This window comes from Bufo bufo, chromosome 9 (genome assembly GCF_905171765.1).
Source record: "Bufo bufo chromosome 9, aBufBuf1.1, whole genome shotgun sequence".
Lineage (NCBI taxonomy): Eukaryota > Metazoa > Chordata > Amphibia > Anura > Bufonidae > Bufo > Bufo bufo.
In genome coordinates this window covers 16872621-16983823 of record NC_053397.1, presented here as the reverse complement: position 1 = coordinate 16983823, position 111203 = coordinate 16872621, and the positions used below count along the sequence as shown (strand labels likewise).

General features: G+C 45.1%; 1 protein-coding gene and 2 non-coding genes across 3 annotated transcripts; 1 reads left to right on the top strand and 2 right to left on the bottom strand.

The window, feature by feature from the left end:
* Nucleotides 1–210: 210 nt before the first annotated feature.
* NCKIPSD (NCK interacting protein with SH3 domain) lies at nucleotides 211–61252 on the bottom strand. Its single transcript, XM_040408665.1, has 13 exons — nucleotides 60968–61252; nucleotides 33920–34032; nucleotides 32353–32554; nucleotides 32187–32274; nucleotides 28768–29336; nucleotides 19221–19391; nucleotides 18281–18367; nucleotides 16125–16263; nucleotides 7661–7741; nucleotides 6056–6184; nucleotides 3704–3796; nucleotides 3453–3625; nucleotides 211–1724 (listed from the first exon to the last, which is right to left on the bottom strand). The coding sequence occupies exons 1-13, from the start codon at nucleotides 61136–61138 to the stop codon at nucleotides 1521–1523; spliced, it is 2220 nt and encodes a 739-aa protein (XP_040264599.1). The 5' UTR covers nucleotides 61139–61252; the 3' UTR covers nucleotides 211–1520.
* A 3245-nt stretch (nucleotides 61253–64497) lies between these two features.
* Nucleotides 64498–64571, bottom strand: TRNAN-GUU. Its single transcript has one exon. It is a non-coding gene; the product is annotated as a tRNA-Asn (tRNA).
* A 333-nt stretch (nucleotides 64572–64904) lies between these two features.
* On the top strand, nucleotides 64905–64977 carry TRNAF-GAA. Its single transcript has one exon. It is a non-coding gene; the product is annotated as a tRNA-Phe (tRNA).
* The last annotated feature ends 46226 nt before the right edge of the window (nucleotides 64978–111203 follow it).

Here is a 111203-nt window from a genome sequence, read left to right as displayed (position 1 = left end):
CAGACCGAGAGGTGGCACCCACACCCATTCCCAGAACGGGACCCTCGAAGTGAGCGGAAAGCAGCCACGTGTGCGCAGCAGCCCTCCATTCATGCCATTCGGCCTTTTCTCCTATAGAAGTGAATGTAGCGGTGGCTGCGCTCTTCATTTATTTCTGCAAGACTTCTGAAAATAGCCGAGTGCACTCGCTGGGCTTTTTTCTGGAAATCCCACATAAATTAATGGAGCACGGTGCACTATCCGTCACTTTCGGGGACCCGTTTTAGAGATAGTTGCGGGTCTCAGGGGTGGGACCCGCACCTATCTGATGGCATATGCTAGCGATATGCCACCAATGTCTCAAGTGAGACACCCCTTTACTTATCACTTACCAGGTCATTTACAAGTGAAATGCTATTCTGATGTTCTCATCACTACAACCCCCAGCATGCGCCGGCGTCCAGAAGTGCTCAGATTAGCCTGAGCTGTTGCCTAGCGACAACCGCTTCCGTCAGCAGGTGACTACAATGAATGTCCTTGCTCCTATGAAGATCGGCATAGTCACCTACTTACCTGCAGAAGCGTGGGCCGCTGGAGAAAGTACTTGTGTGATTAAGTAAAAGAAATTAAGGATGGGGAACGGGGTAGGGGCTTCTTGCCCTTTTCATCCTAATGTAGTGAATTTCCGAGCTATAAAGATCGGGTCCCCCATTTAAAATGTGTCAACCAAGGCAACAAAATCCCAGGATCTGGACGATCACAGACGCGCGTACAGCGAAGACTGATCTCGGACCTCCACTGATTAGGCCTCTATAGAGAGATCAAACCCCTTTGGCACTGTTCAGAGATTTCGGTCACCGAAAACCGGACTCAGCACTTTAAAGCAACAGAACAAACATCTCTAAGTCATGCCAAAGGGGTTTGGTCTCTGTATACATCCCATTTAGGAGATCCGAGCTGGTCTGAGATAACGGGCTTCACCCATGTGACCTCACATGTACTGCAAGTGCATTTCCCCTTTAAGCCCGCTAAACATTTTCCTTTATAACCAGCGTCAGTAAGGGGCGAATAAAGGCCTGTAATAAAGCCAGTGCAGTTTTCTTCTGTGATGATCCTGCTTCATTTCATTATCTAAACCAGTGTCAAGGTAGACTCGATGGTGGCGGGCGGTGCCAGGAACCTCCAGAGACGTATCCCGGTGCCGTTTTTTACCGTTACAAATATCTTAACCAATAGATGGAGCGTTTTCCTCTGTGAAGCCGGGAGGATCAAAACGGAAAGGACACCTTCAGTTTCCAGTTAAAATTTCACGGATTGGTTATAGAAGGTTGCATTTAGGGTGAGGCCTGAAAAGCATTATGAGAGAAAAAAAACCTCCAAAATGAATTTCCTCACTTTTCAGTAGCACAGACACCCTGCAGCTACAGCAAAAGACCGCGCGCCGCCGGCGCTATGAAGAGGGCGGCTGTAATACCGTAAACAAGCCGAGGTCTCTGCAGACAGATGATCGGCGCAGCTTTGTAAACATTAGTCGCGCCCGTTCACACGCTCTCGGAGGAGATCTGCGGAAATTCCTTGTAGATTTGCTGGATGATCATTTTGTCCATCTGGCAGTGAGGCTCTTCCTCCTCTTCGGCTAGAATGCGCTGCATGATGCTGTGCAGGTCCTGCCGGCGATGCAGGTGCTGCATGTAATCAGTGGAGCGGATGATGGCGTGCATCAGGGAGAGGTACTCCATCCGGAGCTGCAGGGACAGGAGGGAGGTCGGAATAATGACAGCACAAACTGGAGTCAATTTATTACTCAGCTCTGATGGGGTGCGGACTCTCCTTATGGAGATACAGCTGGTGGAGGAAGCCTTACTGGTGTGGAGGGAGCCTTACTGGCAATGCTCACTGGGAAAAGTATGTCTAGTGCCACCTATGGGTAGGTATCCTGTAAGTCAATGTCTGACCCGATACACAGCTTCAGCCAAGCAACCTCTAAACCCCGGCATGCCCTGCAAACCACGACAGGTACCCAATGGAGGAACTAAATTCACCGAATTCATGGGAGTCTCAAGACCTTATTCTCAGCTTAACCAGCTAAGGCCGGGTTCATATCACCGTTTCATCCGCAAGATTGAGTCCACACAGCAAAAAAAATAGAACATGTTGTATTTTTTTTTGCAGTGCAAAGCCACGGACCAAAATCCCACGAAAGCGCTCCATTGCGCTTCTGTGGACTTCCACTCCGTGCCTCCAGTCCGCATTTTGAGGATTGTGGACCCATTCAAGTGAATGGGTCCGCACCTGTGATATGAAGTGCATATGGCCGGGGCCCATATACTGCGGGCCGCACGAATGTTCATGAGACCTTATGCACATTTTGAATCTGTTTTAGCCATTTCCATCTGAGATCTGTTATTTTTTTTCCGTCTAAATAAACGGATCTCAGGCAGAAATGGCAAAGACGGATGCAAAATGTGCTTAATAGACGCTTAAAATACAGGATCTTTTTTTTTTTTTCCTGTTCTTCCGACAGACCAAAAGAACGGAAAATAAAACGGTGATATGACCGCCGACCTATGCCCGCTTCAAGTCTAAAATGATGGTTCTGTCACTTTAAGGGTCCATTCACACGTCCGTTGTTTCTTTCCTGATCTGTTCCCATTCATTTTCAATGGGTCCTGAAAAAAAATCAGACATTGAGCTGCCCGATTTTTTTCAGGACCCATTGAAAATGAATGGGTACAGAACTGGTCCAGATCTGTTCCGCAAAAAACGGAACAGATCAGGAAAGAAAGAACGGACGTGTGAATGGACCCTAAAATGGTTTTTCAGGATAGGTAATCAATATCAGATCGGTTGGGGATCCGACTTCCAGCCAGTCCTGCCAACGCGCTCCGATGACAGCAGTGGCCTCTTCCTCGGCCTGCGATGTCACGTGACGTTTCTGCAGCTCAGTCCCATTCAAGGAAATGGAACGGAGCTGCAATACCAAGCACAGCCACTATACAAAGTACGGCGCTGTGCTTGGTGTACTAAAATTAGGTCACAGCCCCTTTAAACGGCTGATCGTTGCGGGTACCAGAGGTCAAACCCCACCAATCTGATATTGATGTCCTATACTGAATACTGTGCATTAATATCCAAGTCACAAAAAAAAAAAAAAAAAAACTTTAAATGTAAACTGAGGCCTACCATTAAAATAAATGGAAAGTGTAAGAGGAAGAGGGGCTTTCACTGTGCATGTGGGCGGTCACGTGAGCACTTCTACCTCGGTGAATGAGTGCACTTCTCTGAGGACTACAGGAGAAACATCTAGAAGACTGGTGAGCGTCTTCTCCAAAATGGCTGACAACTGCTAACACCACAGGACGATCTGTTCCTGGACACTTTCAGTGGTCGAAGCCAATATTTAAGACGTCTGCGGCACCATCTTGTGCCAAGATGATGACTGATCCCGTTCCAGATGCTGGCACAAGACTCACCTTATCTCCGGGAGAAAGATCCGCGATCTGCCGCACGATGATATCGATCATCACCATCCTGTCCGTGTTGTAGAAGATATTCGCCGTGTCTGAGCTGGCAAACACGTCCTGCAGGATCTTCAGCACAGAATGCGGGGGCTGAGGCTGATGCTTGAAGATACTGACTGGATCATCTGGTGAGGCGAGAAGAGATGGCGGTAAGTGATCTCTTCATTAAAAGCGCTGGAGGAGGGAAGGAGTCGCACACTTACCTCCTCTGTTGAGAAGCAGAAGCAGCTTTTCTGTAAAGATCTTGACATTGGGACGTTTACACAGAGTTTTCATAATCACATTGTTTTCTGGAACTACAAGAAATAGGGTTATAAAGATAAGCGTGACACAATAAGACGAGCTTATATCCTAGGGGGCAGTATTATAGTAGTTATATTCTGGTACATAGGAGGCAGTATTATAGTAGCTATATTCTTGTACATAGGAGCAGTATTATAGTAGTTATATTCTTGTACATAGGAGCAGTATTATAGTAGTTATATTCTTGTACATAGGAGCAGTATTATAGTAGTTATATTCTTGTACATAGGAGGCAGTATTATAGTAGTTATATTCCTTACATAGGAGGCAGTATTATAGTAGTTATATTCCTTACATAGGAGCAGTATTATAGTAGTTATATTCTTGTACATAGGAGCAGTATTATAGTAGTTATATTCTTGTACATAGGAGCAGTATTATAGTAGTTATATTCTTCTACAAAGGAGGCAGTATTATAGTAGTTATATTCTTGTACATAGGAGCAGTATTATAGCAGTTATATTCTTGTACATAGGAGGCAGTATTATAGTAGTTATATTCTTGTACATAGGAGCAGTATTATAGTAGTTATATTCTTGTACATAGGAGAAGCATTATAGTAGTTATATTCTTGTACATAGGAGGCAGTATTATAGTAGTTATATTCTTGTACATAGGAGGCAGTATTATAGTAGTTATATTCTTGTACATAGGAGGCAGTATTATAGTAGTTATATTCTTGTATATAGGAGCAGTATTATAGTAGTTATATTCTTGTACATAGGAGCAGTATTATAGTAGTTATATTCTTGTACATAGGAGGCAGTATTATAGTAGTTATATTCTTGTACATAGGAGGCAGCATTATAGTAGTTATATTCTTGTACATAGGAGGCAGCATTATAGTAGTTATATTCTTGTACATAGGAGGCAGCATTATAGTAGTTATATTCTTGTACATAGGAGCAGTATTATAGTAGTTATATGCTTGTACATAGGAGGCAGTATTATAGTAGTTATATTCTTGTACATAGGAGCAGTATTATAGTAGTTATATTCTTGTACATAGGAGGCAGTATTATAGTAGTTATATTCTTGTACATAGGAGCAGTATTATAGTAGTTATATTCTTTGTCAATTTTCTTTTTATTAAGAAAAAGCAGGTAAATCTTACAAAAGTGACTGTGTAACATAGTATCAAGACATAAAGATTGGATCATTACAGAGTCAAGGAGGATAGGCACATCCCCACTGAAGCAAGGCTAATATAACATAACATCCATATATTTAGGCACGTATGAATCGTTGTGTAGACATACCTTGAACATACATAAATGTGTACATGAATATGACACTTGGCGTACGGGGACATTATAACCTGCTGGTGAATAGCAAGGCAACGGCCTCACTAAAACATACAAACCATAATGTAAATCTCTAAGCACATCCTAAGGAAATATGCGATAACCTGGTGTTGGAGGTAAAGTGAAGTAGTTATATTCTTGTACATAGGAGCAGTATTATAGTAGTTATATTCCTGTACATAGGAGCAGTATTATAGTAGTTATATTCTTGTACATAGGAGCAGTATTATAGTAGTTATATTCTTGTACATAGGAGCAGTATTATAGTAGTTATATTCTTGTAGATAGGAGCAGTATTATAGTAGTTATATTCTTGTACATAGGAGGTAGTATTATAGTAGTTATATTCTTGTACATAGGAGGTAGTATTATAGTAGTTATATTCTTGTACATAGGAGGCAGTATTATAGTAGTTATATTCTTGTACATAGGAGGTAGTATTATAGTAGTTATATTCTTTTACTTTATCTACCATCCAGAGCAACTTTTTATACAAGTGACAAGTCCCCACCAAAAAACTCCCCATAGCTCCTCATTTCTGCATCATGCCATATGACAGGAATGAGATTTTGGGGTTAAGTGAGACTCCTCCTTATGGGCGGATGACTCAAGGTTGGGCCTTATTTCAGCCGGGTGAACGCCAGACACTTCAGATCATGAGTAAGAACGACACCGTTCGAAACGCGTAGATCGTGGGGAGCAGTGGGTCCCCGTGCCACTGTCGCTGTCTGTACCTGTATTTTGGTGAAGAATTCAATAAAGACTGGGATTTTGTATAAACGTCCTTTGGTGCTGGAGCATTTTTCTACTTCATCTACCTATCGCTGGACTGGCTTGAGTCCGCCCCGTGCACCGTCAACAGGATCGGAAGGTGAGCTGGCTGTAACTCCCTTTTGTTAAGTGCAGTAACTCCTGAATACCTGGGTCATGAGTGGAGTTAGTTCATACCTGCTATGTGCAAGTTAAAGGCCAGCAGCACATTGATGAACAGGTCAGGGAGCTGCTCGGTTGTGTCAGAAGGCAGACCATCCTCAATCACCTCCAGAAGGAATTGGAAAAACTGGGAGTTGAGATGCTCTGTTATAAAGAGAGTTACAAGAAGGCACTTATTTTCACAGCTGCTGCACATCATATGGCGTGATTCGTGTCTCAGATCATTGATTGTGAGCACCGCTACTATGAACATATGTCCATGTATGAGGGTGTACAGAGGGAAAACAATGAGAACCCATGCCAGATCACAAATACGCCTCAAGGAAACCTGACTGCTGAGCCAAGGAACTAAATCCCTGCCAGAGGCTAAAGTTCACTGCAGACATCAGTCATCCCCTCAAAATCATCCTGGGCCATGTTTTAACAGTTACATTCCGGTAATTAAAGGAGTTGTCAGTAGGGGATCCCACACGTCTCAGCCTGCCCGGTCTCCATTCCCACACGTCTCAGCCTGCCCGGTCTCCATCCCCACACGTCTCAGCCTGCCCGGTCTCCATCCCCACACGTCTCAGCCTGCCCGGTCTCCATCCCCACACGTCTCAGCCTGCCCGGTCTCCATCCCCACACGTCTCAGCCTGCCCGGTCTCCATCCCCACACGTCTCAGCCTGCCCGGTCTCCATCCCCACACGTCTCAGCCTGCCCGGTCTCCATCCCCACACGTCTCAGCCTGCCCGGTCTCCATCCCCACACGTCTCAGCCTGCCCGGTCTCCATCCCCACACGTCTCAGCCTGCCCGGTCTCCATCCCCACACGTCTCAGCCTGCCCGGTCTCCATCCCCACACGTCTCAGCCTGCCCGGTCTCCATCCCCACACGTCTCAGCCTGCCCGGTCTCCATCCCCACACGTTTCAGCCTGCCCGGTCTCCATCCCCACACGTCTCAGCCTGCCCGGTCTCCATCCCCACACGTCTCAGCCTGCCCGGTCTCCATCCCCACACGTTTCAGCCTGCCCGGTCTCCATCCCCACACGTCTCAGCCTGCCCGGTCTCCATCCCCACACGTTTCAGCCTGCCCGGTCTCCATCCCCACACGTCTCAGCCTGCCCGGTCTCCATCCCCACACGTCTCAGCCTGCCCGGTCTCCATCCCCACACGTCTCAGCCTGCCTGGTCTCCATTCCCAGTGCCTCAGCCTGCCTGGTCTCCATTCCCAGTGCCTCAGCCTGCCTGGTCTCCATTCCCACATTCTTAGGCTGAGTTCACACTTCAGATCTTTGGTCAGGTATAGATGCAGATCTCTACATTACACCTGATATCCGAGTAGGCTTCACTACTGGTTTTGGCTCACAATAACGGATAGAAATACCTGAGCAAATAACTGAAGTGTGAACTTGCCCTTCGCCTGCATTGAATCCACTGCAGACAGAGCAATGAAGTAACCATGAAATAAATATTTATACACAACTCCGTAGTAGATCACAGACCACGGCGGCGTCCTGAAAGCCACCAGCCGTCTGCTCAGTGATGTAAACATGTCCCAGTTTCACACAACACATGGAAATGTAGTATGACGGCTGCGCTCCAGGCCGCCTGTGCAGAGGAGCATTAGTCAAACGCTTACCGTAATGATGGTAGGGAAGAGGCTCTCCCATGGAGAAGATCATAGACAAGACTAAGGCAGAGTAACACATTTTCTGGTGCTCTGTAAGAGAAGAGAACAAGGATTTAGCACAGCACCTCCCGTTTTATGGAGGGGCATAATAGTCAATTGATCCTGGGCTTATCCGTTATTTGGTTTGATTGACAACCTGTTCACTGTGCAACTAAGTCGAGCGTACGGAGAAAGACTGAACGCTGCAGCAACCCATGCGTTGGTCAGAAGATCTGGAAACACCTATGACTGTTGTGATAATTAAAAATACTCCTGAGCATAGACCGACTCTCTAGGACTTCCATGAGCAAATGGGTTGTCCAGATAGGACACCTCCTTTAAATAAATCTTAAAGAGGTGTTCCCATTTGCTGATGGGGTATGACCTCTAGGAACCCCACAATGCTGAGAAGGGGGTTCCGTGTTAGTTTAGCGCTGTGCCCCTTTCCCTGCACATGACCACCCTCTGTAGTTCAGCTCCACTGCAAGTGAATGGGGTTGGCTGCAGCTTCCTGTACAGTCAGGTGTAAGCACTGATGCCCCCTTTCTTCTCAGGATCGGTGGGCGTCCTCGGGGGTCGGGCCGCCACGGATCATAAAGTGATGGCACCTCCTAGTCACACACCATCACTTCACAAGATGGAAATCTATACTAAAACACTTGGTAACTTACGGTTTCTGTTTTTCACTATGTAATACAAACGCTTGCTGTTCGTGAATGGAAACTTTCTTTTTAATAAGTAGCTGGACATGTCCTCTATAAGCTAAACTCGGCAGCGGCACCCACCTCACGCCGGTCCATGATCTCAGCTCTCATCCAATATTTATACCCGGAGGCTGAACTCGGTACCAACCTAGCCCTACGCACACAGCTGAGGATCCGTTACAAAGGCAGTTTTATATTCACGGACACTGTACGAATGTTGAGGAACTGGAAGACAAAAACCTATCGGAAAGTCGCTGTTCATTATACAGCGATTATTCCACAGAACTTCTCCGATGACTTTGTGTCGACCTCGGCCTCCTCTACCCGTAGCAGGAAAACGTCTGTATTGGGAATCTGGTGTTTGCGAATCATAAGCCTGGCCCTGATCCAGAAAGCAAAGAATTTAGGGAATTCATTTTACGGATTAGTGTCAAAATATTCACACTCTAATGACGCCCAGATCAGACACAATTAAGATGGTGCTGTTACGGCTTCTCTCTCGCTTTCATGCACTCTGCCGACACCGCAGTCTTTTTCATCTTAGGACGGGGCGGGCGACGCGCTGCCAACCTGCATGACAATCCGTCCCAGTGGCGAATATCTCACACTTCAAAGACCGTAAACGTTTAACCAGTTGGCGTCAGTCAGATCCTAAGGAGCCCTCGCGGTAGACGTTATATTCCAGCACTGAAGAAGGGCACGGGCGGCTTTACCAAGCGTAAAGGGGATTAAAACCAACAATGCAGCAGCCGCCGGTCCCAAATTTCTAAGCCCCAAAACAGCTTACACTGTCTCCAATTCAAGGTTGTTTCAAGATCTGCACAAAATCTATCAGCGTAATTTTATATATATACCAACTTGTGTCTGTAACGAGACGGGCATGGGCTACACAGGGTTTAAAATAAAAATACTAGATTTTTTATTTATTTATTTATTTTAAGAGCAAGACACAACATTCATCCATTTTCTGTAATAAGAGAAGCTTCTCTACAGCCGCCCCAGGACCTTTCATACAGTGATCCCACAGTTTAGCAGTTAAATGTCTCAGGGGTGTAAAGCTGGCCATACACTTTAGATCGCAGACAGCCGAATGCTGGTCCAGCCGACAGCTATCTCTCCTGACCAATCCATATACATGCACGCTCGGCCAAGAGTGCACGTGTTCTGAATGGCAAGGAAGCTGCAGCCAGGCACCTCTGGCAGCAGCTTACCTCCCTGGAGATCAAAGCATCGGGCATTTTGAAATTCAACAGTTTTCTCCCCCGACATCTGCCCTTGGGGAGATGGTTGTCTAGGATGTATAGCTTACATCTAAATTGAGTGGGAGGGTTGGGAGTACTAAGGGTCCTGAACGGCGTAGGAGTGCATGTCTGACCACAGCTCCATTCACTTCACATAGACAGTGCCCCATCAGTCCCATAGAAGTGAATGGAGCGATGGACCATGCACTACCACTCCATTCATACACCAGACTCGGGGACCCTTCATTGGGGGTTCTGGTCGTCAACCCCGGCCAAGATCTGATATACATCTATATATTCCTATAATTCCTGAGGAAAGGGGATAACTAACTAACTAACCCCTTAAAATTTTGGCTGGGGTCATGTGGTATTTAGGATGCGGCCGTGCTGAGATCAAGAACCACACGGCCATCCCGGGCCCTCATTAAACCACACTCCATTAATGACCATGCAATACTGCAGTGTCCACGTGGCTCATTCATGATTCCAGCACAGCCGCGTCACCACCACCATGCGACTGCGCTGTACGGTCGTAACCTTAGCACTCTCCCCCCCTCTATTAAAAAAATAATAATTGTGATCCTTTAGTGTAATGTGTTTTCCTAGAGTTTATTTTTTTACTGATGACCTAGCTTATGGATAGATCATCGGTATCTGATTGTGGGCGCCTGACACCCGGATGGAGCAGGGAGAATGCATCAGTGCTACTGTAAGTGCCAATGTCTTTTCAAACAGCTGCTCGGCGGGGGTCCCGGGTGTCAGACACTGATGACCTATTCTGAGAATAGGTCATCAGTATAAAACTCCTGGACAAACCCCTTTAATATAGTAGCCCACTACTTACCTACCACACATTGGCTGATGCAGAGGGATGCCCTGCGCCACATAAGACCCTGCGATGTGAGCCAGTTACGGCCGAGATACGAGATTTTGCAGACGTAGGTTTTCGTTTTTTTCCTCTTCTCCCATTACTATCCTCCTTGCAGCATGGACCAATAATACTCACAGGTCTATGACTATGTACGGAGAGACCACTCAGACTCCAAGAACATTGGACAGCGGCCTGTATTCCGGTCAGTATTCCCTAGCGCAGGAATGCCCAACCTGCGGCCCTCGAGCTGTTGCAAAACTACAATTCCCAGCATGCCTGGACAGCTTACAGCTATTAGGGCATGCTGGGAGTTGTAGTTTTGCAACAGCTGGAAGGCTGCAGGTTGAGCATCCCTGCGCTAGCGGATTTCTTCCGTTCTGCGGCTCATTCTATAGTTGTTACATATATGTGGCTGTTTAATAAATATATGTGGATGTTAATAAAAACATTTCAAACAAAGAGCGACCCTTTCTTCAGATATGCCAATTTACTACCACCTACTGGGTGCCCGTCTTCCTTTACATAATGGCATCCATACAATATTAGAACTAGAGAATGCAACTGCGCAAGTTACCTTGTCCCCTAACAAACCAATTAGGTAGAAACAATCCCGTCTGCCCCCTACGCCCATCGGTCAGCCATACCGATTCCAGCCATGTCCTATAATTAAGGATTTCTATACGCCATGAACTGACGGCGACCGTTATAAAAGACGACCTGCACACCGTATCGCTATAGGATGAGTGAACAGGCTTATTCCTTCGCATCTCATTTCTGCAGCCCGTCACCAGGAGCGGTTTGCACGCGCCAGGAGCTGCGGATTTGCAATCCTTTATTTCCACGCGGCGCATGTTCTTTTAACGTCTTGCCGTGATCTATAAATGGTTCTGCTCCTTAGCTTCAGCCGGCAAACGCGCGTCACCGAAACACCCTGCCATTCGGCCGGGCGCTTCTGTCGCTTTGACTTGCTCGTCTGATTCGCGGGTGCTTAACACAAAGCGACATTCATTTAGTGAATAATAAATACATAAAAGCAGACGGAGCGAGATCAGAAAGTGCAGGAAAATGACAAAGAGCGACCGGGAAATAAAACCAGAGAGAAAAGGCCACCCGGGAGGCAGAGCCATTGTCCGGCTCCTCCGTCGATACGCGGCACAGCGTGATTAGGTAATCAGGCCTTACTTTTTATGTATTCAGAAATGCTGTATAGAGAATAAGCCGCCATTATTCCCAAAAGGAGCCGCCATGGACAGAACTGTTTATGCAGAAATATCATAATGGCGTGGTGCATTAGCAGTGCCTGGTTTAGACGAGAACTACTCCGATTATGGCCTAAGTCTAGCGCTATTGCTGGTTTGTACTGACTAAACCAAGGAGAGGAGTCTCCAAATCCAATCACATTCCCAGGTTGTGGACCCCAGAACAGTCACATTGCAAAGGATGTCATTAAAGGGGCTGTTTCAGAATGCGGCGCCGGCCACGGGAAATATAGTATGAATAGGTTATAGGGGACCGCCATATTGATGGCCTACCGTCAATATCTGATCGGTAGGGGTCCAACTCCCAGCACTCCCTATGCTGCTTGATTTGTACCTATGACACCGGCCGACCTGTTACATGTGCGCTTGGCAGCTGAAGGCATCTGTGTTGGTCCCATGTTCATATGTGCGGCATTACTGAGAAAAGTGAGGTTTTAAATATATGCAAATGAGCCTCTGGGAGCAACGGGGGCGTTACCATTACACCTAGAGGCTCTCAAGTCAGAGAAAAAGTCATCACAATTGGACCTGTCAATCAAAGTGGGGAGTGTTCCAGGTCTAAATTTAGGATGGTAATATAATGAATCACCCCCCAATAAGTTTTTCTCAAAATTCAGGATCTACCTGGAAGGCCAGGAGCAGTCCAAATAGCGTACCTGTGAGGCCATCGGCTACATGGTGGCCAAAAGAGGACAGATGGCTGCTGGCGAGAGGCCGGATTGCAGGGAGGAGAGCGTCAGCAGTGGCTGCCATGACGTGGAGCAGAGGTTTGGGGCTGAATGACCAATGAAAACCCACTGCAAATTGCTTATTTTCATTGCAGGTGTCCACAGCTTCCTGCAGAATATGGTCCATGCCTCTCCGCAGTGAATAGAAATCTTGTTAGGCAGCCATACAATGGCATCTATGCACTGCTGCATAACCCGGCAGGTGTCTGGGAAATGTGGCTGACAACCCTATAGAACATGTACACATGGCCATATCGGTTGTCACCCAGTTTTCCCAGCAGCAGGTATAACGGAGGTCTTCACTACCAGTCGCATCTGTCGTTTCAGGTTTTATATAAAGGCCTCAGAGTAAAAAAATTAAATCTCCACCTTAACCCAATGAATAAGAAGTCCATTAAGTCCTGTGCAATTTATCGGCCACTTTGCTGAATACAGCGGAGACAACGCAGTGAACACGGCCGGATTACCCTGAGAATTTCTGCGCATAAATAAAGCAAGACTTAGTTAAACGGTTCATTCTATCAAAGCGTACACCGCTCGCAGGGAAACCTATTAGGCAGAAACCTTTTTAAGTCGGTATTTTGGCGGCTGGAGAACAGATGACATGACGTGACGTGGGGCTGCTGGTTCCTCGCTCCCTGCAAATCTCATCATGGGCAAATTGTAATCAAAATGCAAGCAGTTAATGAAGGCAACTAAAGGCGAGCGCAATCGTTGGTAAGAATAATTGAACCGGTCATCTTCATGCCGTAAGTACACGAACCAGCCATGACGGCTCCTAACAAACCCTGATGGATCCCTATGACTTATTATGGCGCTCCTCGCATTGCAGTCAAAAATACCAGATGGAAAGGAAAAAGATTTTCGGTCTTCTATGCCTCTAATCCTAACCCCAGTAAGGGCCCATTCAGACGACCGTATGTTATTTGCAGTCCACAAAATTCGGATCCGTTGTTCCGCAAAAATCTCTAAAGTGTATTCCATCATACTTCCCCGCCCATTTTGCATGTCCGCAATATACGGACTGCATACAGAAGCACATCTCTGTGCAATACGCATTTTCGCGGAACCCTAGACTTGAGTGGGTCCACGGCCCGATATTTGCGGACATGTTCTATCTCAGGGGTAGGCAACTACACCGGCACTCCAGCTGTTGTGAAACTACAACTCTCAACATGCATGCTTGCTCTGCTGTTCTCAGAACTCCCATAGAAATGAGTGGAGCATGATGGGAATTGTAGTGTCAACCAGCTGGGGTGCCGAAGGTTGCTGAACCCTGTCCTATCTTATTACAGAACAGACATATGGAAGCGGATAGAAAACGGAGAGCTATCCGTTAATGTTTCGTCCCCATAGAGATGAACGGGTCCGCATCTTATCCGCAAAAATACGGTCGTCTGAACGGGACCCAAGTCTGTGGTCGTCAGTGCATGTGGGATTTGTAGTTTTGCAACATCTGGAAAGCCACAACTGGGAGGTCTCTGCTGTAGACAGGTTTTTGGTGAGGGGAGGAGGTTTGTGAACATCTGAACAGACTGGTGGGGGGGGAGCATTTCCAAGAGGAATAACAGAGGGATAACACAACACAATTCTACAAAGAAATGCTGCAGAATTGTTACGCTAAAACAGACATGTCAAGAGAGCCGTTGAGGTGAAACGCGCGTCGAGGTCTTGCGCTTGGGGCTTCTTTACCTCTGCTGGTCAGATCAGGTCTTCAGGTATGTCCCGGTTAGATGCGTCTATTAAGATACTGCTATGTCACAGTGTTCATATTAGGCCTATGGTATATACTTAGGCTGTGAGTCTATTAACTCTTACTTTATTAATATACACTGTTGTTCATGGTGACTGGGGGCTTATGCTGTGGATCTCACATTGTCTGGTGATTATTATCTGATAAATTGTGCCATACAAAATATTCCCCTATAGGGGTGGGTGATATGTACCATCACCATAGTTGTTGTGCATATACTCTTCTAATTAAGTGACGCATTACCAGTTATTGTGAGACACAGCGTATGGCCTGGTATCCGGAAAGTGCTATTACAGCCCTGCGGAGGTACATGGTTGTCCATTGAGGTGTTGCCCTTTGCTTCTCTGTATATCCTTTTCCAGCTTGCCTTTTTTTCTTCCATATTTTTTATATACAGTACAGACCAAAAGTTTGGACACACCTTCTCATTCAAAGAGTTTTCTTTATTTTCATGACTATGAAAATTGTAGATTCACACTGAAGGCATCAAAACTATGAATTAACACATGTGGAATTATATACATAACAAACAAGTGTGAAACAACTGAAAATATGTCATATTCTAGGTTCTTCAAAGTAGCCACCTTTTGCTTTGATTACTGCTTTGCACACTCTTGGCATTCTCTTGATGAGCTTCAAGAGGTAGTCCCCTGAAATGGTTTTCACTTCACAGGTGTGCCCTGTCAGGTTTAATAAGTGGGATTTCTTGCCTTATAAATGGGGTTGGGACCATCAGTTGCGTTGAGGAGAAGTCAGGTGGATACACCGCTGATAGTCCTACTGAATAGACTGTTAGAATTTGTATTATGGCAAGAAAAAAGCAGCTAAGTAAAGAAAAATGAGTGGCCATCATTACTTTAAGAAATGAAGGTCAGTCAGTCAGCCGAAAAATTGGGAAAACTTTGAAAGTAAGGGCTATTTGACCATGAAGGAGAGTGATGGGGTGCTGCGCCAGATGACCTGGCCTCCACAGTCACCGGACCTGAACCCAATCGAGATGGTTTGGGGTGAGCTGGACCGCAGAGTGAAGGCAAAAGGGCCAACAAGTGCTAAGCATCTCTGGGAACTCCTTCAAGACTGTTGGAAGACCATTTCAGGGGACTACCTCTTGAAGCTCATCAAGAGAATGCCAAGAGTGTGCAAAGCAGTAATCAAAGCAAAAGGTGGCTACTTTGAAGAACCTAGAATATGACATATTTTCAGTTGTTTCACACTTGTTTGTTATGTATATAATTCCACATGTGTTAATTCATAGTTTTGATGCCTTCATAGTCATGAAAATAAAGAAAACTCTTTGAATGAGAAGGTGTGTCCAAACTTTTGGTCTGTACTGTATATTATTACAATAAAGTTGATATTTTTGATAATTAGTTCCACTGGCTTTTTTGTTATGACAATGTCAAGAGAGTAGACAGGACCTCTGACATATATTAGGAAATGGCGCAGCGATGTGAATTTCTAACATACTTCTGGTGTGAGACCTGCCACCTTTAAGCTCAGAAGTGACCCGATATCCAGTAACAACTGCTCTAATCCCAGTGTGGTTGTCACTACCCCACCCAAACAATGGGCAAGCGCCTTGATAAAGATCCGAGAATCAAAGTCAATTGGTCAGTGGCAGCTTCTGACGCTTTCAACAGGATATCGGTACCATGTTTTGGGAGATGAAAGACACAGCACCTGCATCCTGCTGTAGGGGATCTGATCTCCCTGCAGCTGTTCTCACCGATTACCCCCCACCGCTAAAGGAAGCGATTAGGGTAACAGAAATATACCAAGGAATTTCTGGGTATACAGTTTCTGATCTCACAGTCCAGAATACAGGGACTGCTGGTTTGTGAATGAATTCTCCTGCATTAGAAGTTATAAAGAACTTGCCTTGAGTGTGTGTCTGCATGTCACGGGCCAGCTCCATGGGAAGGACAGAGTTGACGAGAGAGGATATGATGGCGGCATCCAGGTTGCACATTGCTCCGAAACACTTGAGAAGTAACAAGCGAAGCGAGACTCGATGCTCCTAAAACACAAACCACAAGCACCAGTAAGAAGGCAGAAGTTCCAGAGGCAAGACCCCCACCAATCAGGAGAATGGGTGCTGGAGACTAAGAGAGAGGTGGTTGCACTTGGCTGGAGAGCGCTGTGCACATACTGTATGTGGTCACCACTTCATTAAAGGGGTTGTCTCATCTGAGACATTGGTGGCTCACCAATGTCAGATGGTAGCAGGTCCCACCACTGAGACCTGCACCTATCTCCACAACGGGCCCCTGAAAGTGAAGGAGAGTGCATCACGCATGGGCTCTCTATTCATTTCTATGGGAGTTACGAAAACAGCCAAGCGAGAGCATTCGGCTATATTCAGAAGTCCCATAGAAGTGAATGGAGAGCGCACAGCGCAAGCGCGTCTGCTATCTTTTCATTTCATTACCGTTTTGGAAAATAGTTGCCGGTCCCAAAGTGGGACCCACACTTATCTGACACCGGTGACATATCCTAGTGACAGGTAACCAATGTCTAAGATGAGACAACCACTTTAAGTCTCCTCCTGTATGCCGTTATACATGTCAGATATTTATGGCATATCACACAAATCTACCATGAATTGCCATCAGTTTACCAGAAGAACATATCATGCACACAGACCTCTATGGAGGCGCCCTGTGTAGTGCTGTATGGTGCCTCCTTGAGGTGCTGTATGAAAGGGATAATCTCCCTTAGAAGATATACTGCATCTGATGGAGCAGGCCTCTGCACAAAATCAGATGCCTACAAAGGAATGATTTGGCCCAGTACACAACTCGAAGGTTATATGGAGCCATACTACAGTCATGCAAAGATTTGAGAGACTCGGAAGTGGCTTTCTTCTACAGCTCAGCCTGTGGAAACATTCCATTAGCGACCCATGATGCTCATGATCGGGGTGGACATATCGCCTGTGCACAGTGGTCCCAAGGGGTGGGAGACGGGCCCTTTCCACCACACCAGGACTATGAAGCAGAGGCTAACTTAGTGAGGAACAAGACTTTTGACAGGATCATGTAGAAAGCAATCTGAAGGTGGTGTGGCTTAAGCGTGGAGCGGGCAGGTGTAGCAATTTGAGGGCCGTTCTTTGTTGCAGCCTGTAGGGGGTTAGCAATTGGGGGGGGGGGGGGGGGGGGGGGGTAGACACTCTGAAAATGTGCAACTGATGTGCAGTGCAAGTGGTCAGTGTGTGATGTCTGAGTGGCGCCTGAGAGTCATGCATGCTGTCTGAGTGGCGCCTGAGAGTCATGCATGCTGTCTGTGAGTGGCGCCTGAGAGTCATGCATGCTGTCTGTGAATGGCGCCTGAGAGTCATGCATGCTGTCTGTGAATGGTGCCTGAGAGTCATGCATGCTGTCTGTGAATGGCGCCTGAGAGTCATGCATGCTGTCTGTGAGTGGCGCCTGAGAGTCATGCATGCTGGAGTTGGAGTGTCCAGCATATAGGAGGCATGCATGCAGCATGTGGGTGGTGCTTTTGAGTCACCTGTGCTATCTGAGTGATGCATGTGCAGCATATGTCCTGGTTATGTGCGGCACAAGTTTGTCATTGGTCTAGTATACAGGTGGCACTTGTGCTGGGGATGCATGTGTAAAGTCTAGCATGAGTGTTGCATGTGTCCAGGGCATGTACATTTACAAAATAGTACAGCTTATCATTGGTGCATGTTTGGGGCGTGTCCAGCATATGGGCACGTGAGCGGCGCATGTGCGGTTTTGTTGGCAGGGATCGGTGGCCCATACACACTCTTTGCACGGGCGCCCTGCCCTGTTCATGTCCGCCCCTGATCAGCAGGAACAGCTCTATACCTAGTTCAGTTATTGTGGAGGATAAATTTACCATTTTGCTGCTCATCATCAGTCTAAACACAGTGCTGAACACCAAGGCACCAGCAGATGGAGGAGATCCAGAGGATATTGCTCTTTTCCGGTACCTGCCAGATGCTCATCTTTCACACACACCAATAGGTTTGTGGAATTCACTGCCAGGAATTATGGGAAAGTACTACTTACCATCTGATAATAAGTCACCAGGGACACGACGGCCTCAAACTGGTTTCTCTTGCACATCTTCTTGCACACCTCGGGATCTGCATCTGTCTGAATGAAAATCGGGGCACGTTACGACGACTTTGGGGAGAGAAAGTCGTAGAATATATTTAGGCGGCGTACAAGTCGTAATTAATTTAATGAATTTGAGCCAAGAATCCTCAGTGGATACAAATGCAAAATGCATAAATAAGAGGAGTTACCAGAGACTAAATGATAGCCTGCTGGGCTGCGTAAAGCTAGCACAACAGGACGTGGACTGGGCAGGGACCCTGGTTATCCAGTGGAGTGCCCCTTTAAAGGGGTTGTCCCACCTAAGGCATTAGTGGCATATCGCTAGGCCACCAATGTCAGACATGTGCGGGTCCCACCATTTGGACCTGCACCTCTCTCTAGAATGGAGTCCCAAAGTGAAGGAGAGCACACTGCGCATGCGCGGCCACCCTCCCATTTACATCTATAGGAGCTCTGAAAAATAGCTGGCTCAGCTATTTCCAGCAGCCCCATAGAAGGAAATGGAGCGGTGGACACGCTTGCGTGGTGCTCTTTTAATTTATTTCTGTGGAACTTCTGAAAATAGCTGAGTGCACACGCTCAGCTATTTTCCGAACTCCCATAGAAGAGAATAAAGAGCATGCGCGGTGCGCTCTCGTTCACTGTGAGGACCCCATTCGACCAGAGGTGGGACACACACCTATCTGACATTGGTGGCATATCCTAGCAATATGCCACCAATGTGAGAGGCGACACAACATCTTTAAAATGCAAATGGTCCTGGTAAGAATGACTCTCAGGCATCAGCAGCATCTAGGGGCATTGGCTACCTGGGTATTAAAGTAGATCTGCCCATGCCCGGGGCACTTATTATTAAGGAAGGGTGTAAGTCACATATTCATGAACGCACCAGAATTAAGAGGAGTTCCTCCAAGTAGCACAGGATGACATTTTCATCTTCGTAGAGGGCCCAGCTGCGCTGCTGAGCATCATCTTTGTGCCGGGCCAGGTCCGTGAAGATGACCTCCAGCCGCTGCTCGTCGTGACAGATCTGTCCAGAAGGTAATCCGGCGCTGGAGTCCTGGCAATCAGACAAGAGACGCACTTTAACATCATGAGACAAGCCTTTAGAGCTACTTCATGGGGAGGAAGTAAAAAACGGCACGTCCAGAGGTGGACTGAGGCTCGCACATGGGGTGCTAACGCAATGCGGCTGTAATGGTGAAATAATCCTATGAACAGGAAAGCAGGGGGCTACGGATTATAATCATATAAGGCGCATCGGTCGCTACGTAATCCCATAATTGCCTCGGAATATGTTATTTTCTGATTGTATATTTTATTGTATTTTCCGGTCATAATTATGAGGAGGCCATCTTGCCCGAGCAGCTGTTCAGAAATTTGCTTTACAGCAGTCAGATTGACCACAGGGACCTGCAATCTGAAGAGGACTCAGTGACCTCTATGACTCTTGTGGGCATGCCTTGTGACCCGCGCAGAGGTCATTATGCAGTGGTGGGGGGAGCTGTGACATCGCCTATTAGGAATGGTGGATCCTGTGTTAGCTATATGTAGGTGTTACCTGTCATTGTAATACTGTCTGTGATGATCAGATGATTGTGAAGAAGTGATCTTTGCAGAAGAGGAAGGGTCAGCCTACTGTGAAGGTCTCAGTAGGGTCATTTTGTAGGGAGGGGGAGGAGGTGACCTGTGACATCACCTATTGTGAATGGTGGATCCTGTGCTATATACTGGTGATACGTGTCATTGTAATCCTGTCTGTGATGAAAATGAGATGACTGTAGAGAAGTGATCTCTACAGAACAAGAAGTAGAATGTCTCAGCCTATTGTGATGCCCAATTGCCGGCGTGCAGTGTGTGTGTGTGTGTGTGTGTGTGTGGTTACGTGAGAGAGTTATGACATCATGTACTGTGAATGGTAGATCCTATGCTATCTATATATATAGGTGATACTGGTCATAGGAATCCTACATGTGATGGTAATTAGATGACTGCAGAGAAGTGATCTATACAGAACAGGAAGAGTTGGAATATTCTGAGTGTCAATAGTCATTGTGCAGGGAGGGGGAGGAGGAGGAGAGATATAACATCATCTATTTTGAATGATGGATCCTGTGTTATATATATATATATATATATATTATATATATATATATATGTTACTTATCATTGTAATGCTACCTGTGATGATAATGAGTTGACTGAAGAGAAATTCTCTCTACAGAACAAGAAGCATTGGCCTAGTATAAAGTTCAATGGTCATTGTGCAGGGAGGGGGATGAGATGAGCTGTGAAATCTATTGTGAATGGTGGATCCTTTGTTTATACAGTCAGGTCCATAAATATTGGGCAACCAAAGAGTTTTTTAAGGGAAAGAAGTGGAATGTTCTGCAATGGCCGAGTCAATCTCCGGACCTGAATCCGATTGAGCATTTCACTTGCTGGAGACAAAACTGAAGGGAAAATGCCCCAAGAACAAGCAGGAACTGAAGACAGTTGCAGTAGAGGCCTGGCAGAGCATCACCAGGGATGGAACCCAGCGTCTGGTGAGGTCTATGCGTTCCAGACTTCAGGCTGTAATTGACTGCAAAGGATTTGCAACCAAGTATTAAAAAGTGAAAGTTTGATTTATGATTATTATTCTGTCCCATTACTTTTGGTCCCTTAACAAGTAGGAGGCACATATGCAAACTGCTGTAATTCCTGCACCGTTCACCTGATTTGGATGTAAATACCCTCAAATTAAAGCTGACAGTCTGCAGGTAAAGCACATCTTGTTTGTTTAATTTCAAATCCATTGTGGTGGTGTATAGAGCCAAACATGTTAGAATTGTGTCCATGTCCCAATATTTATGGACCTGACTGTGTGTGTGTGTGTGTGTGTGTGTGTGTGTGTGTGTGTGTGTGTGTGTGTGTGTGTGTGTGTATGTATATATATATATATATATATATATATACATACATACATACATACATACATATATACATACATATACACACATACATATACAGTCAGGTCCATAAATATTGGGACTGACACAATTCTAACATTTTTGGCTCAATGTCTCAGATATATAGATATATATATATATATATATATATATATATATATATAACCTGTCATAGTCATCCTGCCTTTGCTGATAATGAGATGACTGCTGAGATGTGATCTCTACAAAACAGGAAGTGCCTCTTACTTTGTTAGTAAATTCTATATGGCTGTGAGAATCAGTCCACGGGGCTGGACATTCTCGGAGCTGGTAGACGTGGACAGCGAGGTCTTTCACCGGATATACTCAGCGTTTTTCAGGAGGCTCTTAGGGAGATCCTGGAGGATCACAATGTCGGGAGTCCAATGCAGAATCACAATAAGAGGAGCAATTCTGCAGTTTTGGCTTTTTAACCCAGAGAAGTAAAAATTACGCCCGTACATCAAGCGAAAGAAAAATGTCGCTCATCGCCCGCATCGAACAGGGGAAATAATTTAAAAGGGCTAATGACTCTAGCAGCCATCTCTTATGCAGTAATTTCACCCATGATTGCTGCACTATTAGCAGTTTTCATTTTAACTGGAAAAGAAACTCGTCCAAGCAAATGAACATATGAGTAAAAGTGTAATCAGACGATCTAATTAGCCGCGTGTGCAAAGTGGTACAAAAATGTCATAATCCGGATTCTAATGTCACGTGCCGAGATGCCTCATGAGCGAAGCTGGACAGAGACATTAGACATTCAGAGAGACCGATGGAGATGAGCGCAGAGCTCCGCTATCTCCGTCAGTCCCCTGGAGAACGAATGGGGCGGCAGTGCGAAAGCTTGACCAGCCGATCCCTTGATTTAAAGGCGTTGTGTCATCTTGGACTTTGATGGCATATCGCTAGGACATGCCACCACACCTATGTCCAAAACGAGCCCCCGAAAGCGAAGGAGCGCTCACGGCGCATGTGCGATATGATCTACATTCCTTTCAATGGGAGTTCCGGAAAAAGCTTGGCTGTTTTCGGACATCCCATAGAAACGAATGGAGAGAGCACCTTGCAAGCATGTCCACCACTCCATTCAACTCTATGGGACTGCCGGAAATAGCCAGGCCAGCGCTCCCACAGAAATGAATGAAGGGGTGGCCGCTCATGCGCGGCTGCTCTCCACTCAATTCTGGCGTCCCGCTCTGGAGATAGGTGCGTGTCCCACCTATATGACATTGGTGACATATCCTAGCGAGATGCCACCAATGTCTCAGTTGAGACAACCCCTTTTAAAGGATATGGGACCCCTGTTCTCTTGATCGTTAGGGGGCACAATGGCTGGACGCCCATCATTCTAATAGCAATCCCCTATCCAGTGGGTAAGGGAAAACCTGGAATACCCATTTAAGAGCTGATCACATACTGGTTTACAGAGTACAACGTATATATTGGCATGCAGGAAGCTCCCCCTAGTGGCGGCTGCAAGCATGATATCTTCTTATATCTATGTTTAGGAAGGGCATTGGGAGATCTGTACAAAGATATATTAATAAATGAACCGGCACATAAATATGGGCCTAAAAGCGACAGAATGATAAAAGGCAGAGACGCGCATTAAACAGTGGGTCCCCCCTGACTCGTGCAGACCTAAATGGGTCAAACTTGGACATAGAAGGACATTACGATTGTACAAGAACTCCCGTTCTAGAGCCACTTGAAGATCAGAATAATTAAGCAGGTTATAAGACATGTAAAGCTCAGTGAAGACTTCCCCAGGAGACCTGCATTAGGAAGCGGATGTCTGCATTACAGAAAAGAACGCTCATTTATTGAATTGCAATCTCTGGAGACCTCAGCCTCGTATACTGGCGGGTTATATAATTACAGAGGTGGAGGCTAGCCTCCTGTCCTGAAATGGTGGGAGTATAAGGGAGGGTAGGATTACCAATTACCTGGCTTTTATCAAATATACGGAAAGTGGGCCCCCCCCATGGCTTCAGATACAACGGCTCCGAGCTGGGGTACTTAGATTAAATAGATTTGAGAGGCTGAATGCAGTAAAGTGCTGTATTCTGGATTACTGGAGAGTCATACAATACCTTGTATCCCACTGTACGGTGGGAAGTTCGAAGCAGGGGTCTCCCCATCTGAGGCTTTTCAGTCATAACCCCTGGATCTGCACTGGCTCAATGAAGATATGGTCTCTCTTGCAGGTGACTTTTTCCATTGAAATCTATGGGTTTTAGGGCAAGAGCCTTGCTCGGCCGATTCTGCAACTCCCTTACACGTCAACATGGCTGCAATCGGCCAATGAAACAAACGACTGCTCTGCATTTGCAACCCCCCCCCCCCTTAAAGGGGTTCTCCAAGAGTATAAAATGTCCCCTCATGTGCCGGGCACCCCACATGGAATATACTTACCCCGTTCCCTGCGCCGCCGCTTCTCCCTGCACATGGATGTAAACATCCAGTGCCTGGGGGGAGCAGCCAATGGCAGGCGGGCACATAGGAACATGGGACCAACACAGATGCCTTCAGCTGCCGAGCGCACATGTAACTGGTCAGCCGGTGTCATAGGGACAAAACTGCTGATAGATGGACTTTAAATTGCTTAGTTGAAACCAACATTTTTTTGGGGAAAAGCAGGGTGAAGACCATTGCAGTCACCATCGACTCTGGCAGGGTCGTCCGTCCTCGTTCCCAGGACTCTGAAAGGTGACATCAACCTGCCTACACATGAGAGGATTAATGCATGGTTGTCAGGAGGCTGGGTGACAAACCTTGGGGGGGGGGGGGGGAGTCATACTGGTCATCACTTGGCTTTTTCAGTAGGACGACCGGAGGCCATTCTTTACCTGTGGATCCCATGCACCACCTCCACAATAAAGACAATTCACACTGATCTAAGAGGACGGACACCTTCACAAATCAATAGGGACAAGTGGCGCAATCTCAAGTTTTCCCTTTTCCGTTGTATAATTAGTCTTACGATTATGACAAATTATAAAACAAATGATCGTGGACGTTTTCCTTCCGCAGAGGCGGCCGGGGATGGTCATGATCATGCAATGTCGGGTCATCGCTGATAAAGGGACATATCCAGAGTCGTCAAAAATCAAGTGTCAGCATCAAACCCGACAGGCGGTGTAATTGCAGGCAGTGTTAAAACGTAATTAATGCGACAACAGTATCCAGCGGAGCAATTAAATAATAACGGTAATTATCCGCCACTAGATGAGGAATCGGAAAACTCATTGCAGTATCAATGTATGGAACAAAGTGGCAGACGGGGACTCGTTAAGCGTCCGGTTAGCGGTGACACATCTATACGGAACACAATCCCATTATCACTAACCTGGGGTGTCTACTGACAAGCAGATGCTGCGGGGGCTGGAAACACGGGGCGTATCAATTTGTACCCAGGAATAGATGTCGCCCTGCTAATTTTACAGCAGACATAAACATCCAGAGACCCCGGGTGGGTGGGGGATACAGTAAATTATGAGTCTCTCGCTAAATAGGACGAGAAAAATTATGCAGATGAGATATTTAATATCTATAATCACGGCTCCGCAGGTCCCATTTACCTGCAGCAGCGCCTCGTATACATCACACAGTTATAGTGAAATGTTTTCGGTGCACTTAGGACAGTGCATATGGTTTTTCCGAATCACTCAGACATATCTCCAAGTGCCCGGCACAGAAAGAGTTAAATGATAAAACACTGTCTACCTGCAGTCACCACTAGAGGGAGCTCACTGGATACCGTGTAATTGAAGTATCTGTAAAGAGCGCAGTAAGCTCCCTCTAGTGGCGGCTACAGGAAGCCTAACCGTTATGTTTCCTCTATATGTCGGTGCAAGGGATTTGCAGATCTGTATAAGAAAAGAGCTCTGCAAAGATATTTTAGGAAACTAATTAGTCCAAAAAAACTAAATGGTGTCCTGGGGTCGACATTCATTTCAAAGGGGTTATCAGGTAATTTGATACGGATTACCTATCCTCAGGAAAAGTCATCGATATCAAAATCGGTGGGGATCAGACTCCCAAGACCCCTGCCAGTCCGCTGGACCTCCGGTGAGCACTGCAGTCTCTTCACAGCGCCATACATTGTATAGTGGCTGTGCTTGGTACCGCATTTCTCTTGAACGGGAGTAAGCCGTGTCTAGGCCATGTGACCGGTGTACGGTGACATCACTGGCCTAGGAAGAGCAATTGCGGACAAGAATAGGACATGTTCTATTTTTTTCCGGAGCCGTGGACCGGAAGATCGGGGGCACTCTTCGGAAATGCGGATAGCACACTGTGTGCTGTCCGCATCCATTCCTGCCCCACAGAGAATGAATGGGTCCGCACCCGTTACGCAATTTGCGGAACGGATGCTGACCCATTCTACGGACGTGTGAATGGACCCTAAAACAGACCGGTCAGGAGAGCGGAGGTCTCTTTAAGCCATGTTTTCTTTCTAATGAAAAGAGCATAGGAGGTAAAAGGATTTCATTTTTCTCATCGTCTTCCATCAAACTGGAAACCAGGTCGGCATCAATATTTATGCAACACTTTTAATAAATCATCATCAATATTTATGCGTCGGCTTCCAATACAATATCATCAATAAATAATGCAGAACAAATGATCCACGAGGCAGGACGTCCATGATTGGTGTCTGTCTGTGTTCAACTCGACTGTAAATGTATGAGTCTGTACTGACAATGTTGGAGTCTGAACAGTTATTAAAAAAAAAAAATCCTTAAAAGGGAAACATTAAAAACAGGAATTACACCCAAAATCCAAAACTGCCTTCTCTGTTTTACATGCGCCCCTTTAAACTTTCAGTGCTATAGAATATCTGCTAATCTGGTCTAAACTGATGCCGAACTAACAGATTCCTCATAGTCATCAAGACCAGCCGGACACCAGCTGCCTGGACCCACGGAGACCCGCCACCATAGATTGGAGGGGGGCAGCATCTCTTCCAATGCCCCTATGACGGCAGGATTGCTCATCAGGATCAGAACTACCACCAATGTCTAGCACATAAGCTCCTGGTGTTGGGACAATGTCAGGAAGTGAAATGGACCCAGAAGCGATGAGTATGTGTGTGTGTATATATATATTTTTTTATTTTTTTTGTCTAGCCAGGGGCCTGATTCATTTTAGGGGTCTTGCATGAGATCTGGTTAATTTAAGTGATCTTTTCTGGGGTCTGGGAAATTGAATATTAGGTGCCTGGTTTGGGGACTGAATTTCTTTTTAGCAGTCTGGAATGTGATCGCTTTTATGCTGATATGGGGTCTGAAATGTGCTTAGGGGTCAGATTTGAATTAGTTTAGGGATTCAGCCTGGATTTGACACCAAGAATAATACATTCTGATGTACAGTCAGGTCCATAAATATTGGGACATCGACACAATTCTAACATTTTTGGCTCTATACACCACCACAATGGATTTGAAATGAAACTAACAAGATGTGCTTTACCTGCAGACTGTCAGCTGTAATCTGAGGACATTTACATCCAAATCAGGTGAACGGTGCAGGAATTACAGCAGTTTGCATATGTGCCTCCCACTTGTTAAGGGACCAAAAGTAATGGGACAATCGGCTTCTCCGCTGTTCCATGGACAGGTGTGTGTTATTCCCTCATTATCCCAATTACAATGAGCAGATAAAAGGTCCAGAGGTCATTTCCAGTCTGCTATTTGCATTTGGAAACTGTTGCTGTCAACTCTCAAGATGAGATCCAAAGAGCTGTCACTATCAGTGAAGCAAGCCATCATTAGGCTGAAAAAACACAACAAACCCATCAGAGAGATAGCAAAAACATTAGGCGCGGCCAAAACAACTGCTTGGAACATTCTTAAAAAGAAGGAACGCACCGGTGAGCTCAGCAACACCAAAAGACCCGGAAGACCACGGAAAACAGCTGTGGTGGATGACCGAAGAATTCTTTCCCTGGTGAAGAAAACCCCCTTCACAACAGTTGGTCAGATCAAGAACACTCTCCAGGAGGTAGGTGTATGTGTGTCAAAGTAAGGAATCAGGAGAAGACTTCACCAGAGTGAATACAGAGGGTTCACCACAAGATGGAAACCATTGGTGAGCCTCAAAAACAGGAAGGCCAGATTAGAGTTTGCCAAACGACATCTATAAAAGCCTTCACAGTTCTGGAACAACATCCTATGGACAGATGAGACCAAGATCAACTTATACCAGAGGATGGGAAGAGAAGAGTATGGAGAAGGAAAGGAGCTGCTCATGATCCTAAGCATACCACCTCATCAGTGAAGCATGGTGGTGGTAGTGTCATGGCGTGGGCATGTATGGCTGCCAATGGAACTGCTTCTCTTGTATTTATTGATGATGTGACTGCTGACAAAAGCAGCAGGATGAATTCTGAAGTGTTTCAGGCAATATTATCTGCTCATATTCAGCCAAATGCTTCAGAACTCATTGGACGGCGCTTCATAGTGCAGATGGACAATGACCCAAAGCATACTGCAAAAGCAACCAAAGAGTTTTTTAAGGGAAAGAAGTGGAATGTTATGCAATGGCCGAGTCAGTCACCGGACCTGAATCCGATTGAGCATGCATTTCACTTGCTGAAGACAAAACTGAAGGGAAAATGCCCCAAGAACAAGCAGGAACTGAAGACAGTTGCAGTAGAGGCCTGGCAGAGCATCACCAGGGATGGAACCCAGCGTCTGGTGATGTCTATGCGTTCCAGACTTCAGGCTGTAATTGACTGCAAAGGATTTGCAACCAAGTATTAAAAAGTGAAAGTTTGATTTATGATTATTATTCTGTCCCATTACTTTTGGTCCCTTAACAAGTGGGAGGCACATATGCAAACTGCTGTAATTCCTGCACCGTTCACCTGATTTGGATGTAAATGCCCTAAAATTACAGCTGACAGTCTGCAGGTAAAGCACATCTTGTTCGTTTCATTTCACATCCATTGTGGTGGTGTAAAGAGCCAAACATGTTAGAATTGTGTTGATGTCCCAATATTTATGGACCGGACTGTATATAATTCTACAACATCGCAAATGTTTACTGCTGACAGACAGAACGAGGTAAGCAGATCCTTCCTAAAATATCAAACAGCCCACATTCTCCATTCCTTTGTATAACTATAGTGCCTGGGTACAAGGTTAAAGGGGTTTACTGGATATTTTATATTGATGACCTGTCCTCAGAATAGGACATCAATATTAGATCGGCTGGGGTCTGACACCCAGCACCTCCGCCAATCAGCCTCCTCGCAGCTTAAAAAGCACAGCTCCATCCATTGTATAGTGGATGTGTGGGTTACTGCAGCTCAGTCCCATTCAGTCTAGGCCATGTGATCGATGAAAGTGACGTCACTGGACTAGGCTCTTCAAACAGCTGATGGCCTGGGAGTCGGATATTGATCAATATCAAAATCTCGGACAAGCCCTTTAATACCTGTGAAGACTAAAGCGTTACCTTGCTTTCCACTAGAGAGATGAGAATCTTCTCCATCACAGGACCTGTAGACGGGACCAATGTCTGAATGTGACCGACGATTACACCAATGGCCACACGAGACAGTTCATAGCTGAGATTTGTGTTCTTTCTAACCAGTTCAATTAACTCGACACCGATGGTTTTCGGAACAGTTGCAGCAGAGTTTTCCGTGGCCAAGGACTTTGACGGTGACTTCGTTTTGCTCTCCTGGTTGACCGTGTTGAAGGCTTTTATGCAGGGAGGGGCCGGGGCATTTCTCTTGGTTTGTGGGTTCTTGTCAATTTCAGCAGTGCCCTCCTTGTCGGGGGGTGCGGGGGCTGTTTGTTTACTATGGGAATTTAGAGTTCCAGGGACTGAGGTGCAGGCGTCCAGACTCTGGGACACTGTGGTGTGTATACTTCTGCTGGGGACTGGTGGAGGAGTGTGACTGGGACTGGAGGCTCCGGTGAGATGATAAGAGTCTGTAGAAGTGGTGCACAGGGTGTCGAGAGAGGACATGCTGGTAGTGGACATGTTTAATATAGATCTTGAGGTTTTATCGACACCATCTAGGAAAATAGGAAAAACTGAATAAATACACAGACCTTTAAAAGGATCATTAAAAAAAAAATCCAAGCAATGTCTGATCAGCCACCCCTCCCCTTTCCTTCTGATACCCGCCTGGCTGTAAAGCAGCTGGCTGCAGCAGGAGCCCTCCTCCCCTACTCTGCATTCAAAAGGAGACGAGAAACATTTAGTACCCAATTTATGAGGCGGCAAATGTTGGATCGTTGGAGGGGGATCTGACTGACCCTCATGGATAACAAGAACGGCAATACACCAGTCCCCTATATGAACATAGGGGAACGGTAGTGCGCATGCACGGTCATTGCTCCATTCACTTCTGTGGGATTGCCAAGCACAGCACTCTGCTATCACCGGCAGTCCAACAGAGGTGAATGGAGATGTGGTCACACATGCTCACTACTGCTCCATTCACACAGGAGACACAGGGACACCATTCTTGTGATCGGTGGAGGGGTCCCCAGCAAGTCAGACCCCTAAAAATCATATACACTGCTCAAAAAAATAAAGGGAACACAAAAATAACATCCTAGATCTGAATTAATAAAATATTCTTCTGAAATACTTTGTTCTTTACATAGTTGAATGTGCTGACAACAAAATCACACAAAAATTAAAAATGGAAATCTAATTTTTAACCCATGGAGGTCTGGATTTGGAGTCACACTCAAAATTAAAGTGGAAAAACACACTACAGGCTGATCCAACTTTGATGTAATGTCCTTAAAACAAGTCAAAATGAGGCTCAGTAGTGTGTGTGGCCTCCACGTGCCTGTATGACCTCCCTACAATGCCTGTGCATGCTCCTGATGAGGTGGCGGACGGTCTCCTGAGGGATCTCCTCCCAGACCTGGACTAAAGCATCTGCCAACTCCTGGACAGTCTGTGGTGCAACGTGACGTTGGTGGATAGAGCGAGACTTGATGTCCCAGATGTGCTCAATTGGATTCAGGTCCGGGGAACGGGCGGGCCAGTCCATAGCATCAATGCCTTCGTCTTGCAGGAACTGCTGACACACTCCAGCCACATGAGGTCTAGCATTGTCTTGCATTAGGAGGAACCCAGGGCCAACCGCACCAGCATATGGTCTCACAGGGGGTCTGAGGATCTCATCTCGGTACCTAACGGCAGTCAGGCTACCTCTGGCGAGCACATGGAGGGCTGTGCGGCCCTCCAAAGAAATGCCACCCCACACCATTACTGACCCAATGCCAAACCGGTCATGCTGGAGGATGTTGCAGGCAGCAGAACGTTCTCCGCGGCGTCTACAGACTCTGTCATGTCTGTCACGTGCTCAGTGCGAACCTGCTTTCATCTGTGAAGAGCACAATTTGCCAATCTTGGTGTTTTCTGGCAAATGCCAAACGTCCTGCACGGTGTTGGGCTGTAAGCACAACCCCCACCTGTGGACGTCAGGCCCTCATATCACCCTCATGGAGTCTGTTTCTGACCGTTTGAGCAGACACATGCACATTTGTGGCCTGCTGAGGTCATTTTGCAGGGCTCTGGCAGTGCTCCTCCTGTTCCTCCTTGCATAAAGGCGGAGGTAGCGGTCCTGCTGCTGGGTTGTTGCCCTCCTACGGCCTCCTCCACGTCTCCTGATGTACTGGCCTGTCTCCTGGTAGCACCTCCATGCTCTGGACACTACGCTGACAGACACAGCAAACCTTCTTGCCACAGCTCGCATTGATGTGCCATCCTGGATAAGCTGCACTACCTGAGCCACTTGTGTGGGTTGTAGACTCCGTCTCATGCTACCACTAGAGTGAAAGCACCGCCAGCATTCAAAAGTGACCAAAACATCAGCCAGGAAGCATAGGAACTGAGAAGTGGTCTGTGGTCACCATCCTGCAGAACCACTCCTTTATTGGGGGTGTCTTGCTAATTGCCTATAATTTCCACCTGTTGTCTATCCCATTTGCACAACAGCATGTGAAATTGATTGTCACTCAGTGTTGCTTCCTAAGTGGACAGTTTGATTTCACAGAAGTGTGATTGACTTGGAGTTACATTGTGTTGTTTAAGTGTTCCCTTTATTTTTTTGAGCAGTTTATTTATCACCTCCCCTGTGGATAGGTGACAAATCTTGTTCATGGGCCGATCCCTTTAATTACTGCAAGGGAAAAACAGATGGACAGACACGACAACAGACCATCTACATACAAGAATCGATTCTATTTCCAGAGGGAATCAAGGAATTTGTTTCTTCTCGGCTCAACTACATTCATACATTTTTCCAGCCCTTGCATTATGGACAGAGATATTTTTGCCTTATCTAGCGGAGCAGAAGTGCAGTGAAACAGTAAGCTCATAAAAACCCCTGACTTCTACAGCCCATCTATCATATTACTTGTGTGTGATGCGCGCATAATCTCCAGTGTATTTCTATAAGAAACAGCTTCACACTGCTCTTCTCGCCTCCTGCCTATAAGAGCTGACAGGGAAAAACCTATCACAAGCAGGAGGCAGGGGAGAGAGGCTGAAGCACATCACATAGATGCATAGTCTCATTGTATCCCATCACTGGCTGCCCTTAGCAAAGAAAGTGCAGTGTGATCCATCCCTTCATCTCTGCAAAGCCCGAGGCATGATTGGAAATGACAACCATATTAGAGGGGAAGAAGGGAGGGATAGAGAGAAATAAAAAGCTATTCCACAGGCCCCTTTGGCTTTTATCAAACAGCATTGCCCACCACCAAACAGAACCCCATTCAGCTGTATGGGTCTGCACTGCATCTGGTCAGGAGTGGCGGTGGGAAAGAACACTCAAAATGGGCCACACTAGGTTCTCATGGACCTAGTTGGTGACAGCAGAGAATATTCAGAGGACTCACTTTTTTTAGTCTGTGACAGCTGGGCATTTTTCAGTTTTTCCGGAGGAGGAGGTGTAATTGGGGCAGCACGTCGGGGCTGAGGTGGAACCTAAAAAACAGCAGACGTATAAAACAGTGACACATCTCCTCTACCTATTTCCTTACAAATCGCACACATTGCTGGTACCTGATACTGGCCGTCCTCCTCAGACTGAATCTCTGAGCTCGGCAAGCTCATGTGCCGATCCAGACCAGTTCTGCACACGCCGTTGGGCTGTCGCCCAGTATCTAAGTGGTAATCACTGGCAGAAGCCGACATGGTATTTGAGCGGCCAGTCGGCGAGTGAGTTTTTCGGGATTGTGTTTCTTTCCTATGATGGATAAGTTTTCTGTATATAAAGAAAAAAGAATGTAAAAGGGGGAGGGGGGGGGGGGGGAGACAATCAAGAAAAATAAGAAAAAAATAAAAAAAACTGACGTGACACACAGGAGGGAGTCTGCAGACCGCTGTCACAGGAAATCCGAAAAACTTTGGGGGAGCTTTATCATGCCCAGCACTCCGGAATTATGGCTTTAATACAATTTAGGCACAAAAGCTTTGCAAATTTTAGTATTTGTACACCACTCACTCCAGTTTTGTACAGTGAGTGAGGAAAGTAGACGTGGTTAGCCTGTCGAGCGGAGGAGAAAAAGTGGACGTGGTTAGCCTGTCGAGCGGAGGAGAAAAAGTGGACGTGGTTAGCCTGTCGAGCGGAGGAGAAAAAGTGGACGTGGTTAGCCTGTCGAGCGGAGGAGAAAAAGTGGACGTGGTTAGCCTGTCGAGCGGAGGAGAAAAAGTGGACGTGGTTAGCCTGTCGAGCGGAGGAGAAAAAGTGGACGTGGTTAGCCTGTCGAGCGGAGGAGAAAAAGTGGACGTGGTTAGCCTGTCGAGCGGAGGAGAAAAAGTGGACGTGGTTAGCCTGTCGAGCGGAGGAGAAAAAGTGGACGTGGTTAGCCTGTCGAGCGGAGCAGAAAAAGTGGACGTGGTTAGCCTGTCGAGCGGAGGAGAAAAAGTGGACGTGGTTAGCCTGTCGAGCGGAGGAGAAAAAGTGGACGTGGTTAGCCTGTCGAGCGGAGGAGAAAAAGTGGACGTGGTTAGCCTGTCGAGCGGAGGAGAAAAAGTGGACGTGGTTAGCCTGTCGAGCGGAGGAGAAAAAGTGGACGTGGTTAGCCTGTCGAGCGGAGGAGAAAAAGTGGACGTGGTTAGCCTGTCGAGCGGAGCAGAAAAAGTGGACGTGGTTAGCCTGTCGAGCGGAGCAGAAAAAGTGGACGTGGTTAGCCTGTCGAGCAGAGGAGAAAAAGTGGACGTGGTTAGCCTGTCGAGCAGAGGAGAAAAAGTGGACGTGGCTAGCCTATTGAGCGGAGTGGAAAGTGGACGTGGCTAGCCTGTTGAGCGGAGTGGAAAGTAGATGTGGTTAGCCTGTTGAGTGAAGGGGATAGTGGATGCAGTTAGCCTGTAGAGCTCATTTAAGCCAGATTTATTAACTGCGACTCTTTAAAAGCTTGCAAAAATGGTCTCAATTCCACTCCAGTAAAAAGGATGGAAGATAAAGTGTAGTAATGTCTCAGGCAGAAGAGTTTGACTTAAAGATGCATCAAATTTATCAAACATTGTCCGATTTGATAAATGCTGCACAAAATACGTCAAGGCAGACTCCTTCAAAGCTAGCTTTACCAATCCTCCTCACGATCAATCTCCCGCTGCGACTACTTACTGCAGGACGTCTCTCTGCTCCAGGTTGTATTTACCCCCGTTCGTCATGGCTGCGTTGTGAATGGCTTCAATGGCTCGATCAATCGACTGGAGTACAACGTCTTGTTCTTGCACCTGGAAGAAGAGGAGACAATGGAGGCATGAGAGGTTTTCTAGGAGGAGTAAATGATACAACGCCTTAGGCTTCGTTCACATCTCCAGTTTGAGATCCGGAAAGCCTGTCTCGGTGCAGAGCAGTCCGTCGGATCTCCACTGACTGCAATGAGGTCCGGCGGTGATCCAGACAATTTCCGGCATAAATGCTGCGTTTTGTTGCATGCAACAGTGTTTTGTCCAGCCGACAGCCAGTATTTCGGATCAGGCAGCCGGATCTCCGAAACAGAGATGTGAGTGCAGCCTTACATAAAGTATTCATTCGCAACTGCACAATTCAGGTGATATGCACTCTCCTAACTGGACTGGACCTAGCCGTGCTCATGAATAGAATGGCATATGTACAGTGAAGACTGACACAAGCAGAGCAGCAGAAAGGAGCGGCAGAGGAAGACGTCTCTGTACGGAAGTGATTTTTATGCGCCATTCAGGGTGAGCGGAGAGCCGAGTGGTGCACGCTAAGGGCAAAGCATTGTTCATTTCCGACTAGAATGGCAAAGGTGATGCAGCTTTTGCAGAGCAAAATCCATGCTTGGATGTTGAAACCTTAGTACAACGTCCCGTGTAACCATGGAAACAAGTCACTTTCAAAGCGTTTCTCGTGCTAAAGTTGTCCTAAATAATCTAATTACCTCCCCCCTCTTACCGCCACATCCCATTTAATAAAAAACAGAGCATTTCTAGGGCAGGTAATCGCTCCCCGTCTGATGACACGCAATCATGTCACTTCATTACCTTCCACTTTAAGGCGATGTTACAGCCCGGCGCCCGTGACATTATTTCCATTTGGTTCCAGTCTGTGTAATCCGCTTGGACATTTTTGGAAGGACAAACGTAGATGAAATGTGAATATATTTAGACGCCATGTGAAAATAAACCCGGTAAAAATAACGGGGGCGATCGGTCCCAGTGCTGCTGACAGCGAGGAGATTGGTGATAAATGAAGGGGGGGGGGGGGGTAAGGCTGTTCATATTTCGTTTTTTTCTTACGGTACGTTTAGGAAAAGCTCCTGGCGCCTATATCAGACGTAACCATAGGACCTCAATTATTAAGAGTGTCCTTTATGTGTGTCTCTCTCTATATCTATCTATCTATATAGTATAGGAAAGCACAAGATGCCAAGATAATCATATGTAGCAGAGAACGGCGCATGCACAGGATTTCAGATTGGCTTGTGAGGACACGACCCGCTTGCCTCTTTCCCTGAGCAGCTTCACCTCCGGGACCCCCAGCAAGCCAAGTTCCGAGCAGCAGATGCAGATTCCAGATTAAGGGTCCATTCAGACGTCCGTAGTGTTTTGCGGTCCGCAAAACACGGACACCGCACATGGCCGGCACTCATATAGAAATGCCTATTCTTGTCCGTGGCTGCAGACAAGAATAGGACATGTTCTATTTTTTGGCGAAGCCGCGGACCGGAAGTGCGGGTGCGGACAACACACTGTGCGCTGTCCGCATCCGTTCCAGCCCCACTGAAAATGAATGGGTCTGAACCTGTTCCGCACAATTGCAAAACGGATCCGGACCCATCATGCGGACGTCTGAATGGACCTTAACAGGCCCTTCCAGTAAAATCCTGCTTCTATTATTCTTAAAGGGGTTGTCCAGGATTAGAAAAACAAGGCTGCTTTCTTCCTAAAAAAAAAACAACAAAAAAACAAAAAAAAAAACACACCACCCCTGCTGTGTTCGGTGGTATCGCAGCTGTCCCCATTGACACAGATGAAGCACAGCTACAATACCAGACACAACCCGTGGACAGGGATGGTGCTGGAAGAAAGCAGTTATGTTTTTCTAATCCTGGACAATCCCTTTTAGCAGCACAGCAGATAATTTAAAGGGAGTCTGTCACCAGCATTTCACTTTTTTAACCCTTACCATAGCTCCCTAGCATGCTTACAGTTAATAAAAACGTTACCTCTGGCATCAATCCTGGACCTATAGAACCCTCAAAAACGATCTTTATAAGATATGCAAATGAGGGCTCGCAAGTGCCCAGGGGCGGCGTTACTCTCTTAGGTGCCCTGCTTGCTCAGCCTTTTCATTGCGTCCCCCCGCCCCTTCCTACCCTCCGCCCGCCCATCCTTTCCCTCTGACCGCCTATCTACCAACTTGTTATTCTGCCGATATCCCGGTAACAGAGTTTTTGGCTGCGAGTCAGACTCTATGCCCCTATCCGTAATTGCTCATATGGCATAGATAGGTCCCGTGCCACTTTGAGAGACCTTGACGGGGTGCACGGGCTCCGGTATGTTCTTGATATAAGAATATATTGGCAAAAGTCTCATTTTAATATCAGCATGAGGGTTTAGCCATATTTTGTCAATTGCATATTCCATTGTAGCGCACCATATTTTTTTTCTCTGTAAATGTTTGTTTTATATAGCCAATTACATCTACACATTTGACTATCTAGTGTAGGATGTCTATGTGGTACATGTGGTCCGCTGCCGGCATCCTCCACCGTATGCATTTTTGCTGGGAATTGCCATTAGCAACGGATCACATGTGCAGGAGTTGCTCCCCAGATTTTATATATATATATATATATATATATATATATATATATATATATGCGCTACAGCATATGGGGTTTTGAGCACTTCACTTCTTATGACCATGTTATTTTGTTATTATGGATGACAAATTGCCTTATTTAAAGGACAACTTCGCACCGCCCTCCTGTGTAGGTATCCAGGCTCCGGTAGTGCGGGAAGGAGGCAAAAGTGAGTGACGTACGCTTCTTGGACGGCATATTCAGACCATGGCTTAGTAAGTTTGGGGGGGTCAAAGATGTCAACTGACACCCACCTCTGGCAGCGTCATCCCCCCTGAGAACAGAGATCGGGCATGTTGAAATCCAGATAAGTCTACAAATGCTATCCGTTTGTACACGAATTTCCGGATCCGGCAGGCAGTTCAGGCAACAGAACTTTCTGCCGGGAATCCAACAACGCAGGTGTGAAAGTACCCTTAGTAAGAGCCAACAAATAATGTGACAACCTGATAACTATGAGGAGAGGAAACGACCGACAAACTAGCATTTTAAATGCTGAAATAAAAGATGCAAATCGCCGACTAAAGGGCGTCCGAGTGTTTACACGGGGCAGTGATCGGGCCGAGAATGAAGGGGCTAAAGCTGAAGCCATGTGCTTGAATGGAGCTTGTGCTGCAGTTCATCTGCATCGTGGGTGACCGGGTGCCGCCGGGCAGGGAAAAACTGCAAAGCCCACAGGGTTTTACTTCTCAGGCACGTTGGGGGTCCCCGAGGTATGACCCCTACCGATTATACACTGATGGAATATCAGTGGCAACATACCATTAGGTTACAAGATGGGAATACCCCTTTAAATATGAGGGGGGGGGGGGGCAGAGGACAGACCAGACTCTTCTCATCTTAGGGGATTGGTAAAGAGCAGGGATGCTCAACCAGCTGTTGTAAAACTACAACTCCCATCAAGCCCTGCTGTAGGCTGTCCGGGCATGCTGGGAGTTGTAGTTTTGCAACAGCTGGAGGGCCGCTGGTTGGGCATCCCTGGTGAAGAGAATGTGACCTACTCCTAAGCGTCTAGGGAAGGTAGACGTCCGCTCTCCTGACATGCCTGTTTTAGTAGATAATTCCCCCACAGGGTAGGGGATAAGGGTCTAATCATAGGTTGGGACCCCTCCAAATCACTCCTGGGGGGGTCCCGTGCCCCCCATATGAATGGAGCAGGAGAGGAGCACTTCGGCTGCTGCTCCATGCATCTCTCTGGTATTGCTGGAAGCGGCTTCTTTCAGGCAGGTCCATAGAGATTAATGGAGCGGCCGTGTGCACACTGGACCGCAGCTCCGTTCATACTGGGCAGGGGCAGCAGGACTGGGGAGCAGATCATATAGATAGAAACCAATGCAACGTAGTAGTAAGAAGCATACGAGACTCAAAGCGATCGGAGATGATCAACGTCAACGGCGGAAACCTTTCATACCGTTTTGCATAATCTAATTAGCATCCAGTCCGTCTGTGTAACACAAGGAAGGAGGGGGGGCGCTGCCCTTGCCCGCCCCCCCCCCCCCCCCCCCCAGCGCTGCCCCTGACCCAAAGCACCATCTAACATTGTGCAAACAACCCGCTGAAGCATGGCGGAGCAGAACTCTGCGATTAATCTCATTAATTAGCATCTCACTTCGGAGGAACATTACATCCATTTCCGCAGGAATGCAAACGCCGCTGAATTAATGGAATATGTGAGGTCCGCTGCTTACAGAAATCAAAGCAATAAAGATTTCATCGTATTTACCATTAGTACAGGTAGCGCTAAGGCTGCATTCACACATCCGTGGTGTGTTGCGGAATGCGGACCCGCAAATTGCGGGTCCGCAACACACCAGCCCGGCACCCCCATTGAAATGCCTATTCTTGTCCGCAAGCTGCGGACAAGAATAGGACATGCTCTATCTTTTTGCGGAGCTGCGGACCCAAAATCAGGGCCGCGCTCCGCAATTGCGGCTGCAGACAGCACACTGTGTGCTGTCCGCATCCATTCCGTCCCCATAGAGAATGAATGGGTCCGCACCCATTCCGCAAAATTGCGGAAAGGATGCGGACCCATTTTGCGGACGTGTGAATGGAGCCTTAATGTGGGGACGGCAGGAGACCTGCGAGGACGTGATTTAGATCTGGTGCGAGAAGTGTTACAGGAGCTGCCGGACTTTGTTCACAGAGGAGGAAGCCATGTTTTAAAAAGGTGTTGTCTGGGTGTTTAATACTGATCGGATCGCTTATCAGTTGGCGCTCTTCCTAGTCCAGTATCATCACATTCATCGGTCTGGTGGCCTTGGTGCAGCTCAGACCCATTCAAGTCAATGGCCTGCAATACCAAGCACAGCCACTATTCAATGGACGGCGCTGTTCTTGGTAAGCTGCCAGCTGATCGGTGTTAGACCCTCACCAATCAGATATTGATGACCTATCCCGAGTATAGGTCATAAATATTTAACACCTGGAAAGCACCTTTAGTTAAAGGGCTGGTCCATATTTAACGTTTCCTACTTGTTGGAAGGGTCCCTTGAAAATAAGCGGCTTATAAAGTGTCCTCCTGCAGAAACCCGCAGCGAGTGTCCAGATTCCCTGCCTGGAACGTTCTCCGCTTCTTGCATTTTCTTTTCTTCTCGCTTTACGGCCTCGCTCCGGCTGAACAGTAACGCTGACCACACAGACCGCGGATCACCGGACAAAGACGCGCAGCGTTCACAATCGCTGACTGGCCGGATTTATAAAGACGATGATTGTACTTTGATGACAATGGTGGTCGGCGGAGGGTGACACGAGCAACGGGGGGGCGTTTGTTCATTCCCGACGTCCTGGGGCGTCTCCTTCCACATGCACATCATTATTTGGTCTTCAGAGCTCATCTCCATCTGCTATACCGCGTCTCCGCACCAGCCTCAATATCAAGAGGGTTGGTCCATCAAGATTAAGTGACATTTTCAGTAGGAATAATAGAAGAACTAGAGAGTTCTAAGTAAAAAGAGGCTCCAGGATAGTTAGTTCAAGGGAAAGGCAAGCGCTTATGATATCGGACAGGTCCTCTGATTTCACGCCTGCGCAGCAGACAGGACTAGATGTAATAGTGACCTGCGGCCTACTTTACAGGGGTTGTCCAGGATCAGACAAATATGGCTGCTCCCCCCCCCCCCCCAAACAAAAATAGAGTCGAGCAGCAATACAAGACATAACCCGTGGACAGGTGTGGCGCCGTTTCTGCGAATAAAGCAGCCATGTTTTTCTAGTCCTGGAAACCCCTTTAAGTCAATTCTGCAAGAAATAAACCGATTCTGAAGAGCATTTATGTTGTAGAGTTTTGTCTTTTGTCCTGTTCCTCTGTTATTCCCGCGTTTTTTTTTGGTGGAGAACCGCTATATACAAATCCCCTTGTCGGCTGGCAGCGTCCCTACATAATATGTCATTGTCGAACAAGGCGTGGAGTGAGGGAATGGCAACACCCAGTTGTTGATTCAGCCATACATTTCCTGGAGGATTAACAGAGGAATGACAGGTCCGCTGTAAACAGTCACTAGGAGAATATATTTATCCTAGAAGGATTTAGCAGCTCTGCTCGCTATGGGCACTCGGCATGTAATAGGCCCGAAGTGCAGACAGATGGCGGATGAGGAGGACAGTGACGAGCCTCTAATCACCGAGACCTGAAGAGACGCCCCAGCCACGGAGAGGAGACATGACACCCACAATTCCTCACCTACTTCAACTCAAAGGGGCGCTAAATAAGAAGCGCCAGTAGACGGCGGATTGTAATAGGATACGGCCCGTGAGCGCGCCGGATGGGAACAGCTGCCGCCTTTTTACAGACCGCCCGTATTTTTGGAATCTGCGAGGAGAACGGCTGGACCATTAAACCCCGCTCAGGGCTATCTGCAGCTACGTGATAAATGACCGCTGCTTCCATATAAAAACACCAACCAAACGGCTACAGCTTCCGTCAGGGGCTTATAGGTGATCAGCCAGGAAAGTGAACATCTACCTATTGTACCTCGGCGCAACATAACACGTTTGTCAGTGCAAGTCTTTACTTGGTCTTAGTATAACGCGTTTCAGGAAATAGGGGGATGTAGGTCCCGTTCTTTAGCCTGAAATGCAATAGTCTGCAGGGCTTGTGTAGTAAGCATGCAAACCACCTGCACCTGTGTACTGCCATAGGGTGCAATGCTCCTAGAGAACCACCGCTATAGCACATCCCATGGCTTATTTCTAATGGATTCATACAGATTCAGAAAAATAACATTCAGAGACTTTTGAAGGGTCCCGTAGCACCCGATGGGTGCTGTATTACAACTCTGCACACCTTGGTGGTTGTGATACGTCCATGCGCATGATCCCTTCTACTGAGGCCAATATTTTATTGCCAAGGGTGTTGCATTGGTTATAGAATACCCGTCCTCGTGTAATTATCTATTTCCTCCTTTAAAGTGGGTGTCCAGTGTAAATTAACACTTCCCATATACCCTATTAGGGAGCTGAAGAGGAGCGGTCAGCCCTCTCCTGCCAGGTCTGTTCTAGTAACGACCTGCATTCCCCATGACATAATTCTGGAGCATCTATTCTTATGACTATGTTGTGCCATTGCTCTATTATTCCTGCTAGCAGTTTGGCATGAAGATCCAGATGGACGTTACCAGTTGGGGTGTGTGTGTCCCCCCCCAACTGGTAACACCCATCAGGACCCTCATTCCAAACTGCTAGCAATTCATTTATTACTTCTAGCAGGAATAATAAAGGAATGGAACAACAGAGTCCTAAGAATAGATGCTCCAGAACCGTTATTACATGGAGAAGGCACGTAGTTATTAAAACAGGCATGTCAGGAGAGGGGACGGGTCCTCTTTAATTGGGGGGGGGGGGGGCGACTGCTGTTGCAGACCCTCATCTCTTGGTCAGAGTACACAGGAGTTAGAATGGGCGTAGGAGGACCCGTCCTGGATTAACCCAACTGGCTAATGTGCTATGCTTAAAGTCACCTGTGGTGGCGCTGCAGGGAAATCAAACACTTACGGCCGGGTTTCCCCACAGCTGATCATGGGTGATCTCACAATTTTGGGGGTTGAGAGCCATCTATGAGCGGCTTTTTTGGCTTCCACATGTGCACTATGGAGGTAGACCTTTAATACCTACATTCGACAGCTTTCAAAAAGCGTTTTCCTTGATAAAGCTCCGCAGGTTTCTTCTGTACGACTCCTCTCCTCTCTGGGGTATCAGATAGGAGGATACGAGGCATCAGTTATTGCAAGACTATAACCCAGGTAACCCTAATCATCTGGAGCTACTACCCCCCACCTCCACGTCCCAGAATCCCCTGTCACCCAATCCCCTTGTGCTACCAGGTAGTATGTGACATTTCATTTTTCTTCCCGTGGCCTACAACAGATTTATTACGTGAAACCACCGCGGCGCTCCCCCTCTAAGTGATTAGCTTTGTTTAGCCGCGTCGTATTATCTGGGAAGGGGGTTCGCTTAGGTTATGTGCCGCCTGTCAAGGAGCCGAACATCATTATATCACAGCAAATTCAACACGTACTTCAGGGTTACAATAATTGACTACAATAGCAATCGTCCTCGGGTGCACCGGGGAGAGGGGGAAGAAGCAGCAAAAAATGTCACATTGCACCGTAGACGACAACTAAAAATAGTGGCAGCTGTTCCCCAGACGCGTCGCATCAAAGCGGACGGCGCCGTGCGCCTGACAGGTTAGCTCAATGCAATTCCAAGGTAAAGGGCAGGAAAATCTCTTTAATTCAATGGCGTGTCGTCTCGCTTTATGAGGAGCGCGGGCTTCCAGCTGCCATGTTCCTCATTGATTCTTCTACTACTCCTTACGAGAAGAATACAGTAAAAATAATAATGGATAAAAGGCAGACGGATCAGTCACCGAATATGAAAATCAGTGAGCGTGAAAACCCTCTGGAGGCACGACGGCTCTTAACGTGGGGCTCAATATGGAATGTATCCACACACAACGCAAGAGGACTGGAGCAGGCCGATAGAATTGAGGTGTTGGCCCCAGCCCCTTCCATTACCTTCTACACCTGTCAATTATCAGCCACGCTCTACCCAAAATTACAGATAAGGGTCGGTTGACACTAGCGCTAGGGATTCCGTTATAACGGAAAATAACGGAATCCATAAGACGGAAGGACGGATCCGCTATGCTGCCCATAGACTTGTATTATGACGGAATGCAAAATGGAAGCCTTTAAAAGGCATTCCGTTTGCTTTCCGTCCTAATAGAAGTCTAATGGAATAAAAACGGATCCGTCTGTTTTCCATCTTGCATAACGGGACCCAGACGGATCCGTTTTGATTCCGTTTGACTTCTATTAGGACGGAAAGCAAACAGAATGCCTTTTAAAGGCTTCCATTTTGCATTCCGTCATAATACAAGTCTATGGGCAGCATAGCGGATCCGTCCTTCCGTCTTAGGCCCCTTTCATACGAGCGAGTTTTCCGCGTGGGTGCAATGCGTGACGTGAACGCATTGCACCCGCACTGAATCCTGACTCATTCATTTCAATGGGTTTGTTTACATGAGCGTTGTTTTTCACGCAGCCCTGGCCCCATAGGCCCCTTTCACACGGGCGAGTATTCCGCGCGGATGCGATGCGTGAGTTGAACGCATTGCACCCGCACTGAATCCGAACCTATTCATTTCTATGGGGCTGTTCACATGAGCGGTGATTTTCACGCATCACTTGTGCGTTGCGTGAAAAATCGCAGCATGCTCTATATTCTGCGTTTTTCATGCAGAAGTGAATGGGCCCTATAGAAGTGAATGGGGTTGCGTGAAAATCGCAAGCATCCGCAAGCAAGTGCGGATGCGGTGCGATTTTCACGCACGGTTGCTAGGAGACCATCGGAATGGAGACCCGATCATTATTATTTTCCCTTATAACATGGTTATAAGGGAAAATGATAGCATTCTGAATACAGAATGCATAGTACAATAGCGCTGGAGGGGTTAAAAAAAAAAATTAAAAATAATTTAACTCACCTTAATCCACTTGATCGCGGAGCCGGCATCTCTTCTGTCTTCATCTTAGCTGTGCAGCAACAGGACCTGTGGTGACGTCACTCCGGTCATCACATGATCCATCACCCAGGTGATGGATCAGGTGATGGATCAGGTGATGGATCAGGTGATGGATCAGGTGATGGATCAGGTGATGGATCAGGTGATGGATCAGGTGATGACACCACAGGTCCTGTTGCTGCACAGCTAAGATGAAGACAGAAGGAGATGCCGGGCTTCGCGATCAAGTGGATTAAGGCGAGTTAAATTATTTTTATTTATTTTTTAACCCCTCCAGCGCTGTTTTACTATGCATTCTGTATTCAGAATGCTATTATTTGCCCTTATAACCATGTTATAAGGGAAAATAATACAATCTACAGAACACCGATCCCATGGGTACCAAACATGCGCGATTTTTCTCACGCGAGTGCAAAACGCATTCCAATGTTTTGGACTCGTGCGGAAAAATCGCGCGTGTTCCCGCAACGCACCCACACATTTTCCCGCAACGCCCGTGTGAAAGAGGCCATAGAAGTGAATTGGGCTGCGTGAAAAACGCATTGCATCCGCAAGCAAGTGCGGGTGCGATGTGTTTTTCACTGATGGTTGCTAAGAGATGTTGTTTGTAAACCTTCAGTTTTTTATCACGCACGTGAAAAACGCATCAAAACGCATTGCACCCGCGCGGAAAAAACTGAACAACTGAACGCAATCGCAGACAAAACTGACTGAACTTGCTTGCAAAATAGTGCGAGTTTCACTGAACGCATCCGGACCTAATCCGTCACGTTCGTGTGAAAGAGGCCTTATGGATTCCGTTATAACCATGTTATAACGGAAAGCCATAACGGAATCCCTAACGCTAGTGTGAACCCACCCTAATCTTGCGATTATGCATTACGTACTTAGACATCTTGAGGGTAGGTCATCAGTGTCACTTATATGCTGGTGCATCCCGGTACGACCGCTACGCAGCGTGCAGAGCCTTTCTACTTCCACCTCCATCCAATAGAGTTTTTGGTGCTGATCGATTTGATATTGATTACTTATCCAGAGGGCAGGCCATCAATATCGAAGTACCGGAAAACCCCTTTAACAGGGCCGCCTCAGGAAAGTCATACAGGGATCAAATTAACGCCAAAAAGTCGGTTTCTGCAAAGCTGGCTGAACGCTTCTCCCAGATGAGAGCACCGGGTTGGGCGTTTTTTTTTTTTTAAACTGGACCCCTCAGGAGTTCTGAGAGGATCGTCCAAAAGTCAGTCTCTCTGTGGCCTGTGGGACACCCATTGTGCGTCTCATAAGTTTGCACAGAGAGACTGACTTCCGATGCACGCAGCAGAATCTGTAGGACTTGGGGGGGGGGGGGGGGAGAACAGACAGCGGGTCATGTGACGTATCGGTGCACCTGAATCGGAGCTGATATTTCTGCAATAGAGATGACTGCGTTATCCTATCCCTCATGTAGTTTACAAAGAGGAAGCAATGATAAAAAAAAAAAATAAGAAATTTCTGATTCTTCAGTACAAGTGACCCTGTAAAAGGAGTTTTACAGTTTGGATAGTAATGTAATTTGAACACTGTGATAAAATTGCCTCTCCTTTAACCCTATGCAGTAACCCCCATGTTCTCTGCTGGGTCCGCTAAATACAAAATTTATGGCACAGGTTTTTTCTTATTTATTTTTTTCTTTAATAAGGACCCGCCCCCGAGGAGTAGAAAAGTGTAGCCTGAATAGTATTTATGCAAATTTTCAAACTCATGATTTAGGCCCAGAAGTAGCAGTCACACGGTTTAAAAAAAAAAAAAAAAAAAAAAAAAAGAAAAACACACACGAAGAAAGTTTTACGGCAAACGAGTGCACTTTTCAAATTGTTAAAGGGAATTTAATACACCCCACTAAAACCAGCTGAACTGTGTGCCAGTGAGCCGAGTCTAACGCTGTGGTTCGCATATCGATAAGTGCCCTCAAACCGCAGAAATTAGCCTTTTATTAATATGCAAATGAGACCCTTAACGCAACGAGAAGCTCACATGCCGATGGATTCTGTCCTGCACCAAACACAGCACAGTAAGGAGTTAATTGGCCAATGAGCTTTTTTTTTACTGTACGGCGCGCAAAGGTGCAGGCGTGAGACTTTGGAGCCACGCGTGACTACTTCTTCACGGCATGGCCCCGTCATTCAAAGAGGTGGGGGCGCTGCCTGTGAGGGAGCGGAGCCTTTGGGTGCAACAGCACTACCCTTGTTGCAACTAGGGGGTCATTTGCATTTTAATAAAAAAGCTAATTTCTACAGATTGCAGGCACTTATCGACATGGGAACAACAGCATTAGACTCAGCTGACTAGCACCCATGTCCCACGTCAGCTGTATTTGGTAACGGATGCGCTTTAGGCTCCATACACATGTCCATCTGTTTTGCGGTTGGCAAATCGCAGATCCACTAAACACAGATACCAACCATGTGGGTCTTTTTGATCGCTTGGTGTTTCACTTTATGTGATGTTAGGTGACAAAAAATGGCTTTTTTTTGCACTGTTTTTGTTTTTTCTGGGGGACATTTAACCTTACTTTTTTTTTTTCTCCCACTATTGATTTCTCCTGTAACTGGGGCTGACATAGTAGCCCCAGTTACAGGGGAAATACACCCCCCCAGAGAGGCTGTACAGCAGAATACAACGCTGTACAGCCTCAGTGCAGGGCTGATCGAGGTCTGTAGAAGACCCGACAGCTTCTGCCCTCCCCCGGCCCCGGCGGTCACATGACCACCGGGCTGGGACAGGAAGCGCATAGCGCTTCCTGATCTGCATACACAGCGCTCGGTGAGCGCTATGTATACAGCGATCTAGAAGGCAGGGACACCTGGGAACTGGCCCTGAATCTCTAGGGGGCCCTGCGGTCACTGACAGCAGGTCTCCCCCTCGGCAGCTGCACGATTAGCGTGCAGCTGCCATCTCTGAATGGACGTTCTAAAACAGAGTCAAACAACCGCCGATGGGATGTTTATAGTCTATGGGCAGTCATGAGGTGGTTAAAGAGGACCCCTCCCCGCTTCTGACATGTTTTAATTGCTTCATGCATTTCCCATGTAATAACAATTCTGGATCATCTATTCTTATGGCTCTATGTTCTCCATTCCTTTATTATTTCTACTAGAAGTTATGAATGAATTGCTAGCAGTCTGCAGTAAGGGCACAGAGGGGAGGTAACCAGTTGGGGCGGTGTTCCTGCACAGTCTGAAATGGCAGCACTGATTGGATAGAGTGAATCTGTGCAGGGACACGCCCCCAACTGGTTGACACCCCTCTGTACCGTTACTGCAGACTGCTGATCAAATCCCCTCCACTTGCGGCCACCATAACATGCTCTGGACTTTCTGCAAATCAGGACGGAAAACCCACAGCATATCCGCCGAGTGTGAACAGCTGTCGAGCTGCTATGTACAATAACTATAAGGCCTTATGCACACAACCGTATGTATTTTGCGGTCCGCAAAAATTGGATCTGCAAAAAAATACGGATCACATCCGTGTGCATTCAGTTTTTTGTGGAACGGAACAGCTGGCCCCTAATCGAACAGTCCCTATCCTTTTCCGTAATGCGGACAATAATAGGACATGTTCTATTTTTTTTGTGGAACGGAAATACAGACATACGGAAATGGAATGCACACGGAGTAACTTACGTTTTTGCGGACCCATTGAAATAAATGGTTCCGTATACGGTCCGCAATAAAAAGAAAAAAAAGAAAAAGGAACGGACACAAAGAAAATACCTTCGTGTGCATGAGGCCTAACACTCACTCCTCTCCTCTGACAGCGAGACCCCATTAATACCCCGAATGAGCTAAAAATATTTCCCCCCAAAAAAGGGAAAAACAAAGCAGTAAAACAGCGATATTACAGCTGCCAGGATGGAGCCGTAGGAAATCACATAATAACGGCCATCAATATTAGCCCGCAAAGACGTTTAATCTAATTTGTACTATTAATTTTATGCAGGAAAGGTTGATTCGATTCTCCTCGCGTCGGACGAGAAGTGACTGCTAATCAGAGGGAGAAAAACTCATAGGAAAACAGCGCAAAAAAACAAACAATCAGCGCAGCAAAGGTCGTAGGGGAAGTCATTGGGAGCGGCACAGGGGAGCGCGGCGGGAATCACAGCGGGAGAGGACATGGAAGACAACCACCATGATCCGATTAATTCATTAACCCTACAGCTGTTGGGAGTTCACTCCGGGGGGGGGGGGGGGGGGGTCACCATGAAATCTACAAGCAGCAACAGACGTAAGAGGGGAGCACAGCGTCATTCAATATATCAAAGTGAACGTCAATATACTACTCACCACCACCAGGTACTTTTAAACTGCCGTCATTTCTTTATTCAGTCCTCTGACTTCAAGTCATACTTCATCAGATCTGTGAGGGGCCCACCAGGCCCCCAACCCATCAGCTCTGAAGGGGCTGCAGCCTCCTTATAGTCTACCAAGTACAGCGCCATACATTGTATAGTGGTTGTACCCGGTATTACAGCTCAGTCCGAGGGACTGAGTTCCACAAAGGTCATGTGATTGATGGATGTGACAACAGAGCATCGCGGCCTTTTCAGACAGCTGATCGGCAGGGGTGTCAAAAGTCAGATCCCCACCAATCAGATACTGATCACCTATCTTCAAGACAGGTCATCAATCCTTAACTCATAGAAAACCTCTTAAAACTAGGCAGAAAAGTTGGGCGACAATCTTAGCGATATGCCCCCATTATCTGTGATGAGACAACTCCTTTAACCACTTAAGGACCACAGGTTTATACCCCCCTAAAGACCAGGCCCTTTTTTACAAATCGGCACTACACTACTTTCACCGTTTATTGCTCGGTCATGCAACTTACCACCCAAATGAATTTTACCTCCTTTTCTTCTCACTAATAGAGCTTTCATTTGGTGGTATTTCATTGCTGCTGACATTTTTACTTTTTTTGTTATTAATCGAAATTTAACGATTTTTTTGCAAAAAAATGACATTTTTTCACTTTCAGTTGTAAAATTTTGCAAAAAAAACGAGATCCATATAGAAATTTTGCTCTAAATTTATAGTTCTACATGTCTTTGATAAAAAAAAAATGTTTGGGTAAAAAAAAAATGGTTTGGGTAAAAGTTATAGCGTTTACAAACTATGGTACAAAAATGTGAATTTCCGCTTTTTGAAGCAGCTCTGACTTTCTGAGCACCTGTCATGTTTCCTGAGGTTCTACAATGCCCAGACAGTACAAACACCCCACAAATGACCCCATTTCGGAAAGTACACACCCTAAGGTATTCGCTGATGGGCATAGTGAGTTCATAGAACTTTTTATTTTTTGTCACAAGTTAGCGGAAAATGATGATTTTTTTTTATTTTATTTTTTTTCCTACAAAGTCTCATATTCCACTAACTTGTGACAAAAAATAAAAACTTCTATGAACTCACTATGCCCATCACAAAATACCTTGGGGTCTCTTCTTTCCAAAATGGGGTCACTTGTGGGGTAGTTATACTGCCCTGGCATTCTAGGGGCCCAAATGTGTGGTAAGGAGTTTGAAATCAAATTCTGTAAAAAATGACCAGTGAAATCCGAAAGGTGCTTTTGGAATGTGGGCCCCTTTGCCCACCTAGGCTGCAAAAAAGTGTCACACATCTGGTATCTACGTACTCAGGAGAAGTTGAGGAATGTGTTTTGGGGTGTCATTTTACATATACCCATGCTGGGTGAGATAAATATCTTGGTCAAATGCCAACTTTGTATAAAAAAATGGGAAAAGTTGTCTTTTGCCAAGATATTTCTCTCACCCAGCATGGGTATATGTAAAATGACACCCCAAAACACATTCCCCACCTTCTCCTGAGTACGGCAATACCAGATGTGTGACACTTTTTTGCAGCCTAGGTGGGCAAAGGGGCCCATATTCCAAAGAGCACCTTTCGGATTTCACAGGTCATTTTTTACAGAATTTGATTTCAAACTCCTTACCACACATTTGGGCCCCTAGAATGCCAGGGCAGTATAACTACCCCACAAGTGACCCCATTTTGGAAAGAAGAGACCCCAAGGTATTCGCTGATGGGCATAGTGAGTTCATGGAAGTTTTTATTTTTTGTCACAAGTTAGTGGAATATGAGACTTTGTATGAAAAAAAAAAAAAAAAAAAAAAAATCAGCATTTTCCACTAACTTGTGACAAAAAATAAAAAATTCTAGGAACTTGCCATGCCCCTCACGGAATACCTTGGGGTGTCTTCTTTCCAAAATGGGGTCACTTGTGGGGTAGTTATACTGCCCTGGCATTTTCCAGGGGCCCTAATGTGTGGTAAGTAGGTAAATGACCTGTGAAATCCTAAAGGTGCTCTTTGGAATATGGGCCCCTTTGCCCACCTAGGCTGCAAAAAAGTGTCACACATGTGGTATCGCCGTATTCAGGAGAAGTTGGGGAATGTGTTTTGGGGTGTCATTTTACATATACCCTTGCTGGGTGAGAGAAATATCTTGGCAAAAGACAACTTTTACCATTTTTTTATACAAAGTTGGCATTTGACCAAGATATTTCTCTCACCCAGCATGGGTATATGTAAAATGACACCCCAAAACACATTCCCCAACTTCTCCTGAGTACGGCGATACCAGATGTGTGACACTTTATTGCAGCCTAGATGCGCAAAGGTGCCCAAATTCCTTTTAGGAGGGCATTTTTAGACATTTGGATTCCGGACTTCTTCTCACGCTTTAGGGCCCCTAGAATGCCAGGGCAGTATAAATACCCCACATGTGACCCCATTTTGGAAAGAAGACACCCCAAGGTATTCAATGAGGGGCATGGCGAGTTCATAGAAATTTTTTTTTTTTTGGCACAAGTTAGCGGAAATTGATATTTTTAATTTTTTTTCTCACAAAGTCTCCCGTTCCGCTAACTTGGGACAAAAATTTCAATCTTTCATGGACTCAATATGCCCCTCACGGAATACCTGGGGGTGTCTTCTTTCCGAAATGGGGTCACATGTGGGGTATTTATACTGCCCTGGCATTCTAGGGGCCCTAAAGCGTGAGAAGAAGTCTGGAATATAAATGTCTAAAAAATTTTACGCATTTGGTTTCCGTGAGGGGTATGGTGAGTTCATGTGAGATTTTATTTTTTGACACAAGTTAGTGGAATATGAGACTTTGTAAGAAAAAAAAAATAATAATTCCGCTAACTTGGGCCAAAAAAATGTCTGAATGGAGCCTGACAGAGGGGTGATCAATGACAGGGGGGTTGATCAATGACAGGGGGGTTGATCAATGACAGGGGGGTTGATCAATGACAGGGGGGGTGATCAATGACAGGGGGGTGATCAGGGAGTCTATATGGGGTGATCACCACAGTCATTGATCATGCCCCTGTAAGGCTTCATTCAGACGTCCGGATGCGTTTTGCGGATCCGATCCATCTATCAGTGGATCCGTAAAAATCATGCGGACGTCTGAATGGAGCTTTACAGGGGGGTAATCAATGACAGGGGGGTGATCAGGGAGTCTATATGGGGTGATCACCACAGTCATTGATCACGCCCCTGTAAGGCTTCATTCAGACGTCCGGATGCGTTTTGCGGATCCGATCCATCTATCAGTGCATCCGTAAAAATCATGCGGACATCTGAATGGAGCTTTACAGGGGGGTAATCAATGACAGGGGGGTGATCACCACAGTCATTGATCATGCCCCTGTAAGGCTTCATTCAGACGTCCGGATGCGTTTTGCGGATCCGATCCATCTATCAGTGCATCCGTAAAAATCATGCGGACATCTGAATGGAGCTTTACAGGGGGGTAATCAATGACAGGGGGGTGATCACCACAGTCATTGATCATGCCCCTGTAAGGCTTCATTCAGACGTCCGTATGCGTTTTGCGGATCCGATCCATCTATCAGTGCATCCGTAAAAATCATGCGGACATCTGAATGGAGCTTTACAGGGGGGTGATCAATGACAGGGGTGTAATCAATGACAGGGGGGTGATCAGGGAGTCTATATGGGGTGATCACCACAATCATTGATCATGCCCCTGTAAGGCTTCATTCAGACGTCCGGATGCATTTTGCGGATCCGATCCATCTATCAGTGCATCCGTAAAAATCATGCGGACATCTGAATGGAGCTTTACAGGGGGGTGATCAGGGAGTCTATATGGGGTGATCACCACAGTCATTGATCATGCCCCTGTAAGGCTTCATTCAGACGTCCGGATGCGTTTTGCGGATCCGATCCATCTATCAGTGGATCCGTAAAAATCATGCGGACGTCTGAATGGAGCTTTACAGGGGGGTGATCAATGACAGGGGGGTAATCAATGACAGGGGGGTGATCAGGGAGTCTATATGGGGTGATCACCACAGTCATTGATCACGCCCCTGTAAGGCTTCATTCAGACGTCCGGATGCGTTTTGCGGATCCGATCCATCTATCAGTGGATCCGTAAAAATCATGCGGACGTCTGAATGGAGCTTTACAGGGGGGTGATCAATGACAGGGGGGTGATCAATGACAGGGGGGTGATCAGGGAGTCTATATGGGGTGATCAGGGGTGATCAGGGGCTAATAAGGGGTTAATAAGTGACGGGGGGGGGTGTAGTGTAGTGTAGTGGTGCTTGGTGCTACTTTACTGAGCTACCTGTGTCCTCTGGTGGTCGATCCAAACAAAGGGGACCACCAGAGGACCAGGTAGTAGGTATATTAGACGCTGTTATCAAAACAGCGTCTAATATACCTGTTAGGGGTTAAAAAAAACACATCTCCAGCCTGCCAGCGAACGATCGCCGCTGGCAGGCTGGAGATCAACTCTCTTACCTTCCGTTCCTGTGAGCGCGCGCGCCTGTGTGCGCGCGTTCACAGGAAATCTCGGCTCACGCGAGATGACGCCTATTGGCGTTAGCGTAGCCTGGGGGAGCCGCCGCAATGACGCCTTTCGGCGTTACAGTTGCGGGAAGTGGTTAAGGACAGTTTTATTGGTTGTCACCCAGCTTTCCCTGAATCTGACTCATCATGAAACTAAGTGACGTCAGGCGACAATTAAAGGACTTAAAGGCATATTCCAATCTTTTAAACACGATTGCTGCATGATCGGCGGGGGTCCGACCTCTGGCCGCGCTGTGATTCCCAGCAAAATGTGTGGCCGGGGCACAGTGGCATGGGAGACCCTTCACTCCCGGGATCACAGGGGTTCCTACTACTCTCCCCCTTAAAAGGGGTGTTCCTATCAAACTGGTGTAAATTAGAACTGGCTTTAGTTGCCCATAGAAACCAATCAGATTCCACCTTGTATTTTCGACAGCTCCTTTGGAAAATGAAAGGTGGAATCTGATTGGCTGCTATGGGCGACTAAGCCAGTTCTACTTTACACCAGTTTGATAAATGACCCCATAAGTCTTTTGGTTGTCTTCTTGTGTTAAATTATATTTCTTGGTTAATAGGATTGTAGGGAGACAACCGATATGACTACCCTTCACCCATTACATTTATAGGAGGTTTACTTCCGGTCTCTACGTGCATTTAGTGGAGAGACAAGAAGCCAAATGAATGTTCATCCCACAGATGAGGGAAGGAAGAAGCATCCATCACTTATACACCAGAGCAGCCTTAATGAGCCCTCGGGGAATGGCGGCAGCAGAGCTCAGCTCCTGGATGTTAATAATGCATGCCTGCGGACCACTGGGGCCCGACCCCTGCGATATCAACACCATAACACACTAAATTATGCATGCAACATGGCGGTGTAAATTAAAAGTAAACATTTCCTATACGAGCGCTGATTTGCAGCCGTCACTGAAACAGTCCAAGGAAGGATCTGAGAGAAGAGCGGGACCCGTGGTCAGAACCAGAGGCAACAGGGTTAAAGAGGGCAACTTCTGACTTTCACATCATTGGAGGGCATATAGACGCGTGTGGAAATGACACACGTCCCACCGCGTCCATCCTCAGCTAATCGCCCAGTAATCCTCCCTCCGTGTCTCCTATTGACAGATGATGTTAATCTGATTGACATCTGCCGCTAAATAAGAAACCGCTGGAGAAATAAGTTACATGTAACTGTTTTGGCGTAAAATATCACATCAGGTTGTAGACAAATTTATGAAGGACAAGCCCCAAAAAACATAATAATCCACTGAACCTCACTCAATGCATCGTACAGCTGGGGCTCCTCAGAAGATTGTGTGCATCTTTAGATTGCTGTGAAGGAAGGAAAGGAAGGACAGAAAATTTGGCGCAACTTTAGGACTATGGAGAGAGAGAGAGAGAGAGAGAGAGAGAGAGAGAGAGAGAGAGAGAGAGAGAGAGAGAGAGAGAGAGAGAGAGAGAGAGAGAGAGAGAGAGAGAGAGAGAGAGAGAGAGAGAGAGAGAGAAAAGAGAAAAGAGAAAAGGGAAAGGAAAGAAAAGAAAGAGAAAGGGAAAGGAAAGAAAGAGAAAGGGAAAGGAAAGAAAGAGAAAGGGAAAGGAAAGAAAGAGAAAGGGAAAGGAAAGAAAGAGAAAGGGAAAGGAAAGAAAGAGAAAGGGAAAGGAAAGAAAGAGAAAGGGAAAGGAAAGAAAGAGAAAGGGAAAGGAAAGAAAGAGAAAGGGAAAGGAAAGAAAGAGAAAGGGAAAGGAAAGAAAGAGAAAGGGAAAGGAAAGAAAGAGAAAGGGAAAGGAAAGAAAGAGAAAGGGAAAGGAAAGAAAGAGAAAGGGAAAGAAAGAGAAAGGAAAGAAAGAGAAAGGGAAAGGAAAGAAAGAGAAAGGGAAAGGAAAGAAAGAGAAAGGGAAAGGAAAGAAAGAGAAAGGGAAAGGAAAGAAAGAGAAAGGGAAAGGAAAGAAAGAGAAAGGGAAAGAAAGAGAAAGGAAAGAAAGAGAAAGGGAAAGGAAAGAAAGAGAAAGGGAAAGGAAAGAAAGAGAAAGGGAAAGAGAAAAAGAGAAAGGGAAAGGAAAGAAAGAGAAAGGGAAAGGGAAGAAAGAGAAAGGGAAAGGGAAGAAAGAGAAAGGGAAAGGAAAGAAAGAGAAAGGGAAAGGAAAGAAAGAGAAAGGGAAAGGAAAGAAAGAGAAAGGGAAAGGAAAGAAAGAGAAAGGGAAAGGAAAGAAAGAGAAAGGGAAAGGAAAGAAAGAGAAAGGGAAAGGAAAGAAAGAGAAAGGGAAAGGAAAGAAAGAGAAAGGGAAAGGAAAGAAAGAGAAAGGGAAAGGAAAGAAAGAGAAAGGGAAAGGAAAGAAAGAGAAAGGGAAAGGAAAGAAAGAGAAAGGGAAAGGAAAGAAAGAGAAAGGGAAAGGAAAGAAAGAGAAAGGGAAAGGAAAGAAAGAGAAAGGGAAAGGAAAGAAAGAGAAAGGGAAAGGAAAGAAAGAGAAAGGGAAAGGAAAGAAAGAGAAAGGGAAAGAAAGAGAAAGGAAAGAAAGAGAAAGGGAAAGGAAAGAAAGAGAAAGGGAAAGGAAAGAAAGAGAAAGGGAAAGAGAAAAAGAGAAAGGGAAAGGAAAGAAAGAGAAAGGGAAAGGGAAGAAAGAGAAAGGGAAAGGGAAGAAAGAGAAAGGGAAAGGAAAGAAAGAGAAAGGGAAAGAGAAAAAGAGAAAGGGAAAGGAAAGAAAGAGAAAGGGAAAGAGAAAAAGAGAAAGGGAAAGGAAAGAAAGAGAAAGGGAAAGGGAAGAAAGAGAAAGGGAAAAAGAGAAAGTAAAAGGGAAGAAAGAGAAAAGGAGAAAGGGAAAGGAAAGAAAGAGAAAGGGGAGGGAAAGAAAGAGAAAGGGAAGAAAGGGAAAGGAAAGAAAGAAGGAACGAATTTTAGACTGCTATGGAGAGAGGAAGAGAAGGAAGGAAGCTAGGAAAAAAGGGAGGAAGGAAAAGGAAGAGAAAGAAAATGATAGCAATATGAGATAGATAGATAGTTTGTACAGTGTTTGGTTTCCATCTTATTTACAGGCTTTGATACACTTTGTCAGTTTCCTTCCTTGTGGTTATTTAGCTGCTTTGTCCTCTTGCTGGCACAGACGAGGTTTCCGGATCAGTCTAAAGCCGATGTGACCTGCATGCTCTATGACTCTGTGCACTGATACAGACCGAGGCTTGAATTTCCCAGCGAGAGAGGTCGGTGTTCAGGACCTGGAAACTTAGAATATCTGCAGTAGCCAACAAAAAATAATTATATATATATATATATATATATATATATATATATAGCTCCAGTCCACACCACACATGATCCTCCCGTGGTCTCGGCTCCTCATTCTCCACTACAGACTGTGGAGGTGAAGCACACCAGTATTCCCGCCTGCGGCCTGCATTGGAGGTCCGCACATGTAAAGTAGAGAAAAACCAGGGGACAATTCATAATTACTACATCTAATTCTCCTAAGTCCCATGTGAAGACCTACGTTTCAGCCTTGTGTATTCTGCATTTCCCTTCCTAAGCTACTTGTAACATCAGATTAATACTGGAGGGACCTGCCGAGTACAGGGGCCGCCCCACGAATAGCAGATGCTGTGGGAGACAAGGACTGGCTGTGTTGGATTTCAGCTCGCTTGTTGTGGAGGGAGTTAAGCCGCTACCAGAGGTGCCCGACAGCTGCTCGTCTCCTCTCCACCGAAATATAAAGGGTCGAGAGAATTATACATGCTTAAAAGAGGTCAGGGGCAATGGCCATCATAAATAAACCAAGCCAAGCTTAGGGCATGACTGCACTTATGATGACGTCTCAGCAAAAGCTGCATCGCCTCTGCACAAATCTGCTGCACCTAGAATAGATGGAAAGCCTCTGCAAATTGCCAGTTACTACCTAGAATAGATGGAAGACCACTGCAGGTCGCTAGCTAGTACCTAGAATAGATGGAAGACCACTGCAGGTCACTAGCTAGTACCTGGAATAGAAGGGAGGCCTCTGCAGGTCGCTAGCTAGTACCTGGAATAGAAGGGAGGCCTCTGCAGGTCACTAGCTAGTACCATGGAATAGAAGGGAGGCCTCTGCAGGTCGCTAGCTAGTACCTGGATTAGAAGGGAGGCCTCTGCAGGTCGCTAGCTAGTACCTGGAATAGAAGGGAGGCCTCTGCAGGTCACTAGCTAGTACCTGGAATAGAAGGGAGGCCTCTGCAGGTCGCTAGCTAGTACCTGGAATAGAAGGGAGGCCTCTGCAGGTCGCTAGCTAGTACCTGGAATAGAAGGGAGGCCTCTGCAGGTCGCTAGCTAGTACCTGGAATAGAAGGGAGGCCTCTGCAGGTCGCTAGCTAGTACCTGGAATAGAAGGGAGGCCTCTGCAGGTCGCTAGCTAGTACCTGGAATAGAAGGGAGGCCTCTGCAGGTCGCTAGCTAGTACCTGGAATAGAAGGAAAGCCTCTGCAGGTCACTAGCTAGTACCTGGAATAGAAGGGAGGCCTCTGCAGGTCACTAGCTAGTACCTGGAATAGAAGGGAGGCCTCTGCAGGTCGCTAGCTAGTACCTGGAATAGAAGGAAAGCCTCTGCAGGTCGCTAGCTAGTACCTGGAATAGAAGGAAAGCCTCTGCAGGTCACTAGCTAGTACCTGGAATAGAAGGGAGGCCTCTGCAGGTCACTAGCTAGTACCTGGAATAGAAGGGAGGCCTCTGCAGGTCGCTAGCTAGTACCTGGAATAGAAGGGAGGCCTCTGCAGGTCACTAGCTAGTACCTGGAATAGAAGGAGGGCCTCTGCAGGTCACTAGCTAGTACCTGGAATAGAAGGAAAGCCTCTGCAGGTCGCTAGCTAGTACCTGGAATAGAAGGAAAGCCTCTGCAGGTCACTAGCTAGTACCTGGAATAGAAGGGAGGCCTCTGCAGGTCACTAGCTAGTACCTGGAATAGAAGGGAGGCCTCTGCAGGTCGCTAGCTAGTACCTGGAATAGAAGGGAGGCCTCTGCAGGTCACTAGCTAGTACCTGGAATAGAAGGAGGGCCTCTGCAGGTCGCTAGCTAGTACCTGGATTAGAAGGGAGGCCTCTGCAGGTCGCTAGCTAGTACCTGGAATAGAAGGGAGGCCTCTGCAGGTCGCTAGCTAGTACCTGGAATAGAAGGGAGGCCTCTGCAGGTCGCTAGCTAGTACCTGGAATAGAAGGAAGGCCTCTGCAGGTCACTAGCTAGTACCTGGAATAGAAGGAAGGCCTCTGCAGGTCGCTAGCTAGTACCTGGAATAGAAGGGAGGCCTCTGCAGGTCGCTAGCTAGTACCTGGAATAGAAGGGAGGCCTCTGCAGGTCGCTAGCTAGTACCTGGTATAGCTGCATCTGAATTCATTTCTCCAGGGGGCACCTCTGGTTGAGCCTGTGTTCCCCATGAAGCTGTGCCTCTCATTCCCCTCTAAGGAATTTGGGTTGGGGGTGCATGCTGCCCATGCCTGAAGGAAAACTCCCCCAGATGCTGCAGAAAGAGGCAGAAGATACAGCATTGTGTCAGCCAACAATCATTCTTCTGATCCATCACCATGAAGCCTCTTCTTTGTCTTTTACAGAGATTCGGCAGCAGGAGGAGAACCTAATACAAAGATAATGAATGCTAGAAGTCTGTGACTCCTCGCAGCCTCGTACCCCGGCTGTCCGTTATATGGCGTTATATGATGTGGACATCCGACATCATTTAGATCATTTTAATTACATTTCAGAACTATAGAGACGACTTAACAATCCAGCGCCGTCCCGATGTAATGGATTCATGTGAACAGGACACCATTTCCCGCTATAATGTATTCATAGTTCACTGAATGCGGCTCGGAGATGCTAATGTGCGGATTATAAAGCACGGAAATGGCTTCACGTTGGATTAGGCTGACATTTGCTGATGGATGTCAGACGGACACAGGTCACAATGCATGTATATAGTGCAGAGATCTTGGATACCCATAATATAAAGGGCTACTTCAAGGGTGAAGTCCCAAAACTCCCCCCCCCCCCCCCCCACACCGATTGGCTGTTACCTTGTAGCTCTGGCGCCGACTTCACTTCAATGCTCCTGGCCGTGCCAACCGCATTTCTGGGTACTAATAGCCAAAGGGGTTGAAGACAACATATCCCCTTTCTACAGGACAAGGAACAAGTGTCTGATCGGCAGGACCCAACCACTGGGGTCGCCACCAATCTCAAGAATGTATAAGTAGGGGCCCCAGCAGTCAAACCCTTGCTTATCCTCTGAAAGGGGCATATGTCGTCTTAAAGGGACAACCCATTCAAAAGAGTTTTCCGAGATTTTTATACTGATGGCCTTTCCTCAGGATAGGTCATCGGTATCTGATCGGTGGGGTCCGACACCCGGGACTCCCGCCGATCAGCTGTTCACGAAGGCAGCGGCGTTCCTGTGAGCGATGCAGCCCTCTCTCAGCTCACCAAGCACAGCGCCGTCCATTGTATAGTGGCCGTGCTTGGTATCGCAGCTCGGCCTCATTCACTTCTATGGGGCTGAGCAGCAGCTAGGCCGTGTGACCGAAACAGCTGATCAGCGGGGGTCCTGGGTGTCAGACCCTCCCACAGATCAGATACTGATGACCAGAGAACAGGTCATCAGTAAAAAAAAAAATCTCTCAGAAAACCCCTTTGTCTTCAAAGTATCAGAAGCGGGCTGTGTGGAGGGCTCATGCACACAAACGTATTTTCTTTCAGTTTTTTTTTTGCAGACCGTATATGGAACCATTCATTTCAACGGGTCCGCAAAAAAAACTGAAGGTTCTCTGTGTGCATTCCATATGTCCGAATTTCTGTTCCGCAAATAAATAGAACATGTACTATTATTGTCGGCATTAAGGACAAGGATAGGACTGTTCTATCAGGGGGCAGATGTTCCGTTCTGTAAAATACGGAATGCACGCGGATGTCATCCGTATTTTTTGCGGATCAGTTTTTTTCGGACCGCAAAATACATACGGCCATGTGCATGAGGCCTAAAGCAGTGGAGGGGTAGGGCAGGGATCATCAAGATATTTGCAGTTTATTTTGCTGCTACTGTAAAGGGAGAGGATTTTCTGCATGTCATTCTGCTTCCGAAAATCCACAGCATCAGTGACCACAACTCTGTGTCCCCATCTTGTGAAGTGATGACATCACTAGTCCTTTACCCTATGATCCCAACAATGAAGATGCTGCTGTGTTGATTCGGTGCTGAATTCACATAATAGGTCACACTCTGCCGCTGATAATGGGGGATGGGGGGGGGGGGGGTAACTGTCACGTGGTATTTGCCAGCTGTCTCAACATACAGAAATAATACTGAGTGCACTGACCTTCAGGACCCAGGTGGCCTCCCAACTGCTAGACTCCCCCGGGGCCACAGGAAGAGGGTGAAACAGACTATTTTTAGGGACTGTACCCCCCTACTTTCTCCAGGTAAACAAACCCAAGGGCGCTTATCAGTGTCATGGCGTCCTGTCTGCACCTCAATAAAGTTTATTAATGGGGTTATCTGAGATTTTGACATTGATGGCGTATCGTCAGGATAGGTCATCAGTACCAGGTCTGTGGGGGTCTGACACCCGGAACCCCCGCCAATCAGCTGTTTGAAGAAGCCAGTGATGTCACGCTCTTTAGTCACATGCGGTCCTGGGCTGCAATACCAAGCACAGCCACTACACAACGGACAGCGCCGTGTTTGGACAACCGTACTCCTCAAACAGCTGGTCGGCGGGGTTCCCGGGTGTCGGACCCTCACCGATCCGATCACTTATCCTAAGGGTCAATATCAGAATTTCGGAAAACCCCTTTAAAAATAACAATTACCTCTTAAAACATGAGAGCATCAGGAAGGCCCCATCTCCTGCCGTTCCGAGTATCCAGCACCCATGCAGACCCATTGTCTCCACGACGTTACTCCCTCCTCTTCTAACCTTTACCTGTAGGCTGCCAACAAAAGACGGAGGGGAGTACACAAGGGGCGGAGCCAGACTACACACAGGATTAGTTTGTAGCCTGTAACCATGGAGACACATAGGCCTACTTGTAGGAGCTGTGTAGCAAAAGCAGTAGATTTTTAATCAAGACTATTGGGAGAGTTGCACGATTTTGCACTTTAGGTGCACTGGAGAAATAAAAGGGGGGGGGGGGTTTGCAAAAGTCTACACTCCCGGCAGTGAAATGTGGTGCCAGGGGGTTAGGGTGGGGGATACATAGTATAATAAACTGTAAGGTAGAAGCCTGGTGTGAACGCAGCCCGACGCGGCACCACAACACGAACCATCCAATAGGAAGTCAGTGTCAGCCTCCAGGAACTGCCCAGCCCCCTACATCCACCTCTCTGAGCACTGCTGCTATGACGTCACAAGCCAAGGAGATGACAGCCGGTGATGACGCCATAATGACGTCACCTACAGGCTAACCTATGGGCGTCCACACCTCTCACCTTGATCCTCTCCAGGTAGGAGGCCGGTACGTAGCCCGTGTCCCCGCTGCTGCAGCGACTGGCCAGCCACCAGTGCTGGTTACACCGCTCCAGGATCAGGAAGTTCTCCCCGGCCCCGAACTGAAGCGAATTTGGCTCCGGAGAGCGGAAAGCGTACAAGGCTCGGTACATGGCGGAACCGTCCTCACCGGGCCGGACCCTGACTAACTGACTGACTGACTGAGCGCGTCCCCGCCGCCGAAGCTCCCGTCAGTCATGTGACCCTGCCGCCGCGGCGCGCGCACGACGCACAGCTCGGACACTGGTGACGCGAGCGCGCTTGATGCGTTTTTTTTTTCTTTTTTAAATTAAACAAACTTTATTTAAACATCATCCTGTACCATTTTTTTTGTCCAAAATTTGAGGCTCGGGGATGCTTTATAGAGTAACCAATGCCTTGCAGATTTCTGAGAATGCTATAATGGATGTGATACATAAATCAACTTTTTAAGGGATATGAATTATACATTTCCTATAATTTTGTGTCTACAGCTCATGTGACAACGTGTGCGTCTCCGTGGTAACAGACAGCAAAACAAACCTCTCATGTCCTCTGGATGCCCCACTTTGTGCTAATGTACATTTGGTAGGTTAACAAGAAGTAAAGGACAGAAGGGAGGATCAGACTACACTGGGTTTGTTTGCTGTCTGTTACCATGGAGACGCATAGTTCTCTATAGGAGCTGTAGACACAGCGCCGTCCATTGGATGGTGGTTGTGCTCGGTATTGCTGCTCAGCCTCATTCACTTGAACGGGACTGAGCTACGCCTAGGCCATGTGACCGATGATCGCGACGTCATTGGCTTAGGTGCTGCGGCCTGCTCAAACAGCCAGGAGTCAGACCCCTTGCCGATCTGATATTGATGACCTACCCTGAGGATAGGCCGTCAATATGAAAATGTTGGACAACCCCTTTAAGAGGAACATTTACTGTCGCTGTAATGTAAATCCTTCCGCAGGAACTGCCTCCGATCCGTCATATGCATTTACAGTGTGTGGAGTGGTAAATAAATAAAAGAAAAAGAAAACAAATAAATAAATACAAAAATAAATAAACACTTCTTGCAATAAGGCCTCTTGCAGACGAATGTTGTTTTTTTTTCCCGTTTACGTTCCATAATTTGCGTTCCGTATACGGAACCATTTATTTCAATGGATCTGCAAAAAAAACGGCAGGTACTCCGTATGCCTTCCGTTTCCGTTTTTTTGTTCCGTTCAAAGACAGAACATTTCCTATTATTGTCCACATAACCGACAAGGATAGTACTGTTCTATCAGGGGCCGGCTGTTCCGTTCCGCGAAAACGGAATGCACACCTCTCTTATTGTTCATCACTCTGCTCCTATGACGAAACCTAAAAACGGAAATAACAAAGGTGTGAACGTGTGCATATATAATGCTGTGCCGAGAATGTGCAACCAGAGAAAAAAATAATGGCGTATTCTACCACACGCTATAATATGGAGGTATGCCAGTGCCCACAGGTCTATAATATGGACCCATTAGGACTGAGCGTGTAACAGTACAGGTTCTGTGCCCGGCATGGTGGCACTCTGAGCCTCTCTGGTAGGCACTCTGCTGCCACATCCTGTAATACGCATCGGATGGAACGTGCAACGACCTCCGTGTGATTCCACTTTCTCTGCACATCATGGATCCGTCATACAGTCATGTGCATGCGATGTGATTATACTACAAAATTCTGCCCCGGGCCTTCCAACAGGCCCTGCCGGAGGATGTATCAAAACCACCACCTACAATTACCATCCATTTTTTCTCAGAATCGTTTTGCTGGCGTACAAATAATGAAAGCAATAATGCAAAATCTACGTGGTTCATGAGTAAATCTGTGGAATCACCTTCCTAACGTCCTGGGAAAATGTTGGAGCTGATCAGCAGTCTATTTTTGCAGCGACAGCGCCACCATCTGGTTATCTTGTGAAGCATAACTGATATTTACATTGATTTATTTATTTTATGCACTAATATAGCGCTACTATATTCCGCAGCGCTTTTACAGACATTAGCATGAAGGCGGTCCCTATCAGTATGTCTGATTTGGAGTTATTGGAGGATATATGTTAAAGGGGTTCTCCGGCCATCATGAAAATGAAAAGAGTTCCGCAAACCCGTGAAAGAAAGATGGTTTCATTAATACCTGTACCCCGCTCCGCCTATGCCGCCGTCCCTACTGCATTACCAGAGGTTGCGGGTTTAGTAGTAAATGCAACTGAACAGAAAAAGACGCGAACAGATCCGGTGGGGACCTGAGCGGACGAGCTTGCAGCCAGTGGGACTGCAGCAGGGACGGCAGAGTGGCGGATGCTTGTGCGTTACCGAATCTTTCTTCCACTGGTCCGCGGAACGCTTGTATTTTTAATAAATCCCTTTAAACACATCTGATGAAAGGGCTTGTTCAACGCTTTACTATTGATGGGCTATCCTCAGAACAGGCAGTCATCATCTGATCGGCGGGGGTCTAAAAACCGCACACCCACGCAAATCGTCTGTCCTGCAGTAACTACACAGCTCGGTCCGGTGTGTAGTGGACGTAGATGGTGACCATTCACTTCAACGGGCGCAGCGCTGCACAATGGAGTTCCAAGTTGTCAATCGGATAGTGATGGCCTATCCTCTGGCCAGGAAGGGGGTTAGCCAAAACCTCCATCCCAAAAGGTGGCCCGTCCCTTTAAAATTAAAGGGGTTGTCCAACCCTGAGGATAGGCCATTACTATGGAATCGATAATTTGATGCCGGAACCACACAGCTCCGTCCGTTGTATGAAGCTGTGAAAGGGGTTGTCCAGGTTCAGATCTGAACCCGGACATACCCTTATTTTCACCCAGGCAGCCCCCCTGAGGCTAGCATCGGAGCATCTTATGCTCCGATGCGCTCCCTTGCCCTGCGCTAAATCGCGCAGGGCAAGGTCTCTTTTGTTTTCAATAACACACTTTGTTCGGTGACGTCACCAGCTCTGATGGGCGGGCTTTAGCGCTGCCCTAGCCGTTTTACTGGCTAGGGCAGCACTAAATCCTGCCCATCAGTGCCGGTGACGTCACCGGGCTTCCTGGCAGCCCCATGAACTGCTCCGATGCTGCCGGGGTGAAAATGGAGGTATGTCCGGGTTCAGCTCTGAACCCGGACAACCCCTTTAACTGCGGCGCTGCCCCCATTGAAGTGAATGGTTACCAGCCACACCCGCTTTGACGCCGCTGCAGCGCTAACCTGACCACCTTGTGTCACGTGACCAATATAAGTGAGCAAAATAAATAAATAATGTCACATTTACCAAAACCCCTCCCCCAAGTGATGGCCAACCCCTTTAAAAGTAGTATTTAGAGTATACTAATTGATACTACCACCTTTGTGTCAACCATTTTAACATGATCATTTATATCTTACTGGAATCACTTTATTGTAAATACAACATATGAAAAGTCCCTTAAAAAAAAAAAATCTACTTTAATAAATAGAAAAAAATAAAACCACGCGTCCCTGGGTGGGCTCGAACCACCAACCTTTCGGTTAACAGCCGAACGCGCTAACCGATTGCGCCACAGAGACCGCTGAGTGCACACCCTGAGAGTTTGTCTTTTGATCTTCAAACCTACGAATCTTGCAACAAGTTATTTTGTTTCCATGGAGACAAGTCCAACAAAGAGCATCGCTTGTTACATTGTGATATTTACTGATACAACTGCCTTGATCTTGTTTTCTCCTGACAGGATGATAGGATTTACAGAGATTGTATCATTTGTATCATTCATCCCAATACATAGGGAAATCTCACATAATGGAGGTGTATTATACAAAGGGTTAAAATACAATCCAGGATCAGAGCACATGCTCCTCCTTCCTATGCACAAGAGAGTGAGATGCAGAACTCCGACATCAGCTGCCGAAATAGCTCAGTTGGGAGAGCGTTAGACTGAAGATCTAAAGGTCCCTGGTTCGATCCCGGGTTTCGGCAGAAGGGTGGATGATTATTTTTTTTTTTGTGTGTGCGGCATTATTATATTTAGGGGTACAGTGTGTGGTATTATTATATTCCGGGTACAGTATGTGGTATTATTATATTCCGGGTACAGTATGTGGCATTATTATATTCAGGGTACAGTGTGTGGCATTATTATATTCAGGGGTACAGTGTGCGGCATTATTATATTCAGGGGTACAGTGTGTGGCATTATCATTTTCAGGGGTACAGTGTGCGGCATTATCATATTCAGGGTACAGTGTGTGGCATTATTATATTCAGGGTACAGTATGTGGCAATACTATATTTAGGGGTACAGTGTGTGGCATTATTATATTCAGGGTACAGTGTGCGGCATTGTTATATTCAGGGTACAGTGTGGCATTATCATTTTCAGGGGTACAGTATGTGGCATTATTATATTCAGGGTACAGTGTGTGGCATTATTATATTCAGGGTACAGTGTGTGGCATTATTATATTCAGCGTACAGTGTGTGGCATTATTATATTCAGGGGTACAGTATGTGGCATTATTATATTCAGGGTACAGTGTGTGGTATTATTATATTCCGGATACAATGTGTGGCATTATCATATTCAGGGTACAGTGTGTGGCATTATTATATTCAGGGGTACAGTGTGTGGTATTATTATATTCCGGGTACAGTATGTGGTATTATTATATTCCGGGTACAGTATGTGGCATTATTATATTCAGGGTACAGTGTGTGGCATTATTATATTCAGGGTACAGTATGCGGCATTATTATATTCAGGGGTACAGTATGTGGCATTATTATAGTCAGGGTACAGTGTGTGGCATTATTATATTCAGGGGTACAGTGTGTGGCATTATTATAGTCAGTGTCAGGGGTACAGTGTGTGGCATTATTATATTCAGGGTGCAGTATGTGGCATTATTATATTCAGGGGTACAGTAGGTGGCATTATTATATTCAGGGGTACAGTATGTGGCATTATTATAGTCAGGGTACAGTATGTGGCATTATTATATTCAGGGGTACAGTAGGTGGCATTATTATATTCAGGGGTACAGTATGTGGCATTATTTTATTCAGGGTACAGTATGTGGCATTATTATATTCAGGGTACAGTGTGTGGGATTATTATATTCAGGGGTACAGTGTGTGTCATTATTATATTCAGGGTACAGTGTGTGGCATTATTATATTCAGGGTACAGTGTGTGGCATTATTATATTCAGGGTACAGTATGTGGCATTATTATATTCAGGGTACAGTGTGTGGCATTATTATATTCAGGGTACAGTATGTGGCATTATTATATTCAGGGTACAGTGTGTGGCATTATTATAGTCAGGGGTACAGTGTGTGGCATTATTATATTCAGGGGTACAGTAGGTGGCATTATTATATTCAGGGGTACAGTATGTGGCATTATTATATTCAGGGTACAGTGTGTGGCATTATTATATTCAGGGTACAGTGTGTGGCATTATTATAGTCAGGGGTACAGTGTGTGGCATTATTATATTCCGGGTACAGTATGTGGTATTATTATATTCAGGGTACAGCGTGTGGCACTATTATTTTCCAAGGGCACGAGGGGCCCCACGTGGGTGACGGACACGTTCACCTGTGTATATATCTGATGGTTCAGAAGGTCCAATCATCTGGCACACGACTCCATTGGAAATGCTGATGCAGTAAACAGGGGCAATAACAATAATGGCATCCGTCTGAGACTAAAATAATCCAGATATCACAAGCTGGTAATCCTTAAAGGTGACATTGCCCCTTTAAGACGTGGAGGAAGAGATCTGACTTTTATTTCCTCGGACAGGCTGGGGCAGCAGACGAGACAGCGCTATGTGCCAGTAGGAGACATCATGGCATCAGAAGGAATTCTTTAAGAGTGACACATAAGTGAAGGGTCCAGCTTTATATCGTCTCATCTCCTTCTGCACCATCTGATTACCAGTTGTCCTGAGAGCTGGAGGCAAGTGACGGATCTTTGGCACTGGTTCCATCTCTTCTTGGCTCTGAACAGCGGGCACAAGGACGCACACTGGCCATTCTGTGCCCTTGACAGGATCTTAGGAAAGAAAAACCCATCCAGACATAGGTGTAATTCTTTGCTACTGTGTATCACCTCCTCCGATCAGCGGCGCCTTTCAAGGGACCCTCTATGCTTCTCTGGACATGGGCAGTATCTTAGGATTGTCTGCACTGGTCTCTGCCTAATATCTTTCCACAGAAATAAAGGTTGTCAGAAAGATTTCCCCCATGAAAAGTCATCCACCTCCACATCATGTACATTCACTAATAAAGTCATTGTAGTATTACCGCCATCTAGAAATTAATTTCAGTATTTAGATAAATTCTTACAGTAGTATTTTTGCATTTAGATAATATTATAGTAATTATATGTTTGCACACAGGGGGGCAGTATAATAGTAGTTATATTCTACATAAGAGCAGTATTATAGTAGTTATATTCTTGTACATAGGAGCAGTATTATAGTAGTTATATTCTTGTACATAGGAGCAGTATTATAGTAGTTATATTCTTGTACATAGGAGCAGTATTATAGTAGTTATATTCTTGTACATAGGAGACAGTATTATAGTAGTTATATTCTTGCACATAGGGGGCAGTATTATAGTAGTTATATTCTTGTACATAGGAGGCAGTATTATAGTAGTTATATTCTTGTACATAGGAGCAGTATTATAGTAGTTATATTCTTGTACATAGGAGCAGTATTATAGTAGTTATATTCTTGTACATAGGAGCAGTATTATAGTAGTTATATTCTTGTACATAGGAGGCAGTATTATAGTAGTTATATTCTTGTACATAGGAGCAGTATTATAGTAGTTATATTCTTGTACATAGGAGGCAGTATTATAGTAGTTATATTCTTGTACATAGGAGGCAGTATTATAGTAGGTATATTCTTGTACATAGGAGCAGTATTATAGTAGTTATATTCTTGTACATGGAGGCAGTATTATAGTAGTTATATTCTTGTACATAGGAGCAGTATTATAGTAGTTATATTCTTCTACATAGGAGCAGTATTATAGTAGTTATATTGTACATAGGGGCAGTATTATAGTAGTTATATTCTTGTACATAGGGGCAGTATTATAGTAGTTATATTCTTGTACATAGGAGGCAGTATTATAGTAGTTATATTCCTATACATAGGAGGCAGTATTATAGTAGTTATATTCTTGTACATAGGAGGCAGTATTATAGTAGTTATATTCTTGTACATAGGAGCAGTATTATAGTAGTTATATTCTTGTACATAGAGGCAGTATTATAGTAGTTATATTCTTGTACATAGGAGGCAGTATTATAGTAGTTATATTCTTGTACATAGGAGCAGTATTATAGTAGTTATATTCTTGTACATAGGAGCAGTATTATAGTAGTTATATTCTTGTACATAGGAGGCAGTATTATAGTAGTTATATTCCTGTACATAGGAGGCAGTATTATAGTAGTTATATTCTTGTACATAGGAGCAGTATTATAGTAGTTATATTCTTGTACATAGGAGGCAGTATTATAGTAGTTATATTCTTGTACATAGGAGCAGTATTATAGTAGTTATATTCTTGTACATAGGAGCAGTATTATAGTAGTTATATTCTTGTACATAGGAGCAGTATTATAGTAGTTATTTTCTTGTCCATAGGAGCAGTATTATAGTAGTTATATTCTTGTACATAGGAGCAGTATTATAGTAGTTATTTTCTTGTACATAGGAGCAGTATTATAGTAGTTATATTCTTGTACACAGGAGCAGTATTACAGTAGCTATATTCTTGTACATAGGAGGCAGTATTATAGTAGTTATATTCTTGTACATAGGAACAGTATTATAGTAGTTATATTCTTGTGAATAGGAGCAGTATTATAGTAGTTATATTCTTGTACATAGGAGCAGTATTATAGTAGTTATATTCTTGTGAATAGGAGCAGTATTATAGTAGTTATATTCTTGTACATAGGAGCAGTATTATAGCAGTTATATTCTTGTACATAGGAGCAGTATTATAGTAGTTATATTCTTGTACATAGGAGCAGTATTATAGCAGTTATATTCTTGTACATAGGAGCAGTATTATAGTAGTTATATTCTTGTACATAGGTGCAGTATTATAGTAGTTATATTCTTGTACATAGGAGCAGTATTATAGTAGTTATATTCTTGTACATAGGAGCAGTATTATAGTAGTTATATTCTTGTACATAGGAGGCAGTATTATAGTAGTTATATTCTTGTCCATAGGAGGCAGTATTATAGTAGTTATATTCTTGTACATAGGAGGCAGTATTATACTAGTTATATTCTTGTACATAGGAGCAGTATTATAGTAGTTATATTCTTGTGAATAGGAGCAGTATTATACTAGTTATATTCTTGTACATAGGAGCAGTATTATAGTAGTTATATTCTTTTTGGAGTCATTAATAATGCAGTTATATAGCTGAGTGGCCAAGTGATTTAACAACATCTGGCAGTGGTATAATGATAGTATCACTATGACAATCAATTGTCGGCAAATTACAATTGTGCCTCACTAATCAGCCTATAATCAGATCACATTACTGAGAAGAGCTTTGTTTCAGTTCGACTTCAGCCTGATCAATATCTGTGGGCGATCTGTAATTAAATAATTGCCCTAAAAGAGCCATAAATTATGCCGTACGTCTCTTTCTTTTCTATAATTAAATCTATTCATTTTCCAAATGACTTTAACAAGGGGAGAAACATGTCACATTAAAATAAAATTGGGAAAAAAAGACTAATAATATAATTAATATGTTAGGGGAAGCTGAGGGGCAACCAATATGTCCTTTCTGTATCTCCATAAACACTTCGCCATGGAATTATATGGAGAATTTTCCCAATGGCTGAGGCATTTATGGCATATCCTATAGATAAGTGTTGTCTCACTTCAACAAATTACATTTATCATGTAGAGAAAGTTAATACAAGGCACCTACTACTGTATTGTGATTCTCCATATTGCTTCCTTTGCTGGCTTGATTCATTTTTCCATTGCATTATTATATATATTTCATATTTCCATTGCAATCCAGCAGCAGTGGTCGTGCTCTGCCATCTCTGGTGGTCAGGACAGTGGGGTCGCTCCTGTCCCAGCCACTGCTGCAGCGCAGATATGAGGTGGCCAGGACAGAAGCTGCTGCGCATGCCTGCCTATGTGCGCTCCCACTGCAAACGGGAAGTGTAAATGCAATGCAATATAAAAATGAATCCAGCCAGTAAAGGATGCAATATGGGCAATCACAATACATTAGTAAGCGCCTTGTATTACATATATTGTCTACATGATGAATGTCATTTGCTGAAGTAAGACATCCCCTTTAAGGAAGCACTGGTCATTATTGTGCAAGCGCAGGGGCGTAGCTATAGGGGTGCAGAGGTAGCAGTCGCTACCAGTCCCAGAAGTCTGAGGGGGCCCAAAGACCCTTGTGCCGCATAAGAAGACACCGGTATAATAGAAAGTGCATGTTGGTCAAGTTACACCTCTGGCTGGAGGGAAGGGGTTAGGTCAAGAATTTGGCATTTAAATTTTTGCCTCAGACATCACGATGGCTATGTGCTTCCCTGCCCCTGGCCACAAAGCACTGAGGGAAGGGGGGCCCAAGCTGAACTCTTGCAGCGGGGCCCATGAGCCTTTAGCTAAGCCCTGTGCCAGCGTGAAGGAAGTCGTCTTGAAGCTGCATCATCCTAAAGAAATTTAAAGACATTTTCCCATCTCCTACATGGACAAGTTTACAAGTCTGTGGCAGTGACACCAAACCTAGGTGCGGCGCACTTTAATAGACCTACGTCATGTACATCAATGCAATAAAAGTATCAGTTACTGGTTCTATAGTTCACTATGACCTGAAAGAATTGAGATCATTCAAAGATGTGCGTTTTTTTTTAAATAGATTTTCCAGAATCGTGGACAATATCTGTGCATGTAACTTTACTGAGCAGGTGTCACGGCCTATGGTGAACGTTGTGACACTGTTGCTACACTTGCGGTTGCCCGCGGCAACGTGTTGCTGTTAGAGCATGCGGTGGCAGTGTCTCGGCCTTCTGGGTGATTGCCGTGACATGGTTGCCACGCATGCTGTTGCCGGTGGTAACGTGTGGCTTAGTTTGCTTGTGTGTGCACTTCCCCTTTAAGTGGCTTCCTTCCTCTGTCTGGTGTTGGAAGGGTTAACTCCCTTCCTAGTGCTTTGTGAACACTGGGTTTATGTGTGTGTGGGTGTGGCTGCTTGGGCTATTTAGCCTCTGCTGGATGCCTGAAGCTCAGAGTGTTCCTCCAGCCTTGGTGTGTGCTGGTGGTTCACTGTTCCTGGCTTTTACCATCTGTCCAGTGAGGGCCATCCTTGTGGTCATCAATGTTATCCCGGTGTCTCCTTCCCTTCCTGTCCTTATTTGTATGGAGTGGGTTATGTGCAGGGTGTTTGTATGTCTAGCTCGGTGTTACATGTCTGGTGGTGTTTGGTGTCATGTTTACTAGACATTCCCCTGTCTCATGTTTATTGCAGCTATGGTGTCCTGGGTCCCTGTGTGGTTTGTGGTGTGTGCTGTGTCCTTTAATGTTGGTGTGGACACTAGCACTGGTCAGTGTGTCTGTGGCAGGTAAGTGTGTTTTGGGTGTCGCTTACCTGCCAACTCCTTATGCTGTATGTGTTCCCCCCTCCTTGCAGCCTGGCCTCAGATAGAGACTCCTGTTCCTCCATTACTGAGATGAACAGGTCATCTCTCCCCTGCTCCTTGGTGAGGGACTACCAGGGCGACTTAGGGTCTTTAGGAATCCTGAGTATGAGTCGTCCTACCATCGGGGTCCGCTCATACGGTGAGGAGTCAGGGAGAGGACTAGGGACGCTGTAGGAGGTGACCTGCTCCCTTATTACTCCTTTTGGCCAGGCTGATCCCCTTTTACCCTTTGACACCGCACGGTGGGGCGGTTCCCCCACTCCCCGTTGTGACAGCAGGGTTACAATGGCAAAAAGAGTGCTACATTGTTATATTATCTATTATATACAGGTGAAACTCGAAAAATTTGAATATCGTGCAAAGCTCATTTATTTCAGTAATGCAAATTAAAAGGTGAAACTAACATATGAGACTCATCACATGCAAAGCGAGATATTTCAAGCCTTTATTTGTTATCATTTGGATGATTATGGCTTACAGCTTATGACACCCCAAAGTCTCAATCTCAGGGGGTATGGATTAATTAGCTGACTAGACTGTGACACTTTGAGCCTAGAATATTGAACCTTTTCACAAAATTCAAATTTTAAGCTGTATTAATACAATTCCTTTTCATTTGCATTACTGAAATAAATGGACTTTTACACGATATTCTAATTTTTCGAGTTTCACCTGTAGATTCTACCCATTAAATATTATTATTTTCAATATGAATATTAAATATTATTTATTCATATTTTCAAAGTTGTCATCCAAATTAACAAAAACATTGCACACCATCGATTGCCACCCACCTGAAATAATCCACCACTAGATGGCAGTACCTACAGCAAAGAATTACGAAATTCTTAACGGGAAATCTCACTTAGATCTCTAATTGGAACAAAACAAATCAGTTCCAGGAAAGTAACTAAAAATATTGTTCCCAAAAAGTGTTACCATCAGTTAGTGTAATCTCCAAACCTAGTACCTATGATTATAGAAACACCAGAAGTAGGAAAGCAAATTTTCCAAAGCAGCCGACCTCTGAAAAGTGCAATTAAGTGCACATAGGAGCTCGATGAACACCTTCCTGACTTGCTGAAATGTTTACAGGAGAAAAGATTAACTCTCAATGAGAAAAAGTGCAAATTTCAAATGGATAAGATGACGTTTTAGGACTATGTACCGTCAGACAAGGGTATTAGTCCAGAAGACAGTAAAATCAAGGTGTGTCTGACGCCAGAAATCTTGACGCAGTTTTTTTGGGCTTAGTAAATTACTGTGCACTGTCTATTCCAGATATGGCGACCGTCAGTGAACCCCTCAAACGGTCAACTTGCAAATCTGTTTCATGGCGGTGGGGTCCGACTCAACAATGTGCATTTATTAAACTTAAGAGATGGTTTCCCTGGGCCACAACTCTAGCCTATTTCAATGACCAACTCAAAGTTTTGTTAATGCCAGTCCTGTGGGGATCAGTGCCATCTGATTTGAGGCAACGCGCAGGTGACTACAGACCAGTTGAATGTGCCAGCAGATCCCTAAGGCTACTTTCACACTTGGGTTGTTGATTCCGGTATCCAGCAGAGGATCTAAATACTGCAATTAAACTGATCCGTTTCGATTTTTCACATCACGATGCATCCGTTCCGTTAGGGTGCAGTTGTGTGAAATCAAAACGGAAAAAAACGGATCTGTCGCTAGATACATTGAAAGATCTGTTTTTTTTTAGACTCCATAAAAATGGATCAGTCACCATTGACTTTATTGGTTTCAGTGCCGAATCTGTTTGTTTCCGTTTTTATGATTAGACACAAAACGGCAGCTTGCATCTACTGCTGACGAATCGTGACGATCCTTCACCCTCATGTGGGTGAAGGATCGTCCCGATTCGTCAGCAGTAGATGCAGAGATCTTACGGCTGAGAAGATGTATAAGACAGGAGACATGGCCTAGTTGGGATCCAGCCTACTAAAGAGTTAAACATGAGTTGAGTATGGAAGGACAATTACTTCTGCGTGGAAATCGAATCTTGAGGCTGAAAGAACTAAACTCTGAAAGTTGCCTATGAGGGACATCGAGGTATTGTGGCACCAAACAACGGTTACCTGAGAAGGTCTGGTCATTGACAAGGATGTGGAAGGTGTGGTCTCCTCTTGTCGGGTCCGTCAGCTGGTAGGCAGCAAACCAAAACCAGAACATGTTCTGTTTTACCCAAAGGGCCATGGGAAGATCTGGCCATTGACCTGTGTGATAGCCTATCTGGACACCACCTTCAAGTAGTTGTGGATTATCATTCAAGATGGCGAGAGGTAGTCATTCTTACTAAAGCTACTTCCTCAGCTGCAATTGATGGGTTGGTATCTTTAGTTAAGCTGATTGTGAGTGATAACGGTTTCCAGATTAATGTCACGGATGATGTTGCAGATAGCTGGAAGTTATGGATAAACATCCGACTGGCTTGATCCCAAACTAAGGAGCATAAAGGCGACCCCTATGAAACCTTAAGAGCTCACCCTGACTGCTAAGCACATACAAGGGTCTCAGAGGTAGACGATTGCATGCCCTTGTACCTAGACTGTGTGACACCTGAAAACCCTATAATAGTGAGGGGACACGACCACCGGCTCCCTGCACTTAATACAGAGGGAGTCAGGGTCACCTAGAATCAAGCCAGCAAGGAAACACAATACATGAAAGGACTTGTCTGAACAAGCAGCAACAGAAGTCTCCAGCAGTGAACACTTCAATCCAGGAAGTAGTATAAACCGCAAAGTGAGGCAGTATGGGAGGGAATATAAAGGAAAGAGGATTAGTCTAAAGATGACAAAGTGAAACCAAAACAAAGAACATCATGCAAAAGGTAGAAAAGGACGTCTGTCAGACCTTCTCACAGAAGTGGCGGTGACAATTAATTCCCGAGAATTTCAGGATTATCAAAGTCGAATGTCATTGAACGTCATCAAACAACCCCTTATTGGCCACAGGCTAACGGGGAAGCGGAGCACCAGAGTCGGACTCTATTGAAGCTTTTACAAATTGCTCATTTAGCGGGAAGAGACTGGAACCAGATACTGTGGCGGTTTCTTTTGGTTTATCGTAAATCCTGCTCAACTTCTTTGTGGTCACATATTCAGGACAAAACTACCAGATCCTGGAGGTCCAGCTCCTACAGGTCTAGAACATTTTAGGGAAATCGATGAAAAAAAAAAAAAAGATCCGCAGTGAACAATATGCAAATCGCTAACGTCATTGTCGGAACAGTGGCCTTAAAGAAGGAGATAATGTGTTTCTTCTGGAAAAAAAACGGTTTAACGAACTGTGTCCTTTGAGCCTGAACCATATATATTAAAGGAAAAAAAGAGCCACACAAGGGTTCTAGAGGATGTTGATGGAAACTCAAAAGTGTGAAATTCGACTTTTGTAAACAAAAATTTGCTGAGCCAGAAAGTCAATTGTTGGAAGACTTTGAACAAGCAGAAAGTAGCAGTGCCAGACCCGGTGATCTGGACACCAGTCCACAAATGTCCACTTCAGAACCACCAAAAGTGTGGCGTGGGCAGGGAAGAGGGTGGGTAGGCAGCTCAGGGGGCGTGTCCATGCTCTTCCTATCACAGGTCTGGAGGCAGTTGAAGGATTAAACTGAGCATGTGCGGCCATCTCAGTGAGCAGGACAAAGAAATAAGAAAAAAACAAACAGCAGGTGGCGCTGTACAGATACATTTTATTGAATAGCTCAGTGGCCATGCTACATTTTTAATTACATGCAATTGCAAAAGTGTTCAGATCCAGGTGTTGGTTTGAAAACTGTAGAATATTTTTCATGGGACAACCCCTTTAAAAGATGTGACTCAAATATAATAGTAACCCTCTAGCAATCCTTGGTGAAGCCTGATCTTGAGTATGTGGTCAAGTTTTGGGCTCTACACTGGCAGGAGTTTCAGGCTGTACCACTGAGTTTATTAAAGGCTAGGAACACCGTTGGGGGCAGTTTTATTAATAGTTGCATTTTACTAATTTTGGGTCAAATTTTTTTTTTTCAAATGTTTTTTTTCTCCAAATCTTTTTTAAACATTAAAAATGTTCAGCAGTCCCATGGGGTTAAAGTGGTTTTCCAAGACTTTACCACTAATGACCTATGCTCTGGATAGGTCATCAGTATCTTATCAGTGGGGGTCTGACACCCGGGACCCCCTCCGATAAGCTGCTTGAGAAGGCACCTATACTTGCAGTAGTGTCGCAGCCTTCTCGCGGTTTTCCCTAAGCCATGTGATATCATGTTCATCGGTCACGTGGTCTAGGTGCAGCTCAATGAAGTTAAAAGGGACTGAGCTGCAATACCAAGCACAGCCACCATACAATCCATGGCACTGTGCTTGGTGAGCTGAGAGAAGGCTGCGGCACTACACCTGATCAGTGGTGGTCCCGGGTGTCGGACCCCTACCATTCAGATACTGATGATCTATCTTGAAGATATGTCATCAGATAAAATATCATGGTAAACCCCTTTAAGTTTCAACCTAGATGCAGAGTATCTTAGTATCTGAGTCCCCTTATCTCTGAATTCCTGACAGCTCAAAAACACTTTTTATAGCTAAATCCTTATAAAACTGGTAATAATATGGCTTAGGCTACTTTCACACTAGCGTTAATATTTTCCTGTATTGAGATCCATCATAGGGTCTCAATACCGGAGAAAAACTCTTCCGTTTTGTCCCCATTCATTGTCAATGGGGACAAAACGTAACTGAACAGAACGGAGCGCTCCAAAATGCATTCCATTCTGTTTGGTTGCGTTCTCATACCGGAGAGCAAAACACAGCATGCTGCGGTTTTCTTTCCGTCATGGGATGCAGAGCAAGACGGATCCGTCATGACCCACAATGTAAGTCAATAGGGACGGATTAATTCTGACACTATCTGACACAATAGAAAACGGATCTGTCCCCCACTGACCGTTCATAACGGATGCAGACGGCTGTATTATCAGTAACGGAAGCGTTTTTTGCTGAACCCTAGTAGTCTTAAATGGGTGTTTATGAGCTGTCAGGAGTTCATCCCTCAGTAGAGCAACATGACTGAAACCAAAATGCTCTGCAGCTAAGCTGAAACCTAACTCCACAGGACAAAAACTGCTGAAAAACTTGTAATAGAAACCAACTGAAAAGAAAATATATTTTTTAGCTCAAAATTAGTAAAATGCTGTCCTAAAAAAAATTGACCCTGAAGCTATTTATAGCCTTTAAGGCAGCGATGCTCAACCTGCGGCCCTCCAGCTGTTGCACAACTACAACTCCCACCATGCCTTAATAGCTATAGGCTGCCCAGGCATGCTGAGAGTTGTAGTTTTGCAACAGCGGGAGGGCCGCAGGTTGGGCATTTCATACAATTATTTACTATATATATATATATATCCCATGGCCCTATATGGCTCTGATCGAAGACCCAAAAAGTAACTGTATTGTCCCATAGTTTGCAATTGAAAAGGAACCAGGACCCTCCAGTTGGTATAACGTCCCCTGAGTGTCCCCCCCCCCCTCCCCCCTCGTTCAGCATAAGACCCACTGCAGCTGCCTCTATGACCTTGGTCCCCCTCTTCCTCCAATTCTTTTTCCTATAGTATCCACCATTTTTTTCCGTGACTGGTAGGAAGACCCCACTTCATGTGCAGGATAAACATTTTTGCAAAGCTCTGCAAGGCTAAGTGAATAAATCACAGGAAGGAGCAGTAAGCAGCCTTGGCCCTCAGACAACACCCTGTTCTCTCCTAAGAAGGTGAATTTAAGGCCAGAGGGTCAAAATCCACATTCCGCCCTGTATTAATATCTACATGCCGTAACCTTTGCTTAAGGCTAAATGCACACGAACGTGTGTGATCCGTGGCCGTATTGCGGCCCGCAATACGCGGCCATAGTTCCGTGTGCATTCCGCATCACGGATGCGGACCCATTCACTTCAATGGGTCCGCAAATCCGGAATCGCAGAACGGCCGCATGGGACGGGACCCCTCGGAAGCACTACGGAGTGCTTCCGTGGGGTTTCATCCCGTAAATTCCGTTCCGCAAAAAGATAGAACATGTCCTATCTTTTTGCGGAACGGGCGGATGGTGGACCCATTAAAGTGAATGGGTCCGCGATCCGATGCGGCTGACCTACGGCCGGCGATCGTGCATTTCGGCTCGCTATTTGTGGGCCGCAGCACGGGTCACACACGTTCGTGTGAACTCGGCCTAAGGCCTCCTGCACACGACCGTTTTTTTACCCCATTTACTGGCCGTTTTTTGCGTTCCGTAAACGGTCCGTATACGGAACCATTCCTTTCAATGGTTCCGCAAAAAAAACAGAATGTACTCCGTATGCATTCCGTTTCCGTTTTTCCGTTCCGTTTAAAGATAGAACATGTCCTATTATTGCCCGCAAATCACGTTCCGTGGCTCCATTCAAGTCAATGGGTCCGCAAAAAATCGGAACACATACGGAAATGCATACGTATGTCTTCCATTTCCGTTCCGTTTTTCGCTGAACCATCTATTGAAAATGTTATGCCCAGCCCAATTTTATCTATGTAATTACTGTATACTGTATGTGCCATACGGAAAAACGGAACAGAAACAGAAACACAACGGAAACAAAAAACGGAACAACGAATCTGTGAAAAACGGACCGCAAAACACTGAAAAAGCCATACGGTCGTGTGCATGAGGCCTAAAGGAAAGAAAAGGTCTCAGCAGAATACAAAGCACAGACCAGCAGGATCGTCAGGCGGTGCTGACCCCCAGGGGACCTAGTTTTAGGGATCATTCACCTGCTAGTCAGTACTGTCCATGCCAAGCTCCATCGCACTATGGACTGACCCTTAGTTCGGAGACCGGGTAGGGTTCATTCTGCACAGAGGTGGTTGACCAGGGTTTTGTAACTAGCAGAGTCCACATTCCAGAGGTAGCAGAGTTAAATTAAACTCTTTGGGGTTCGCATCGTGAATATGGCGACTATCAGGTTACAGATGTAGCAGTGCTGAATGGCACCCATAGGTACTTACTAATCAGGAAACATGTCTATTTTATGAAATACTTGCATTCCACGTGAAGAAACTATTCTGGAGCATTGTTTATGTTTGTTTGTTTCTTCAAAAACTCAACATCCTCTGTTACTCCTCCTGGAAATGTATCACTAAATTGACAAGTGGGTGTCACCATTCCCCTTGATAATGGGGCCTGTCCCTACACAGTCACACATAGTCCAATCAGTGCTAACAGTATAGGGGCACCCTAATCAACAAGGGGAATGGCAATGCTAGTTTTCAATTTATTTCTAGGTTTCCAGGAGGAATAATAGAAGAATAGTGCACAGAATGGTTATTACATGGGGAGTGCAAGTAGTTACTAAAACAGACATGTCTGGAGGGCGGAGGAGTCCACTTTAAGATAACATGTAAAACTACAGATCACAATGAAACAATTCTGGAGCGTCTCCTCTGTTACTCCTCCAAGAAATTTATACTTCTGCGTGCAGAATTATTAGGCAAATGAGTATTTTGACCACATCATCCTCTTTATGCATGTTGTCTTACTCCAAGCTGTATAGGCTCGAAAGCCTACTACCAATTAAGCATATTAGGTGATGTGCATCTCTGTAATGAGAAGGGTTGTGGTCTAATGACATCAACACCCTATATCAGGTGTGCATAATTATTAGGCAACTTCCTTTCCTTTGGCAAAATGGGTCAAAAGAAGGACTTGACAGGCTCAGAAAAGTCAAAAATAGTGAGATATCTTGCAGAGGGATGCAGCACTCTTAAAATTGCAAAGCTTCTGAAGCGTGATCATCGAACAATCAAGCGTTTCATTCAAAATAGTCAACAGGGTCGCAAGAAGCGTGTGGAAAAACCAAGGCGCAAAATAACTGCCCATGAACTGAGAAAAGTCAAGCGTGCAGCTGCCAAGATGCCACTTGCCACCAGTTTGGCCATATTTCAGAGCTGCAACATCACTGGAGTCCCCAAAAGCACAAGGTGTGCAATACTCCGAGACATGACCAAGGTAAGAAAGGCTGAAAGACGACCACCACTGAACAAGACACACAAGCTGAAACGTCAAGACTGGGCCAAGAAATATCTCAAGGTTTTATGGACTGATGAAATGAGAGTGAGTCTTGATGGGCCAGATGGATGGGCCCGTGGCTGGATTGGTAAAGGGCAGAGAGCTCCAGTCCGACTCAGACGCCAGCAAGGTGGAGGTGGAGTACTGGTTTGGGCTGGTATCATCAAAGATGAGCTTGTGGGGCCTTTTCAGGTTGAGGATGGAGTCAAGCTCAACTCCCAGTCCCACTGCCAGTTTCTGGAAGACACCTTCTTCAAGCAGTGGTACAGGAAGAAGTCTGCATCCTTCAAGAAAAACATGATTTTCATGCAGGACAATGCTCCATCACACGCGTCCAAGTACTCCACAGCGTGGCTGGCAAGAAAGGGTATAAAAGAAGAAAATCTAATGACATGGCCTCCTTGTTCACCTGATCTGAACCCCATTGAGAACCTGTGGTCCATCATCAAATGTGAGATTTACAAGGAGGGAAAACAGTACACCTCTCTGAACAGTGTCTGGGAGGCTGTGGTTGCTGCTGCACGCAATGTTGATGGTGAACAGATCAAAACACTGACAGAATCCATGGATGGCAGGCTTTTGAGTGTCCTTGCAAAGAAAGGTTGCTATATTGGTCACTGATTTGTTTTTGTTTTGTTTTTGAATGTCAGAAATGTATATTTGTGAATGTTGAGATGTTATATTGGTTTCACTGGTAAAAATAAATAATTGAAATGGGTATATATTTGTTTTTTGTTAAGTTGCCTAATAATTATGCACAGTAATAGTCACCTGCACACACAGATATCCCCCTAAAATAGCTAAAACTAAAAACTACTTCCAAAAATATTCAGCTTTGATATTAATGAGATTTTTGGGTTCATTGAGAACATGGTTGTTGTTCAATAATAAAATTAATCCTCAAAAATACAACTTGCCTAATAATTCTGCACTCCCTGTATATTGACTAGTACAGTCGTGTGAATGTAGCCTTAGACTCTACCCCTAAGATTTAACCCCAACCTAGGACTTGGACCATCTTGTTCTAGACACTCCAATCCTGGGACATCACTAGTCCTAGGTACCCCACCTGCATCCTCGGCCTTACTTGGCTTGTCCTTACACAATCACTAGAATGCACAATTGTTTTGTTGGACTCATTTGGGCTTTACACCAAGGAGAAGTCAAGATCCTTTCAGCTGAAATGGCCCAATAAATTTCCCGACAAGTCACACCGAGCTCATGTAGGATGGAAAGTAAAACACTGGCTTACGTAAAAAGAGAAATCTTAATCAAACAATGACTTTTGATAAAAGCTCAAAGACTTTAATTATCTAGACTGGCATTGTGCACACAGGTTATACTTGGCACACCTACATAGTGATAAGGTACTCTGAGCACATCCTGTAATCCTGCTAGATACACGGCAATATTACATAGATTTCAAAATAATGCATAATAATTTTAATTGCATATCTTTTGTTGGGAGAGTATTTACGAACCGGAAAATGCCCAGGTTATACCAGCATGGTCCATATCACTATATACAAGAAGATATATAACTTATACCAGCTGTACATATATAATTATATACAGGAGATGCCCAGGTTATACCAGCTGTACATATATAATTATATACAGGAGATGCCCAGGTTATACCAGCTGTACATATATAATTATATACAGGAGATACCCAGGTTATACCAGCATGGCCCATATCACTATATACAAGAGGATGTATAACTTATACCAGCTGTATATATATATATATATATATATATATAATTATATACAGGAGATGCCCAGGTTATACCAGCATGGTCCATATCACTATATACAAGAAGATGTATAACTTATACCAGCTGTACATATATAATTATATCCAGGAGATGCCCAGGTTATACCAGCATGCTCCATATCACTATATACAAGAAGATGTATAACTTATACCAGCTGTACATATATAATTACATACAGGAGATGCCCAGGTTATACCAGCATGGTCCATATCACTATATACAAGAAGATGTATAACTTATACCAGCTGTACATATATAATTACATACAGGAGATACCCAGGTTATACCGGCATGTTTTGGAGCTACTTTAGCTGAGTCTGTGTTGTGTTTCCTTGTCAAACAAGACATGATTTCGCCTCCTTGTTACTAAACATCACATTCTTGATCGTCTGCTCCAAGTTCTTACTGAATGTTTGTTCTGGAGATTTGCAGGTACTCGGCCCAGAAACCTTGATAGGGATTATCAGGCTCTCATGGTTTACCGAGTCCCGTCTGACGTAGATTCCTCTGTTGTTTTCACCTTATATCTGTATGGTGCCAACCGTAGGGCGTCCCTAACACACAGGGCGTCAAAAGATATGCAATTACGGTAAACACCGCACCATTTGCAATTCTTACTAATAATAAGTAATGTTTAATAAGTGACGAATGCGCCCTTGCAGACACACACTGCACCCACATTGCCAGTGGAATTTCAGGTGTGTGCCATCGCCAGCAGGTCTCCCTTACCTGAAGGTGCCCCACGAATATATGGGTATATACTATCACCCTATGGCAAAATAAATAATAGTGCCCCCCCCCATCATGTTGCTATCATGTGACGCGTTTCGGCTCTATGACCCTTCCTCTGACATGTCTGATGAAGGCTCATAGAACCGAAACGCGTCACATGATAACGACAATGTGGCAATAAACCAGTCTTTTCTTCACATGTATGCGGAGTGCCTCTCCTAGATGCGAGCACCACATCGAGAAATACCGGAGTGCCGACTTACACATGGGTGCCACTGCCACTTCTCCACCCCTTACCTGACTGTAAAGCGCTGCAGAATATTTTGGCGTTATATAAATAAAGATTATTATTATTATTATTACCCACCCCTGTCGCTATCCTCTTGAGCTTGGCTGATATAGGTGTAATTCTCTCCATGACAGCTAGGTGGCAGCATTGCGCAGAGTGCTAAACTTTCAGGTGCGCTGATCGGCTAACCGCTGGATATCAGACGTCCCAGTATCGTATTGTACAAAGCACCGCGCTCAGTTATTACACGGTTACATTTTGAGTTCTGAAATCCATGGCTAAATAGATGTAGATGAATGTGGGCTTAATCCTTGCTTCATGCGGCTTTAAAGTGCCATTTTCTTAAAGAAAAAAACTTTACATTGTTTCTTTTTATATTTACTCATAATAAAAGAGAAGCGTGGGCGAGGACTGAGGGCGCCGTTTATCCGATCCACTCTGTAGGGCACTTGTTATATAACGCATCTAAAGAAAGACTCGGCAGCGGGAGCACAAGAATGCCTGATACTTTATATTCCTTTCGTAAGATTTATGTAATATTATATCCAGATATAGAAACTGTAAACTGTTTATGGAATTATTTTTTTTTTTAAATACAGTTTTTCACAATGTTTTTAAACGAAATGGGATCAAAAAATGTCTAGTGGCCTCAACAACCCGTCACATAGTCAAACCTGTGAATCCCCTGAAAAGAGAATGATCCCAGGGTATCCCACTCAGCTGGGGAATCTAAAAGTAGCTGTTTTGATTCCCTGCAGCGCCCCCAGAGGAGAAATATAGTATTGCACAAAATCTTAAAGCAGGTGCTCTATTTCCCTACAGCACCTCTAGAGGAGAAAAGATGAATGACAGAATTTGAAAGCAGGTGCTCTATTTCCCTACAGTGCCTCCAGAGGAGAAATTAAGTATTATATAGAATCGGAAATCAGGTGGGCTATTTCCCTGCAATCAGAGGCATATGGGAGGGTGTAAAGGTTGTTGTTATACCCAGGATCTGAAGCCGGCCCAAAAATAAAGAATGATACTTTGGGGTTCATTTAAATTTTTTATTGGGGCCCAGGAGTTTCAGGTTACATCTCTGCCTGCACTGCCTCCAGAGGAGAAAAGAAGTATGACGCAGAATTTGAAACCAGGTGCTCTATTTCCCTACAGTGCCCCCGGAGGAGAAATAAAGTATTGCTCAGATTCTGACTGAAAGCAGGTGCTCTATTTCCCATTTCCCTACAGTGTCTCCAGAGGAGAAATTAAGTATTATATAGAATCTGAAATCAGGTGGGCTATTTACCCTGCAATCAGAGGCATATGGGAGGCTGTAAAGGTTGTCGTCATATCCGGGATCTGAAGCCTGAGCAGGCCCAAAAATAAAGAATGATACTTTGGGGTTCATTTAAATTTTTTATTGGGGCCCAGGAGTGTCAGGTTACATCTCTGCCTGCAGTGCCTCCAGAGGAGAAAAGAAGTATGACGCAGAATTTCAAACCAGGTGCTCTATTTCCCTACAGTGCCCCCGGAGGAGAAATTAAGTATTGCTCAGATTCTGACTGAAAGCAGGTGCTCAATTTTTCTACAACACTCTCAGAGGAGAAAAGAAGTATTGCACAGCATCTGAAATCAGGTGCTCTATTTCCCTGCAGTCCAGTGCCTAACTATACGGGTTGCATAGGCCCTGGAGCCTGATGGGGCCCAGATGGTCCCTCTGTGCCATATTCAGCAGGTAAACCTGTGCAATATATAACAAATGATAGTTCAGGCCCTTTTAACATTTTTCATCGGGACCCAGGAGCGTCAAGTTACAACTGTGCCTGCAGTGTCTCCAGAGGAGAAAAGAAGTGAAAAAGCAAGGTCTCTATTTCCTTACAGTGCCCCCAGAGGAAAAATTAAGTATTACACATTTTCCATTTACAGTGGATTAGGCAGTGGCTGAGGGACAGGCAACAGAGGGTTGTAGTCAATGGAGTATATTCAGACCATGGTCTTGTTACCAGTGGGGTACCTCAGGGATCTGTTCTGGGACCCATATTGTTTAATATCTTTATCAGTGAAATTGCAGAAGGCCTCGATGGTAAGGTGTGTCTTTTTGCTGATGACACAAAGATTTGTAACAGGGTTGATGTTCCTGGAGGGATACACCGAATGGAAAAGGATTTAAGAAAACTAGAGGAATGGTCAAAAATCTGGCAACTAAAATTTAATGTTGATAAGTGCAAGATAATGCACCTGGGGCGTAAAAACCCAAGAGCAGAATATAAATAAGTGATACAGTCCTAACCTCAGTATCTGAGGAAAGGGATTTAGGGATCATTATTTCAGAAGACTTAAAGGTAGGCAGACCATGTCATAGAGCAGCAGGAAATGCGAGCAGAATGCTGGGGTGTATAGGGAGAGGCATTACCAGTAGACAGAGGGAGGCGCTCATGCCGCTCTACAGAGCACTAGTGAGACCTCATCTGGAGTATTGTGCTCAGTACTGGAGACCATATCTCCAGAAGGATAGTGATACTTTGGAGAGAGTTCAGAGAAGAGCTACTAAACTAGTACATGGATTGCAGGATAAAACTTACCAGGAAAGGTTAAAGGACCTTAACATGTATAGCTTGGAAGAAAGACGAGACAGAGGGGAGATGATAGAAACTGCTAAATACATAAAGGGAATCAACAAGGTAAAAGAGGAGAGAAGATTTACAAGAAGAAAAACTGCTACAAGAGGACATAGTTGTAAATTAGAGGGGCAAAGGTTTAAAAGTAATATCAGGAAGTATTACTTTACTGAGAGAGTAGTGGATGCATGGAATAGCCTTCCTGCAGAAGTGGTAGCTGCAAATACAGTGGAGGTTAAGCATGCATGGGATAGGCATAAGGCCATCCTTCATATAAGATAGGGCCAGGGGCTATCCATAGTACTCAGTATATTGGGCAGACTAGATGGGCCAAATGGTTCTTATCTGCCGACACATTCTATGTTTCTATGTTTCTATCAATAGGCTGATGGGTCCTCCAGAGAGTGGAATAGGAATCAATGGGCAACTGCGGATGTGCGGCCTGATGTCCCATTGTGAGCACTCAAACTGTCCACTACTAGGATAGATTGGGATCCCAACAATCAGGATCCAATGTGAGAAAACCCCTTCAACATGAGTCTCCTGACATCACCCATAACACTAGGGGGATGGGCATACCATGCATTCATACAACTGGAAACCATCCTTCATTTCTGTCAGCGACTATATTTATACTCGACCTGGGAAGACTGCAGGAGGTCGAGGAACAGCGTAAGATGAATACACTGCCGCCTATTCCTCCATCCCCAGTGATCACCGTTACAGAGGGTCCTCGGTATTGAGGATCATTTCTTACCCTGCTTTCACACTCATAGATTACCGGCTTCTTGTTAATAATCATTCTGTTCTTGCTGAAGACCTTTTTGCACATTTCTTTATGCAAAGCAGCTGATTTGAACAAGCAAAGCTGCAGTGTAAAGTACAGGGGAAATGGAGAACATCAGTGTGAGGTTCCGGTGAGGCAAGAGTCAGGTTTCAGACTACCTAAGAATCCAATAGGCAATGCCGCTAAGCTGGAGCCACTGATCAAAGCTGCATTGTAATGGAGCGGAATTAAAACAAAGCCAATAGAATAGAATAAATGAAAATAAAATAGATGGCAGATATTATCTGCTTTCAATCAATCATTTTCTTGAGTGACTTGCTTGCTTCCCCAGCTTTACCCACATCTGACGGGTTCTATATATGTGACATGTTTGTATTATTCACATGGGACCCCCGCTAAGCCCCTGAGCCAATAGTGTCCTACCGGCCATACATCAATAGGACTTCAAGGTTGAATGGGTGAAATCTGCAAAAATTTTGACAGTGGGAAAAAAAAGTGTCACGGCGAAGTCTGCAAACTAGGATACTGTCCAGGATTTTTTTTTCAATCCCTGACCCCTAGCAGGAAGCTATAATTTCCTGCTCTCCATCATGGCTCCATTTCTCCAGACTTCCAAACCTCACATGCAAATTTCCTGCATGGACAGGGTCACGTGCTCCACTGCAGCCAATGACTGGCCGTGACGTGTCATGTGACCCAGCAGCGCTGTGCCGCTTGGTGCATGTGACCCTGTCCGTGCAGGAAGTTTACATGCGGGGCCTGGAAGTCCAGTAAAGACAGAACAGATGAGCGGCGAGGAGCAGGGAAGTATAGCTCTCTTCACAGGTCCTGATGGAGAAAAGGGGAAATAAAAAAAAAATAAAAACTTAATAACACTAGATAACGGTGAGGGTGGAGTTTCCCTTTAAATCCAAGCTGCATTCCAGAACTATCTCTTGTTTATGTGCTGTGGTTCCATATCTGGGACACCTTGTCCTGCCATCCCCGCCTGCATTGCTTTCTTATCAGCTGTCCTCTGTGTCTCACTGTCGACTACGAGCCGGTAAACAATGAGCTGGAGCCGCTCCATCCTAACAACACACGGTCCGGTGCACTGGACCTAGAAAAGATGGGCTGAACCTGACTACAAGACGACCCACGGTGGGGCTGCAGGGGGCGCCGCCGGGCCTTGGTGCCTGAAGGATCCCAGAGGCCCTCCTACCACGTAGGGCGATATCGGTATTATAAATGGTTCATGTTAGATAGGGGGCGCTGTTGCAGATTTTGCATTAGGGTCCAGGAGATTCATGTTCCACCTATTGCACCATTGTATCAGTCTATGGCAGGCATGCTCAACCTGTGTTTTAAAACTACAACTCCCACAATTCCCTGCTGTAGGCTGTTCGGGCATGCTGGGAGTTGTAATTTTGCAACAACTTTTTTGTCTACCCACATTTTTGTCTGCAAATTTGGGGCATTTAAGCCCCACCGAGGGAGTGCACCAAACCCGTTTGTGAATGCCCGCTCCTAGGCGTGGTTTACAGATGCACCACCCATTTTTGGTCAAGGACAGGCCAAATTTTGGACAATCCCTGCAAATTTGGGACTACCTGCTCAACGCAGTTCAAGTGAACTTAAATAAATCACCATAGGATTCTCGCAGCCGCAATACGGATGGGGCGTCATCCTGAATTCCTTAGTGATAAGTAAATATTTTCTCGATGAAATAAGCGGCCGTCCATAGAAACACACAATGCGAGATAACAACCACTTCGCTGAACTGGCGGCTGACACCCTGAGGATAGGAGAAACCTCACGTATATATGTGATGTAGAAGTGCCAGTTTAGCCCATTACTACAGCTCTCATATGGGTAGTCACCCAACTTTCCCAGTCTCCTGACTGGCCCATACATGCCCTATTCCCACATCACTGTCTTGCCGGATTGATTTGGCCGTTCAGGACTCTACGAAAGTTGGGTTAAAACACGGGTGGGAGCTGGTGGAGATGTCGGTAGGGAAGGTAGGGAACAGTTTAGGTCCCGTGCACTTATCCAGGTTAGGGACCGTCACCCAGTTGGAGGTCACCTTTAACAGCAGATCATCCATATTGGTAGGGAACAGTGCAGCCCTAAACTCCACCTGCACCACTGTCCCTACCTATATGGATGATCTGCTGTTAAAGGTGGCCTCCAACTGGGTGACGGTCCCTAACCTGGATAGGTGCACGGGACCTAAACTAATGGGGAAATAGAAGTCAGACAGGCCAGGTCGGAACCAGAATGAGAAACAAACTTGGAGTCCAGACAGGGAGTCACGTCAGGAGTCAAATTGGCAGGAAAAGGCGAAGTCCAGAGGTATAAACAGTAGAGCCAAACAATATTGCGTGGCAATTAAGACCAATCACAGGCAACTGTGGCCAGCAGTTTCCTGGTTAAATACCCCGCCAACAGGAAGCACATGACGCCTTTACTGAGCCTGATTTGCCCGGCTTCCCTGCTCCCTGATAGGCCGACCGGACCCAGCGTCACCAAGGCTGGTTGCTACAGTAACCGAACTATGCCGGTGGCGCAGCCATAGCGAGGCCGGGAGGTAAGTAAGTACATGAGAGGAGGTATGGTGGTTTTGCCTGAGCATAGTATGGCACTATATGAGCATGGTATGGTCCAAGGTTATTGCCCACGTCTCTCCCTTCAGGAAAAGGCGTACAGTCTGCCACCAAATATTTTGCCCAGGGACCTCCTTAGATCCTAATGTAGCCCTGTATGGAGGGCTTTACCATCCCAATGGAGACTATGGTGGAGGATGTAGCATAAACCTAAATCTGTCGCAGTACAGTCATAATATTACCAGGACTGGGGCATTATTTCAATTTTGCAATGGGAGCCCCCCCCCCCCCCCCACCTTCTCTGTGCAGGCTCCATGTGTGTGGTGCCTGTGTGGAAATGAAAGTCCCAGCATGTCTTTGTGAGGTGGGGAATGAAGAAGCAGATTGACAGCGAGAGGACTGGCACAGAGGCCATTCATATTGTCCTTGGATCTGGATGCATTTTGTGTGAAGGATGTTTAACACTGTGATAATTCCTTCGATGATCAGCAGAATTTATTCCTGTTACCAAGGAAACTGAGCGCAGTTTCATTGTTGTATCAGTGTCATCAGTATGTGATTGTACAAAAATATCTCTTTTCACTATGTTGTTTTAGTGAAAGGAAACTGATAACAAAAATTGGATCATAGCCAAGTTCTGAAAGTACCATCACGTACAGCGCTGAACGACATTCAGTTATCGTAGTTATTTGTCAGTAAATTTCCACACAATATTATTTAATGAACACATCGACTGTAAGGATACTAAATAACACCATAATACTGCCTCCTATCTACAAGAATATAATTACTATAATACTGCATCCTATGTACAAGAATATAACTACTATAATACTGCCCCTATGTATAAGAATATAACTACTATAATACTGCCTCCTATGTACAGGAATATAACTACTATAATACTGCTCCTATGTACAAGAATATAACTACTATAATACTGCTCCTATGTACAAGAATATAACTACTATAATACTGCTCCTATGTACAAGAATATAACTACTATAATACTGCTCCTATGCACAAGAATATAACTACTATAATACTGCCTCCTATCTACAAGAATATAATTACTATAATACTGCATCCTATGTACAAGAATATAACTACTATAATACTGCCCCTATGTATAAGAATATAACTACTATAATACTGCCTCCTATGTACAAGAATATAACTACTATAATACTGCTCCTATGTACAAGAATATAACTACTATAATACTGCCTCCTATGTACAAGAATATAACTACTATAATACTGCTCCTATGTACAAGAATATAACTACTATAATACTGCTCCTATGTACAAGAATATAACTACTATAATACTGCTCCTATGTACAAGAATATAACTACTATAATACTGCTCCTATGCACAAGAATATAACTACTATAATACTGCTCCTATGTACAAGAATATAACTACTATAATACTGCCTCCTATGTACAAGAATATAACTACTATAATACTGCTCCTATGTACAAGAATATAACTACTATAATACTGCCTCCTATGTACAAGAATATAACTACTATAATACTGTTCCTATGTACAAGAATATAACTACTAAAATACTGCCTCCTATGTACAAGAATATAACTACTATAATACTGCCTCCTATGTACAAGAATATAACTACTATAATACTGCCCCTATGTACAAGAATATAACTACTATAATACTGCTCCTATGTACAAGAATATAACTACTATAATACTGCCTCCTATGTACAAGAATATAACTACTATAATACTGCTCCTATGTACAAGAATATAACTACTATAATACTGCTCCTATGTATAAGAATATAACTACTATAATACTGCCTCCTATGTACAAGAATATAACTACTATAATACTGCTCCTATGTACAAGAATATAACTACTATAATACTGCCCCCTATGTACAAGAATATAACTACTATAATACTGCTCCTATGTACAAGAATATAACTACTATAATACAGTTTCCAATGTACAAAATCATACCTTCTATAGTAATAGTATAGTCATTTATACTTTACATAATCTGAGTTACATCAGGCCCATTCAGAGCTGCACTGATAATCCTGCTGGTCACTCTTGGTAACAGAATGTGGATTGCTTTGTGACCTCATAGCTTAGGTCTATCTATATGTCACTGACATCTGAGCTCCCAAAATGCACCGCACTCTGTTGCAAGGGTATAAGCAGAATTTTGAATGCAGCTCTGGAAGTGACTGAAGAACAAAACATCATGTAATATACAGTAGTCTCAATCATCAACACTTTAAGATGACCTTGGTCCATCCCACTGTGTTACATTACCGTATATTAGTTTTTGATGAAGGCTGCTGTTCATAACCAGTTTATTTGTCATTCTATATGGGGGATGCAAATAGGGGGTTAGGGCCACACTTTCATTTACCTCCTGACGAAGCTGAGGCGAAACGCGCGTCGAGGTTCCTAGCCTGTACCGTGCCTGCTGCTTTTACCCTCCATCATGTCTCATGGTATGCCTTAACGTTCTATCTGTTACTCACAGATAATAAGGCTTGGTGTCTGTGGTCTCACTTACTTGAGGGCTCTACATATTTTTATTTTTTCCCTCGCATTGTTTATGCTTTATTATCACATTTGAGGGCTGAGCTGAGATTCATCTGGTGGTTATGCACCAGGGTGACGATCACATTAATTAATTTTGGATTAGTCATATTTTATGGGCTATTGTATTGTGAATCACCCTGCTGCATATTACTGGTATACTTGACATGTGTTCCATCTTCTGGCGGGTAGCAGTGACACCGGCCAGTGGATGGCGGCATCCGGTTTTTCTGCTGATTCTTCATACTCTTTTCTTGTTATCTTTAATATTTTAGTACTCATGATATGTTTATTATAATTGAATAAAAGTATCTATTTCTTGAATACACTGGGCATTCTTTTGTTGCTTGTTCCAACAATATTCTAGGTGTATATTTGTCATTCTAATCCGGAATAACCTTCCTATGACTTTGACGTCGCTGTTTCCTGTAGAAGAAATTCCTAACTTTCAAGAGCTTTGCAGGGGTTGAGATTCTCAGCTGGATTTCTGTCTATGTCTTACATAAGTCTATGATCATGCAACGTGCTTTTTATCAACCCAAGGAGATTACCAGAGACAGCGCAGAGCAGGGCGTCCATACTGAACATGTGGGAACAATTACTCCCGGATTCCCAAAATGTCACAGGAGGTAGAGAACCATAAGAGTCAGCATAGCCATGTCTCCAGTGGGCGCTACTGTATAGAGTTTTATAGAGACACCCGCCATCTGAAAAAAAAAAGTTGTAAAAAATGACAGACCTAAGGATTATGTACAGTGAAATTCCTTTAATCCAGCATTGGATAATCTGGGTTTACAAAAAATAAGGACCCATGATTACCAGTTTTAGACTCTTTATATAATTTCTGGTGGTCTAGGTTAATAAAAAGATTGGCTGTAAGTTCTATGGTGGTCTAGGGTAAAAAGACCAATTGTAAATTTACTGATGTTTTAGGGTAGCGAAACAAGAAAAGAAAAAGGTTCCAGCACGGAGTCGATTATTTACGTTATTGCGTCTTTATTCCACGTAGTGGACTTCACCTCCCATCAGATCAAAATGTTTCGAACCTCCTGGTTCTTATTCATGATCACTTCGTTTGTCCCATATGTGCGGCTCTTATAAGCCTCCAACGAAACAACGGGGGCAAAGAAGACCACAATATCTGAAATGGGCAAACTACACCCAGCATGTGCCACCGCCAGCTCTCTGAGAAGGTCTGACAGACGTCCTTCTCTACCTCTTGCATGATGTTTTTTGTTTTGGTTTCACTTTCTCATCTCATTTCCTTCTCCCAGGTGTCACCTATTTAGACTAATCCTCTTTCCTTTATATTCCCTCCCATACTGCCTCACTTTGCGGTTTATACTACTTCCTGGATTGAAGTGTTCACTGCTGGAGTCTTCTGCTGCTGCTTGTTCAGATAAGTCCTTTCATGTATTGTGTTTCCTTGCTGGCTTGATTCTAGGTGACCCTGACTCCCTCCGTATGAAGTGCAGGGAGCCGGTGGTCGTGTCCCCTCACTATTATAGGGTTTTCAGGTGTCACACAGTCTTAGGTACAAGGGCATACAATCGTCTACCTCTGAGACCCTTGTATGTGCTTTAGCAGTCAGGGTGAGCTCTTAGGGTTTTATAGGGGTCACCTATATGCTCCTTAGTTTGGGATCAAGCCAGTCGGACGTTTATTCATAACTTCCAGCTATCTGCAACTTCATCCGTGACAGCATGCAAGTGACAACAACCCTGAAAACAATTAAAACTTATAAAAAAAACTATAGTAGAACACATGTGCGCACCAAGTAAGATATATTGAATATAAAGCTCAATCCAAAACATATCCGAACAAAATCACGGGTTCAAAAACAGCACAGTGTGCACACGGTCTTCATTTCCATCACATATAAGGCTAGGTCTACACGACGACATTTGTCGCGCCAATGTCGCGCGGCAATTTTTATAATGGCAGTCTATGGTGTCGCACTGCAACATGCAACATGCTGTGACTTATTGTCGTCGTGTAGACCTAGCCTAAGACCAGCACAATAAAAAAAAACAGGGGGGAAGAAAGAAGAAGGGCAAAACAAAAGAGCCCTCGCAATAATTCCTTCCCAGAATAACAGTTGGCACCAATATGGCCTCATTACATACCGAATATAAATAGTATTATTATATCAGTGTATTATATGCGGCGTCTAATAAAAAAGCCGCATATAATGATTCAGTCTGAATGGAAACCTGGTATTCAGAGTGAACATCCAGAAAGCTTCTCGTAGCAGGATTTTTTTCTTAATGTTACCTCCCCTTGCTGGTGTCGTCACTTTCTCAAACGCAAAGGTCGTCAGTGTTACGATTATGTTTACGGATAAAGTGGTTAGCTACGCTGGATATACCCGTTGCCCGCGGATTTTCTATATAATTAAGATATTCACGCAATCTCGTTTTAAATTGTCTGCTCGTACTCCCTACGTACATTACATCACATGGAACACATTTAATGGCGTAAATTACGCCCAATGTGTTACAGTTAATATAATTACGTATAGGACACGTGTTTGCATGTAGGGAATTATTACATTCGGTGGTTTGAACTACATATTTGCAAGTCTTGCAGGGATGACCCCCGCATTTAGTGAAACCCTTAAGTCCCAGCCAAGTATTTTCATTTTTAATTGTAGTACGTCTGAATAATGAAGGGGATAAAGAATTAGCCAAAGTTTTAGTCCTCCTCGACATCCATTTTTTTAAGTACTATACAGTACCTCATCATCATACAGTATGGGAAGGCATTTCCTAAACACTCGCTGGATTTCAGAAAACTGCCGAATGTACGTAAGGACTAGAGTTGGTTTATCTATTTTATCCTCTTGGAGTCTGTCCTTATTTATATTTTTTTATTTTATTTTTTATTTTTTTGACTTTTGCTGTCATTAATACGGTTGTCATTGCTAGTGTCAGTTTTAAATAGCAAATCCTTTCTATACGCTATATTGAAAGCTCTATAGAGCATCCAATCAGGATAGCCTCTCCTTTTGAGGCGATTCCAAATAGTTTCGGATTCCCGTGTAAACGCCTCATCCGTGCTGCAGTTTCTGCGTGCGCGAGTAAATTCACCTACTGGGATGGCCTTAATTGCATGTCTAGGGTGATGACTAGTAGCCTTCATAATGGTATTGCCCGAAGTTGGTTTGCGAAATGTTTCTGTCATGCCCTGCTCAGGCTATGTGAGGAGGTCTGCCAGGTTAGCAGCACGTGTGTAGCCTTTTGTTTTTGTTTTGGAGTTGAGCTATATCCGCCTCCCTTCAGGTGCACTGGGTGGGGTCGTTGGTTTGAGTTTAAATTACGCCCACTCCCAGTGTCCTGTGCGGGTTATAGTTTCTGTCTGGCTGGGAGGAAGGAAGGATTTGCTGTTCCTGCTCAGTAAAAGATAAGTTGGTTTTTGTTTTCTTGTGGTTGTCTGTCTAGGCTGTTAGAGAGACGCCTGCCCCCTCCAGGTCCTTAGGGAGCAGGCTGCCTCTTTCTCCCTTTACCATCTTAGGGATTTTAGGGAATCTTCAGCCTAGGCACGAGGACACGTTATTCCCACCTTCAGGGTCTGAACGTGGGCATAGAAGTCTAGGGAGAGCTGGTAGGGATTTGTCAGGAGGTGACCTGCATCCCCAGCTTCTTGCCTAGACACTTGTTTGTTTATTTTATGTGTATCTTGTATCCTGTCCGCCGTGACAGTTTCCGTAAAAATGTTGCAATCTGATGTGCCCGTTAATTTAAGATCTAAAAAAATTACAGTATTGGGGGTCCACAAAATGTGTGAATTTAAGGTTGTAAGAGTTGCTAATAACATAGTCGACGAACTCAGGTATGGCAGACACACCGGCGCCCCATATGATGAGCAAATCGTCAATGTATCTGCCATACCAGACCACCGCCTCCATAAACGGGTTCCCAACAGAAAAGATATAACGTTCCCCCCAGTATGCCATTGTGATATTAGCAAGGGAAGGTGAATACTTAGCCCCCATTGACACACCCTTTATCTGTAGAAACAGTTACTTATAAGTTCACTGGTGGTCTAGGATAGTGAAAAGATTCATTTTAAGTTCTACGGGAGTGAAAAGTTTAGATGTAATTTTCCTAGTGGTAACCTCTCTGGTGTCCTAGGGTAGTAAAAAGGTTAATTTATAGTTTCCTGGTGATCTAGGGTAGTGAAAAGTTCAATTGTAAGTTCCCTTAGTGGTCGAGACTAGTGAACAGTTTGTTTGTAGCCTCCCAGGGGGTCTATGATAGGGAAAAGGCTAATTTAAGTTCCCTGGTGGTCTAAGGTATTAAAGAGTTTGATTGTAAGTTCCCTGGTTGTCTAGGGTAGTGAACAGGTTCATTTAAGTTCCCTGGTAATGTAGGTAGTGAAAGGTTAATTTTATTTTCCCTGATGGTCTAGGGTAATAAGCTTTTTATTTAAGCTAACTGGTGCTCAAGGGCAGTGAAAAGGTAATCTACGCTCCCTGGTGGTCTAGAGTAGTGAAAATAACAATTGTGTGATGTAAAGCAGTTAATGGGCTTAATTCTACATTCCCTGGTGGTCTACGGCAGTCAAGGGGTCAATGGTAAATTCAGGTTGCCCCCGGAAATTGTGTCCCTGAGGGCCACCCCTTAAAACAAGCCCCTGTTCATTGGAGTGAATGATCCTTGGGTGTATCTTCTCCCTTATCTGATGAGATAAGGGGGTGAGCTGCCCAATTTCACACTGTCCTTTTGGAAGGTGATGGACGCCGGCCCCGCCGTCTCCCTGTCTTACTGGCCCTTATAGCCCTTGAGTGCAGGGCGTATTGACGGACACTAGACCCTCCAAGAAAATAGAGGCACCAGTATGATACGGTAGTGCCGGAACAGGCGTGTATGTAGCATCAGTTACATCACAGGAATCTACACTGGAGAAAAATATAAACGCAACACTTTCGGTTTTGCTCCCATTTTGCATGAGTTGAACTCAAAAGACCCATTACTCTCAAATATTGTTCACAAATCTGTGTTAGTGAGCACTTCTCCTTTGCCGAGAAAATCCATCCCACCTCACAGGTGTGGCATATCAAGGTGCTGATTAGACAGCAGGAATAATGTGCCTTAGACTTCCCACAATAAAAGGCCACTCTGAAATGTGCACAGTTTTGCCTTAATGGGGAAGGGGGGTCAGAAAACCAGTCAGTATCTGGTGTGGCCACCATTTGCCTCATGCAGTGCAACACATCTCAGTCGTATAGAGTTGATCAGGTTGTTGATTGTGGCCTGTGAATGTTGGTCCACTCCTCTTCAATAGCTGTGTGAAGTTGCAGAATATTGGCAGGAACTGGAACACGCTGTCTTATATGCCGATCCAGAGCATCCCAAACATGCTCAATGGGCGACATGTCCGGTGAGTATGCTGGCCATGCAAGAACTGGGATGTTTTCAGCTTCCAGGAATTGTGTACAGATCCTTGCAATATGGGGCCGTGCATTATCATGCTGCAACATGAGGTGATGGTCGTGGATGAACGGCACAACAATGGGCCTCAGGATCTCGTCACGGTATCTCTGTGCATTCAAAATGCCATCAATAAAATGCACCTGTGTTCGTTGTCCATAACATACGCCTGCCCATACCATAACCCCACCGCCACCATGGGCCACTTGATCCACAACATTGATGTCAGCAAACCGCTCACCCACACGACGCCACACACACTACCATCTGCCCTGAACAGTGAAAACCAGGACTCATCCGTGAACAGAACGCCTCTCCAACGTGCCAGACGCCATCAAATGTGAGCATTTGCCCACTCAAGTCAGTTACGACGACGAACTGCAGTCAGGTCCAGACCCCGATGAGGACGACGAGCATGCAGGTGAGCTTGCCTGAGACGGTTTGTGCAGAAATTCTTTGGTTATGCAAACCGATTGTTGCTGCAGCTGTCCGGATGGTTGGTCTCAGACGATCATGAACATGCTGGATGTGGAGGTCCTGGGCTGGTGTGGTTACATGTGGTCTGCGGTTGTGAGGCCGGTTGGATGTACTGCCAAATTCTCTGAAACGCCATTGGAGTGAAATGAACATTCATTGCACGGGCAACAGCTCTGGTAGACATTCCTGCAGTCAGCATGCCAACTGCACGCTCCCTCAAACGTTGCGGCATCTGTGGCATTGTGCTGTGTGATCAAACTGCACATTTCTGAGTGGCCTTTTATTGTGGGCAGTCTAAGGCACACCTGTGCAATATTCATGCTGTCTAATCAGCACCTTGATGTGCCACACCTGTGAGGTGGGATGGATTATCTCTTCAAAGGAGAAGCGCTCACTAACACAGATTCAGACAGATTCAACTCATGCAAAATGGGAGCAAAACTGAAAGTGTTGCGTTTATATTTTTGTTCAGTCTATCTATCCACCAGGAATACATCACATCTTGTCAGTTCTGCCACTTGAGGATATCACTGTGAGCAGATGATGCAAATGGCTTCTCTTTGATCTAGAGAAAGGTTGGGAAATCTTACTTCAAAAACAAAACTAAAGAACTAATACAAATGTGTGATTCAGCTCTTGAGTGTATCAAATGCAGACAAGCGTAGCCATAAATGCAAGATTAGCCCCATTCCTGCCGCAGAGGGCAGATTATCTGACTACTGTGGGACCTCTGGTAGGAAGAAGACCAGAACTGAACTGGTTCTGGTTTGCTACCGTCTGCTACCACTAGGGGGAGCTCACTGCATACAGATCTATAGACCTCCCATTGAGTTCAATACTATAATTCCATGTACAGTGAGCTCCCCCTAGTGGTGACTGCAGGAAGCCTAAATGATAACATTTGTCAAGCCCCCTGACCAAATTTATCATGAAATGAAGGTGTACAGAATGTTGGGACTATAACTTTACATAACATTTGGTGGAGCTGTCATTTTACAATGAGCTGCTATAATTTCTGTGTACTTCCCGGGGCAACGTGCAACTTTCTAATCTGTGACGTCTCCCGCTTCTGCCTCATTCATGGGTCTCACAGTGAGGGCAGGGATGGAACAGTGTAAGACCATATCTTGGGCATCTCCGGGGATATACAATATATTGGACAGGACTTAGAAGTGGGACCTTTGCAGTGCATTATCAGTCGCTGCTGCAGGGGACGCCACATCACTCGTAATCTTTAATGTATGCCAAGTTTATTTAGACACTGCATAGTACTGTTATTTGGTCACTGTATGGCGGTATTGTGCGGCACTGCTGCTTAGGCACTGTGCGGTATATTATTTTACAATGTATTGAGGTGGCGACACTCTATAGCAGGCATGCTCAACCTGCGGCCCTCCAGCTGTTGCAAAACTACAATTCCCAGCATGCCCTAATAGCTGTAGGCTGTCCAGGCATGCTGGGAGTTGTAGTTTTGCAACAGCTGGAGGGCTGCAGGTTGAGCATGCCTTCTCTATAGCATTGATAGTTTGGTGACTGTGTTGCGGTGTTGTACTGTTCATGCTGTATGGCGCTTATACTTGAGCACTTTATGCTACTTATTTATAGTCCCTCACTGTGGTATGGGTCAACATTCAGGCCTGGGCATGCTGGGATTTGTAGTGCAGAGTAATACGGCGGTTCCCTGGGAAAGTCTGGACCGGCCGGACATCAGACCTGTGGATCCTTGAGGAAAATGAATTCTTTAGTCCGGCTCGGAGGACAATGCTGAGAGTCCCCTCCTCCTATATAGAATGGCGTCAGCGCTGCTGGATGAAGACGTGGCACAGTCATGATAGTTCACATTGTGCAGCCAGAGCAGGACATTGGGGGCATTCTTCGAAGTAAAAGCGCCCTTCATCTGGAAACTAGGACTCCGTGTACCAGAGAGCGGGGGCTGAGGGAGAGAGAGGCAAAGTGCACGCTGTTTATTGTATTCTTCATTCTCATTATTAGCTCCTTTTAACCCTTTCATAGGTGCAGGGTTAAAAAAAAAGAAATGAAGGACTTATCCAGGTGTGCACAAAAATGGCTGAAAAATTAAGGAGTTGGTCAAGGATTACAAAAAAAAAAAGACTGCTTTCTTCCAAAAACAGCGCCACACCCGTCCTCAGGTTGTGTGTGGTATTGCAGTTCACTTTACTAAAGCTGCAATACCAGATGCAACCATCGGACAAGTGGGGCTCTTTTTGGAAGAAAGAAGCCATACTTTTCTGATCCTGGACAAGACCTTTAAATCGTTACAATGAAAAAGCAAAAATGTTAATTGAGGGCAAAATAATCAAGAAGTCATTACTGGAAAAATTCTGAATGGAATTACCTAGAAAGTGATGGCTAACTGATGAAGGGGAGAAGGAGCAGATGGTGTAGGTTTGCTCTCACCATCAGGCTGATTAAAACATTCCAAGCAAGTGTTTAATTTCCCTGCAGCGCCTCCGCAGGAGAAATTAAGAATTACCCAGTTTTCTTTAAAAAAAATAAAATATTAAATTAAATTTTTTTTATGGATTGTCTGTGTCTTCCTCTGACGTGCCAGGTCCTTCACAGAGAACGACGCTGTTTGTAGCCACTCTGGCTGAAACCCCTCCGAATGTCCTAATGGGCTATGGCAGGGGTCAGCGACCTCCCGCACTCCGAGTGTTGTTGCTTCTTCCATCATGCACACTTGTTTGGCTGTTCTCTGAACTCCCACAGAAGTGAAAGGAGCATGCTGGGAGTTGTAGTTTCACAACAGCCGGAGTGCCGAAGGTTGCTGACCCCTTGGCTATGGGATAACGGGTTTCAAAACCGGATAAACCCTTTAATTATGTGATCGGTAGCGTTGCAATGGTAAGTGTCCATGGATGCACCATGACCCGCTCCTCATATGAGAAGTTGAAGCCGGTCTTTGTAGGACTTTCCTAACTCCACCCCGAATCCTCTGTGGACGTGCTATGGGAACTGAGCGCTATCATCTGTTTATGTCTGCCGCTTGCAGACACGGAAAGTGTCGGGTCCTTGTCACACACAGGTCTGGGGTGATGCAGACATTGTGCAGGGACGGAGACAAGTCTCACAATCAGATACCGGACTCACTATCACCACATTTAAAGTATAACTCTATATAATATATGTTTAGGTCCAATATCCTGCACTGATCAATTTAATAATATAGCTTTATAGCCATCAGAGCTCCTTTTTCTGATACACAGCTCCAAACCCCCTGCATAGGCTTGGAATGAAAATGATAAAATTTTGTTGGCTTGCTCTACCACTAGAGGGAGCTCACTACATATAGATATGCACAGCGATGTCTAGGCAGGGGAATTGAGTCTTTGTATCAGTAAAAAAAAAAAAATCTCAACACAAAAGGAAAGGATGTTCAGAGTCATTTATCGAGAATCCATTGAACAATTGCAATGTTGCAGCTGCAAATCATGTCTTTGGTTCTGGAGGACCCAGCATGTCCATGTATTAGGCGCCACGCAAAATACGGATGCGGTCAGTGTGTCACAAACTTTAAAAAAAAAATTACGAACCCATTGACTTCAATGGATCCGTGGTCCACATTTTGCGGACAATGTTCTTTTTTCTTCGTATGCGGAAAGCACACGGATGATGTCCATTCCGCAAAAGGATGCTTGCCGCAAAAGTCATTGAAGTTAATGGGTCTGCAATAAATTTCGGGATGCAAAATGGACGATATCCATATTTTGCAGGTCCGCGATTTGCAGACCACAAAAAAACGGATACGGTCATGTGTATGCGGTACTTACACAGACAGCCCATTGATTTTAATGGCCAAGGTGTAATACTTCATTTCTCCTCTGGTGGTGCTGTAGAGCAATCGAACGCTCGCTGCTAAATTCCTTCCTTAGATTACATCTGATCGCTGTGGATCTCAGCAGCAAGTGATCAAAATACACAGATAGAATAAAAAACGACTTCATTAGGGATTTATTTCCAACGTCTTGTTGTCTTTTTATTTTTTTTAAATCTTTTTAATTATTTCACATGGGGCAAATGGCTTACGGTTTCTTGTGGCTCATTTTGTCACCGCGGACATCAAAGGCAATTTAAAGGCTTTGAAAACTGATAATAATATTAAAGGGTTTCCGCGGGGGGGGGGGGAGGGGGGGGGGTTGACGGGAGCCGCCTGGAGCTGTCGAGGCTGCACTAATTGGTAAATGTACAACAGGTTCTGGAGGACGAACTAGGGTCGTTAATGAGCGCCCGGCCGTGAAACGGTTAACAGAAAACTTAATATGAAACAGAAGGCGTAGAGGCGGTGTCACAATGGGATCTAGCGGGTCCTGTAAACATTAGAACAGATTAGCGTAAGAAAGAAAAACAGATTTCCTCCCTGGGATCTGAGGAATTTAATAAGCATTTGTGAGATTTTCATTTTATCATTTGCCGTAAGCAAAACATAAAAGATTAAACGTAATAGATTAGCGCCAGAAAGGCTCGTTTTCAGGCTAGGTCATCCATATATAATAGGTGGCACCCCCAATGATCAGCTGTTGGAAGGGGCGGTCTAACACGGCACATGCAGCACAGCGCCGTCAACTGTGTAGTGGTCGTGCTTGGTATTGCAACTCAATCCTATTCACTTGAATGGGAATGAGCTGCACCAAGGCCAAATGACCCACGGACGTGACTTCTGAGGCCAAGGAAGAGGCCGCAACACCCCTTCCAGCAGTGGATTAGCCGGGTGCAGGGAGTAAGACCCGCCGCTAATATTGGCGACCTATCCAGTGGCCAGTTGAGCTGCACTAAGGCCTCGTGCACACGGCCGTAGCCTGTTTTGCGGTCCGCAAATTGCAGATCAAATTGCAAAACACAGATACTGGCCGTGTGGAACGTCCGGCCCATAATAGCACTTATCAGAATTTTTATGCAGACAGCACACGGTGAGATGTCCGCATCTTTGGCGGCCCCATTGCAGTGAATGTGTCCTCAACCGATCCGCAAAAAAATGCGGATAGGATGCAGAAAAAAAAATACGTTTCTGTGCATGAGGCCTTAGACCTCATTCACACATACGTGGACCGCGGTCCTTGAAAACCCGTCCTGCAGAGCGCACGGCGTCACTGGTTGCTATGACGCTTCGTGCCGCTGTACAGTAATACACTCGTATAGATCATACGAGTGCACTACTGTGCAGCGGTGGCGGCACGAATCGCACGGCGTCATAGCAACCAATGACACCGTGCGCTCCTGCGCTCAGCAGGACGGGTTTTCACGGACCGAGGTCCATGTATGCGTGAATGAGGCCTGAGGGTGTATTCATATGACCATGTCCGCTTTACAGACTGCAAAACCGCGGATCCACAAAACACGGCACCCCATATCGCGGCGCATACCTATTGACTTCATTGAGTCCGCAATCTGCAAGATGCAGCCAAAGATACATAGGACATGTCCTATCTTTGGCGGCTCGGAGGCACAAGGAAGCCCTTGCCGATCCGTGGTTTGCGGAATACAAAATGGAGACGGTCGTGTGAATACGGCCTTACAGTCAAGTCTTCATTTTTGATCTGCGTTGCGCAGGCAGCAAAAGACGGGATGGTGTAATCAAAGACAACAGGTCCCATGCCCGCACGGGCACCGTCTCTGCACCTGTCCTTCTCCAGGGAGAGATCTGCCTCCAGTCTGGGGTCTCGGGAGAAAAAAACGATTATCTGTTCTGATGACATCAACCCTTTAATAAATTGTACCGCTCCCCGTGCTGCGCAAGCTGCGATTCCTGACATGTATACAGATGGCAGAGAGCCAGCTCCTCCAGCATCATAATCATCTGCAATCATTTGGCGCTGTACCCAGGCCGCCCGCCTCCAGTCCTAAATGGCAAGTCTGCCGATATGGCTGCAAGCTACGGTTTTGTGTCCGGTCATAAAAATTGGGGGGGGAAAAAACGGATCTGCCGCTAAAAACAACGGATTCATTTTTTTTATGTAGCATAAAAAAACTGATCCGTCACCTATTGACTTTCAATGTATCCGTTTTTTCCCGCTTTGAATTCACACAAATCGCAACAGAACGGATGCATCCTGATGTGCAAAATCGAAAGGGATCTGTTTAATTCCGGTATTGAGATCCTTTTGCCGGAATTACCAACGCAAATGTGAAAGCTGCCTAACATATGCATACCCTAAGGATGTCACGTAGCGAGTGTCACGTCATGTGTCATGCTAAATGCAACTTTCTCTAGTTTGTTACAATGTATCAGTGTGGCTAAAATGTGTCAGTCAGTTTGGCTCACACAGAATGGGATACAATTGCAGCAAACTCTCAGCTGTGATACGTTTTAGGTCTGTACTTGTTTTTAGCCTTAGGGCTTAAGCTAGAATGTGCTCAGTTATTGACAGCAAGCAGAGATCTTGAAAATGTTGAAGAACCGAAAGACAAATGATATTTCAGATATGGATACATTTCATAATATATCTTTATTTCAGTCGTTGCTCAGTTTTTCGGATACAGAGCTCTAAATCCCCTGCCTAGAGGTAAATGATAGAATTCTGTCTTCCTGCAGCCACCACCAGGGGGAGCGTAGGAGCTTACTGCATACTGCAATAATGACATATGCTGCAGTCGGTTCCTCAACTCCATCTAGTGGTTGCTGCAGGGATAACATAATGAATTACCATTTCCTACAAATTTCGGAGCACATCGACCTCATCAGTTCCTTTCTCGTTTTGATCTTGTCCATGACGCCTGTGAGGTTATGTGTCTGATGGGTCAGTAGTTTTTGGCGCTGTAGTCAAGTGTTCTTTGGCCGTGTCCATGTTTTCTCAGATGCTACATTAATACAATGAGACCTTCCTAACAATCGCAGGCCGTGGGGACCCTGTGGTCACGTTCTCATCAGGTCTCTGACGTGGCTCCACAGCTGAAATACTTCTCTGTAATCCTTAATAGGAACAGAATTCAGTTCTTAGCCTCCATACAACAGTAGCTGAGGATCAACTTAGAAAATCATGGCTGCATTCCTTCAGAAACAGCGCCACCCCTGTCCACTGGTTATGTCTAGCATTGCAGCTCCCTTCAAGTGAATGGTGCTAATCTGCAATACCACAAACAACCTGTGGTCTGGTGTGGCGTTGTTTTGGGCACAAAGCGGCCACTGGACAAAGCCGTTTAAAGGGGCCCTCTGGGATTTACATATTGATGACCTAATCAGGAAAGAATGAAAAGAATAGGATCCCCAGCAGCACAGAGCATTTCAGGATACCAGTGTGCCAGTGTTTATGGGGGGGAGCAGCCACTTAAAATGATTGCACTACTGTGGTAGAATTGATAAGGTTTATGAAGGCAATGGTAGCCCCAGCAGCACAGAGTATTTCAGGAGACAAGCATGTTTATAATAGGCTGTCCAGTCTTGTGATCATGTTATTAATGACGTGTGTTGGGGGCATATGACACTGCGGGGGGCTCTGGACGGACAGTGCAGCGGGTTGACACACGACACGCAGTCACGCACGTAGGAAATTGTGCCGGGCAAACTTTGTACCTCTTTGGCCATTCATTTACAGTAATAAGAGCGAGATGAAGGCGCCACAGATCATGTGACCGCTGCTCCCCCATCCACCGAAAAGTGAGGTCACCCGTAGATATAAATGATATGGATAAAAACACACACATCATATACTGGTCTGCTGTTATCTTTATTGTCACTGGTTCTCCCAAAGCTGCAGCGAGGATGAGGTCAGGTCTATTCTGAGACACAATCTCCCTCCTCATGCGTGGGATTCCCAACAGATAATTAACTGCAAATATCTCATCACACCCAGCCCAACCAGAATAGTGAGTGCAGCTCTGGAGTATAATACAGGATGTAACTCAGGATCAGTACAGGATAAGTAATGTAATGTATGTACACAGTGACTGCACCAGCAGAATAGTGAGTGCAGCTCTGGAGTATAATACAGGATGTAACTCAGGATCAGTACAGGATAAGTAATGTAATGTATGTACACAGTGACTGCACCAGCAGAATAGTGAGTGCAGCTCTGGAGTATAATACAGGATGTAACTCAGGATCAGTACAGAATAAGTAATGTAATGTATGTACACAGTGACTGCACCAGCAGAATAGTGAGTGCAGCTCTGGAGTATAATACAGGATGTAACCCAGGATCAGTACAGGATAAGTAATGTATGTACACAGTGACTGCACCAGCAGAATAGTGAGTGCAGCTCTGGAGTATAATACAGGATGTAACCCAGGATCAGTACAGGATAAGTAATGTATGTACACAGTGACTGCACCAGCAGAATAGTGAGTGCAGCTTTGGAGTATAATACAGGATGTAACCCAGGATCAGTACAGGATAAGTAATGTATGTACACAGTGACTGCACCAGCAGAATAGTGAGCGCAGCTCTGGAGTATAATACAGGATGTAACCCAGGATCAGTACAGGATAAGTAATGCATGAGTGACTGCCCCTACAAAAGTAGTGTAACTAGATTAGTAAATGTCTCCAGTAATCCATAAATCTATAGAAAGGTGAATGCCACTTGGCGTTACCGTCTCAAGACACGATGAAGTCTTTAACTTTTCCTTGATTAGTAGTATTAACGCTATGGAAGAGATTTACCAAAGGTCACACATACGATGTTTATGATAAATCTCCCCCTTTGTCTAATGCAAGTTCTGTAGATCAGCAGGAATGAAGTCCACAAGTCCTCATTACACCCACTCCTCAGTGACGACATCAGCAGAGATTGGAGAGTTGGCGGTGTGTGTACTGAACTTCCACTGGTAAGGTCTCCCAGTGCATGTGGAGATAAACCTTTATCTACCGCAGAGTCCATAGATGGTAAGATCCAGGAGATCACATTCCACAACTTTTATAGCCTCATAATTCACTATTACCTATTACATGCTGCCGATTGCTAATTTCAGCACAAACCTGTAGATATGAAAAGACCGCAAGGAATTCCAGAACCGACAAACCCACCCAGAACATTAATCCTAATGTTATACAGGAAAAAAAGCAAACTGCAGTATTATAGTAGTTATATTCTTGTACATAGGAGCAGCATTATAGTAGTTATATTCTTGTATATAGGAGCAGTATTATAGTAGTTATATTCTTGTATATAGGGGCAGTATTATAGCAGTTATATTCTTGTACATAGGAGGCAGTATTATAGTAGTTATATTCTTGTACATAGGAGCAGTATTATAGTAGTTATATTCTTGTACATAGGAGGCAGTATTATAGTAGTTATATTCTTGTACATAGGAGGCAGTATTATAGTAGTTATATTCTTGTATATAGGAGCAGTATTATAGTAGTTATATTCTTGTATATAGGGGCAGTATTATAGCAGTTATATTCTTGTACATAGGAGGCAGTATTATAGTAGTTATATTCTTGTACATAGGAGCAGTATTATAGTAGTTATATTCTTGTACATAGGAAGCAGTATTATAGTAGTTATATTCCTGTACATAGGAGCAGTATTATAGTAGTTATAGTCTTGTACATTGGAGCAGTATTATAGTAGTTATAGTCTTGTACATTGGAGCAGTATTATAGTAGTTATATTCTTGTATATAGGAGCAGTATTATAGTAGTTATATTCTTGTACATAGGGGCAGTATTATAGTAGTTATATTCTTGTACATAGAAGCAGTATTATAGCAGTTATATTCTTGTACATAGGAGCAGTATTATAGTAGTTATATTCGTGTACATAGGAGGCAGTATTATAGTAGTTATATTCTTGTACATAGAAGCAGTATTATAGCAGTTATATTCTTGTACATAGGAGGTAGTATTATAGTAGTTATATTCGTGTACATAGGAGGCAGTATTATAGTAGTTATATTCTTGTACATAGGAGCAGTATTATAGTAGTTATATTCTTGTACATAGGAGCAGTATTATAGTAGTTATATTCTTGTACATAGGAGCAGTATTATAGTAGTTATATTCTTGTACATAGGAGCAGTATTATAGGAGTTATATCCTTGTACATAGGAGGCAGTATTATAGTATAGTTTTATACATGTGGGGCAATATTATAGCAGTTATAGTCAACATAAAGAGGTGCTGGGAGATTTATACAAGGACAAAATCTCACTGAAAAAAGTGGCCTAAACGGGTGAAAATGCTCCAAACCCAAACACTGTAGCGTGTCTATAACCGGGGGAGCAGTTCCTCCGCATGCGGTCCGCAGACAACGGCAATCCCCAGCAAAAAATGCGTACAATGGAGGATGCCGGGGCGGACCGCGTGCACCACAAGAACATCTTACACAAAAAGATACATTGTGCAGATGCAAAAATATACATACACAATTCACAGCAAAAAAATGTCAGCTTCTGTGTCACATGGTCTGTTATGGGTGCGGCTTCTGTGTCACATGGTCTGTTGTGGGGGCGGCTCACAGCTTTATCCCACCTCCCAGTGCATTGGTGATACCACTATGGAGGCATGGGAGAGCCGGGCTGTGGGTTGGTTTCTAGCACTGTTCAGACCCTGTTCACACACCACGGGCAGGTTAGTGGTAGGACCCCATGCGTGCTGAGACACAGTGACGTGGTGCATGAGGGGCTCCGATATGTTCCTGCCTGGAAGATATTGGCAAAGTTCTCACCTTTTAACATCGGCTTGAGGAATTAGCTAGAATTGTCAGCTGCGTATCATTTTGGTGCATTTTTTGCAGTGAATTGAGATTTATACAAGACCTAATTCTGTTGATATTTTTACAGAGTTGAGTCTCATAACCAAAATGAGGTGACCCATTGGCCTCTATGGAAGGACTAGTATTGAACAGATACCAGCAGTGTTATAATGACTGGCACTGCTTACTGTAACAACATTTGGGCTCTGAGTTTGGAAGGCAGACTGTAACAGGCAGGGCCCAGCTGTTTACAACGCAGCAGAGCCAAGACTGCAATGTGCACTGTGCTGGCCCACGTGTTCCCGCACAGCACTTTGACGGCGCGCCAAGTTCTGCCCCAGCATCGTCACATCTCCGAGTCTGATTTACACACAAATGTATTGCAAAATCTCCGGTTCTTGAGTCATTATTGACTTCTATTTTTAACTCAAAATGTGCTGCAATGGAAAACCCGCACCCTTTTGGTTCTGTTCCAAGGAACGTTGGGCCATCATTGTATCCCCCACAGGGTTTGTTGCCCAGTTCCTAAATGTCAAAGCTACCTAGTAATGCATGCTAAATCCGTATATATCTCTGTATATCCCGTGGGAGAAAGAATCAATGTCATGGAGACAACCATAGGACTCACTTTTATGTGGAATGCTTCACAATCAGTAAAAGTTCTTAAAGAGGACCTGTCACCTCTCCTTAAAGTGACACTGTACTTTGGGAAAACTTTTGATATGTCATAGCTATGTATAAAAAGTTTTGATCGGGGGTCCTGGCGCTGAGATGCCTGCCGATTACTGAAATGAGGAGAGAGAAGAGGGATGGACTCAGATTAAGGGCTCATTCATGCAGACGAACGTATATTCTTTCTGTGTCCGTTCTTTTTTTTTTTTTGCGGACAGTATACAGAACCATTCATTTCAAAAAAAAACCCTGGAAGTTACTCCGTGTGCATTCTGTTTCTGTATGTCCGTATTTCCGTTCTGCAAAAAAATAGAACATGTCCTATCTTATTGCGGACCTATTAAAGTGAATGGGTCCGCGACCTGCTGCGGCTGCCCCACGGTTGGTGTTCGTGCATTGCGGCCCGGCGCCCACACGTTCGTGTGCAGGAGGCCTTAGGGCTCATGCATACAACCGCATAATATTTATCTGTAGAAAGGGTTAACGGCCGCATTCAGCGCCTGATCCGTGCTCATTGGCGTTCCAGTACATTTCCGTAGTGTCATCCTGAATTTTGCAGTTCCAGGGGAGTGAAAGACATTCCGCCGGTGCCAATCTGATCCCATGTTTTCTTTTTGCCATGGGATAGATTTCTTCACGCGAGCGCGGCGTCTGACCTTTTCCCTGACACTTATAGCTCCAGCGGAGGAAACTTTCCAAGTCCTACACACACAGGCAACAGCAGCTCCACTCCCATCATCCTACATTAGGCCGGGGCTTCCCTCTCACATGACAAATGACGAAAAAAATATCCATAATAGCTCATTGTTGGGCTCATAAATAGATTGTACGAATGTCCTGGAACGTTAACCCTTTGAGCTACAATCATACCGCCAGCTAGGCTGAGGAGACTGAATGAGAATGTTACTGATCTAGTAGATTAGGTAAAGCCACTTTAAGGCTCCATTCACACGTCCGTGGTGTGTTGTGGACTCGCAAATTGCGGATCTGCAACACACCCGGCCGGCACCCCCTGTAGAAATGCCTATTCTTGTCCGCAGCTGCGGACAAGAATAGGACATTTTCTATCTTTTGCGGAGCTGCGGACCGTAAGTTCGGGGCCGAAACCTGGATGTTCGGGGCCGCGCCCGGCAAATGCGGAAGCGGAGAGCACATAGTGTGCTCTCCGCTTCACATCCGGGCCCATAGAGAATGAATAGGTCCGCACCCTGTGGCGTTGCAGTTGCAGCATGTTGCATGTTGCAGTGCGACACCATAGACTGCCATTATAAAAATTGTTGTGCGACAAATCTTGCAGTGTAGTTGTGCCCTATCTGTCGCGCGACTTATTGTCGCGCAACAAATGTTGTCGTGTAGACCTAGCCTAAAACCTTGTGCATAAAGGGGTCGCCTGGTTTATGAGCGTCTATGTAAAGAGTGTTTCTCTTTATTTCAATAAAAATAGCGCAACGCCTAATTCTACCTGCGGAGGCGCTGCAGGGAAGTGGGACACTTGCTGACAGGTTTTCCCACAGATTATAGGTGATTGCTGCGATTAGTAGTAATGGTGCTCCATATCACACTATAGGGCTGTATATACAATTCTGGTGCTCCATATCACACTATAGGGCTGTATATATAATTCTGGTGCTCCATATCTCACTATAGGGCTGTATATATAATTCTGGTGCTCCATATCTCACTATAGGGCTGTATATACAATTCTGGTGCTCCATATCTCACTATAGGGCTGTATATACAATTCTGGTGCTCCATATCTCACTATAGGGCTGTATATACAATTCTGGTGCTCCATATCACACTATAGGGCTGTATATATAATTCTGGTGCTCCATATCTCACTATAGGGCTGTATATACAATTCTGGTGCTCCATATCTCACTATAGGGCTGTATATATAATTCTGGTGCTCCATATCTCACTATAGGGCTGTATATATAATTCTGGTGCTCCATATCTCACTATAGGGCTGTATATATAATTCAGGTGCTCCATATCTCACTATAGGGCTGTATATACAATTCTGGTGCTCCATATCTCACTATAGGGCTGTATATACAATTCTGGTGCTCCATATCACACTATAGGGCTGTATATATAATTCTGGTGCTCCATATCTCACTATAGGGCTGTATATACAATTCTGGTGCTCCATATCTCACTATAGGGCTGTATATATAATTCTGGTGCTCCATATCTCACTATAGGGCTGTATATACAATTCTGGTGCTCCATATCTCACTATAGGGCTGTATATACAATTCAGGTGCTCCATATCTCACTATAGGGCTGTATATACAATTCAGGTGCTCCATATCTCACTATAGGGCTGTATATATAATTCTGGTGCTCCATATCTCACTATAGGGCTGTATATACAATTCTGGTGCTCCATATCTCACTATAGGGCTGTATATATAATTCAGGTGCTCCATATCTCACTATAGGGCTGTATATATAATTCAGGTGCTCCATATCACACTATAGGGCTGTATATATAATTCTGGTGCTCCATATCTCACTATAGGGCTGTATATACAATTCTGGTGCTCCATATCTCACTATAGGGCTGTATATACAATTCAGGTGCTCCATATCTCACTATAGGGCTGTATATATAATTCTGGTGCTCCATATCACACTATAGGGCTGTATATACAATTCTGGTGCTCCATATCACACTATAGGGCTGTATATATAATTCTGGTGCTCCATATCTCACTATAGGGCTGTATATACAATTCTGGTGCTCCATATCACACTATAGGGCTGTATATATAATTCTGGTGCTCCATATCTCACTATAG

Bases quoted from the DNA above. Each gene is read 5' to 3' on its own strand.
- NCKIPSD (XM_040408665.1), bottom strand. From the start codon at position 61,138: ATGTACCGAGCCTTGTACGCTTTCCGCTCTCCGGAGCCAAATTCGCTT. The intron at 29,337-32,186 runs GTGAGTCCTCTG...CTATTTTCCTAG, and splicing joins GCTGTCACAGACTAAAAAAA to ATGGTGTCGATAAAACCTCA. The intron at 7,742-16,124 runs GCAAGTTCTTTA...CTTCTCTTACAG, and splicing joins CATGCAGACACACACTCAAG to AGCACCAGAAAATGTGTTAC.